The 144,179-nt window shown below is 39.2% G+C and overlaps 2 protein-coding genes across 3 annotated transcripts; one reads left to right on the top strand and one right to left on the bottom strand.

The window, feature by feature from the left end:
* Nucleotides 1-44,600: 44,600 nt before the first annotated feature.
* LOC148011017 (LDL receptor wingless signaling/trafficking chaperone) lies at nt 44,601-105,156 on the top strand. Its single transcript, XM_087671758.1, has 3 exons — nt 44,601-45,286; nt 46,199-46,327; nt 104,658-105,156. Exons 1-3 carry the CDS (start codon nt 44,984-44,986, stop codon nt 104,808-104,810), a joined length of 585 nt encoding a protein of 194 aa, XP_087527884.1. The 5' UTR covers nt 44,601-44,983; the 3' UTR covers nt 104,811-105,156.
* A 21,783-nt stretch (nt 105,157-126,939) lies between these two features.
* LOC148011016 (glycerophosphocholine acyltransferase 1-like) lies at nt 126,940-143,493 on the bottom strand. 2 transcript variants are annotated; one of them, XM_087672122.1, is made up of 8 exons: nt 143,132-143,493; nt 142,319-142,405; nt 142,172-142,229; nt 141,951-142,051; nt 129,547-129,642; nt 129,368-129,461; nt 128,082-128,319; nt 126,940-127,855 (listed from the first exon to the last, which is right to left on the bottom strand). In XM_087672122.1, exons 1-8 carry the CDS (start codon nt 143,219-143,221, stop codon nt 127,354-127,356), a joined length of 1,266 nt encoding a protein of 421 aa, XP_087528248.1. In that variant the 5' UTR covers nt 143,222-143,493; the 3' UTR covers nt 126,940-127,353. The 2 variants fall into 2 exon arrangements, with proteins under 2 accessions (XP_087528248.1, XP_087528249.1); XM_087672123.1 differs by lacking the exon at nt 129,547-129,642.
* Nucleotides 143,494-144,179: the final 686 nt, after the last annotated feature.

Genomic DNA, 144,179 nt, shown 5'->3' with positions numbered 1-144,179 from the left:
GTAGCGTGTCCCCCTATCCACTTGTAGGACACGTCTTAGCAGCCCATCGAGAAGAGAGTCTAGAAAGCGCCGCCTGGCACGCACAAGGAATGTCACGGGGTTTGCGATCTAGGTCTCCCCAAGTTTGCCACGAAGCGGAAGCACCTGGCCCTTCCCACTTAAGACCCGACCTAAATCAGGGTTTTCCTAATAGTCAAGTTCCTAGGAGGTAGCTAGAGTTGAGCCCCAAACGAATACTTGTGCAGAAACATTAGGGTCGAAGCAGATTTATACTGCACTTGGTTCAAGGAGAATGGGAAACGAGAGGGATGCGAAGCTCCCCGTAGGCATAGTCCCATTCTGTTCCCCTAAAACAACATAAATCGGGACTCTAGCTCTATAGATTCTAGGTCATTGTTACCTTGCTGTCAATTTCCTTTGAGAAAAGTTCCCGGCCAACCGGGACCACCTTTCCGTAAGACGGACCCAGGTTCACATCCACTGCACTTTCCTCGGGTTGCTTTAAGTACAACTAACAACCCCCTTGGATAGGGTCCAGGCAGACAGTCGGAGGTAACTAGTACTGCCTCTCCCTCCATGCTTTTAACTTAAAGCATTAGTTGTTTTTCCTGAATTAGTTCCTTGAGCAAAGAAGTACAAATAGTGCACCTAAGTGTACAATCACGAGCATTCCAGTGGTCGTTTCTATGGCCAATTGCTAAGGTGTGAATTGTTCTCCCCGAATGCTTCCAGCATTCGATCCTGGATCAATCGCGACTTGGCAAGATCCCAAGGGTTTCGTAAGCTAAGTTGCTTGATTACCCCTTTTTCCTTGGGTTAGGGTTTATATCCAATTGACCCAAATTGTCACTACCTTAGGTTTCCTTATATTATAGTCAATAAATCCTGGGCAACCTTGTCTCCCTAACTTGGTTGGTCAATTGCTTTCTTGGCAATTCATTACTACCTTGGCTTCACAAATCAGTCTTCAAGGAAGAGTGTTGAAGCAGGACGACTACTCAATTTCTAGAAAATTAGACTTGTAATTAGAACTCGTCAAACTTGGTCTAAGGTGTAGCAGTGCTATTTTGTAATTTAGACACAAGAGCATATGACGTTGCAGCTTGTTGCACGAGATAGGTGTCAATACCTAACTTGTGGGAATTATATCTTTTTTTGTACGGTATTTCTTGATCAAGAATACCTTTGATCAAGATATGGGGTTTGGGAGTCCTATTGACCCAATCCAAATCCCTAACCCTACTAGGCTTGATAACGTTTTGGCCCTAGGGTCCCTAAATTCCTTGCGGGAGTCTAGCATTTGGTCAACTGATCCTTAGGGTGAGAACCCTAGATCGTTCTTGTGGGGGTGATTAGATAATCTTAACATTTCGAGAATGGGGTAGGACCTTTGAGATCGGAAATATTAGATCGGCATCCTAAGTGCGATACTAGGCAGAATTTTAACATAACTTAACCTAACCCAGCACATTGAGGTGTTCGTCATATGTTAACTATTCACACCTTTATGAATCTCATGTGAGTTACATGATTACATGCAATCTACCTAATTGATCTAATTATCTTACGATTAAAGGTGATCTTTCCCTCAGAGATGCAAATACTTTCCCTAAAAGATGTAAGTAACTGCAAGATGTATGAGATATATCATTCCATGCGAATATGCAATTTTAAGACCATAGACCTTTTGCCTTTATGCAACTATAGGATCTATAGTGATCTTTCTTTTCCTTGCCTTATGCAACACTGATTAACATTCAGAGCTATTCTTATAAACCCTACGTTTTATGCATTGAATTCAAGCTTTAATATGAAGATGCATCCTTTCCCAAATTCAAACTTTGATAAAAGAACTCAATGCATGGGTGTATCATTCTTTCATGATCAAATGCCATGAATCCATCATTGATTTAATCCTTCCTTTAGCACTTAACCCAACCTAGAATGTAACTATCATCGCATGCGATTTGCAAGGTAAATAAATCCTTTCCATGCATTGCAGCTATTCGAACATCATTTAATGGCCGTCTATGATTATCTTATACACGAGTCACAACCAGGAATTTACTACGTAAGTGCATTATGTGTTTATGCCCTATCATTTGCGTGATGCAACAAGGATGCCTTTGCACAATTTCAACTTATAACTTATGCATCATACGTTCCAAAGTGCGACTACCCTTGACCATGGAAGTGCAAGCAAATGCAAGTACTCGTCATGCAACTAAACTTTGTAAATCAAATGAGTACATAAATTTTACAATGCATTTAAGTTTCCCTACATGAATTAAAACATGCTTTGTGCATCTTTTCCATGTGGGAATATTATTCGGAACCTGGGCATTTAATACCGGGGCATTGTACACTCTCGTACTTTGGGTGGAAGCTTCCCCGTGTGCTCCTCTCAGCTTTTGATTAGGAGCCATTGATGTAGTAGATTTCGACTCAGCGAACTCCTCCTTGGCACTCTTACGCGTTTCGAAGTCACTCTGCCCAAGATCTTCTCTTCCCTTCGTAGGAATCGGGCCTTGCAAAACACGGTTTTAAAAAAATCGGGAGGCACGAGTGAACTTGGCCTAGGGAAGCTTCAATAGAAGCTTCCTAAGCTTCTGGAAATAGGGAGATGACATGGAGAAGATGATGATGACGGTGAAGGTGACGATGAGGGAGATGACGACAACAACAATGACGACGACGACGACGATGATGATGATGGGGGGTGGCAACAGCCAGGCGGCATGGCCAGAATGGTGTCGGTAGTAGTCGGGACGGCGATGGGCACCTCGTCACGACGGGCAGCAATAGCACGATCCCCTCCCAAGCTTGGGAGGGGGGGTTTATATGGGGTGAAGGTGGGGAGGAGGGGGGGCGCGGGGGGGGGGGGGGGGGGGGGGGGTGGCCACACAAGTGGCAATTGCATGCTTCCCTCCCCGCCATGCCCCTCCATAACACCTCAAGCTCCACACATACTTCCTCTCCCGGCCATGCAACGGGTGAAGGGGAGGGAGTTTTAAAATTTTTTTGCAAATAATTCATTAACCTTTTTTCCGTGAAGGGGGGTTCCTACTGTGGCTTGCGATTTCGAGCCACGGTTTCATATGCACCACGCGGGAATGGTATTGATAATGCGCGAGAATGGAGCACTTAGGCCAAGGTTCTTTTTTTGTTGTGGGAGAATTCTCTTAAATGCTTTTGCGTGGGATCTAGAGTCGCTAATATTTCGTTGTGGAAATATTACATCATTCAACACCACTTGCACGTGACATTCTTTGCTTGGGGGCCATTCTCGATCTTCTTCTCAAGAGCAACCCCTGGAGGAACTTTAGCAGCCTCTTGCTCAAATAGAGGGGAAAATGGGGGGGAAAAGCTCGCGGGGTGGAAGAAAAAGGAGAGATGCGTGTGGTCACCCTCTAAGGAGGGGAAAAATTAGGAACCTTCTAGAGCCTTCTCTCTCTCTCTCTCTCTCTCTCTCTCTCTCTCTCTCTCTCTCTCTCTCTCTCTCTCTCTCTCTCTCTCTCTCTCTCTCTCTCTCTCTCTCTCTCTCTCTCTCTCTCTCTCTCTCTCTCTCTCTCTCTCTCTCTCTCTCTCTCTCTCTCTCTCTCTCTTTCTCTCTCTCAACAGTGTGCATCTCCTTCATTGTCATTTTGGGGGGGGGGGGGGGGGGGGGGGGGGGGGGGGCTGGGGAGGCAGGGTTTTTAACGGGGGAGGTGGGGAGGAAGTGGTATGGAGTGGTGGTGGTGGTGTCTCACCCCACCCACCACCTGTTCATTTGCATGGCGGTAGGGGTTCTCAACCCCACAGGTGACCGTGAGCTGATCGAGAGGGCAAGGGGGTGGTAGGTCATGTGGCCTCCCCCCTCATCATTATTATCATCATTATCATCGTCAACGTTCTCCTCTTCAACTTCCCCTCCCTCCCGCCAGCTAGCGATGTTGACAAGAGGGGGAAGCTAAAAAATTTCAAATAATTTTAATTATTTTTAGGGGTGGTCCTATGGGACGTGAATGGGGGGGGGGGGGGGGGGGGAGGGGGGGGATTATTACATTTGAGGATTTGGTAAGGGCTATAAAACCGATGAGAAAGCTTATTGTTGCCTCCCTTCAAAGAGACATACTTAGACTTGGGTGGTGGGTTGAGAAAAACCTAATCACCCTCATCAAATTTTAATGGCCTTTATCTCTTATCACAACATAAACCTTCATAATATCTTTAGCTTTACGAATATTTGATTTGCATTGACTCTATAAAGCTCTCATCTTCTCAAGTTTGTCCTTAGCTTATGGTCTTACATAATCATGGAAAAGAGTGGAAGGTATTTGCACTTTGTACCCATAGAGTGCTTGAAAAGGTGACATGCCAATACTCATATGATGAGTTTATTGTAACAAGACTCAACTAAATGTAATCATTGGTCCCAAGAAGATTGAGTATGATGGAAAAAATGTTGGAGATAAACTTTCGACCATTTATTAAAGTGGTTCATTTGTTCATCTATTTAGGGGTGATATTTTGTACTAGGAGTCAACTTAGTGTCCACAGAAAAAAAAAGACTACCAAAAATTGCCCATAAATTTAGTATCATGATGGAATACTATCTTTAGTGACATTCTATGAAGCTTAAACACACCCTCCATAAACTAATCAATCACTTGTTTAGCTATAAATTAGAAATTAGTAAGAATGAAATGGACAAATTTTGTGAACCGATTAACAACCATATAAATGCTATTCCAACTATGCTTTGTTGTTAGTAACCCTGTGATGAAATTCATGCTAATATCAATCCATTTATATTGAGGAATAAGTAATGGCTAAACCAATCCATCGAATAGAAGCGTGGAATCTTTATTTTGTTGACACGGTAGATACTGCATGGCATAATCTTTGACATCCCTCCAAATTCCATTCCAATAAAAACTCTTATGGATAGTGTCAAATGTCTTAAATAGCCCATGGTGACCTCCCAAAGGTGAGGAATGCATTTCTCATATAATGTGATGTTTGAGGCATCAAATAAACCTAAACTTTATAGCACAATAATCCATTATGCCATATAAAATTAGGATTTCCTTCACATTTTCCTTGTTGAAATGGTCTCATCATAGTGGATACGTTTTCATCAAGCAAGTACTCTTCTTGTATGTCATGAATCCACTCTTTGTATAGAGTAGATATAAGAAAAAGTGAACATGCCCATGGAGATCAAGTGGGATGAGATAGAAAATATTTCAACACTTTATGATTTCTCTTGACCTTAAAATGTTTACCATAAATGTAATGATGCCACTTGTTGATTGCATATGGAAAAACTAACATTCGTTGCTTATAAACATGGAGTTGATGTTCCTTCTCGTCCAATTTTTGCTCTTAAAAGAAATTACTCCATGATCCTCATATAGAATAGCAAAATTTGGACACACTAGAATAGGTTCTAAAACTAGCATAAACTTTAGCTCATTGAAGCTTTTGTCCACTATGGAATCCCAAAAGAAAGATACTTTCTTCCATCTATCAATTAATGAAGCTATAATATGAACATAATCTATAATGAACCGTCGATAGAAAGAAAATAATCCAAGAAAACCTCTCAAAGATATAGAAGTCATAGGGGTGGGCCAGTTCTTGACATATTGCACCTTCTTTGGGCCCAGTCTAATCCCACCCTCACTAACAACGTGACCCAAATATTCCACCTCATGCTACATTAAAAAACACTTGTATTTGTTTTGTAAAAAGTTTGTGCTTTCTCAATGTATCAAATACCCCTCACATGCTATAAATTCTCATCCCTAGATTTACTATACATGACAATAGTATCGAAAAAGACAAGAACTGTCTTGAATAATAATGACTCCAAAATCTTATTCATGAGAGCATGAAAAGTGACTATATCACTTGATAGAACAAGAGGCATTACAAGAAACTGATACAATTCCCTCTCACTTGCAAATGCAGTCTTGTGCTCATCGCCCTCTTTCATGTAAATATGATAATATCCTAAACATAGATCAATCTTTGTAAAGACCTTGGCATCATTGAGTTCCTCTTGAAGATTGTGAATACATGGATTGTGATGTCTTTTTTTAATGGTAGAATTATTTAGCTCTCTGTAATCAATACACATGTGAAATGTCCCATCTTCCTTCTTCATTAAAAGCACTAGAGATGCAAAAGGAGACTAACTAGCATGTATCAAATCCATTTGCAGCAATTGCTCCACCTCTTCATGCTCTTCTAAGGAGGTTTTTTAATAGGCTTGGTATTAGGGACCAAGTCAATTGGGTGATCAAGCTTTCTCTTAGATGGCAATAAAGATGGAAGCTGAAATATGTCTTTATATTCCTCCAACAATTTACTCAATATATAATTCTTCTTCTTTTGAATAGATGTGGACTGATCTTTATTCTCCTTAGAAAGAAGAATGACAAATACACAAGACTTGGCATTGATTTTTCTCTTTAATTTCTTCATGAAAATGAGTTCCATCTCTCCATGCAAGGTAGTTGGATATTCATTCTAAGAAAATTCCAATTGCATGGTATTCAAATCCATGGTAAATCTACCAACTATTTTTAGCTAATCACACCTAAGTACTATGTCAATGGGCCCCATTTCCGAGGCTAATAAATCAACTTGTATAGTACATGATAGTGAAAGCTCAATAGGAGTGCATGGGCACACTTCATGGCTTCCTTTAAAAAGCCCATCGGCAACCTATACTCTCAATAGTGCCTCCATATCCTTAGGTAGTTGCTTCAACCCTCCTAGAGATTTAGTATTCATAAAACTATGTGTGCTACCAATATCCACAAGAAAAGACAACATTACCATTAATAAACCCTTTGAGCCTAAGAATATTTTCACCTCAACTACTCATCCTAAGAGTATTTTCACCTCAACTACTCATCTATGCATCATGAGATATTGAACAAATCATAAAGAACTGCCCTGATCAAAATAAAATCCATCCATCGGATCATAAAACTCTTTATTTCTAGCTTCTTCCTCTTTATGTGACTCCTCAACTATAGGTAAAGCATATGGCCCACCCCGATCGGAGTCTCCTACAGAAAGTTATGATAGATTTACTATAGCAGGGCTCTGTAGTAAACAGCTTGCTGTCCACTGTCTGCAACTCACATTTACTCAAGATACTTGGGTCAAAATTCATTTTTATAATTCCCCAATAAGACCCATGTAACATATATACCCCAATGACCCATCATACGCAATAATACCTCTTCATTCATTTGTATACCCCTGTAATAATGCATCAGAGTAGGACTCTGATCTGCTCCTTCCCAGTTATCATAAGTGCCCAAATTGTTTTTGAGGGTAGTCTTATATCCCTTTCCATTCCCCCATGGTCCTTTCTTCTTGAACTTCTCACATTACTCACAATACTTCACCAATCAAAATGTAGAGTCTTACATCCATGTATGATTATATTAATTTATTTGAATATTGCAAAAGCTCAATGAATATACAAGAAATAAATAGTAATGCTAAGCAATAATATGCAATAACATTAGTTGTAACTTGAAACAAGGTACAAAATCCCTTCACTTGAACACTTTAGCTCAAGCCTCAATACCTTATCACTTGACCTTGCTCATTATTTTTCATGTTTATTTAGCATCCTTATGATGATATAGTAATAGTCATTATAATAAAAGAAAAGAAGTTTTATGGCAATGCCAGTTCAATAAGAGTTCCACCATGAAAATGCAAGTGCTAAAATAAGTAAAACTTTGAAATGAAAGCTCCTCTTCAAGCTTCTCCTTAATACTTGTCAAGTTGTCAATTTTGATGAGACAAATAAAATCATAGTACACTATAACAAACCAATAATATGTTGGTGATTGCTTCAATGTGTCAATAATTGATGCTATAGGGTTGACAATCCTATCCTTTCCAAACTGCTCCTCCATTAGGTCAAATATGTCCTTGTCAAAAATACTATGATATCCTCCTCCATTCACTCTTGCACAATCATGATCCAACAATTATCCTTACTAAAAGGTATGTTTTGCTCTCTCTCTCTCTCTCTCTCTCTCTCTCTCTCTCTCTCTCTCTCTCTCTCTCTCTCTCTCTCTCTCTCTCTCTCTCTCTCTCTCTCTCTCTCTCTCTCTCTCTCTCTCTCTCTCTCTCTCTCTCTCTCTCTCTCTCTCTCTCTCTCTCTCTCTCTCTCTCTCTCTCTCTCTCACATAAGGACAAGCATTTGAATTTTTTATATGCTTGCTTTCCATCGACCACAATAATATTTTTTAGCACATATTATTGCAACTTCAACCCATTGCTCATCAATTGTCTTAATCATTTGACACAAGTCCCCATATCTCCATTCCTCACCACATCGCTTCCTACAATGCAACAATCACTATGTAGCATATGTCCCAATGGAAGCATCCCCTACCTCATTTCTTATCTTGACTTTTGTTGGTGTTGCCTATTTTCTTCTGCATTCTCTAACCACGACCTTGTACAAGAGGCTCAGGTTGCAATTGTGTTCCTTTCTATGCATTCTGAGAAGGGGGTGATGTGGGATGAGGGGAGCCATCATTAGATGGGATGGATTGGGATGAATCACATGTACAATGAGGAGTGCCATCATTGGATGGGATTGAGTAGGATGGGACTAGGGAGCGGTTAACTTCCCATGAGGCACAAGTGTGCAAATAAGGCCATGCTTGCACGTTGAAGGCATTCATGCTCCGATCCTATGATCAAAATTGATGTGTTCATCAAACCAAAAAGGTGTGATTGAAGTTCTATTGTAGAATACAAAGAATGAACCTTGCTCTCATAGACCACCTCATCCTTCTAAAAATCTATGTGTAGGTCCACCTTCATGCTAGGAAGAGGCATGTTAGGGGGTCTCGTAGATGCATTGGCCTTGAAAGGAGGAGGACTAGAACATGCGAATGAAATCCTAGGGAACATATTTTCTCTTGCCAAGGCACATGTGGTGCAGAATGTTCATATTTTACAAAGGTGCGAATGAAATCCTAGGGAACATATTTTCTCCTGCTGCCAAGGCACATGTGGTGCAAGATGTTCATATTTTACAAAGGTGTTGCCAAACTTGTGAGCGCAAGAAATGGCTTATTATATCAATTTGAAAATCAAAGCCTAGTGGAGTGGTTAGATAAGAGGCTTTGGATTTTGTTAACAAAAAGAACTCGGTGTACGTGCTGGTGCATTATAATCAAGGACCAATCATCTTCCATTTGCAACATTTGGGGCTCGTGGCCCTCACAAACGACAGTAACATCCATAGTTGCACTTTCACGCATGTCTTGATCAAGGCACAACCATTTACCCTTGAGCATCCTCCATCTATGATACTTGAACACTAGGCATAAAGTCTGTCGTGCGACAAAGTACCTATAATTGGAAATGAAAGTTAGCCGATTCATCCCAAGTAAGATAATAGTCAACTAAGAGAGAAAATTTTTACTTGAAAGCCATGTCCCTTGTTGTGACTTGACACTCCACTGTGTCAGGACTGTGAGTTATTTTTTATGTCCAAGTTTTGCCTAGAATCCTTGTTACATAATCCTGTGATGCATTTTTTATGACGTATGTGCTTTTGGTATGTCTCAAACCCTTACATTCCTTGAACATGTGTGTAAAAATTGCAATCGATATGAACCAGCTTAGATGTACATTCTTTGAGTCAGTGCTTGGCTTTATAGAATTCAATATGTTTACTGAAATTTTTGTGCTACACATGTGCAAAATGTCGCTACTACACAATGGTCATTCTACGCTATTGAGATTCTATATGTGCATAGACTCAAGGGTTTCATATTCTCGACTCCCCTTGGGCAATATATACTTGGAGTCATAGAAAAAAAAAGGTCCTCTGTGAGCTGCTTAGTTGTATGCCCCTCAAAGAGCAATCTACCAATTTCAAGGTGGTAACACTTAAAAGAGCCATTGAAACTCTCAACATTTTTCCACTCACAACAATCTAAAGGGTATACTTTTGTAAATACGAGACAAGTTATTACATAGGTATCATGAAATTTCTCATTCTCAATGAGTTGCAAATACTTACTGTTTGCAATGTTTTGTTGAAAGGGCACAATATGTATTTGTTTTTGCATGAATACATGTTGTACAAATGCCTCTGTTACAAGGTCAGAATCAACATTCCTTTGTCTGAGAGCTAAAACTTTACCCTTCCAATGCTTTGATACATCTGCAATTCCATATGCTTTCACCCTGAAAGCTCCCCTCATACTTGGACGCATATGTACCCAAGACGAGCAATGATACGTATTAGTGATCCACTTTCCTTCGTCATATTTTCTATTACGTACTTCTATCGAGAGAATGCTTGTTCTTCTCTCGAGCATTATAACCTATGCATTAGATGTAAAGGAGTATATATTAACCCCTTAATAATAAGCATTTTAAGTCTGTCCAGTAATCACCAATATGCCATACAAATCAACACGGCATTAAGAGATGTTTACACTTTTGTAAATAGATATAAACATTGATATCGAAACGCATGTGGATATATATATCAATACAAAGTATAGACTCAATTTCAAGGCATCACTTTAATCATACCATTTACATGAAATATAATGAAAAGAATAGCACAAGAATACTTAGAGAATTTTTTTCAAAATAAATTTTATTATAATGAAGAAAAGTCTGATTTGACTCAATACATTGTATGAAATGTGGTATTATAAAGTAGTTGTTACAAGGATAGCAGCCACATGGCATGCAAATCTTAATAGACACATTGGATTGACACCTGAGATATTCTAAAACTCAACACATTGTGTATTATATGGATGATATGATACAAGAGTTTCATGGATCATTGCCAATTGGCATGGAGATCCAAATGGACACATAGGACCAATAAAGCAGAGGTTTTTTGAATCATCAACTTCCAGCAGATCCATATCATCCAACACAAAGGAATCACTCTCCACATCAAAATAGTCGATCAAGAATTATATGCTTCACCTAAACCTTGTATAATACCTGCATGTACAAAAAAGCACTTGCATGAATCCCTTTTAACAAAAATACTTGCATGAATCCCTTTTAGCAAAAATTATATAGATAATTGCATGAATAGATTAAGACAAAACAAGGCCAATAAGCTGATCTGCTGAAGATAAGATTGAATCATTGCTAATCAAAACCCATTGCAAATGATGGACATAAGAAAACATCAATCCCATCAAACATAAAAGTCACTAATTAAATGAATAAATTTTGGCACCATAAAATATGGCAAATTTTCCTGTAAATTGAGCTACAGAATCTTTGCTCTACCTTGTGTTAAGTGATGCAACAACAATTGATCCTTAAGTTAGAACTAGCATCAAACCCTATTGTAAAGATAGTAGAAAAGGGATAATGTAGAGAGGAAGAAAGAGAGTGTGTGTGAGTATGCAGGAGAGAGAAAGAAATGAGCACCTATCCAATCTTGCCCAAATTGATCTCTGCAAAAGACAATAGCAAGAGTTAGTATTTACATCAAGGTATATTGAAAAAACAGTAGAAAAGACGAAACACATAGAGAGAAAGAGAGAGGGAGAGAGAGATGAGCACTTATACAATGTCACCCAAAATTATCTCTACAATAAAACAACAACAAGGGTTAGAACTAACATTATGTTGTATTGAAAAGATATCAACAAAAAAAAACAAACAGAGAGAGAGATTAACACATTTGCCTTTTGCTTCAAATAAATTCTACAAGAAAACAACAATTAGAACCAACATCAAATTCTATTGAAAACACAAGATAAAAGAGAAACAACACATAGAGAGAGGGGGGAAAGAAAGGGGGGAGAGAGAGAGAGAGAGAGATGAGCACCTCTGTCTCTTGCCCAAACAACCTCTGCAATAAAACAACAATAACAGTAAGAAACGACATCAAACCCTATTGAAAAAATAACAAACAAGAGAAAATGCAAAGAGAGATGGGCAACTGTGTTTTGCCCAAAATATGGAGTTACATGGAGAAGAAAGTGCAGAGGTAAACATAACACTCAAAACCCTAATCACTCTCAGCAGGGAGCTTCAAGGGAGACGAAAATTCACGAGTAAGAGAAGAGAGGGAAAGTGGTCTATTGCTCAACTTTTGGGTCAAACTGATTTCGTGAGAGGGAAAAAAACCAAAATTGAAAATTCTCCCAAAAAAGGGGGGAAATACGAGGTGAGAGAAACTCAAATTTTGTGTACTATTCATTCTCCCTTTTTTTATTCCCCCACTACCCCTTTTTTTAATAGAAAACCCAAGATTTGGAGAGAGAAGATTCACCCTCCATGGATGTCAACATCTAGCCTTCCTATTGGACAATCCAAAAGGCCCACATATTAAACTATATTATTTTTAAGGGCCCATTTGTGAGTTCATTTTTTTCCTAATGGTTTTCTTATCATTCTCAAATACTACACCAAAATACTCTCCCTTTATTCTAGTTTATCTATCTTTTTCTTGAAACTCTTGAGCATTAAATGAAGTGTCTTTCATCACAAAATTTTACATGTGATTCGCTCTTCTTACTTCTACTTTTCATTTAATATTTTTGTTTACTTTGTTTTCTATTTCAATGAAAAGTATATATTTAGATATGATGACCTAAGATAGATTCCATGGGGGGGAACTTGGACCGCACAATGTGAAGAGGGGCCACTAAGATTGTTGGAGGGTCCCCCCTCATGTTCTATTGGCCCAAGGTCCTCTTACATTATGCTAGACTAAAGAATCAACACAATGCAAGGGAAGAGCAAGGGGGGATACATTGTCTTGTTGGAAAATATCTTATCACATTTTGAGCCATTCTAGAACGGCCCAAAATCCTCATCTCGGCTCCAAAAGCGCTCAAATGGATAGGGCGGGCCAAGATATGAAGAAATAGAAGTGTCACCTGAGAGAATCCACACGATGTGAGGGAGCTTGCAATGAAAATTGGTGGAGGGGCCCCTCGCATTGTATCGGTCCTCCTGAATTGACATTTTTGATGTAGAATTTAGCAAAATCAATGGTGCCATGTTGTTTGAAATAGCCCAAAACCCCATTTAAGATCAAAAAACACTCAAAACAAGCATCGAGAGGCCAAGATATAAAGGAAAAAAAAGAGAGAACTAGCGCAATGGAAGGGGGGCCCCTACCAAAAAAGATAGTGGAGTCCCCCCTCACATTGTGTCAATCCTCCAGTGCATATTTTTCATTTTCTCATATCTTAGTGTCCCATTATCAATTTTGAGCATTTTTAAACATCAAATGCATGTATATTATGAATGGTCCAAAAGCCCAATGGGGTGTTAAAAGATGTTCAAAATGAATACTAGCATACTAGTTGGGTTGTAGTAGTGACCCGCACAACGTGATAAGGCCTTTTCAAATACAATGGTGTCGACTCCCCCTTGCATGATTTAAACAATAGAATGGTTCAATGTGAGGATGAGAGTACTTAAAAATCTTTAGGGTGCCTCTTCTATTGTGCGCACTTGTACAACATGAGGAGGGGTGACTTGAAAATCTCAAAACCCCTCCCTCCCCCCTCCCCCCAAACTCCCCTTTCCTTTCCCCTCATATTGTGTGGTCCTAGGGGGCCTTCTTACATTATGTGGTCCATGCTTACAATTGGATCCACAAAACACAAGGAGGGGTGACTTGAAAATGTCAAGCCCCTTCCCCCCGTGTTGGACCCGTACAATGTGAGGAGGGGTGACTTGAAAATCTCAAAGCCCCTCCCTCGCATTGTGCAGTCTTAGCCCACCCACCCACCCACCCCCTTCCCTTCCCTCCCTAATAGGCTCAAGGACCCCTTCTTACATTATGCCAGACACCTTGGTATTGTGTTGTTCCTCTTTGATACCTTCCTTATTTTTTCATATCTTTGTGTGTTTCTTTGTATCATGGATATGTTCCTTATTTCTTTTATCAAGCATTTAAAAATGAGGGAAAATGATTGATATATGATTGTCTAGATGTATTCCTAAATGGATATTATTGAGATAGAGAAAACTATCTCAATAATCTAGGAGGTCACTCTATTTCTTCTATCAAATGGCATAGTACCATGGCCACCGATAGATATCTTGGTATAGAATGATTATATTCAATTTTTATTCTAATACAAGGGCCTTAACATAGACATATCTTAGTGTATCCTATTATGAGGTCAACCTTTTCACTAAGATAGAGTTTGAAATGATATAGTATAAATTGAATATTTCTCATATGGAGAGAGAGTGGGGAGATCATAGGATCCTTTGAATCCTTCATCCATCAAGGTTAAGGAATAAACTATTCCAACATGGAGTGATGTTTTGCTTGTACTTGAGAAGAATAAAAATGTTTTAGTATCAGTGAAGCTTATGAGAACTTTAGAAGAGTTGTAGCTTATGCCATATGATGATAGCTTTATTGGATATAAAATTGACAAATAGAAGGGAGGTTTAAGCATAAATATTTTATTTTTTACAATATATTAAGGATGCTTAATCACCACATTAGATTTGTGCCATGATTTTTTCATTGCTTGTCTCTTTAAGTCTTGGATTATTTTATTTTGGATTGGCTTTTTAGAGCAATCTTTCTATATGTTCATTAATATAATTCCTCTAGGATGTTAGCTTTCTACACTCCATTGTATGTCAATGGTTGAGTAATATGAATGAGCTTCATACCATGGTTTCTCCATCCATTGAGTTGACCAAATTGATATACTATTATATTCATTTGGAGGTCGAGGGATATGATTGTGTCTATTGTGCTATCAAAGAATTTAATACACTTTAAATTAGTAAATCTCATTGAAACCCAAGGTTAAACTAGTTAAGTATATGACACTCTTTGTTTGATATAACTAAACCTTCTTTACCAGAAAAACTTCAACAAATAAGATTTCTATCTCAAAGGAATTGTTACTTTGATAGACTCAATTAAAGTTTTGATGTATGTACCTAAATGTTTTTCGATTGAATGGATACAATGATTCTCAAAAAGGCATATGCAAAAGGTTGGAAAGAGTTTGGCATGTGGGATGAATTCAAACAAGTAATGTTTGATGCATTTGTATCTCCAATGGAGAAGGAAAAGCTACAAAGGAAATTATATGAATTGAAGCAAAGAGAGATGTCAATGTGGAATTACTGTTATATGTTCTTGAATTTGTCCATGTATATAGAAGATATCACAAATATAGCTAAGTTAAATAAGAACATCTATAGGATTGATTTACATCTCTCTTTGGAGGTGGGTTCAATGTAGCCCAAGAATATCCATGAAGCAATTCATCTTGTTGAATATGGTACAACCAAAAGTATCATAGAGACATATAATCATTTCAGCCCAAAACTATGTAAATTTTAATTTCAAATCAATCTTTTAGGTTGGGACAACAATTTAGCTAGCAAAGGGAGCCATGGAGACAAGAGGGAAGGTTCCAAAATTCTTAGAGCAAGGTTTCAACTTTTCCTACAATTTATGGCATAAAACATGGAATAAATCCAAAGCCTAATGCTCGTTTTAAATCAGATTTCAAAAGGACATATTTTGGAGAAAAACCTACATCCAATAATTCACAAGGAAAGTTTGTGCCTAACAACAAATTGAAGGAGTGCAAGTCAAAGGGAGCAAAAATCAACATGATCATATAAGAAGGATTGAATAAGGAAGTGAATGAGAGTGACCTCTTTCAAGTATGGTAAGGTTGAGGAACTGATTTGTGTATTCTCTAACAGCAAGACCACGCTGTTCAAGGCTATACCATCGGCGAGCAAGCTTTTCTTTCTCCACCGGTGAGACAAATACTTGCACCATGAGTACCTTGAATGCTTCCCATGAGTTCACTTACTGATTTTCTCTTTTAATGTACTTCCACCATGTATGTGCAAATCCGTCCAAATGGATTGTTGCAAAATGGATCTTTTAGTCATCATTATGGGGCAATATGTCAAAATAATCCTCAAGCTTGGAGAGCCACTCTTCAAGTTCAGCTCGGGATGACGACTTGACCATTGAATTTTGAGAAGATAATCTTGTCTCTCAGCTCTCTTTCATGATTAGGTGGCTATCCCACATATCCAAACCGAGACTGATCCATATGGCTACCCAAAAATGAACCATTGTTAAAGAATTTTTTGCCAAAAGATGGCTAAACTCGCATAGATGGCATGGGCCCTTGTGATGACTGAAAATTTATCCTCATTGCGTTGTTCATGGGCTTTGCTTGTCTATGTGAAAGCTCTCCCTATTCAAAAGTGCTGTTAGGGATGCCCACTCTCCCCAAAATGCCTTGAGAGTTCATATTTGTTGCATTCACTCGTGCTCGTCACTCGTTTAGCATGCATACCCAATCTATCCTCATGTTCCTTCCCTTTCATTTGGAATTCCATCCACTTAGTGAGCTGGGCAGCAAGGGTGTCCATGGTAGTCTTCATTTGACCAATGCCTTCCATCAATTCTCGATGCCTCTCAGCATGCCTTGTCTCATGCGAACTGAGGGTGTTAGTGAGTGCACTGAGGCTGTCCATGTCATGAGGATAATCTTCAACTTCCACCTTAGGGTTAGTTTCAGCCCTCGAGATGCGTGCATCCCTTTTTTTTTTTGCTGAAGATCATCATTTGCCTTAGTTTTTCCCTTATTTCCTGCCATGGTTAGGTGCAGTTCCATTAGACCACCTATCACCGTTTTGCCCGTAACTTGAGCTAGGAAGCTTCGATTGACCTAATTTTTTGTTCAAATCGGAGCCAAGGATGCCCTCTTCGAACTGAGCATGCATGTGCTCCTAGATTTTATACACAAAATTCTGTAACAAGGAAAGTACTGCTATATTGTGTAGTCCAACACCTTGTCTACACCTATAGGAGACATGTTTTGACCTGTAAGTATCTTGTGGAGTCCAAATAGAGTCCCAAAACTGATCAAATCCCTTAGTAGGACCTCTTGGCACTCTGCAAGACCTGCACCTCAGTTCCTGGGAGTAGGTATACCTCTGTAAATGCAAGCAAATTGCTTACAGCACCCTGTGAGGGTTAAGAAAGGGGTTGCAATGGATCAACTTGTCAATGCATGACTGAAGGGTCATCCCACATGGCATAATACATTGCCCAGTCATCCAAATTCACTATTTGTAGTCTTATTCCAGAACCGAGCATGTCATAAGCATCTCTTAGCACAATTCCCCATGCATAGGCATCTCTCATACATCCCAAGCATTATATTCACTGCCATTGACTGCATATGTATTCTCATATCTGCAAATACACTTAGATCTCATACAATAAAATCTCATATTCCATGTTATGCAACCTAGATCTCAAACATAGACAAAGAATGTTTTTTAGACTAATAAATTAATCTCAAACATATGATGACCATGTTCCATACAAGATTTGACCAAATCCAAGGTCCTAGTCCACATTGAGGACTATACATCTATCAATGCTCTTAAATTAGGCCTTTCAATTGACATCCATGCTTATGTATACTAAGTATTACAAATCGTATCATGTGAAAAAGTAGCTATAGTGGCAAGAAGGCCTATATTTGGAATTGGATGTTGGGGATACCCCCAAGAGCTTGCTAAGTATGTTACTTGTCACGTCCATAAGAACAGGGCTACTCAATTAAGAAAGGTTCACATGTATAATCATGACTATGTTGCTGAAAAGGTGGATGATCATAAGCATAAGCATGTTGCCCATAATAGACATTATGCTAGTACATCATATCTATAAGCATTAACATGCTGTCTAGATGTACTTGCATATTTCTCATGTTCGTTTGCACGTTGATGTTGTCCATATTCATAAGATGCATGCATGTCTTAGTATGTACCATCAGCATATACATGTTGGCCATAAGCATAAGCATCGGGTGCATAATGCCCATGAGAATTTGCATTAACTGATGGGAAGGTGGTTCTTTCAACATGTACATGTGACTAATCTTCTTGCTCTTTTCCCTTCATTTGGAATTCCATCCACTTAGTGAGTTGGGAAGCAAGGGTGTCCATAGTGGTCTTCATTTGACCAATTCCTTCTATCAATTCTCTATGCCTCTCAGCATGCCTTGTCTCATGCGAACTAACGGTGTTAGTGAGCGCACTGAGGCTCCCCATGTCATGAGAGAAATCTTCATCTTCCACCTCACGGTTAGTTTCAGCCCTCAAGGCGTGTGCATCCCTTATTTGTTGCTGGAGGTCATCATTTGTCTTAGTTTTTCCCCTATTCCCTGCCATGGTTAGGTGCAGTCCTATTAGACCAGTTGTCACTATTTTGCCCGTAACTTGAGCTAGGAAGCTCCAATTGACCTACTTTTTTGTTCAAGTCAAAGCCATCCCCTCTTCGAACTGAGCATAAGCATGTGCTCCCAAGTTTTATACAGAAAATTCTATAATAGGAAAAGTATTGGTGTACTGTGCAGTCCAACACCCTATCTACACTTGTTGGAGGTCTGTTTTGACCTATAGGTATCTTGTAGAGTCCAAATAGAGCTCCAAAACTGATCAAAGCCCTTGGTAGGACCTGTGGCACTCTGCAAGACCTGCACCTCAATTCTTGGGTTTGTATTATTTATTTTTTTGGATATTTCAGATGGCTAGAACTAAGGCCATTGCAAGGAAGCAGAGATCCTAGAGGTCTTGCTTCAAAGATCCACTAGTCCTCCAAGCCTTCCAAACTTACAAGGAAATCAAATCCAAGAGGAAGGTTCTCACAGCATGTGAGGTGCCTTAAGGAGATTAGAAGTGCAATGAAGGCTCTGAATAATGCAATCCCAAAGTTGTCTTTTTAGAGGCTTGTCAGAGAAATCTGTGACAAGCATAGTCTACATAGTTTTAGATGGACTAGGGCAAGTCTCAACTATATTCAGGAGGCTACAAATGATTTTTTGATTGAGTTTTTCCAAGATTCTTATATTTGTGATGCTCATGCACATAGGCTTACGCTTATGGATAAAGACATGACAATTCTCAAGAGACTAAGATACAGGTTTTCAAAGGTCCTTGAGCCAGTACCTCTTTCTGATGTGAAGGCTTTCAATATTTTAAATGTGTAGGAATTTAGTTTTACTACCAGATATGTCAGCCAATAATCCCTTCCTGTGAGGGTTGTCTTCACATATGGGAGAATGCCCAAAGGCTTAATTTTGATTTGGTCTGCCAATCTAATAAGCCATTACATAGGTTGCATTCTTTGCAAGCCTAATCTTTCATTGTAGAGAATGCATTGGATGGATTATATGTTTGTGGGCCATGGTTCCAATTCTTCATTTTTGAAGGCTCTTACTTCAATCCCATCACTTTTGTAGACAATTTTAATTCATGAACAATAGAATTGCTTCCTTACAAGTAGTTTCAAAGTTGACAAAAGCTCTTTGGAATGATCTTATTGACTAATTTTGATAGAATTCCAATTGTCTACATGGATTGAGGTCCATTGCATTGCTATACTCTCTTCCTTTGGTTACTTCAGCTTTTATGCTTAGATTAGTTTTGGGGTTCGAAATCAACTTTATCATGTCACTGGTATAATGTTGAGATGTTAATGTTTTGATATCCAAGTTTTATTTTAACTAACCAAAGCAAAAGAGTTGTTATATTGTTGAGGTTCTTAGACCATCAAGTCATGGCTCAAGCTCCAATTTCCTTTCTCAATCTTGGCTTCAAACACATGTTAAAATTGATATAAATTACAGCCTTAGTTGATCAATTCATTGCTCATAAGAGGATCGAGTTATGAATAGAGCAAGACTTTCATTAGGCATGGATTGTTATAACCATGAGTATTATCAACAACATGATGGGTACTATCAGTAGGATGAGCATTCTCATGGGCATTATGAACAAGATGACCATTGGTATCGATGTTATGAGAAAACGCAAGAGCATATATCTGATGGTTATGCTTATGGTCAGCATGTATCTGATGATTATGCCTATGGTCAACATGCATATGCTGACACTACATACCATGAGCTACATGCATCTAATGAATATTCAAATTTTTATGGGCAGCATTATGTACATGGATAGAAGTATGACTATGAGAAGCAATCATTTTATTCTCAACCACATGATCATCCTGAGCACCATGGATAGTAGTATGATAGATCTCCTACTAAGCTCAAGAGAAATGATATGGGCATGGGTAACATCTTGTCTAAAGCTATTAGAGCTAGACAATTAAATAGTGATAAGATTAGAGAATTGCATGCTCAAGGGTTATGTTTCAAATGTGATGAACCAATGCCCTCCAATCACAAAGCTAAATGTAGGGCAAAGAATGCAAACATATTCTTGGTGATTGAATATTCAGATAAAGAGGATGAAGATTGTTATGTCAAGGAAAATCTTGATGTAGGTCAAGAGGAAGATAAAGGGGCTAACATAGCAACCTATGACGCTCCTGAAGATTACGTTGGGCAGCTACTTGAAGACCAATATGAGGCAAAGTATGTAGATCATGTTATTAGCATAAGGAAGATCATGCCCGTGAGTTTTTATTTGACTTAGTTGCTTATGATTTTGTGGGTCGAAATGTACATGCATATGATTCCATGGATGATGATACCTATGGCTTGATGGCTAACAATTCAATGCATGGATGGGATGACACTTTTCCTTTTGATCCTAGAGGTTAGATGATCACTTTTGAAAAGGAAAATCTTTGTTTAGACAAGCTCTCTCAAGCAAGTTATGTTAGTTGGGTTCCATTTTCTTGGCACTATTCTAGCTCAAGTACATTGCAAATAGCTCTTTGTTTTTAAGGTAGATTTTACTATGCACTATGGACATCAAAAGACAATATACATAGCCTAAAATCATTTGAAAAGAGTTCTATTTCAATGTATAGCACACCTCGATCAGAGTTTCCTATTGAAAGTTATCTCAGATTTACTATAGTAAGGTCCTATAGTAGTAGATAATATGTTCCATGTCTACAACTCTTATTTAGCCAAAGATTCTTGATCAAGTATTGGATTTTCTCATTTTCGTACATACAATATACTTGAGCATAGTTCTTTATTTCATTCAAGATTCTTGGATTCCCCATTGATTTATACTTTATAATGTCTAAATAGAGTATTACTTTGCTGTGCTCCTATCTCATACATTATAATAAGTCCTGATCTTGTTTTAGTGGGGACAAAAACAATAGAGTAAGGATAGAATGTAAGAGAGTGGATAGGGGCATATAAAAGGTGTGAAGGACACATGTATAGCTATAATCATTTTTTAAATAATATGACTTTGTCCATTCACCTTCCCAAGATTCCCTCCTATCCTTTCATGGCTATTAGCCATCTCTCTCATTCTTTCTTCTCTTTCGTTCTCCACTTCTAGTATTCCTCTCTCCTCATTTAGTCTTTTTCTCTCCTCTATACTCTCTTCTTCTCTCTCTTGCAATCCTCTATCTCCTCTTTCTCTTGTAGTCCTTTCTCTCCTCTCAAGCCCCTTCATGATAATATTTTATATTGTATCAATGTACTATAGATTTCTTTGTACTAGGAAGTTGTTTTAATATCATAGTTTTTTCCATAAGTAAACATGGAAAGTTAAATCTACATTTATTTATTTATTTGAAATTACAAGTATAACTATGTTTATGAGTTTATATTAATTTGATGTTGGAAGGTAATAAATTTGAGTTGTAGCTAATGTTTAGATCAATAACATTACAAATATCTTCACCATTGTTTTCATTGTATATTGATGTATTTTCAATCCATAACAATCCATGATTATGTTGACTACCTCTATTTTGAAACTCTATTACAAAAAAGAAATCTTGTACATGTCCAATTATTATTATTTTGTTTATTATATTTATAAGACATTGAAATATATGATTAAAATATCTTGCACTTAGTGAAGGATTTGATGCATAAAATTATTAATATGTTCTTGTGTGTCATTATTTGAGAATTGTGTATTTTATTCAACCAAACAATGGATTAAAGGTTCCCACAAGCATTCAACACTTGAAAAAATAAGAAAGAAATTTGGTTGTCCCAATTGCCTAATCATGGAAAAAACTATTTTCTTTTATGAAATTTTATAGTCTAATGATGCTCGGAGTTTTTCAAAATATCTACATGGGATATTGGATTTTAGTACTCTTTTTATATTTGTATTATATTTAACATCTTTAGTCGTGAGTTGTTACTATTAAAAGTATATTTTTGTATTCTTATCCATATTGACTTGATTATTTTTTTAAAAAATATTTTAACTCTTTTAAAAAAGATTTGGTATACGTTGTCCAAATTATCGTTTATAATGCCAAATTTTCCATTTAGCTTGTTCATGATAGTTAGGAATTGTATTTCTTCACAATCTATATATTTTAATATACCTAATGGACTATTATCTTAACATGGTCCTACAAATCCGCATTTAGTTTCATAATCTATAACTTCTTCAAATGTTAAAACATCATGTAATAAACCATATTCTTCATTGTCAGTGATATCTCTATTCTATCTAATGTTATGATTAATATTTTTCAAGTTAAATTATTTTCTATTATTTTATTAGTCTCTTTAAATTTTTAAAAATATTCTAACAAATCATTGTTAATACATATTTTATTTTCTTTATATAAAGTTGCAAATGAAATACATATTAAAGCACACATTTCTTGTTTAAGTCAAACTTTACCTAATACATAAGTACTTTTATATTCCATTTTTCATTTTATTTGAATTTACAAGCTTGATTTATTTTTTAAAAATCAAATATTGGTAAAATATGTTGCATTTTATTTATATTTGTTAATACATTGATTATTGATCTATGGATACCCTATTGTTGATTAAAACCAAATTTAGTGTTTTGCATAAACCTTATTCATGGTGCAATCAATATCTCTTCAATTTCATTTAAAAAATTTATTGCTTCAATTTCTTTCTTTAATCTTATGTTATATGGACAAGAAACTATGGTATCTCTATTTTTAAATTACTTAACTACTTTATTTACACATATATTAATGTATATTCCTATCGAATTGTTAAACATAATGTATTTACAAAATTTAATATATTTTATAGTTTTAATCATATTTATTCTAAATTTTATGGTGTCATGACTTATACATTGTAAATTTGGAATATTGTTTATTTTATTAAAGCATCATTTAATTGTATTATTTAAATATAAAAAACATTATTGGTATCTTTAGGAAATTAATTTAATGATGCACTTTTTAAAAATATATTTTTAAATTTTTTTCTATAATAATTATCATTTTTTTACTTGATTTAATGCAAAGATGCATATATTTAATGTAATCATAATAGAAGTGTATATATCTTTAAGTGTATATGTTTGATGTTCTTATAATATTTTATAGATAATCCTTTCAATATTTCTTTTAGAAATTTATTTTATTGTTAAATCATTAATTAAAAAATTGATATATTTTCTTTATTTATAAAATATATTAATTATATTTTAGTATTTTTTATAAGATTTATATTACTAAATATATCATTTCTTACTAATATTATTATAGTTGTATATAAATGATAACTTTTTTTAAATAATATATTATAAAATTATCTAGTAATTATTTTATATAAATATATTTTTATTTTTCAATGTAGATTTGAAAATATTTTTTCTTTAATATTTATTACATAATTAAAATTTTAAAGCATGATTAATTAAAATTTTATTATTTTAATTTAAAAATATGTAAAAAATGTGACTTAAGAGTTTTTCATAAACTTGAGGTTGTTATATGGTTTTCTATTGCATATGATATACAATCAAATACACAACTAAATGATATATTGGGAAAACAAAGTAAAATTTAAACTAGTCTAATAAAGAAACCCAAAATGTATACTATTCTCTTCAAAAATGTAATTCAAACTTCAAACTTTTTTATTTTTGTATATGTATATACAAATTGCTCTCAATTTCATGTGTATTCGAGAACTAAGGAATTATATATACAAACCTATGTTTTATTCATATGCAATAGGTTTGGTACTATTCTATATAGATGTTCATATATGTATGTATGTATGTATGTTAATCCAAGAATTTTACATGCACAAACATGTGTCTTATTTATTTACCACAGGTTGGATGGTACTATGTTTTAGTAAGCCTTTTTTCTTTGGGAAGATTATTCTTCTTTCAAAAACACTGTCAATTGTACCAAACATGTAAAACTTATATAGTTTCTCCCTTATTTCCAGTTTGGAAGCTTATTGAATAGTTTTTGATAGTTTGGAATGGTTTTAGTATGAGTTATGAGGTTCTGATGACCTTCTGTAGCCCTCTGTAAACCTTTTGTAGAGCCTCTATCTTCGCTCTGTCTCTGCTCTGTAACTGTTCTGTATCTGCTTTGATATTGTACTGTACTGTTCTGTAGATCTTCTATAAGTGTTCTGTAGAAAGTATGCGTGACTTTTGAAAAATTTTCTAACTTTTGGAAAGGATGAATCTAAGTTCAAAAGAGCTAAAACAAATGGAAGAAGCAACTGCTGAAGACTAAAGAAAAGATTGAGTGACAATGACAGTAGTGAGCTATGAAGAGACACTGTAGTGGCTCTGGTGCCTCTTTACATCAGACATACCTCTTGGGAGGTGCATCCATGAACTAAGAAGGGTTATTAAGAGTCATTATGAGAGCATTGTAGTGAGGAGATGATGTACTATTGAGAGAGTGAGAGAGAGTGAGCCAAAGATAGTCAATTCTATCAAAACAGTGTAATTGTATATGAGAGATCAAGAGAGAAAACTATGAAGACATTGAAGATGAATACTATGTGATTGATTTCCATTCAAAAATTGTGTATTCCCTTATGTTCATTGTTCTATTGATGGACTCTATGAAGATGTTGAAGACTATGGTTGATTCTATCAAATCCGTGGGAGATGTCTACTATGATGTTGCGTGAAGAATTGTTGTTTTCTTTGATTTGGTCATCAAAAGAATGAAATAAAAGCTTGTTGATGTTACAAGATAGATTTTATTGCAGTAGAATCCCCTTTTCCTTGGTGTTGCAATAGCTCATCTACTATAAGTGTTCCACTAATTGTGATATTTATGTCGTTGTTTTCCTTTTTTATAATCCCTTTCAACTTCATTTGCAAGCATAATGTCTTTTTTTTTTTGCATTACTAAGCAAGTTGTGAAATGTTGTTCTTCCAATACTAATTGTTTTCATAGTTGGAACAAACTTTCTCAAAAATTGTACCATCAACTTTAATAAACCTTAAGATTCTAATCACATGTAAAAAGTCAAATGTATTCAAGTTAATATCATCATATTAATAATATTATATCAAAAATTAAATTACAAATATATTGATAAGATATAAAATAGAATTAAACTAGCATTTGTTATGAAGGGAGAAACCCAAGTGGAAGCACGAGCAAGCAGAAGCAAGAGAGGTATGAGCTATGGTGGATGGAGCAAGAAAGAGAGACTCAAGATGTGGGAACTTCAATAGTCACAATGTATGATCAGCCTTCCCTTTATTCAAATGTCACTTAAAGAATAAAGAATGAAGTGACAATGATGGGCATTCGCTACCTATAGTGTACATGTGTAGGTACTGTCAGTGTAGAAATACACGGGTGGCTAGACACGTGTGCCTTTACCACCAATAACCTCCCACTTAAATGTGAACGTGCCTTGAGTAAAGAGGGAACGAGAAAAAAGTGACAAAGTATAATGTGTACATATAGAGAACAAAAAGACGAGGAATAGAGGTCATCTCATCCAACGCCCATCAACTTCCTAAGAAGGCAAAATGCTCTGTTGAGAGACTTTTCCTGAGCAGGTTTGTAGGATTTTGATTAGTTGAGATCTTGATGAGGTCAACAAACTTGTCCTCAATGATCTCTTTGATAAAGTGGTACCACAACTCAATGTGCTTCGTCTTCACATGGAAGACCATATTCTTGGCTCACTTGATAGCACTTATAGAATCTCAATGTAGTGTAAGGACCAGTTAGTCATATCAAGGTCTACCACCAAACAACCCAACCAAAGAGCCTCCTTGCAAGCCTCAATGTGGCTACAACATACTTGGCCTTTGTAGTAGTAGAGAGGGTGCATTTCTACACCTTGGACATCTAAGAAATAGCACCACCAACAAAGGTAAACACATAACTAGAGGTGGATTTTCTATTGTCTGCATGTCCTACATAATCAAAGTCAATGTATCCCATAACTCTTGTATCTTGGCCACCATAACATATGCACATATCTGTTGTGCCCTTCAAGTACCTCATGATACCCTTGACGGCATCCCAATGCCATTTGCCAAGTGTAACCATATAGTGTGCCATAAATCCCACTACAAAAGCTATGTTAGGATGCATGGCTATCATGGCATACATCAAACTGCCCACTGTGGATGTATAAGGGATCTTATCCATCTTAGCCTTCTACTCATCAGACTGTGGAAAATTGGCCTAGCTCACCTTCACATGAGAAGACAAAGGACATCTAATAGGCTTAATATCCTACATATGAAACAGCTCAAGGACCTTTTGGATATACTCCTTCTGTGACAAGTAAAGGATCCGTTGAGAGCGATCACGCATAATGTGCATCCCAAGAATATGTGAGGTCTATGTTCCATGCCTTTCATCTCAAAACTCTTCTTAAGCTAACTTCCAAAGCATCTAGCTCATTAAGAGCTCTTCTAGTAATCAATATGTCATCCACATAGAGTACCAAAATCAAAAGATTGCCATCATGAGCCTTCTTCTGTATAAACACGGATCCATATCATTGCATGTATAGCCCTGTGAATGCATGAAAGCATCAAACTTGTGGTACCATTCCCTAGGTACCTACTTAAGGTCATAAATGCTCTTTTTCAATCTATACACTAGGTATTCCCTACCTTTTTCCTCAAAGCCCTTAGGCTATTGCATATAAATCTCCTCATGCAAGTCCCCATGTAAGAAAGCCATTTTAATATCCATCTTATAAAGGTCTAGATCTAACTGAGCAACAAATGCTAGTACTAGGTGTAGTGTAGTCATCTTGATTACATGAGAAAAGACTTCCTTGAAGTCAGCACCATGCTCCTATTTAAAACCCTTAGCAACCAATCTGGTCTTTTAGGTAGGCTTGGGATGTCTAGGGGTGCTCTTCAACTTGTACACCCACTTGCATGGCAATCCACGCTTTTCACCAGGCAGCAAAGAAACCGACTCCCATATATGATTTTTCTGTAAAGAGTCAAACTTTGATTGCATGGCTCTCTCCCAAGAGTGACTATCACCACATCACATGGCCTCATCATAAGTGAGAGGCTCACCTACATCTATCACCATCATATAATCAACAGATGGCTCAAATTGCTCAAGAGGACGTTTGACTTTAGCAAAGCATCTCAAGGCAGGGCTAAGGTCTAACATCATGGTCATGGGCCACTCGAGCATCAACCATTGCTACAAGTTATCTAGTTGGCTATAGGGAGTAGGAGGCTCCTCCTGAAATATAATCCTACTTATCTCGACTATCCGTTCAAGTTTCTTATGCATCTTTTCCTCATGGAAAACTACATTATGGTTGCGGATGACTTTCTGAGCATGTGGATCCCATAGGCGATATCTCACCTACATCCCCATAACCAAGAAATATGTGTAATAGGAGCTCCCGCTCAACTGCCAAGACCCACGGACCGCTTATTCCTTCAAGCATTTCAAGCGAGCACCTATGGCTATCTCTCACCTAGCCAATATGCCTTTGATTCTACTAGGGTGTAATGAGCTTACCTTGATGCCCAAACGAGTTGCCTCTTCCCTCAAGCACTCTTGTAGCTCGACTATTCGTGATGCAAGCTCAAGCCTCCTCCTCCAAGCTCCATTCTCCATAGCCATACGTGAGACGAGAGAAGAGAAGAAGAAGAGAGGAGATGATGGCGAGCTTTACCTTCAAGATCCCTCACCCTCACACACTCACTCCCTCACTCACTCACACTCCCTCCCTCAAGCACTCACAAACAAGCAAAGAGAAGAGAAGGAGAGAAGAAGATGAGTCCACTTTTGCCACACACCAAAGAAGGAGCTCTCCATTCACTTTTTTGGCTTTTATACATAACCCTAAATCCCTTTTGGGTGGTCATCCCTTTTTTACATGACCAGCCATTGTGACAATGTCCTTTTTCCATTTCCTTCTATGTGCCTTCTCTCTTACATATGCCCATCTACCTTTTACAATTTACATAGGAGGAATCTAGTAGTTGGATGACTGATAACATGAGTAAATGCAAAATGCAATCTAAATAATTAATGTGTGAGTCAAGCATGGAAAAAGTACTCAAGAACTATGGCGCTATTTTACAATAGTTTTAGGGGCGCCTTACATTTAAAAATGCACTTTTACCTTTGACTTGATTTTTGAGACCGCCCTTATGCTTTTAGCATTTCTCCATCTTGCCTCTTCTATTGTGTCTGATTTCCTCCCAGGCCATCTCTCTTAGGTCCCAACTTGCGCTTTTTCACTTTTTCCGCTTTCTTCTTGTGCTGAGGTTAACAAGATGCATTTCATGGACAGGATCTAGCTTTGTGCACTTGTACACATAGCAAAAAGCCTCACAACCAAAGACACACAAATGAGCATACAAGGAGGTTTTCCAGACCACACCTCCTCTACAACCTGAAAGTAAATAGTATTGCAAGGAGATCGATTGATCAAGTATATGATAATAGTCACTACCTCAACCGAAAACTACTGTGGTAAGCTTGCCTAGCTAAGCATACTATGGACCCTTTCCTGTATTGTCATGTTTATGCACTTAGTCATACCATTTTGGGGTGGGGTGTACTGGGCAGTCAACTAACACTCAATATCCCTCTCATCGCAAAACTACTCAAAGGCTTTTGAGACATACTCACCCCCCTTATCTAACTATAGGCATTTCAGTGTATACCAAGACTGGTTCTCAACCAATGCAAGCCAACATTGAAAGGTAGCCAAAACATCATATTTCATCTTTATGGGATATGCCCAAACCTTATGTTAGTAATCATCAATGAATGTGACAAATTACTTCACGCCTTCTAACGACTAACAAGATATAGGCCTACAGACAATATCAGAATGAACAAGAGCCAAAGGCTCACCCGTATGTAGAGTGCCAGACTTCTTATTTGTACTATGTGTCTGCTAGCCATACAAACAATGATCACATGACTCAAAACACTTATAGTCAAGGGGCAGAAGATACTGCAAATGAGTAAGCAATTTCATTTCCTTTAAGGACATGTGCCCAAGGCGACGATGCCAAAGAGATACATGTGGAACTATAGCCACAAACAAAACATGATTTATGGATCCAGATACAACCAAGGGATATAAAGTGCCAAACTTAGCACTAGGTGCTAGAACAAGGTTTCCACGTGAGTGATCTTCCAAGAAGAATCCCTAAAGGAAACAAAGTAACCCTCATCATCTAGTGTGCAAGTAGAGATAAGACTCTTCGTGAGAGCTGGTACATGTCAAACATTATGCAAAGTAAACATATTGGCTAAACCAAACTGTAGCCGAATATCACCAATACCAACTATTTGCAATGCCAAGTCATTCCCCAAATAGACAGATCTAGTCATATTGCGATAGGAGTGAGGAAGCTCTCTCTATGAGGGGTCACATGAAGGAAGCCCCTAAATCCATCAACCAACACTATGAGTAAAACTAGGCAAGGTATCATTTAGTTGACTCATCCAAAGAAGAAGCTCCAAGTATGTAATCATCATCAAAGTCAGGTTTCTGCACTAGATTGATCTCTTCGATCTTAACATTAGACTTGGTAGGGACAATGCTATGATTATCAGACTTGTCCTGCACTTTTCCTTTGCTCTTTTCCTTGTGTTGTCATCATGCATCTTATAAAATACCAATTTATATATTTACCATTATGGAATCCTTTGCCTCACTTCCATCAATAACATTGATCAAGCTATAAGTACTTGTTCTTTTCAGTAAAGATAATACAATGACAAGTGTAGTGATTAGGCATCTATTGTTTTCATTATTGAAAAAACATTGTGCAACACTATTTCTATTGTTTCTAATACTACTAGAAGGATAAAACAGTAAAAATTTATTAAATCTAGTAACATGTTCTCTTTTTGTGGAAGGATTAAAGGATATATTATATTCACTTATTCCACCATCTTGCTGATTTTTTAAAGGGTAAACTCCAAAAGCATAGGTTTTTATATAGTCGTCCAAATTTATCACATATATAAAGTCTTTAAAGTGAGGCTCCATAATTGAAAATTAATCGACCCTCTCCACGCACATTAGTGAGATCAAATTTTAGTTATTTTGGATAATCTATTGGAATTGAAATTACATATGTAGTACCATACCTTGCCAAAACTCTCCCTCAAAAGTATCTAATTTGAATTTTAGGTCTCACATTAGATATATTAAAAATACTATCATTTAAAACACCAGAAGTCACAACATTGTTGTTATCTAATATAATACAATCATTAGCATTACTACATTCTTTGATTTCTTGTGTTTCCATGGAATTAATTGGATATATATCATTTATATTTTCTTTAGTAAAATATTTAGGTGCAAGATTCATTTTTTATACGTCATCATCAATACAATCAAGCACATGTACTTTTTTGTATTGATTTGTATATGATATATAGAATCAAATAATAAAAATAAAAAATTATAAATATTTTACTTTTATTTGGTACATGAAAAAAAAATTAAAAATAAATTGTTATTTCTAATATTACTCATGTATTTTGTGTGATATATACAATCAAGTACAAAAAATATATAAATTTTACAAACAAGGTTCCATCTCTAGTGGAGGTCACATAACAATACATAACTTAGTTTCCCATATTTTAAGCCTTTCTTTGAAATCTGTAAGTAAACTATGATTGTTGATATCTAAAACACACATTTCATTTTTTGCCATTAGGAGAAATATGGACTCTCTTTTTTGCCCCTTAAGGGGTTTCTCTCGCCTCTCTCTCTCTAAAAAGAGGAGATCTTCTACAATCAAGCAAATCTTGTATTTGTATTTTCAATAGATTTCACCTATTATTTTATTCTCAAATTGTAGGATAAGGTCACTTTTTCTCAAAATCCTCATAACTAAAAAAATACAATTATATGTTTTGTAAAAACGGAGCCAATCATTAATATACGACTCTTTAATGCCCTCATGACTTTTCAACACGAAAATATATTAGAATCATTCTCATTCTTGCTTCTTAAAAGGGCAAAAGTTAAAAAACGATATAAAATGGCGTACACCTCATATTTTAAGATTATTTTATACCTAGAGACACCTTTTTGATTCGAGAGTTTCCTTGTAAATTTTTATCATTTTTGGACAAGTATATGCCTGTTTCTGGGCATTTCTTCATTCCCTCTCAAAGCTCTTGTTTTGTCCGAATTTTTGCGTACTCTTCTCCTTCCCTCCAGAATATGATTTCATGCATACGAATTCTTCTGAAGCAACACTCGTTACTATCTACAATACTCTCTACCTTGCCACAAGTAATCTCATGAGTGGTTTTGATAGCATTTGCTGAAAGCAAATAATCTCTATCTACAACACTCTCTACCCTGCTACAAGCAATCTCCCTCTTCAGTACTATGCTATAAGATATCTTCCTCTTCAACACTCTATACTGCAAGCAATCATGTGATAATGGAGATATCTTTATTTTTTAATTCTCTGTGATGTTATTTTTCTTCATAGTTGTTGTTTAATCCTTAATTAGTGTCAATTCATAAAGAGAGAGAGAGAGAGAGAGAGAGAGAGAGAGAGAGAGAGAGAGAGAGAGAGAGAGAGAGAAGGGAGGGGGAAAGAGAGAGGACTGTGTGAGATGAACTAAGAAAATAAGTGATAGAGTGACAAAGAGTAAATTAGGATAGAAGATAAGATGATGTTATTGTTCTCCACTAGCCAAGATTTTGTATAAATGTGTTTAAATATCTTTGATCAATTGAGAGAGAGAGAGAGAGAGAAGGGAGGGGGAAAGAGAGAGGACTGTGTGAGATAAACTAAGAAAATAAGTGATAGAGTGACAAAGAGTAAATTAGGATAGAAGATAAGATGATGTTATTGTTCTCCACTAGCCAAGATTTTGTATAAATGTGTTTAAATATCTTTGATCAATTGAGAGAGAGAGAGAGAGAGAGAGAGAGAGAGAGAGAGAGAGAGAGAGAGAGAGAGAGAGAATGTTTGGATAGAACAGAAGATAATACTGGATGCTATCTAGAGGTAGATTAAAAGCTAAGATTACAAGTAGATTAGGGGTTGATTATGGTCTATCATGGCTGAAATCAAGAGAAAGAGACAAGATCCAATTGGGTAAAAAAGAACACAAATATAGTGAATCAAAGGGGTGTAATTATGTGATTTGAGCCAGTCCAATGCATGTTGCTGGATTGATGCTGACATGTAACTCTCATATATTTAGACGTTCTTGCTATTGATAAAAAAATTGGCATCGACTTCTTAGTTACTATTAATCAAAGGGGTGTAATTGTGTAATGTTTAAATTGACATATATTTTTCTTTACAAGATGCAGGTGCAGGATGTACCAAAGAAAGAGAGATATTCACTTTCAATTGGAGGATGAATATGCACCAATGTTCAAAAGAACTATAGAAAGGGATGATGCAATAAGATACAAGATGAAACAAGATAGAAATGCAGGGAAAAAATACACGGACCTTTGGGTTGATGGGTACATTTATCCACCTGATCTAGTCACTCAAAAGCCACCACAATTTGAAGGGCTTACATCATTTGTAAAGTTCGTTTGTGAAGGCAATGAATGATTGTATGGATACACATGCAGACTTGTCACACAAGGATTAGTAGGGGGTCATCAAGCCTTGACAAATATGCAGATAAGATTACAAGGGAATATGCAGTCTTTGATGGAAAATGATAGATTATTAGCTGAGAAGGATAGGGAGAACCAGAGCCTACAATAAGCAATCTCTGTCATTGAAGATGCTATGCAGGCTACATATGTGAAAAATATGGAGTTACAGTCTAAAGTTATGGACTTGGAGAAGGAGAATCGAAACATAAAGAGGAAGCTCACAAAAACTTTGGAGGTTGGGCCCACTTTAAAAACCAAAGAAGCATGTCGGTGCATCCGATTAGATAAACCAATTCACCAATTAACCAAAGAAAGTGGACAATATCATAGACGGATATATGCTCAATCTACTACAATGAGAAATATGTTCCTTCATGTAGAGAATGATACTATTGCCAAAGTCGTAAGCAAGGATATGGTCAAATATGCATTGGAAAATCGTAAATTCATGGACATTGTAGATGGTATTGCAAGTGAACATCTTAGGGATGTGAGCAACTTGTTTACTGCTACAAATGCTCAGGGATTATGTGATAAGGTGGAAATGAGTTCTGAGTCATACAGTATGCTCAATCAACAATTGGATACATGATTTAAGCAAGTCTTCAAAACTAAGCGAGTAATGCCTCTACCAAAACCATTTCACATGAAGAAGGCTCGAAAACAACTAAATGACAAAGTTTTAGAACTAATTGGTGAGCCAACACATCCGAAAAATACACATATATTGAAGTATAGTTCTAAAGAAGTTACATTTACATTGAATGCATCCAACAACTTTGTATTGGATATATGTAGAGTTCAAATTGCTGTGGTCAAGTTCTACAATATGTCTATGGAAGAATGTAGAGGCAAGCTTAAGTTTGTCCTCAAACTTGATGAGAGTGAGATTATTAAGGGGCAAAAACTTGAACATGTGAGTATAACACTTATGAATCGAGCATTGGATCCCAACATTGATGAAAACCATCATTTATACTTCAGTGTATAGTCAGAGAATGAAATATGGTGGCTTGCAGCATTTGAAGTACCAAAGGAGGACCATGAAGTACTTAATGTTTTTTTAAACCTCACTAATATACCCAGTGTTATTCAACAACAAAATAATGGAGTAATTTTACACGTCGAGGGGTTTAGGGACTATCAAATTGAATGGCATCTTGCAGGTGACTAAAACATTGAAGTGTATGTTTAGTTTATCAAATGCAGTGAATGCAAAATTTTCGTGCATATACTACATGCAAACTAGGAAGAAAGGGAAAGATGGAAAGAAAGAATGGCTTGCCAAGGCAGGACAACAAGGTGCTCCAACATGTGATAAAAAAAGTCATGAGAAATGGAATGCTAGTTTTAGTGGATTCAAACTGGTGCCAAATTTTGGAAATACCACTAATAAGGGTTCACTTTTGCACATTGCATTGTTTAGTTTGAATAATTAAGAAGCTAGTATATGAATATATATGTGTTGCATACAAGATGCAGCCTATGTCAGAAGCTGATGCTACATGCAAGAAGGTAGAACGAGTCCTCTCTGAAGTTGGATTGCACAGGCGCCAAGTAGAAATAAAAAAGGACCGATAAAAAATCGAGAAAGAGTGGAAATATCCCTTGTAAACCATGCTTTGGTGGACCCAAGGCTATGAAGTTTATATCTCCACCTCTAGATGAGGAAGGCAATATACTTGTAAAACTACTAGAGAAGTATGAAGCATGGAAAAAGTTGCACCTTGCTGTTCCACATCGGAGCAATGGGGGACGAACGAGGATTGCAAAGATAGAGTAGCTCTCTTATAAAAGTTGAGGTTTAGGGATGGTGATGCCATTATATTTTAAGAGATAATTACTAAATTTCATAAGTCCATGGTGGAGGCATGGACTACAAATAATATAACACACTACATGGTCAGTTTTGTCACCATTACAAAAAAAATCATCATTTCGAATTAGTTTGTGTTTCTAATCTCTCTTTTTATGTAGTATATACTTGAAGTACATGCTCCATTCTTTGCAGATGAAGAAAGTTTGGCAGTATGGTCAACTCAAGGCATGGAACGATCTCATTGGCAAGCTCGCTGTGCTTTTCAAAAGGCAAATGATCATGGAGGTGGCATCAACGATTCCAATTCTATGAGGCAATTATTACAATGGTGGTATAAGAGATTAGAGATACGATACGAGGAAAAAGAAAAGAAGTCCAAAACCTCTCAAGCAGAATTTATAAGTAGGGCAATATATAAAGTGAGAAAAGCAAGATATGAAAACAACGCAGCTAGACAATGCCACACAGAATGGTTGGCAACCCAAGAGAGAGATGGCAAGAAATGGAGACCTAGATAAAGATAATACTTTTGATGCATTTAACATGAGACGTCTTGCAAATTTTGTTTAAAATTTCTAAGGTTTGTCACTATGTTTTTCACAGTCAATTTTGAACTATGTTTTTTAATTTTAAAGTTCATTTACACCCTAGTAAGTTTAAAAGTTTCCTACTTAAGTCAAGTATCTCCTTTCATTTTTCCCATTACTCTTCACTCTACCCTCCACCTTTCTATCCTTCATCATCACAACCATGGCACATTCCAAGCTTCTTATCAAGAAGGCGCATGCAAGAGTAAGAGCTCAACACTCTTCCGAATCTAGTGAGCGTACTATGAGTGACAAAGGTCCCTTGGTGGCCGACAACAGTGGCCCTACTACAACTAAGAATGGTGGTGCTACTGTGTCCAACAATGGTGGCCCTAGTGTGGTCAATAATGATTGTTCGCCATTGTCTAGAAATGGTGGTCCACATGCTCTAGTTGCTCCACCTCCCCGCTACTACTGTAGTTGGTAATACACATCCTCCAACACATAAGAAGCGAAGATGGAGACTAGGCACAACTGCGCTACGTGAGATAAGGAAATTCTAGAAGAGTGCCAACTTGATTATTCCTAAGGCACCATTATCTAGGTTAGTGCGAGAAATACTACAAGATTTGCAGTTAGGGCATCATCACAAGTTCTTTTCGAGGAACCAGGTAAGGATTGTGGGGCGATGGTCAAGCCAAGCCTTGCTTGCTCGCCAAGAAGTAGTTCAAAGTTACTTGATTGATCTAATAGGCGATTCTCAAGTTTTAGCCATTCATGCCCGACATATCACTATTAAGCCCATATATGTCGTTCTTGTTCATAGGATCCACAACAACAAGGATGCATTTAATCTTAATGTCAACAATATGCTTTGAGAAGCTACCTTGTAATTGAATCTATGTTTTTAGCTCAGGTTTGGTTGTAGATTGTAAGGAGCTTAGTTTTGGTTTATCTTTCGAGTAGACCTTTAAGTATTTGATAGAAGTGGTCTACAAAAAATGGAGCTAAATTTCGCCTAGCTCTAGTTGTACTTGGTGCAATGCACTATGTACCGTGTATTTCATAGTTTCGTAATGCCAAATCTCATATTTGATATTCTATTTTGCCATGATTTGCATTTTGTGTATTTCCAAGTTTCTAATTTTGAAAGTAGTTTTGTTAAGGATAAATTCAATGTGCAATCACGCACACATCAGTGATTAGTTGTACATGGGCCGATGCACTATATCTTTATTGTATTTAGCGATTTGGCAATACTATATCCGATATGCGATATTCCATTAGACCCATGACTTATTTTTTGTGAATTTTTAAGTTTCCAAAATTTCACGTAGTTTGGTTGATAACACATTTAATATGCAATTGCGCACAGTCGGTGCAGTGGTGAGTTTTTTGGTTATCAGTGAAGTATAATCCAGTTAATACATTTTCAAAAAATGATTGAATTGTCAATTTTATAAATCAAAATCTGGTTAAACTTCACCCACATGCTAGGCATCATAAAAACTCATGGATATTTAAAAATTACCCCCATCAGAAGTCTTTGGGATACCTGTCCGGAGGCTTGCCTCTAGGGCCTTGCATCTGGGGCATTCAGGGCTCTATACACGAGCCTCCGGACAAGTATCCCAGAGACTTTTGATGAGGCTAATTTTTTATTGGGTAGTTGATGTACCCTAGAGGAGTCCACATGTAAAATTTCATGTCAATTGGATCATTGGTCATATTTTTCCAAAGCCTAGATATATTAATTAAGGTTTAAGGGTTTTTTGAAAGTTTTACTATAAGTTTAAAGTTTCACCTCATTTTACATATTTTACTTTTGAGTTTTGAGTTTTCTCTCCTAGAAGACGTGGCACGCACTAAGCAAGCACAAGCCGAGACACCTCCCTAGAAATCCTACGTAGAGGCCACCTCCCCCGACTCCACCACCACCACCACCTCCCCCGATCAACAATGATAGGGGTGTACTACCAAAATATATACGGAATGTAGCTTCTAAAGAGATTTTGTAGAACCCTAGTTGTAATGGATCCCATGTAAAATGTTATGAATATGAATACAAATTTTTTTGTATGCCTTATTTTTGTTTATTCACTTGTTATTTATTTTATTTATATCTTTGAGTTATCGTTACATGCGTTCGAACGAATACATGTTGCGCATGAACTCGATAAAGCACTACATATTAAATTTAGGGTTTTAATCGTGTTGCGTATAAATTCGATAAATAAATGTAATATTCAAGTAAAAAATAATAATAAACGATGAGTATGACAAACGACATTGCACGCAAATCCAACAAATATCGATTTTCATTACTTCAATAGAAGATTATAAATTACATTACATTAGTGATGAGATATCATTTGGCACTAAGTACATCAACTCTCTCCTAGGTTTCTTTGATCTAGACTCCCCATGGTTAGAGCTATTCTCGATCATAGGCAGCAACACATTTTTCCCTAGTAGTTCCTACCTAATGACATCGGGGTCTTCAACACCAGCAACCATGCCATGAGCCACCATGGAAAAAAGTGCCCTAAGTACATCTACTCTCTCCTAGGATTCTTTGAGCTAGACTTCCTATGGTCAGAGCTATTCTTGATTATAGGCAGCAACACATTTTGCCCTAGTAGTTCCTACCTAATGACATTGGGGTCTTCACCACCAGTAATCATGCCACGGGCCACCATGGAAAAAAGTGGCCCAGACCTAGTACTACAGAATAAGTAGAGGAGCTTCGAATGTCAAAGCAACACTACTTTCTCCAAGCTAGAGTTCGTTGGGATGGTCTTGAAGGGCCAAGCCTTCGTTAATGTCCTCAATTTCAAGAAGTTCTCAAAAAAAGTCGAAGAGCATGTCTTATGGAATACAAAAATGTCTCTCACAAGCTTGTCGATATACTCCAATGCCGAGTCCTGCACCCTTCCTTGGCTACCGGATCGATCACCTTGTCTAGATGAAAATTCATCTATATAGAAAATGTTATGCATCACACAAGTTCAGTGTCAAACTCACTACACATGGAGTGTGGTAAAGATATATATATCGGATTCGCATCAAAATTTACCAGTAGGGCCTCTAGGGCATCGACCCCCCAGACGTAAGCCTTTGGTCAGGGCAACTCTGGGGGCCTGATCTTGGCAAAATTTGATGTGCACACTCTCGAGGCCCCTAGACACAAGCCTCCGGCCAAGGCAGCTCTGGGAGCCCAATCCCGACAAAATTTGATGTGCACACTCCGAATGCCCTAGAGGCCCTACTGGTAAATTTTGATGCGAATATAATAACATTACCTTCTCTGCATCATCTATTTGCTGATGTAATGGAGCATCTAGGTCTGCTCCTGCAACTGGGCCACCCTCATCTCTCTCTTGGGAAGGTATTGTGTAGTCGGGTCGAGGTCCAAAAATGCTTTCTTACAACCGCTCGAACTCCTCATGTGAGATCTCATACTGTGACGCCGCATTCTCAATCTACTTTTAGATGCTCACAATGGCAGAGATGTCATTGACACTCATGCCATTATATCGAGCCACCTCATCAACATGTGCTAGCGTATATTGTATATCAAAATCTATAAAATCATCAGGTGCATCACACACCATGATACAATATAGCTCTTCTTCCCTTAGGTCAAAAATTTCTAGTACATCCTGCATAAGTAAATATTCCACCCCTCGATGATGATATCATGGAGAGAAGTAAGGGGTGGCTTATCGCTTGTCGGCATCTCAACAGGGCAAGGAGGTGGGTGCACAAGGTTTTGTCCAAACGAGATAAAACTTTACCATAAAATATCCATGGAAGAGAATAATATACATGCAAAGTTTTGTGACGAAAATCTTAGGGCTTTGGTAGAACAAGCTCTGCTCTCATAAAACATGTGAAACTCACTTTGTGTTTGTGTAGAGGAAATGAAATTTCAGAGGGTTATAGATAGAGTAAGCAACAATGAGGTTGTAAGATTTTGTCAGGAAAGAAGAAGCGGGGAAAGAGATATGATAAATTTGAGTTCCACCTAAGAAGTAGGGGAAAACTAAAAAGGGGAGAAATGAAAAGTCAAACATAAAAAGAAAAGAAAATGAAAATTCGAGTCACAAACTTCCCAAGTGTTAGCATTGTATTCCCCACATTTCCCCTTATTTTATTACCGAGAGAAGATTTGGGCCAAGATATGGGTAGAAGATTCATGTTACATGAATCTGGAATCCCAGCTCTCTCATTGGTTAGGCCTATATTTCTTTATTCACTCCTTAAGGGGCAAAAATGAGAGTCCATATTTCTCCTAATGTAACATTTTGAGCATTTTTATCATTGCAACATCTTTATGATTATTTGGACTTGTATAAAAGCAAGCATACATGCATTCTTTCCAAAATTTGTATATCTATAATATTATCCATCTTAAGGCATACACGCCCAATGTTTTTGAGAATGCATTCATCATATGTCCTTATGTACCGATTTATTTTTGTTTCACTTGTTCGTCTTTCCAAACAAGCATAAGACGTTGTTTTTTATTTGAGTTGTATAGACTATTCATATATGAATATTTTGTGATTGTGCAAAATCTAAAACCAAGTTGTTGCAATGCAAATCTCCATGATGTACCTAATGAAATCCATGAGCTAGAGACATTGCATCTAATATATTTGGTATAGATTTTACAAATGCAAGTAATCTTTCTTTTTTGCATCATTCAATACAAGATCAAGACTTAGATTTCGAACTCAGCTTTGATGTTTTTCCCAAAATAATAATGTAATAATATGCCTTTTGTATCAACATTCCATATAAAGTAAAGACATTAGTATGTTATGAAGTATATCTCCATTATAAAAATGAAAAACTATCACAAATGGTCAATGTCTAGTAAATCCTATACATCTTACCAAACATCCATGGATCACTTGTATATTTTGCTACAAAAGAAAGAGTAGATATTCTTAGATATACTTTCTTTGTATCATTTTACATAATATGTTTCATTAGTTATAAAATTGGGAATATCTTCAATGTTGACTGTGTAACATTCTCAAAAACTCCCAATTGTAAATTTCTCTTTAAACTTAGTCGCATTATATGATAAGCTCATCAATAACGTTGTTTCTGACATTCTTACAATATTTTTTAAATGACTACTCCTAATATTATTATTTGCAAAATCAAACTCATTTTTATAAAAAGCATAACTTACTTCCTTAAGTTTCTTGTTAGTGATATTAACTCGAAGTTCTAACACTCTCACCGTGTTTTATTTATAACTATAATTATTATGTATATCATCCCATTGTTTTAGCTTTGTTATGTCAACATTTTTGGGAATATCACTGCCAATATCTTTGTATGCTTTTTATGTATGCCCAACGATGTTTTCAAATATTTGTTTAACCATGTGAATATGTGAGGAGAATATGGATGATATTTCTTCATGCTTTTTTGACTCAAATCTTTTTAAGGTTTTTTTCAATATAGATTCTTTGAAATTATGTCTCTGCACATTATCACTGATTACTTTCTCCATCTCATCCTAGTATGCTTCTTCAAATTAGATATTATTACATATCCAATAGTAATACTAATTTTTTGCATCAAAATATATTTTGGCTCCATTTATCATATATAGATTTCTTGAAAAAAAAGAAAAGTTAATTAAAATACATTGCTATTAAATTTTATGCATTTTACATTTTGATTCATTGAATATATAATTAAAATTACTACACACACACACACACACACACACACATGCACATATTTTCCTTATAAAGTTGTATGCGTAACTATTATAATTTTGTCATGTTATTTTACATATTCAATTCGATGAGTTTTCTTATATTTAAATCAAAGTTCATATATCCACACATACATACACATGCACATATATATACATATACACATACAGACGTACATGTGTGTGTATGTGTGCATGCACACATACATACATATTTTCACACGCACACGCATATACATACACATACACCCCTTTTTTTCTTATTAACTTATATATGTAACTATTGCAAATTTATCAAGTTATTTTACATATTCAATTCAATGAATTTTCCAATATTTAAATCAAAGTTTGTAATATTTACATAATGTGATTATACATCTCATAAACAATAAAATAGAGAATGTATTAGTATAATATAATACAATACCTAAATTTACCAAACTAATCTAATAATTATTTATCTTGATTTTTATTTTTAAAAAATATAATTTTAGTATAATATTTGTGTATATGTATACACGCATACATGCATATATGTGTATGTGAATGAAAACAAAACCTTGTTTTATACTAAAATTCTCATTCTAAAATATGTGAATAAATATATATGTTATAATAATAGTACAATTCATCTTATAAGATTATGCATTTATTTTTCTTCTAATATTACTTAATAACTTTCAATTAGTAGTTAATAATATAAATAATAGATTATTCATGGACGAAGTGTCTCACACATATTATTTTACAACGTTCGTAATCTCAAATTATGCAACTCTTTTAACAATTAAGGCATTCAAGGTATAAGATATTTTGCTTTTGAGGAGATAAGACACTCGCATAAATTATATTCGCATCACTCAACCAGTTAACTTATGACATTTGTATAATACCTTTTATATACTTTTTACATAAAGAAAAAATTGTACAAATAATTTTGTTTTCTATGTAATAATAAACATATTTATATTTCTAACTACTTGTATATCATAATTTTATATAATGTATCAAGCAAAGTAACAAGGATTAGTACAATACATGTTTTAGATATATCGAATCTTTAGTTATTGCATCCTTTTTGTGTCACCTATCTTTATTTACAGAGTTTATTCAACAATTGATTTGCTTTGTCAACCCATTTAATTTGTTTTTCAATATTATGTTCTTTTGATCAACATCTAGCACTGCTGTTAAAAGTAATAATACAAGTCTTTCTTAAGGTTCATTCCATAATTAAAAGAAGTGTTGAAAGCCTTAAATATACATTTATTTAGGTACACAGTATTTTCATCATATTAAGGTAGGAAAAAATATTGCGTTGCATATGAAACAACTCTTAGACTTCACTAAGTTGCAAGAAAAACACATTTATGAATTCTAGCAAAATTTATACATTGTCAACTTGTAAGATTTCTCTATTTGTAGTAACTCGAGTTAAAGAGCCAAAATTCAATAAAAAATTTTAGGGACTTTATTAATGGGAAAAAAAAGTAATTCTTTTTTTTTTGGGATAGTGAGAATTCATAATAATCTTAAGTATCCCTAAGCAATTAAGATATCAAAAGTAATATTACACTTTTAATCCTTACTTATGCAACCCTTTTAATTATTAAGGCATGCAAGGTATAGCAAAATTTCCTCTCGAAGAGAGGGAAACCTTACAATTTTTGTATTTGTATTAACTTAACTTGAAAAATAGAATGCAATGCGATAGTTTATAAACTTTAAAAAACTATAATTCTTTTTTTTGATTGTGTAGATTTATCCTAATAATCATTTTTAATATCCCTCTACAATTAAGATATTAAAAGTGAGATATTCTACTTTTGATCCCAACTTTTGCAACCTTTTTAATTATTAAAACATCCAAGGCACACTAAATTATCTTCTTAAAGATATGGGAACCTTGTATAAATAATATTTTTATTCTATGCTAACTATATCATAATTTGTATGTAACGTGCTATACTACAACAATAACAATTTTATAACAATATGCACATTTTTATACTTATAGACATATACGCATGTACAAAAATATATGTATATCTATAATTTTTTTAGAAATTAAAACTTATCCTTTTTTTCTTTCTTTCTCTCTCTCTTTATGTTTTATTCTTCTTTATTTTAGATGTAACTATTGCAATTTAAATACATTTATATGATTAAAAACCTCTTTTATTGTCAGTAAAGTGTGATTGATTTTCCAGCCTACACATCAATTAGATTATAGCATATATAATGTATATATATTGAAATTAAAATTTGATAAACTGTATAAATCAATAACCATTCAAATAAAAATCATTCTACAATGTACTAATATCTTTAGTATTATTAACTATATTTTATTATAATAAAACACATAGATCAATAATCAACCAAAATAATAAATAAAATAAAAACATTTAAAAACTAACATATTCATTATTTCAATTTTCAAATAAGAAATAACAAATTTACAAGGCAAACCTAATAATTTATTATTTGTTCATCATTCTCTCTCTCACATTTATTTCTCTCTATCACCTAACATAAATACACACACATACACAACCATACAAATATCTTATATATTTATTTTATTATTAAATCAACAACAAAAAGTTTATCTAAAAAACTATTAGTACACACACACACACATCTAACATAAACAAAAAATATATTATATATCGATATAACAGTATCAACAAACAAGCATATAATAACATATTAAGAAATCTATATGCACATACATTTAAGAAAAGCACATGTATATTGAACTAAACACAAATGCATATAAACATATATATACATACAAAAACAAAAATCTATAAACTTTTAAATTTTGATAATATATTTCATATTTATTAATTGTCAAATATTAAAGCATTTCATATCAACTCTAATTTTTTAAAATATTCACAATCTAAAATATTAATTGTGATAAATCAACATAAAATTAATACAAGTTTTAATTTATTAAAAACAAATATTTTGTTACAATTACTCCTATCATAACATAAGTTCAAATAGAGAATCTAAATTTTTTAAAATTTAAAAACCTAATAACTAATCAATATAATAATAACTAAAAAGGTTAAAGTTTAAATTTAAGAAAGTATGCATTGAAAAAAAAATCAAATTTGTAAAACACAATTAGAAAATCTTACATTTTGTTGAAAATGATATTAATATTCTATATGAAAAATAAAAAAGGTAGTAAATTAAAAAAAATAATCAAAACTAATATAATATTTTTAAAACCAAAATCTCACTCACTCACTCGCTGTGTACATAGCTTCTCCTCTCCATAGTCTCTCTACATACCTTTCTTCCCCCCTTTCTCTCTCTCTCTCTCTCTCTCTCTGCGCCACATGGATAGTCGCCGGGGGGTGCATAAAAAGACCCAAAAGTTTGCGGGGCCGCCCAAGACAAGGAGGCGCCAAAAGCCACGAGAGAGGGCGACTCCCGCGCATCGGAGGCGGGGGGCGGCTCTCCTAGCGGGTAGTATAGAGCATGGCAGAGAGGCAGTAGGGGCCACCAAGAGAGTGCTCTCTCTTTCTCTCTCTCGATTGACCACCACACACACACAGTCCTGCTCGACCTCTCTCCTTCCTCTCCCTCTGCCATAACTTGCAAAGCGTTTCTTCTCGTCTGTACCACACTCTCTCTCTCCTCCCCCTCTTGGGCTCGAGACACATACATACCTTTGTTTCTACTCTCAATCACACATTTAAAATAAAAAATCAAACTTTTTATACCTATAATCAAACCAAAAGTAGCATGTTGAGCATCTTGATTCCTTATGAAGCTTAGAGGAGACTTTCACACTAAGTTTGGAGACGACGAACCCAAACACTGGTCTTGACGCTTGCTTGCTCTTTACGAAGAAGCACGACCAAAAAGAACGCGCCGGACTCTCGAGTCGAGAAGTCAAAAAGCAGTTTGCCTTGCGTAGTCATAATCAGAATCTCTTCTATCTCTATGTGATGCTGTGACGATGATGATATTGTGAGAGAGCATTTTAGTTGCGTTTGGGGTAATGGCAGAAGACAGATTGACCCTCCTGCTGTTCTTGTTCGCCATTTCCATCATCATCTTGTCCGCTGCTGAGGCGAAGAAGAAGGTACACATCCCGGACGATCTCGACGATGTGGTGGACGACGAAGAGGACGAGGAATGGAAGGCATGGGGGAAGCCCAAGCCCAAGGATCCCCCCCTTTTCGACCCCCCGCCCGACTTCTCTAACCTCAAGCCTCACCAGATCCAAGCAGAAATGCTCAAGCGAACCTACGGCACCTCCATGGGCTTCGTCAAATTGCGACTCGATGTTCGCCGCAGCCCGGTAATTTGCGGCGAAACTCCCCATTGTCTATCCTTCCAGGCATCCTCTATATGTATAATGTTCCATATATTAAACCAGATCATGTCCTTCATCCACGTGCAATGTGCTACCTGAGAAGATCGTATCGTGCCATATAATAAGCAGATCACGACCTCCTTCGCTGTGCAATGTGCTATCTAAGAAGATCGTATCGTGCCATATAATAAGCAGATCATGACCTCCTTCGCTGTGCAATGTGCTATCTAAGAAGATCGTATCCTTCAACTCTTCTCCATCTGTAAAGTAGCACTATGTATCCTTCGCTGTGCAATGTGCTATCTAAGAAGGTCGTATCCTTCAACTCTTCTCCATCTGTAAAGTAGCACTATGTATCGACTTTCCTAATCGACATCTGGTAATAATCACGCAACTGATGCGTAGCACACTTTCTTCTTTATATCATGCCTTGCAACTTCAACGAATCTCGTGCAACTGATGCATAGGCCATTTCTTCACATATCATGTCTTGTAACCTTAAGCAGTCATTGAGAATGTCACCATCACTGATAACGGTCATTTTGGAACTGTAAGTGTTCTCATTATGTCTTTCGAAACTGATGCAAGGCACATTTCCTTTCGTCATGTCTTGCACCTTCAAGAAATCCCTTCAAAATCTTGGGTGCAAGCCTAGATTCATTTGGAAATTTGGGGAAGCAAATATGGCTTTTAAAAGCTATACAAGTAACCATGTGCTGTCAGGTATTGTGCTGCCACTGCCAGGGAATGACTTCGAAAGATGGCTTCACTCCATATATATTTCACGGACAGAAAGAAGGGGTGATCCTGAGTTGGTTAATTGACATAGAAAACATTGGTGCTTTTGGTGCCTCGTACAATCTAATATTTCTAATATTGCATTCAATTTCGCTGCAGGATGACATAACCGGGATTGCTAAGAAGTGGACAGACCTTCTCAGGACAGGTTCAATCAATGCAAAAATAATGGCAGTGGATGTAAATACCATTATGTTTATCATCGAGGATGGACAAGAGACAGTAGAGGTGGGATTGTCTTTCAAAATATAACTTTATTAATATGTGGAGTTCCTTCAATATGATATGCACTTTTTTCAAGCAGCCATAATGAACTAATGTAGGCAAATTTTTATGAACAGCTTAAGTATCTTAAAATGGATGCCACATTTGAATGCGTGTGCCCTCTTTGAAAACTCAATGCATGTTTAAAGTTCTTATCTGGGGTATTATTGTCACAGTAGTGATATCACACAGTTATTCATGGGCAATGCACTTCTTGCAGTAGTATTATTCTGCACACCTGTATTGTCATTGCCAGAAGGATTGCTGAGCAGCAGGAAAGGGGTGCGTTAAACTTGGCCTCCTTTCAGTTTCAGATTAAAGTGCCAGTTCAAATGTGCCTTACAAACAGAGGCCTAGATGGCCATTCTACTTGATACAAAGCCCTGCATCACAAGTAATTACTGATGTTTATGGAGAAGAAATATTGGCCCAATGCAGAAATCTGTCTATCTGCAAGAGAATTTCTGCTGAGCAGCACACACAGGCGCATCCTCTATACTTTGGTTCCATGCACCTCTCCAGTGCATGTGTTGAAACGAAGGCCACTCTTGTGCCAACCATTGGACTGTGTTTGGCACACCAAATATTCTAGGGTGAGTTACTTGCTTGCAGTGTTATTTCATCCTTTTTTTGAAAAAAAAAGAAATGCTGAACATATGAAGAAAACAGTAGAACCACCCGAGCTAGGCTGTTGAGCACCTGGATAAGCTGGAAAGACCCTTGATATCAACTATTGAGGTGAATCCTGTGGGTTGAATTTCAATTACCCTCTCAAGTTTGTGCAGTATACTGCCATCATTTGTCTACTCTCAGGCCGTTGTGCAGCCTCTAAAGAAATTGATCCTTTCTTGATTTTGCTGATATTATGATGGTGTTTAAAAAATGTGTGGAAATCCTTTTTATATTCTCTAGGCTTGTCTTTACCACTCATTTGCTCCTCTGCTTTTCTTATATTTATGATTTGATCTTTTAGAAATCTAGACCATCGGTTGTAAGGTGCCAACACCCTAATGCAATGAGAGAGAAAAAATGGTGGAAAGTCCCTCAAACTTTGATTGAATGGAGCAATAAAATCCTTTAAGAGAGCAAGTGCTTGAGAAGGATGCAGAGACAAGGGAAGACCAGAGAACCCGCCAAGTGCTTCATGCAGCGTCCATTGTGCTCTCACTGTTGCCCAAGCGCCCCCCCTCCCCCCCACCCCAAATCAATAGCACAAGAGATCCACAAGCAATTGTGAGCAAAGAATGAATAGAGTAATCTCAATCAAGAGTTGGCACACACTCAAATGACTTGGTCCATTCTCTTATCTTCGTTTTATACATGCTTTTGAGGCTTTCCATCCATGCACACACATGCATATGTTCTTTGGTAGTATACGTTCAACCACATATCCACCCACCATATCACATGCATACATTTTAAAATGCTATTTATTTATGTTGTCCTCTCCCTTGTCCACATTCCCTGCTTTTGGCCATCCCCTATCCTTGATCCCGTTTCCATCCCCGTTCTCATCCCCTGTCCCATGTCACTATGCCTGTATGATTGCTGTTAGCACATCTTTGAATCCTGCTAATGTGGCTTTGGTTATAGTTTTTTCCCTCTTTGCTTCTCTGCTCATTGTCCATATGGGTCATGATATTTCAAAGTCTTGTGCACTAGATCCGAGTGCCTTTGCTGCATCATGAATGGTCTTTGTAAAAAAAGCATTAAGTTGGTGTATGCATGATGGAGGCTTGTCGTCCCGTCCACACACTTTTGAGATTCTCACAGCTTGGGAATGCCACCTAGCCATTACCAAGTATGGATATGTTGTGCCTACAGTTTGCTACCATGGCATTACCTAGTGGGCCTTATGGTAATTTTGCTATGCCCTAGCCAACTTTTGGATAGGGCTCACGTGTCCTTGTGCCTCCACCTCCACCTCCACCGGCACCCCATGGAAATATTCATGTTCGAGTGCCTTCGCATCAATGGCACCCATTGGACACTTCCAGTCTATTTTTGCTTACCCACCTACTCTTTGTCTTGCTCCTACTTATCCCCCTTCACCACCTCCTACTTATCCACATTATCCATCTTATTTCACCTATCAAACATCTCATGGTTCTTCCTCATTAGCCAAACATGCCTTTACTAACAAGACTTCTTTTAACGGATTGAACTTCACTATTTGGTTAAATTTGATGAGACATGTTTTTGACTCCCAGAACCGATGAGATATTGTGCAAGGGTTGGAACCCCAACTTGATTTCACACTTCTTCCATATGAGGTCGTTCGCTCATGGAAGGCTAGGAATGCCTCTGTTATTGTCAAGCTGATGCAAGGCTTATTGCTTGAGTTACATTCTCAACTTTAGTATTTTGATTTAGCGTCAGAGTGTTGGGTACACTCGATTGACCGCTATCAGCTTGGCATAGGAACAGTTGAATAAATCTTGACCATCAGCTCTAAAACTTTCATTGACAGAGATGACATGAAAGTCAAGTTGGTTGAGTATCGACGATTTTTTATAGAGTTCTCTACCAAGGGGGCTTCTAAGTCCTCGGAAGATGAAGTCACTTTGTTCCTTAACAAGTTGCTGCGAAAATACTTCCATTTTGTGTAGCAGGTGATCTCACAGTCCACCATGCCCACATTCTATGAATATGAGTGATAGCTATTGTGTTACGCTCGATTGTTCAATCAGTTTCATAGTATGATCCCTATAGAGGGGGACTCTTGTTGCTTCTTCTTAGAGGGAGGAGCAAGGGAAACAAAATCAAACCTCAATCAAAATTAGAAGCAAAATCAAACTTAGAATCAAGCTAGTGAGATCCAAGGGAACACCCAATCTTTCCTAAACTCGGGTGACATAATGTACCTAAAAAGAATAGGTATTGTCAGCATCGTCAAAAGGATGGTGAATTTGACGATGAGTGTCGATCAAAGGCAAGAGGTGTAACACCAATCCAAAACTCAAACCAACCTCCCTTTTCTTCCTCGCCTCCCCTCACCCCCTACAATCGGGCAACCCCCAGCAGGGGCAATGGCAATGCCAGACCTACTCTGCCACTCGTCATCTATCGTAGTCTACGTTATTCTCAACGCTAGAGGGCATGTCAGATTGGTCTATAAAGGCCCACATCGTCTCCATAGAGACGTTTGAGGATGTGAGTCTCGTTCACATATGTAAGTTGCCTCGTGACAAGGTGATTGCAAAGGCCCACTCATCATAGCTGAGTACTTTAGCTACTCCTCGGATTGTGGATATTGGAGCTACTCATCATATGACCCCGTCTTGGACATTTTCATCTCTCGAGCCCTTGCAGTCAGGCTAGTCTATGTTGCGAATAACTCCTCAGTCAAGATTAAGCTCATAGTCGTATCAGTTTTGCCACTGACTAGGGCTTTGATGCAATGTGAAGATATGCTAGGGTTTGTACAAAGAAAACACAACATTTACGACCAAGATTGAAACACAAAGATAGTGACAAGCAAAATTCGAACCCTAGACACAAAACACAAAACGCAAATGCAAAACTCAAAACCCAAACATAGAGAAAAATACAAAGAGAAGAAACTTTGAAGTGAATGAATGTTGTAAATGAATGTAAGAGTGTATAGAATGCCCAAAGATAGAGCAATGGAGTGTCATAGAGTGATGTCCATTGGAGACGGATCCCAAGTGCTATGACTACTAGTTGGAGTGTGAAAGACGAGGAAAACGCCAAACGTTGATCATCAGGCAATTAGAAGATAAAGGCGACAACAGGGATGATGCCTAGAGCAAAGGTCGGAAATTGGAACTATAAATGCAGCAATAGAGCTGTCGCCTAGAGGAGGGAGACCACAACCAGTTGTCGCCTGCAAAGAGGAGAGCAAACACAAGCTCTAGAAGGTCGCCTAGAGGAGTGGAGGGCCGCCACGTGACGCCTGGGATTGTAGAGTCCAAATGCAAGCAGCAGGAGGGGCAGGCGATGATGGGGATGCCGAACACAGCCAAGTGTAGGGCACCAAATAATGGGCGGCAGCAATGGATGAAGATGCTAAGCATTTAAGGAGTTGTGGAAGGAGTGGCAACAGTTGCGAAGGGTAGACCCCCACGTGGGTGAAGGTTGATGGTTGAAATCCACACAAAAAAAACGAGGGTGAATACCGCCTATCTATTATAGTTGTTGAAGGGTGCCCCAAAAAATTAGGGTTTTGGGGGACTATTGAAACTCTCTTGAATTATGCACCACTTTTGTGTTTTTCATTAATTAAGTGTGATTTGGGGCTGTTTAATAGTGCTAATTAGTTGTAAAGCGTGTTTTAGCTCAACATTTCATGTTAGTCCCAAAACTGAGCCTAAAAGGAAAGACCTACAATGTTTACTTCAAGGCGTCCCAGCGCAAAGCAGTCAGGGCATCAAGCAATGGGTGCATGCATGTTGTGAAGAAATGCTCTAAACGTAGAAAACACAAAACCAATTGTACAACAAAGCATAGATTGATAAACATAGAACATAATTAGGGCTAGGGTAACTCAGAGACAGTGAACACAATAAATAATGAAGTAAATGAATACTCAATATACAATATTCATGTAGCAAATACACTATACAATGAATATTGAACCTCGAACTCTCGTATCTCTGGGATTAAGGCAGAGGTTATGAGTTGGAGAGTGTTGTACTCGGAATGGATCTTGAAACGTAGCAAGGCAGCTTCCATGTGCCGAACACTAACAAACATAGCTAGGAAAGGTTGGATATGATGCAGATGGTAGTGCAGGAGAGATAAAGACTAAAAACGTAGGTACCTGAGGAGTGAGAAAAACTGGGCGACAACTATTGGATGCAAATGCAGCAAATAGAGGAGAGAAAAGTTAGGGTGGCAGCCACAAACAGTAAACACAGCATGGTGAGGAGAGAGAATGTCAAGGCGGTGGCTCTAGACTATAAATGCAACCTCCAGAAGGGTATGTGCAGCTGGGCAGCAAGTCAAATCAGTAGATCATCAGTGAAGAGCAATCGCTAGCAGTAGAAGAACCTCTAGATGTAGGCTGAAACTAGGTGCCAGATGGTAGTAGATGGCAGCGGGAAGTTTTGACCTCGATGTTCTTTGCGAACGGGGTGTGGGCAGCAAAGATACGGCTCTTGAAACCTGCAAAAACGAGAGTGAGGGAGAGTGGCGGATTGCATGTCTATTTATAGAAAGTTTGGGACATCCAAATTAGGGTTTTGCATGTGGTAAACAATAACTCTCTAGGATCATGCTTCTTTTTAAAATAAGATGGTTTCTTTATTAATTAAGCATGTTTTGGGGCTTTTTAAGTCAGGCTAATGCATTTTTAGCTCGACACCCACTCTCAACCCCAAAATTGAGCTGTGAGAAATAAGTCCTTTATATTGATTTTTTTTTTCCGTTTACCCTAAGGTGTCCCATTCCAAAGCAGCTAGGGCATTGGGCAAAGGGTGTATGTCGGCTGCTCAGTGACGTACCAAGACTACAAAGGCGATGGTTATCTTACCAAGGGAGCCCAAGTGATCACCCCAGAGTGGCTAGGGCATTGGACCAAGCATGCTTGGCCACTGTTGCCCAAGGGCCTACCAAGTCCTATAAATATGAATGGAATCAACAATGGACTTTTTTCTCTGTTTTGGGGCTTTGGGCTAATTGGTTCATAAGATTTAGCATTAAATGAGGGTTTCATAACAATGATCGTCCCATTGAGTTAATGTGTTCCGAAGTATGGGAAAATAAATATTCCCATGGCCTTCCAAAAACAAGCAAAACAATCCTACACATGGCTAGGATAAGTGCCTAGGGATTCCTTAGGGAGTGTGTATGTGCCAATCATATGGAGAATATGTGGAGAGAAAAATACTATGATGGGTAAGCTAGCAAGACAAGCAAAGTCAACATGCAAGTATAAGAAAAAAAAAGCACCTTTGGAGATTACCACGTGCAATGCCACGAGTATGGTGGATACGGGGTCGACTACTCTAAGAGTGACCGAAAGGGGATAAATGTGCGTAAATGCATGTTTACATGAGCAGAATGCCAATGCATGGTGTAATGTAAAGGAAGATGCAAGTTTTCATGCTCCTGCAGAGTGCGATGCAACGGTGCCACTTGGATAGTGCCCTTGTCGGAGAATTATTCACTTGCTCGAGTGCCCTTTTATAATCATGTCATCTTGACAGTGTGGATGACGTTACAAATATCCATAATGTACAATACAAAATAAGTAAATGTTTGAAGGTGAAAAGACTGTAAGTATCATCGTTGTCACTGTCAAGAGAAGGAAATCGCCCCCTCTCAAATTGTCAAACTGGAAGGAGAAGTAAGAGGGAAGTGCCCTCTCCCTTGTCAATTGGAAGTAGAGGAGGGTGTACCCAAGCTGATCCATGGTAGAAGGTATTGTAGAACTAGCCTGTTGACTGCCTTGGCCAAAATATCTACAAAATTGTCACTGGATGGCATAAACTCTAGTCGAATGATGCCTAGCCTAACTTGCTTTCTGGTGAAGTAGAAGTGAACCGCCACGTGTCGTGTTTGAGGGGTGATGATAGGATTGCCCACAAGAGCAATGACACTTTGGTTGTCACAGTAGATAATTGCAGGCGACTCGGAAGAAAACTAGAGTGTACCCAACAAGTTCCTTAGATAGATGATCTATGTAGTACCATCAAAGAGAGCTCGATACTTTGCCTTGGTCATGGAAGCCGCCACCTTCTCCTGCTTATAGCTAGCCCAAGAGATGGATGCTGTGTCCAAGGCATAGAGGTAGCCTCCACAAAAATGCTAGGTGCTAGGATCTCTCACCCGGTTAAAATTAGTGTACCCTTGTAAGTATAAACCATGACCATAAGTTAGTCCATAATTATAGGTACACTGTAAATATCTTAACACATGAAGACAAGCAATGCAATGAGACATTCTAGGTATATTAAAATACTGACTAAGCAAACTAACTAAGTATGCAAGATCTGGCCTAGTATGAATCCACCAAAGTAATTTTTCTACAACACAATGATAGGTATGAGCATTAAAAGATTGACCCGAGGTATCCTTATGCAAATGGACAATGAGATCTAGAGGCGTGGCCACAAGTCGTGTTTGATCAATGCAAATCTGTTCCACTAGTAGCTGAAGGGCGTACTTCTGTTGGGACAGAAATATACTTCTCTCGGATCTAATAATCTCCATCCCCAAGAAATAAGACAACAAACCTAAGTCTGTCATCTCGAATGTAGAGCAACGTTTTACCTTGATATCTACTATACCCGTAGAATCTAATCCAGTGAGTAATATATCATCAACATATAACAAGATATAGTTGACCCTTGCGCTAGTAGTGGATACATAGATTTGGATCATAGGGGATAGAATGGTATCTATGAGTCCGTAAGAACTCGTCGATCTTGTGGTACCAAGACCTTGGCGATTGCTTTAGTTCATAAAGAGCTTTCCGCAAGTAAAATACCTTATCGGATTGGTCAACAGAAGAAAAGCTGGGAGGTGGCTCCACATAGACTTCCTCCTCCAAATAACTGTTCAAAAAGGCAATTTTGATGTCCATCTGATAGATCGGTCAACCATGGTGAGTGGTGAGCACAACCAATAGACGAAAGAATGTCAACCAAGCGGTAGGTGTGAAGGACTTAGAAAACTCTTGAGAGGTAAACTCACCACCAGAATCACTTCTCATAGTACCCCATGTGACGACAAGTTTGCAATACCCAAGCATTGAAATACGTGAAGGCATGTGACTTGTGCTTAAGGAAGTACACCCACATGTATGTAGAGAAATCATCCACCATTAAAAAAAAGTACAATGCACCATTCAAGGAAGCAATGGCTATGGGACCATAAAGATCTACATGAATGAGCCCAAGGGGTTCAGTAGCATGAGTGATAGATTGCCGAGGAAAGGATGTATGATGTTGCTTACCTAGTTGACATGTTTTATAGACTTCTCGAGATAGTTTTAGGCGTGGAAGGCCCTCAACCATCCCTTGGCACGACAGAGCATAAAGAGAGTCGTAGCCAAGATGTCCTAAGTGAAAATGCCAAAGACGCTCAGAGTTCGTGGGCTCTCGTGTGGTGACCAAGGTATGGAAGCAATGGAACTCCAAATCATCGGCAGTCAGCTTGGTAAGAAAATGTGTCATGTGGTAAAGGCCATTAGGCTTTGCCTTGCTAGACTTTGACTATGGTTATGGTGAAGAAAATTTCTTGCCCCAATTGACAAAGTTGCTGAACGGACGACAAGTTCACCCCAAGCTGGGGGATATCGTAGACATCATCCAGTGAAGTAGATCTAGACTGTAGTCAACGGGAAAACTGATGCGACCTTGGGCATGAATCTTGACAGAGGAGTTGTTTCCTATGCGAACACTCTTAGCTGTAGGGCCTTGGGAAATGAAAATGTTTGCTATAGGAGTCATATGATGGGTAGCTCCATTGTCCACAAGCCAAATAGGTGTTGAGGTGATCGGCTGTGACGAGTGGGCCTCTGCAGATACCTCATTAGAAGGCAACTTGTAGATGTGAACGAGACTTGTATCCAATGTCTCTAAAGAGACAATGTGGGCCTTTGCAGACCAATCAGACAAACCCTTTGGAGTTGAGTAGTTTGTCGACTGTGATGATTGATTGATGGCAGTGTGGGTCTAGTCTCTGTGAAGAAAACTGCTAGGGTTTGCATTGAGGACACACAGAGTGTACGACCACGATAGAAACACAAAGAGACAGACACAGATAGAGGGCAAAACTCAAACCCTAAACACAAAACTCAAAACTCAAACACAAACAGAAGAAGGGAGAGAGAGAACACAACTCTGAAGTGAATGAATGCTGTAAATGAATATGTACAGTGTGCTCAAGGGTAGAGCAATGTCGGAGTGTGACGTCCACTGGAGACGGATCCCAAGTCTGTGACCACCAGTAGGAGTGCTGAATAGTGAATTGCAGCAGGCTGGTCACCAAAACTCAGCAGTTTGGAGGCTGGAAACTGGTAAACGCAGCAATGTACTGCTGATCGAAGGCTGGAAACTGCGCACAGCCTTTTGTAAACAGCTACCGCCGATCGGAGGCTGGAAACTGCGCACAGTTTGCTGTTAACAGCAGGCTGAAACAGTGTTTGATGTGGCTGGCGATGACTGGATGATTAGATTGCAGTAGATGATGATGACGCCAGCAGTTGACGTCAGCATGGATGAAGGCGCCAGCAGCAGGAGCAAACACGGATGGAGTGGCAGCAGTCTTGAGGGCTGGACAGCCATGTGGGAGGAGGCTGATGGCTGAAATCTGCACGTGGAGTGAGAAACTTGCATAGACGGAATGAGGCTGAATGGGGGCAGCCTGTCTATTTATAGATGTGGAAGGATGTTCCAAAAATTAGGGTTTCCACTGAACTCTCTCGAACCGCTCCCCATTTTAGGGTTTCCACTAAACTCTCTCGAACCACTCCCCATTTTAGGGTTTTACTCTAAAATCACATTTTTTAGTGTGTTTTGGGGCTGTTTAAGAGGCTAATCAGCAAGTAATGCATATTTTATCTCAACAGTCTCACCATTGGCCTTGTTGGGGGGTTGCCACCACCTTGCTTTCCTTGTTGGGGGTTATCTGACCTGGGTGCGAAGGTCGTCTAATCCTTGGATTTTGGTCGTGTGTCTCTTGCCTTAGATTGACACTCATCGTCATAATGGTTAGTCTTTTAACAATGTTGACAATACCTATTCTTCTTAAGTACATTCTGCTATCAAGTTTAAGAGGAGATTGAGTGGTTTCTTGGGATTCACTGGCCTTGTTTTGATTCGGATTTTGAGTTGAGTTTTGTTTGCCCTTGCTTGGTTGCCCCCTTTGAGAAGATGCAACTAGAGCTCCCTCTATCAAGGACGTGTTATGAAATTGATTAAACAATCGTGTGTAATGCAACAACTTGACACTCCTCATAAAATGTGACTATTTGAGACTGTGAAATCTCCTATTGTACAAAATGGAAATATTTTCTTGGCAGGTTGTCAAGGAACAGGGTAACCTAATCGTTAGAGGACTTAGGAGGCCTAGTGGTTGAAAACTCAGCGAGGAGACGCTGATACTTGGCCAATTTGACTTTCAAGTCATCCTTGTTTGTGATTTTAAAGTTTTGGAGCTCATGATTCAAATTGATGTGACGGGTCTTATCCTGTGCCCCATAGCGGTCAATCAAGTGTACCCAACGCTTAGATGCTAAGTTGAAATGCTGAAGCTAAGAGTGAAACTCAGGCAATAAGCCCTACATAAGCTCGATAATAGTGGAGGCGTTACGAGCCTTCCATGTGTAGACAATCTCATATGAAACAAGTGCGGGATTAAGTTGGGATTCTAACCCTTGCACTAAATCCCATAGATTCTGAGAGTCTAAGACATGCCTTATCAAATTTGACCAAGTGGTGTAGTTTGACTTGTTGAAACGAGTCTTGTCATTAAAAGCATGCTTAGCGGACGAGGAGCTAGAACCATGAGGTGTCTGTGAAGATGGATAAGTGGGGTAAGGTGGAGGATAAGTTGGTGGTGGTGGTGGAAAAGGAGGAGGGGGTAAAGGTGGATAGGCAGAAATAGGTTGCTAATGTCCAATGAGTGCCGATTGTTACGAAGGTACTGAAACGGATATAGGTCCATACGATCCCGTAGGGGGAGTGGAGGCACTAGGACATGATAGTCTTGTCCAAATGTCGGCTGGGACACAACATAATGACCGGATGGTCCACTAGGTAATACCATAGAGGTAAACTGCGATACCAAACAATCCACACTGGAGATAGACTCTTTAATTCTAGACTCTTTATTAGAATATTTGATAAAAATCAAGTACGATGAAATAGACTTTTCATTGCTTTACAAATTTGTACATGAGATCAGATTGGAATAGAGTTTTCTTTCACTTCTACATCAAAAGATACATTTTTACCCTTGAAAGGGAATCTAAACTTATTTTGATTCCAATCAATGGTTGGATCTATTCTTCTATGCCAAGGTATTCCTAATACAACATCATGATGACCAAGATCTCTCATGATAGAACTCTTATGATCTACATAATGTCCTATCTCAATTTATAGTTTCCCAAAAATGGGAGTAACTTCAGACTCCATTCCTTGAAAAGCAGCACCTGATATTTCTGGTGTTCCAAACCTTTGCTTTGGTAGATGCAGAGCTTCGACAATCCGAGGATGGATATAATGATATGTAGAAAAATGAATGAGAATAGGTTGACTAGCAATCTTACCCCAAGCCATTAAAATCTTCATTTTCTCTGATGGAGTTTCATCCTATTGCAAGGATTGCTTAGGTACAACATTTGCTTAAGGTATCTTTTGGGGCTGGTTTTCCTTCTTTGCCTCATGAGGACATTGACTAGCCATGTATCCTTTTTCTCCACAAGAGAAACCTAGTCTTTCTCTCGTATATTTTGCTAACTGCTGATATGTTAACTTCTTTTTGGATGGCAAAGGTGATGTATCTCCATTCTTTTGCTTTGGTTTTCTCTTGTATATTCTGCTAACTGCTGATATATTAGCTTCTTTTTGGATGGCAAAGGTGATATACCTCCATTCTTATGCTTTGGTTCTTGTTTATTTGATTTCTTTTGGTCAAACATCTTGGTCTTCTTCCTTTGTGGTTCTTCTTTTAAGGCTCTACCAAACATCCATGGCATATGTAGTCCTTCAGCTTCTAAGGCTGCAGCTTGGGCTGCTTCCAAAGTATTAGGCTTTGTCATCTTGATAGCTTGATGTACCATTGGATGTAATCCATGGATAAACTTTCTCATCTCCATATTGGAAGGAACTTCATGAAGAGATGTAAATTTAAGAGAAATAGATGTAAACCTGTTGATATGTTTCAATATTGTCTCCATGGCTTTTGTAACTAGCCTTCCTTCCGTGGATGGGTGGTGAATCCCTGATTACAACTTAATTACAGCAGCTAACAACGAATGAAAATCTGAAAATACAAATTTACCTATTGAGCTTGGACAATGCACACCCGATTGGCCCTAAAATTGACGCCCCTTTTGGTATTTCTTTAGCTTTATTGAAGAAAAAATTGATTTACAATGGGATTCTCCCGATCCCCTTCTCAATCCAAACTCCCCTTGCTATCGAAAGTGACCAACAAGTCTTCAATCAGATTTGCCCCTTGATTCGGGCAATCAATTGGCCTTCATCCACTTCAAAGATGATGGAAATGCCCCAAATTCAACGGTTGGCTAGTCCTCCACGTGAATTTAGCTAAAATTCACCTCCAGTCTTGAAAAATCCAAGTCTTGGAGCTTCCAATTTTTGGCACGCCTCTAGAGGCAGTTGCTAAACCCTAATTTTTGCTGCAAATTAGGGATTCTAGCAGAGAAATCTGAAAGTTCTCAGCCTCTGGTGATCTCAATGCTGTAATCTTCAGAGCAAGGTTGGAAGATGAGAGAGAATGCTAAGGAGAGAAAATTCAGACTTTCTTCGCAAAGAACTGAAGAAAATTTGTCATTTACTGTTGCTGCCCTGTCTTAACAGCTTGTAGATGCAAAGAACTAAAGAAAATCAGTCATTTATTGATGCTACCCTGTCTCAACAGCCTATAGATGTTGTCACCTGCTATTGATTGGTCTTCTTCTATCCTTGACTGCCTCTCAGAAAGGTCCTTCAATGGCTGCAAATCAGACCAACAGCATCTCCTTCCTCTCTCTTGTAGGTTGAATATACTAAAAATGCCTCTCTCCAGTCTCTAAAGACGTTTTTCAGTCTTGCATGGGCATTTTTGACAAGTGGCAGCCTTCCCAAATGGTTTTTCTAGCATTATCCATAATTAAATATGAATTTTCAATCTTTAAAAATTGAAAATTAATTTAATAATTATTTTGGTGCCTTGAAAAATAATCTAATTGGCCAATAATTAAATTGGCTAGGCAACTTCCATTCTCGAGTGTCTCTACACCATCTTTGATCATCAGATTGGTATTATGTACCATTAAATACTACTTCTCTAGTGTCACCAAATTGACACTTATGGCTAAATGAATGACCTAGGCCAACAATTGATACTAGATACCACCAAGAACATGTGCAACATAACTTATAACAACTTTTGCCTTTGATATCTCGTGATTTTCTCGAGTCTATGGCTCGTAAATTTACTCTAACCTCAATTACATCTCACATGTGTAACAATTACTTAACCATGTGATAAAAAATTAATCCATATGTTAAGTGAGGTTTCAAAAATACATGTCCTCATGATAGCTTTGCTTCAGCTTATCCCATTCTTGTTGCACATTGGTTTCAAAGGATGAAGGTAGAAACTTCTTGTTGAACATTTGTTTAAACTCTTTCCAAGATTTGGGTTCCTTTTTCTCTTGAAGAACTTTGAGCCACTAATTCAAAGTGGGATCCTTTAGATGCATTTTAACCATTCTAATTTTTGGTTTTTCTGTATAATTGTCACCACTAAAAGAAGCATCAAATTTCTAGTAAAATACACAACTTTGTGAGAATCTCTCTTACCATAGAAAACATCAAACTTGATGCTCTTCTCTCTGGGCTTGATATCTCTTTTAGCATGTTTTTCCTTTGCTAAAAGTATCTTTGGAGATTCAGCTGCCATGGAAATGGTCGGTTCTTTAACTTTTTCCTTACCCTTCTCCATGGAGGAATTCTTGGGACAAGAGGAAGCAGCTTGTGTACGATGAGACTTTAAAGTTACCGCTTGGGTGGATCCTTGAATGATAGGTGATGTGTTATCTTTCATAGACTTAGTTGCATGAATAACATTTATATCTTTTATGTTGACACGATCTCCTTGGCTGATTTTAAAGCCCCTTGCTGTTCCAATAATCAGCAAAGCATTCAGGCAAATTGCCCCTTGATTTTCACCCAAGACTTGCTCTAATGGAACCCCAACTGGTCAAATGCTGTTCCAAATTCACAAAAGATGGGTTGGCATCTGAAATCCTCACAATTCCACGAATTTCCGGTGCTGATTTCAGTGTAGAATGCCTTTGATTGATGGCAGGGGTCCCAAGGTGGCTGCTAAACCATAATTACTGCTGTAATTTAGGGTTTAGAGTAGTAGACTCTCTGCTGTCCACCAAATTTGGCTGTACTCTGCTACCAATGGCTAAGAATTGCTGAGAATGCTTGAGCATAGACTGGAGGAGATGAGAGAATGCTGTAGAAAGAGAGAAAATCAGCTGAAATGTATCTTTTGATTCGTAGCTCTGATGACAAATCTGATGGCACCAACAGCTTCAAAAGGGGGGGTAAAACACTAACTTGACTGGCGAGCCCTTCTCTCCTACTGTCACCTCTCTTGAGGTGGAAGAGAAATCCTGCTGCCCCCTGTCCTGTCGCGGCGCGCGATCAGTCGTCATCGTCTCTCAAAGCCGAATCTGATCACCCCCTCTCCCTCTACTAAGCTCCGAATGGCTGCCATTTAGCTTCTACCACCCTCCAACAGCCTTCTCCCTAGTTGAAGGTGAAAGTTTTGCTAAGTGGCAGCCTTCCTAATGCATTTTCAGCCATTAAATTAATTTTTCCAAATTAATTAATTTTGAAAATTAATTTCAGCCCTTTTGACCCTGCCCAAAATTAAATATGCCCATCTGTAATGAAATTTGCTAGGCCATTTGCAACTTGGAGTGGTTTCCAACCTTTGTTCACCCTTAGACTAGCATTAATCAATTAATTAATGCTAGTTCCTAGTGTCACCACTGACACTTAATGGCCAAATAATTGTTCTAGGGTCCAACCTGGCACTAACTGACCACCAAAACCCAGTTGGTATAACTTAACACAACTTTTGCCTTTAACACCCACTGCATCCTTGGGGTCCTTGGCCCGTTCCCATGAAATAACTGCCATGTGCATCACATGTGCTATCAACCTTGCACATTTTATTAATAACTTAATCAAATGTTACTAGCAAGATTAAAGCATCTCAAAATTTCACGTCCCTGTGACAGACCTCCCCCTTGAAAACCTTGCAATCGTCTTTGATTGGACTACATTGGGCCAAAGCAAAAGTATATAGCACTGGAATTTCAATTTGGCACGACAATCACCACAACATTGGCCACTATTGTCGAACCGTTGCATATACGCAAAACTTATTGAAAATTTCCAGCCAGCAAAACATAATAGAAAATTGAAAAACAGTCCAAAACTATTGCTAGAAACCATTGGATGCATCCATAACTCATGTTTCTCAACCGTTTTGACTTCAAAACCACAATAAAGCATATTCTCAACATAAACCATGGCTGAAACTGTCAATGAAATTCGTTTACACGCGGCTGTCCATGGAATCAGCTGTAAATCATTAAAAATGAGCGTGACCTGATCATAAACTGATCATGGACTGATATGAGAATTGATCACAAATGGCTGCAAATGTGACTTCAAACTGATCACAAGCTGATGGTAAAAAAAACTGATCAGAAACTGATACAAAATTGATCCCAAAGTGATCATAAACGGGTCTCAAACTAATAAAAAACTGAGCTGAAACTAATAAAAAATTGATCTCAAAACTGAGGCAAAAACTCATGCCAAACTGGTCCAAAAACTCATGCATAAGTATAGTCTCAGAGCCGCAGTGACAACCATACTCATATACATGTATCTCACAGTGACTAGTACACCGAGTAGTGACCTCATGGCAGATATATTGTTAGCACAATACCTTGGATGCATGTTGAATACATCCGAGATCTACTACATATGAGAGCTGTCCAAAACTGGTGGAGTGGAGTGCTACCTCCCCCCTAAGCATCAGGCAATGCTCCGGACCCCCGCTCTGCTGAATGTGAGTAAGCCTGATCCAAAGTCGGCTCTAACTGAAAGGCATCGAGATAAAGTTGCAACAACTAAGGATGGTCTGCCAAGTCATCCTCTTCCATCCATTTTGCATCCATTGGTGAATAGTTTTGAAACTTCACCAAATATCTTCTGGAAACTTTACCTCTGACCTTCCTTTCCTTATGTGCCAAAATTTGCTCGGGTACCAAGATCTCATCTAGTTCCTCAACCTCTGGCTGAATTTCAGCAGATACATCTTTTGGCACATCACCACAAAAAGGTCTCAACAATTTGACATGAAAGGCATTGTGTATCCGCCAATGTGGAGGCAATTTCAGCCAATATGCAACATCGCTGATCTTTTCCAACACTTGAAAGAGCCCATAGTATCTCATGCTTAACTTCGGATACAACCTCTCTCTTCCCTTCATCTTTTTCAGCCTTGTCTTTTCGAAACGCAACAATACATAATTGCCCTCTGCAAACTGCAAAGCACATCTATGGCGATCAGCTGTCCGCTTTTTCTTGTCTTGTGATCTCTAAAGTGCATACTTTATCTTTGCATAGGCTGCATCCAAGCTTTCCACAAAGCGATTAGCCTCAAAGATCTTATCCTTAGTGCGCAAAATAGGTGGAACATTCTTGCCACCCTCAACCACCTCAAATGGAGCCTTGCCAGTGGAACTATGCACTGTATTGTTGTATACAAACTCAACCAATGGCAAATACTGCTCCCACTGTGTCTTGTGGCCTCAAACATAGCACCTCAAAAGATCCAACATTGTGGAATTTGCTTCCTCAGACTGACCATCTGTCTGCGGATGAAAGGATGATGAGAATTTCAGCGTGGTACCCATATTCTCAAACAATTCCTTCCAGAATAGACTGGTCATCCGAGGGTCTTAATCATTGATGATCGACTCAGGCATACCATGATACTTGAAAATGTGCTGCATAAATAATCGTGCCATATGATTAGCCTTTATCTTCTTCCTCACCGGAATGAAATGGGCTTGTTTGCTACACCTGCAAATAATAGTCCGTATCCTATCATTTCATGTAGGTGTCCTAGGAAGCTCAAAGATAAAGTCCATAGCAATGCTCTACCAGGGCCTATCTGGAACAGGCAAGGGTTGCAACAAGCCCGGCATCTTTTGCCTATCATGCTTTACCTTCTGATATATGATGCATGCCCTAACATACTGCTCTACATCATGTCTCAAAGCTGGCCAATAAAAGAAATGCTCCACTGCCTTGGCTGTGGCATCAATACTTCTGTGTCCTGCATATGGAGGAGCATGACTTTCAATGATCACCCTAGGCCTCAACTGCTTTGTGACACACAGTCGTCCATGCATCATCAGAAATCTCTCTTAGCATAAAATGCTCATGCCTTTGGCTATTGCAAAGCTGATCATAAACATTAGCAAAGTCTGAATTAGCAACATATTGCTCTTTCATGGCATCCAACTCAGTGTGATAAACCATAGTGACGGCTGAAATTTGTGGCTTACGTGACAGTGCATCAACCACAACATTCTTTTTACCATCAATGTGTACAATCTGAAAATGAAATATAGAGAGAAAATTTGCCCATCTCATATGCTTCTGTGTCAACTTTGTTTGCGTCAAAAAGTACCTCAAAGTTTGATGGTCAGTCTGCACTGTAAAATCAGCCCCCAACAAATAATGTTTCCACGTAGACAGTGCATGAATTACAACCAAGAGCTCTTTCTCATGAACCTTTAAATTCCTCTCTGCACCGTGGAGAATTCGGCTCTCATAAGCCACAACTCGGCCATCTTGCATAAGGAGAGCCCCAATGTTGTTACCACATGCATCACACTAAACCAAAATGACTTCATTAGATCAGGCAACACAAGCACAGGATTTGAAGTCATCTTTTCCTTCAACTTTTCAAATGCTGAAATTTCCATTGCTGTCCATCTAAATGGCACATCTTTCTTTTGCAAAGCATGCAATGGAGATGCAATTTCAGCAAACCCGCGTACATACTTCCTATAGTAAGAACATAAACCCAAGAAGCTGCGGATCTCATGAACATTCTTCAAAGCTGGCCATAGATGTATTGCTTCAACCTTAGTAGGGTCCAGACGAATACCATCAGCCGATACAATATGTCCCAAGAAGTGGATTTCATGCAAAAAGAATTCACTCTTCTTGTCATTGATAACCAGCCTATGCTTACGTAGCTCATTGAAAACAATGTCTAAGTGCTTTCTATGCTCCGTCTCATTCTTTGAATAGACAATCATGTCATCAAAGAAAGTACCCTCAAATGCTCTATGTGGCCGAAAGATGCGATCCATCATCCGATTAAGTGGTAGGAGCATTCGTAAGTCCAAAAGGCATGACAAGAAATTCATATAACCCAAAAGATGTTCTGAAAGCTGTCTTAGGCACATCCTCCAGTCTAATGCGTATTTGATGATACCCACTTTTCAAATCTATATGGTTGAATATTGCCGTCCCCTGCAATCTATCCATAACATCATGGATCGGAGGGATCAGAAAGCGGTTCTTTATCGTGATCTTGTTCAGAGCACAATAGTCAATGCACATACGCCATGAACCATCCTTTTTCTGCACCAAAAGCACTAGAGAATAGAAAGGAGATGAGCTGGGCTGAATCAACCCTTTTTCTAACAGCTCATTTACCTGACTCATAATCTCCTCTTGTTGGGCTGCACTGACTCTATAGGGTGGTTTATTAGGAGGCTACTTCTAGGGATAAGGTCTATGCCATGATCTTCGGGTCTTTCAGGTGGTAGCTGCCTTGGAAGTGACTGAGAGAAGCAATCAGCATACATTTTCAGAAATGACATGCGATCCTTCTCTAATTTAGACATATTTTCAACATTCTCACTATCATCCTTATCCTTAGAAAAAACTAAATACGCTGAAAGATGATTTTTCATTACTTTAGAAATAGCAGTTGTAGATACAACTGGGACAGATTTCCCTTTCAACTTTACATCAAGTGTGAGTGTCTTTCCCTTATGTTGAATAGTGATCTCTTTTGCATATGAATCAATCACTGTATGCATATGGTGGCACCATGGCATACCAAGCAACACATCGCAACCCTCAAGTGGAGCAATGTAAAACTCTTCGTGTTTCACATATCCTTGTATATCATAGAGACAGAGAACGCCCGTTCCGGCGCATAGGAATGGATTAACGTGTTCCGGGAGGTACGAGCCCAGAAAATGCTGGCGAAACGTTTCCTCCCGTTCCCTACCCCGTTCCCTACCTCGTTCCCGATCGTTCCCTGGCCGTTCCCGCTCGTTCCCTGGCCGTTCCCTGTTTGGAACGGCCGTTCCAGCCAATGTAATTTTTTAATTAAAAAAAAAAAGTCGGCAGCACGCTACTCCCGCCTGTTGTCGCCCTCTACTCTTCCACCTGTGCGTGTCGCCTGCCTGCGTCTCGACATTCTGTCTGTCGCCCTCTCCCGCCGCCTGTCGCCTGCGTGGAGAGTTGCCCTTGTCGCCTGCGTGGAGAGTCACTTGCCGCTCCATGCGCCCGCCTGTCGCCTGCTTCTCCACGCTCCCGCCCGCTCCCGCTCCCGCTCCCGCTCCCGCTCCCGCTCCCGCTCCCGCCCCGCCTGCTCCGCCTCCTCCGCCTGCTCTCGCTTCACTCACCTGCAGGCTGCTCCGCTTGCCACACCTACCTCGCCAAGGCCGTAGGCGTGCCTACTTCTGCCCACCTGACTCTCTCACCTGCCTCTGAGTCTTCCGCCTACGTCGCGTGCTGCACACGGTACACTTTGGTTGAAATTTTTGCAATTTCATTGAACTTTGACGCATGGATGTTGAAATGTTGGCTGCAAATTTCTGTAATTTCATTGAAGTTTACTGATTATTTGTCACTTCTATATAGATGGAAGTATTGATATCTATAGGATCTTCATCATCCTGAGCAGGTACTTCGTCAACAATTGGACGAAGTTGAAGCACTACTTGGTCATGGTGGGATGAGGTAGATGCAGGGGTGCCAATGAGAGGTGGAGGGGCTCGCCCTTGGAAATGCAAACTTTGCCCTTATGCTCGTATTAGTGGGGCTGATAAAGTGAGAGCCCATCTTCTACATGAGGAGGGGAAAGAGGTGCGTTTTTGCACCAATGTATCAATTGAGAAAAGGTAGGAGTTACTTGACCGTATAGCCACTTCTATGGGGAATTCACATGCCAGGAGGATGCCAAATATAGGAGTGGATCCAACAACATGGACTCCTAGGCCAGCAGGGCATGGTGCTTCATGCAGAAGACCACTAGGATTAGTGGCTACGCAGCCTTCTCGTGGGCCATCAATAGCAACAGGTCGTGGTGTTAAACAGAGTTCATTGCACACTTCATGGGAATCAAAGAAAAAAGAGGAAACAGATGCCGCAGTGGCATGCTTTTTTTACCATGACCATATTTCATTCAAATCAGCCAGGTCACCTTATTTTTTAAATATGGTGACAAAGATTGCAGAGTATGGATCCACATATAAGCCCCCTCCATCAGAAACTATCAGGACTACATTGCTTCAAAAGGAGAAAGTAGCGATAGAGATTGCAACAGCAAATATTCGCAATCAATGGGCAAGAAATGGAGTGACATTGATAGCAGATGGATGGAGTGACACACGCCATAGTTCCATACATGGTGTTGTTGCATATTCTCATGGAGATGTATACTTCATTGGTAGTCATGATGCTTCAGAGACTGGAAAGAGTGCAGATGCATTGGCATCCAAGTGGTGCGAGGCAGTGCAGTCTGTTGGGGCAGAAAATGTAATGCAGTTTGTGGCAGATGGTGAACCTATAAATAGGGCAGCAGGAAACATTTTAATGGCAATGTATCCACATATCACCTTTAGTCCATGCATGGCGCATTGCTTGAATAACTTGTTGAAGGATATTGGGGACTTGCCATGGATTGCATCTCTTGTTGCGAAAGGCAACAAGATTATCACATTTATATGTAATCATTAGTACTTACATACTGAGTTTCGCAAGAGAAGTGACAAAGAACTTCTTAAATACTCGGATACACGATTTGCATATAACTTTCTTATGCTTGGTCGATTGCACTATGGCAAAGGTGCAATTAGGGAGCTATTTGCTAGTGATGAGTATGAAAATTGCACTGGGGCTGCCACTGCTACTGCTGTGTTATGTAATGCATATGTTTCTGATAGAGATTTTTGGGATGAGGTTAATCGCACCAACCAAATGGTTGATCCTATTATGCACATGTTGAGGCTTGCAAATGGCATGGATCCATGCATTGGGAAGATCTATGAAGGTATGGATCGCATGATTGAGAGGTTGGAGAGTTTGGAATCAAATGCAGATAGGTATGAGCAGATCAAGGAGTTATGCATCAGCAGATGGAATGAGTATGACTCTCCTATGCATGCTGCAACATATGTGCTTGATCCTGAGTTTCAAGGAAAGATGCAAGAAAGAGACCTTGAGGTGGTCAAGGCTTGGAACACATTGCTTGCAAGGCTTTATCCAGCCGTGAAATGCAACGCAAAATTAAAAATCAGCTCTCTGTATATCGGCAAACATTAGGGATGTTTGGTATAGAGGATGCACTAGAGGACATGACAAATATTGGGGTTGCTTTATGGTGGGAGGACTACATGGCAGAAGCTCCAGAGTTGCAGAGTTTGGCTATTCGTATTCTTAGCCAAACAATTAGCTCTTCTTGTTTAGAGCAACTATGGAGCTCATTCAATCACATTCACTCAAAGAAGAGAAATCGTCTTGGTACAATGAAGATGAATGACCTAGTTTATGTGAGCTCCAATCTTCGCTTGCTAGCTCGTACATCAGTTGCAAAGGTTGATTCTTTTATATGTTGGAAAAAAGATGACGATGATGATGATAGTGATGATGATGGGCAGGATGTTGTTCAGCAGGATGAGCATTCAAGCACAGTGGAGCCATCTTCCATGAATCAGAGCACTTAGTAGCTAGCCTTTTGGAACTTTAGAGTATTGACTTGGAAATTGAAGCTCTTGTAACTTGGATCTTTACTATTTAGGCTTTAAAGTTTAGTGCATATTTTGTGTTTTTGCAATGCACACTTGTTGCTAGTTGGACTTATGCAACATTGTTGATTACAATGTTGAATTATGAATGCGACAATCTATTGGTGGTTACAATGTTTTGAATCTTTATTATTGTTGAAACTTGATTATTATGTCTCTAGACTCTAATTTCATGAATTATGGTTGATATGATTTCTCTCTCTAGATTATATATATATATATATATATATACACCGTTCCCTCTGTTCCCGTTCCCTCACTTTGGGCGTTTCCCCCGTTCCAGGGGGTCCCGTTCCCGTTCCCCGTTCCTGGTAACTATGTTGTATATGCAACCGAAGCTTTCCAATGAGTGGTGTGATAGGTTTTGCATGACCCTTACATGCCATTCCAACTTCCCCCATGGCTCCAATCTCATCCTCTTTGATGCCTAGACGGGCTGCCATGTCAGTAGAGATGAAGTTGGCTCGTTCGTCATTATCAAAGAAGATCAACGCATGCTGATCCCTAATTTTTCCCCATGCTCTGCATAACTCAGTAGCATCACCATTGGGTTGATCACTAACAACTTCGGCACCAATCCCACTGATGTTTTGGGCCTTTTATCCTTAGGATCTCCCTGATTTTCTGATTTTGTAGCTTGCTGCCTATTGGGATAGTTCTTGGCGATATGACCCTCCTGTTCACAAATATAAAGCATTTATTTGCAGCTATCAATTCCCTACGTTGTGCTAATGTTTTTGAGCCCTTTCTTTGTTGTTTTGGCCTTTTTTCAGGCTGGTTTTCAGATACGCCCCTTTTCTCAGCCTTAAACAACTTTTTATTGGGCTTCTCCTTGCTCTCATGGAAGCTCGAATCCTTTCCATGCAGCAAAGCATCGGTTGTAGCAGCAGTCTCTATGAGCTGAGACATGCTAGACACGGTGGATTTTATGCAAAAATCCCTGATTCCTTTGGGCAGCCCACATACATATTTTTCCACTTGCTCATGAAGGGGTACGACACGATAAGAAGTGATAGGCATCAATGCATCCCAAAACTTCTTATTGTATTGCTCTAAATTCTTGCATTCCTTAGCATTAAGCTTGTTCCAAGCTATCATGATGTCCACCTCAAAGGTACTAGTCAACCAATTCGATGCAAACATTTGCTTGAATTGTACCCATGTTGACGGTGCTCTACTTTGCATCAAGAGCGTGGACCACCACTGCAATGCATTCCCCTTCAAGAAAGTGGCTGCCTTTCGAATCTTAGAGGATTCGATGAAGTTTCCCCCTGAATAGGCTGTATCAAGCTGCTGAATGAAGGTCAAAGCTTTCAGCCTATCATGTGCACCACTGAAGGACTCAAACTTCACTGCTTTTCCACCCTCATCATAGTCTTTTGTTGCCCCTTTGGGAGTCAAGTTGTCATACACTGGCTGCTGCAAAAAAGGTGCATTTGCTGTATTTACATCATGACCAAGCCCAAATGAAGCATTTGGATGACCAGCAATCATTCCTTGAGCCCCATAAGCATTCGGGGGTGCAGATGCATTGCCAAACATTCCACTTTGTGCCCCAGGCATCAAGCCAATGCTACCATACATAGGGTTTTGCACATTTCTAGCCATACCCGAAATCAATGGGCCTTGCACACCATGCAATGGCTGCTGCATACCATAGGGATTTGTGCCATGCATTCCCGTATGCGGCCCTTGGCCAACCATTGCATGAAAAATTGTGCTACTATCGAAGTATCTTGGCTGCCCCATTTGGCATGCATGCCCGGTTGTCCAAAATCCATTGGATTGGCACTTCCATAATGGCCTTACATTTGCATTCCTTGCCCCATAGGTACCAACTGTTTAGCTTCATTGGCCTCTTTAGGAGCTTCAAGTGAAGGATTTGGCACTACCTTCGGTGCATCTTGTTGTTTCGAAGGTGTAGAAGTTGACTTCTTCTTGTTGCCCTTGTTGTCCTTCGGAGCATTCAAAAATCGGGTGAACTAAGGATCCTTTGCCAATTCAGCAAAGAGATTTGTTGCTATCCTCATCCAATTCTTGAATTGGTCATCAAATTCCTCTTCACTTTGTTGGTCATCTACTCATGACGGCTGGAAGGTTTTGCATCTTGCCCAACAGCAACATTTTCAGCTTGTTGTCCATCATGAGAGCCTTGCCCAAGATTAGTCATTGCATTTCCTTCATTCCCATGAGAATGTCCATACTGAGAGGCATCATCACTGCTTGATTCCATCTCACTGTATGAAGACATGTTGCTGTAATTTCTCAGCTGAGCACAAAAATCAGCACTAGCACAAAGCTTTGGCTTGCAATTAGGTGCCTCGGGCTCACCAAATCAAGAGATTGAGTGATTATCCAGGCAATGGAACCATGAAACCAGCCTTCCTTCTTGGATAGGGTGGTTTAATCTGATTAAGCACTTAATTACAACAATTAGCAAATGAACATAAATTGAAATGCTCACTATACCTTCATAAACTTGGATAGTGGACACCCTGTTAGCCTCAAAACTGGCGCCCCTTTCGGTACTTTAATTTCAATTGCTGATGGATAAATTACAAGCCGAGATTTCATGATCTCCTTGGCTGATTCAAAAGCCCCTTGCTGTTCCAATAATCAACAAAGCATTTGGGCAAATTGCCCCTTGATTTTCACCCAGGACTTGCTCTAATGGAACCCCAATTGGTCAAATGCTGCCCCAAATTCACAATAGATGGGTTGGCATCTGAAATCCTCACAATTCCACGAATTTCCGGTGCTGATTTCAGTGTATAATGCCTTTGACTGATGGCACAGGTCCCAAGGTGGTTGCTAAACCCTAATTACTGCTGTAATTTAGAGTTTACAGTAGTAAACTCTTTGCTGTCCACCAAATTTGGCTGTACTTTCCTACCAATGGCTTAGAATTGCTGAGAATGCTTGAGCATAGACTGAAGGAGATGAGAGAGTGCTGTAGAAAGAGAGAAAATCAGCTGAAATGTATCTTTTGATTCGTAGCTCTAATGACAAATCTGATGGCACCAACAGCTTCAAAAGGGGGGGTAAAACGCAGCTTGGCCGCTTGGTTGGCGATCCCTCCTCTCCTATCGCCGCCTCTCTTGAGGTGGAAGAGAAATCCTGCTGCTCCTTGTCCTGTCGCGGCGTGCGATCAATTGTCGTCGCCTCTCAGAGCCAAATCTGATCACCCCCTCTCCCTCTACCAAGCTCCGAATGGTTGCCATTCAGCTTCCACCACCCTCCAACAGCCTTCTTCCTAGTTACATGGGAAAGTTTTGCCAAGTGGCAGCCTTCCTAATGCATTTTCAGCCATTAAATTAAATTTTCAGAATTAATTAATTTTGAAAATTAATTTCAGCCCTTTTGACCCTACCCAAAATTAAACATTTCCATCTGTAATGAAATTGGCTAGGCCATTTGCAACTTGGAGTGGTTCCCAACCTTTGTTGACCCTTAGACTAGCATTAATTAATTAATTAATGCTAGTTCCTAGTGCCACCACTGACACTTAATGGCCAAACAATTGTTCTAGGGTCTAACCTGGCACCAACTGACCACCAAAACCGAGTTGGTATAACTTAACATAACTTTTGCCTTTAACACCCACTGTATCCTCGGGGTCTTTGGTCTGTTCCCATGAAATAACTGCCATGTGCATCACGTACTAAACAACCTTGCACATTTGATTAATAACTTAATCAAATGTTACTAGCAAGATTAAAGCATCTCAAAATTTCACGTCCCCATGAGCGAAGCATAGAGACATAGAGTGTTAGGTGCCTTTCGGTTGTTCACCAAAATTCTTCTCTTTGCCTCTTGACATGGTAAGAAAGTTGAGTCCAAAGATCGTCACCTAAAAAAGTTATGGCAAAGAAGTCGTCCTTGCTCCGGTATCAATGTAAGCGCGGGGAAGAGCATGAGAATGATGATACTTTGAACTTAATCAACTTGATCAATTATCACCATGAAAATTGAGAGAGAGAGAGAGAGGAGTCGACACCACTTTGAGAGAGCAACTAGTTGCTCTTCCTTTACAAGAATTTATTGAAACAAACCATGGGTACCGAGTGCCTGAACCATATACAAAAGGGCTGATTTGTTGCAGTTTTGAAAATTAGGGTTTTTGAAACCCTAGTTTCTGCAAATTCCAAGCGGCAAGCTCATTTTCTTCTTTAGTGCTTGAATTACATTAAGCTAAATAGAAAGTCCTTCTCGGATGAGAGAGAGATAGGAGAGTACAATGCATGTGGCTGAAATTTCAGTATGAGAGCTTATTCCAAGTGAAGAGAGAGATCTCCAATATATAGATGTGGGGCTTGGGTGCTCAAAAGTAAAAATTAGAGGTTACAAATGACAAGTGCTTGTTGAAAATGATAAGTGTAGGGACACTTGCTGAGAGAGTATCTAGCTTTGATACCATGTGAAAAAATGCTCAAAATGCAAAAAGCATAAAACCAATTGTACGACAAACTGACAAATATAGAATATTGTTAGGGTTAGGGTAACTCAAAGACAACAAATATAATAAATAATGAAGTGAATGAATATTAAATATGCAATGGTCATGCAACAAACACACTATGCAGTGAATATTGAACCTTGAACTTGTGTATCTTTGGGATCAAGGCAAATATTATGAGTTGGAAAGTGTGTCGTACTTGAAACGGATCCCAAATGGCAACAAGGTAGTCTCTCTGTATTGAACACCACCAGTTAGGGAAGGTTGGATTTGATGCAAATGGTAGTGCAGGAGAGAGAAAGACTGAAAACGTAGGTAGTTGAGGAGAGAGAAAAATTGGGCGACAATTGTTAGATGCAAACGCAGCAGATAGAGGACCGAGAAAGTCAGTGCATCAGCCACAAATAGTAAACATAGCTTGGAGAGGAGAGAGAGTGTTTGGGCAGTAGCTTTAGGCTGTAGACGCAGCCTCTAGAAGGGTGCACAGCTAGGCGACAGGTATTAGTGAATAGCAGTCGCTAGCAGTAGAAAAGCCTCTAGATGCAGTCATTAATAATGGATGAAGGAGATGGAGGCTGAAATGAGGCGTGAGATTATAGCAGATGACTGTGGGAAGCTTTGACCCCATGATGTCCTCCGTGAATGGGGTGTGGGCAGCAGAGGGACAGCTCGTGAAACTTGTAAAAATGAGATTAAGGGAGAGTGGTGGGCTGCATGTCTATTTATAGAAAATTTTGTGCACCCAAATTAGGGTTTTGGATGTGGGACATAGTAACTCTCTAGGATCATGTTTCTTTTTAAAATAAGATGGTTTTTTCATTAATTAAGCATTTTTTTGGTTGTTTAGGTCCAAGCTAATGCATTTTTAGTTCAATACACATTTGCTGTTTAGTGGCCTACCAAGACTATAGAGGCGATGGTTATCTTACGAACGGAGTCCAAGTAGTCATCCCAAAGAAGACAGGCATTGGACAAAGGGTGCTTGTCAGCAGCCCAGTGGCCTAGCCGGCCTTACAAAGACAAACGGAATCACATTGAACTTTTGTTTTTGTTTTTATTAAAAATAAAAAAAGTTAAAAAGTGAATTTTATGGATGGCATTTGATTAAGTAACAGTGCCCTAGAAGATGAGAGGAGGGATGATACACCCAATACATCACAAAACAATACAAGGTTACCCATCCACTCAAGGATGTCGATGAGGAGGGAAAGGTGATGAAGTATCATGTGAAGAAGAACGGTGGTATAATTCGCTAGTGGAAGTAGCTTAGGATCTGTCCAGTGGTGCTGTGCACAATGGGATGCATAGTATGCTACATGCTGAAGAATGCTCATGCAGTAAGCAGGTATCACTTGGACAGTGTCTCTTGTGGGAAAATTGGTCACTTACCTGAGCGCCCTAATACAAAGATGATGAAATTGTGCTATGCATCGGGGAAGGTACAACTAGGGCGAGGGAAGGCCAATGTTGAAGACAAGTGTCGAAACTTATAGAATACCAAGAAGGGTAGGAATCCCCTCTCAACTTGGATGTTGATGTCGAAGAAGGAATATGAGCTTGATGATGTTGGTTTTCATGAGGTGTCGAGAACCATGTGGATGAAGATGATGAAGTATCCATACTAGAAGAGTAAGGATAGAAGACACTGCCATGATAGCATCAAGAGAGATTGTTCATGATTTGCTGTGGGAGGGAAAGTCTCCATGTTGGTAGAAGAGCAAAACTCCAAGTAGATGGAATTATGAAAGGAACGACACATAGCTCTTGTCTCTAGCTTAGGAAATGACCGGTGTAAACTTGCATGTTAGCCCTACATTGAAATACAAAACTTTGCAAAAGAGATCAAATCTACAAGCACAGAGGTGAGCAGTGAGATGCTCCAAAAAACAAAACTGAAAATAAAGGAAAGCAAAGCTAAGTACAATGCAATGGGTATGCAAGTATGCAGTGGAAGTGTAAAAAGGGAAAGGCTAAGTGTGTGGCAACCATCATGTACGGCAAGGTGGGGAAGGGGTCCTAGAAGGTACAGTGGATGCCCTAGGAATGGATGCATAAAGTGCAATAGGTGAGTCACTAGTAGATGAGTTAGCCAATTCTTCAGAAGTAGTGAAAGATATAGGTTGTTGAGGCTGTCTGTGTGCCACATGTCAGGTGTCGTAACGGGAGGCGTAGCTCCATTGGAATGGCTAGTCGGAGTGGAGGCAATTGTAGCAATCTGTTGTGGTTTTCTAGGTGGAAGACCCTAGGCCTTGGTATGGCACTTCTCGACCACATAGCCCAACCTTTGGTAGTGTGTGCAAAACCTATTTTTCTTAGGAATTTGTTGTCAAAGGGGTCATGTTTCTTTGGTTCCGTTGGAGGAAGGGGTGTCATCCTTGTTTTGGCGGGCCTTCATATCTTGTGAGTTTTTGCCGTTGTTGGGTTTTCCTTTTGAAGAAGAGGCAACCAACCCTTGCCCTTTTGAGTAAGGCTGTAGGGAGAACTTCTTGTGGACTTGATCGTAGAGCCTCACATAACACAAGAACTAACACTCAAACTCGTAGAAGGTCGGCAATCTAGGTAGTAAAATAATATGTTGGATAAAATGAAAGTATTTGTTGGGTAACTTGTTCAAGAAAAACGTGACCGACTTCGAGGAGCTACTAGTTGCAAACTCAGTGAGTAACCGCTGATATTTGACCAACTTCACTTTTAGATTATCCCCTTCCTTAATGAAAAACTCCTAAGGCTCAAAATCGAGATTGATATGTTAAGTGCAATCTCGGGTTGCATATTGGTCAATGAGATGACTCCAATGCTTAGATGTAAGGGAAAAATGTTGTAATTGAGTGTGGCATTGAGGAAGCAACCATTGCATTAACTTCACATTAGTCGGGGCATTGTGGGCTCTCCATTGACAGATGTGATTGAGGTGAGTTAATTGAGGGTTCGGCATATCGGTACCAACAACAAGGTTCCAAAGTCCTTGAGATTCAAGGATTTGTTGCATGAAGTTCGACCAAGTGGTGAAATTTAATCCATTAAAACAAGACTTATCTGTGAAGGCATTCTTGGCCATTGCAAGAGGAGTGGTAGTACTAGTAGATAGAGAAAGTGTGTAATAGGGGTAGTGAAACTGGTCTTCCTCCTCGGACAGGGTGGTAAATAACCTGACTAAGCACTATTTACAGCCATTAACAAATTCACAAAAGTGAAATGCACACTTTACTATATAATCTTGGACATTGGACACCTTGTTGGCCCCAAAACTGGTGCGCACCCCTTTCGGTATTTATTTAACTTAATTGAAGAAGTTGATGTACAATGGGATTCTCCCAATCTCTTTCGGTATTCCAACTCCCCTTGTTGTCTAAAATGACTTACAAGTTTTCAATCTGATTTGCCCCTTGATTTGAGCAATCAATTGGCCTTCACCTGCTCTGATGGAGATAAAAAATACCCCAAATTCAATGATTTACTGGTCCCTCCACTTAAATAGGCTAAAAAGAGCTTCATCGTTGTTGAATCCAAGTCTTGGAGCTTCCAATTTTTGGCATGCTTTTCTAGGCTGTTGCTAAACTCTAATTTTTGCCTGTAGATTAGAATTTCTGGTAGAGAAATCTGAAATTTCTCAACCTGTGGTGATCTCAATGCTGTAATCTTTAGAGCAAGGTCATAGAAAAGCTGGGAGATGAGAGAGAATGTTGAGGAGAGAGAAAATTCAGACTTTCTTCGCGAAGAACTGAAGAAAATCTGTCATTTACTGCTGCTGCCTTGTCTCAATAGCTTGTAGATGGAAAGAGCAGAAGAAAATCGGTCATTTACTACTGCTGCCCTGTCTCAACAACGTGTAGATGCTGTAACCTGTTGTTGATTGGTCTTCTCCTGCCCCTGGTTGCCTCAGAAGGTTCTCCAATGGTTGCAAATCAGACCAACAACATCTCCTCTCTCTCTCTTGCAGGTTGAATATACTAAAATGCCTTTCTCTAGCCTCTCAAGACGTTTTTCAGTCTTGCATGGGCATTTTTGACAAGTGGCAACCTTTCCAAATGGTTTTTCTAGCATTATCCATAATTAAATATGAATTTTCACTCTTTAAAAATTTAAAATTAATCTAATAATTATTTCGGTGCCTTGAAAAATAATCAGACTGTCCAATAATTAAATTGGGTAGGCAACTTCCATTCTTGAGTGTCTCTGCGTCATCTTTGACCATCAGATTGGCATTAAATATCATTAAACGCTACTTCTCTAGTGTCACTAAACTGACACTTATGGCCAAATGAATGACCTAGGCCAACAGTTGGCACTAGATACCACCAAGTACATGTGCAGTATAACTTATAGCGACTTTTGCCTTTGACATCTCGTGATTTTCTCAGATCACGGCTCGTAAATTTACTCTAACCCTAGTTACACCTCATATATGCAACATTTACTTAACTATGTGGTTAAAAATTAATCCACATGTTAAGTGAGATTTCAAAAATACATGTCCTCATGACAGCCCTCCCCCTTAAAATCCTTGCAATTGTCCTTGATTGCACTGCCAGATGCATCAAAAGCAAAATAGTGGATTGAAATTTCCACAAGGCATCATAGTTGACACAACATTGCGCATTATTGCTCAACCATTCCATATGCCCAACACATGCTGAAAATTACCAGCCAATCATAACATAACATAAGACTCATAAAGAATCTTAGAACCATTGCTAGATTATCATGTGACATGTCTAGTTTTCATGAGCTCAACCCATCTGGCAAAACCAAACCATAGCATAGCATAACCAAGCATAAACTATGGCTAAAACATCAATGGTAACATAATATATACTGTTGTCCATGGAGCTAGATGTAAACCATTGAAAACTGAGCATAATCCGATCACCTGATGTGAGAACTGATCACAAACTCATTGCAAAAACTGACCAGCAATCAATGCAAAAATTGATGCAAAACTGATCCCAAAAGTGACCACAAACAATTCTCAAGTTGATAAAAAATTGAGCAGAAAGTGATTATAATTTATCTCAAAATTGAGGCAAAATTCATGCCAAATTCATGCCAAATTGATCATAAGCTGATGCAAAAGTATAGTTCCAGTGCCAAGGTGAAACTCATGCTCATTTGTATACATCTCATGGCGACTAGTACACTAAGTAGTGACCTCATGGCAAACATACTATCAGGGCAGTACCTTGGATGCATGCTGAATACATTAGAGATCCACTACACATGAGAGTTGTCCATAATTGGAGGAGTGGAAGTGCTATCTCCCCCTTGAGCATCAGGCAATACTAAAGTCGGCGGCTCTAACTGAAAGGCATCTAGGTAAAGGTGCAACAATTGAGGATGGTTTGCCAAGTCATCCTCTTCTATCCTCTTCCATCCATTCGGCATCCATTGGTGAATAATTTTGAAATTTCACCAAGTATCTCTTGGGAACTTTACCTTTGACTTTTTTTTTTCTTGTGTGCCAAAATTTGCTCGGGTATCAAAATCTCATTCAGCTCCTCAACCTCAGGCTGAAATTCAGCAGACATATCCTTTGGCACATCACCATGAAAAGGCCTCAACAAACTGAGATGAAAGGCATTGTGTATCCACCAATGTGGAGGTAATTTCAGCCGATATGCCACATCGTTAATTTTCTTCAACACCTGGAAGGGCCCATAGTATCTCATACTCAACTTCAGATATAATCTTTCTCTTCCTTTCATCTTTTTCAGCCTTGTCTTTTCAAAACGTATCAATATATAATCACCCTATGCAAACTGCAAAGCACGTTTGTGGCGATCAGTTGCCCTCTTTTGCTTTTCTTGTGATCTCTTTATCTTTGCATAGGCTACATCCAAGTTTTCCACATAACAATCAACCTCAAAGATCTTATCCTTAGTTTGTAGAATAAATGGTACCTTCTTTCTACCCTCAACCACCTCAAATGGAGCTTTGCCGTAGAACTATGCACTGCGTTGTTGTAAGAAATCCAACCAAGGGGTGACATCTTTTGCCTATCATGCTTTACCTTCTGGCATAGGATGCATATCTTAACAAACTGCTCTACATCATGCCTCAAACTGGCCAATAAAAGAAATGCTCCACTGTCTTGACCATAGCATCTATACCTTTGTGTCCTGCATACGGAGGAGCATGACTTTCAACGATAACTCTAGGCCTCAATTGCTTTGTGACACAGTCGTCCATGCATAATCTAAAATCCATCTCTTAGCACAAAGTGTTTATATCTTTGGCCATTGCAAAGTTGATCATAAACATTAGCAAAGTCTGAATCAACAACATATTGCTCTTTCATGGTATCCAACTTAGTGTGATAAACTATGTTGACGGTTGAAATTTGTGGCTTACGTGACAGTGCATTAATTACAACATTCTTTTTATCATCAATATATACAATTTGAAAATGAAACATAGAGAGAAAATTTGCCCATCTCATATGCTTCTCAGGCAACTTTGTTTGCGTTAGAAAGTACCTTAAAGTTTGATGGTTTGTCTGCTCTGTAAAATCAGTCCCCAACAAATAATGTTTCCACGTAAACAGTGCATGAATTACAGCCAAGAGCTCTTTCTCATAGACTTGCAAATTATTTTCTGTATCGTGGAAAATTCAGCTCTCATAAGCCACAACTCAGCTGTCCTGCATAAGAACAGCCCCAATGTTGTTACCACGTGCATCACATTGAACTATGAATGACTTCCTTAGATTGGACAATACAAGCACAGGATCTGAAGTCATCTTTTCCTTGAACTTTTGAAATGCTGAAATTTCCACTGCTGTCCATCTAAAGGGCACATCCTTCTTCTGTAAGGCATGCAATGGAGATGCAATTTCAGCAAATCCACGCACATACTTCTTGTAGTAAGAACATTAACCCAAGAAGCTGCGGATCTCATGCATATTCCTTAGCATTCGACTTATTCCAAGTTGTCATGATGTCCACCTCAAAGGTACTTGTCAACCAATTCAATGCTAGCATTTGCTTGAATTGCACCCACGTTGACAATGCTCTACCTTGCATCAAAAGAGTGGACCACCACTATAATGCATTCCCTTTCAAGAAAGTGGCTGCCTTTTGAATCTTTGAGTACTCCGTGAAGTTCCTCCTTGAATAGGCTGCATCAAACTACTGAATGAAAGTCAAAGCTTTTAGCCTATCTTGTACACCACCAAAGGACTTAAACTTCACTGCTTTTCCACCCTCATCATAGTCTTTTGCTGCCCCTTTGGGTGTCTTGCTGCAAAAAGGATACATGTATTGAATTCATATCAAAACCAACATCAAATGTAGAATTTGCATGACCAGCATTCATTCCTTGAGCCCCATAACATTTGGGGGGTGCAGATGTAGTACCAAATATGCTAGTTTGTGCCCCAGGCATCAAGCCAATACTGCCATACATAGGGTTTTGCATATTTCCAGCTATACCCGAATACATTGGGCCTTGCACACCATGCATTGGTTGCTGCATACAGTATGGATTTGTGCCATACATTCCCGTATGCGGTCCTTGTCCAACCATAGCATGAAAAATCATGCTTCCACAAAAATATCTTGGCTGCCCCATCATAGCATGCATGCCCAATTGTCCAAAATCCATTGGATTGACACTTCCGTGATGGCCTTGTATTTGCATTCCTTGCTCTATAGGTACCAACTGTTTTATTTTATTAGCATCTTTGGGAGCTTCAAATTAAGGGTTTGGCATTATCTTTGGTACATCTTGCTGTCCTGAAGGTGTAAAAGATGTCTTTTTCTTATTGTCTTTGTTGTCCTTCTTTGGAGCATTCAAAAATCGGGTAAATTGAGGATCCTTTGCAAATTTAGCAAAGAGATTTGTTGCTATCCTCATCCGATTTTTGAATTGGTCATCAAATTCCTCTTCACTTTGTTGGTCATTAGCCTTCTTATTCCTTGAAGGCTGTGTATCTTGCCCAACAACACAATTTTCAGCTTATTGTCCATGGTCTTAGCCTTGTCCAAGGTCAGGCATTGCATTTTCTTCACTCCCATGTGAATGTTCATATTGAGAGGCATCATCACTGCTTGAGTCCATCTCACTGTATGAAGACATATTTCTGTAATTTCTTAGCTGAGATTAAAAATCAGCACTAGCACAAAGTTGTGGCATGCAATCAGGTGCCTCAAGCCCATGAAATCAAGGGATTAAGTGGTATCCCGGCAATGGAACCATAAAACCAGCCTTCCTCCTTGGATAGGGTGGTAAGTAACCTGATTAAGCACTATTTACAGAAATTAACAAATTCACAAAATTGAAATGCACACTTTACCATATAATCTTGGACATTGGATACCTTGTTGGCCCCAAAACTGGCGCGCGCCCCTTTCAGTATTTATTTAACTTAATTAAAGAAGTTGATGTACAATGGGATTCTCCCAATCCCTTTTGGTATTCCAACTCCCCTTGCTGTCCAAAATGACTAGCAAGTCTTCAATCCGATTTGCCCCTTGATTCGGGCAATCAATTGGTTTTCATCCGCTTTGATGGAGATGGAAAATGCCCCAAATTCAATAATTTGCTAGTCCCTCCACTTGAATAGGCTAAAAAGAGCTTCATCCCTTTTGAATCTAAGTTTTGGAGCTTCCAATTTTTGACACGCTTCTCGAGGCTACTACTTAACCCCAATTTCTGCTGCAAATTAGGTCTTATAGTTGTAATCTTTGGTGATCTCAATGCTGTAATCTTGGGAGCAAGGCTAGGAGATGAGAGAGAATGTTGAGGAGAGAGAAAAGTTAAACTTTTTTCGTGAAAAACTGAAGAAAATCTGTCATTTATTGCTGTTGCCGTGTCTCAACAGCTTGTAGATGCAAAGAACTGAGGAAAATCAATCATTTACCATTGCAAGCCCACTATGCATATGAGAAGTGTACATGGTGGTTCCAAATGTGGGCATGGGCAGACTGGGTATGGGCATGGTAACCGCATGAGAGGGGCCCAAGGTGAAGGGTTAGGAACTCGTAGAGCAAAAGATGAAAATCCCTGCATAGGAGTAATCTAAGGGATGTGTCATGACAATCCATAAGAAAATCCTTGTGTTTGAAAGGTTGTGGGGGGTTGTGTAAGTATTTAGGGGTAGTGAGGGGGATGCCCATCACAACCATCCAAGAGTGTAAAGATGTGAAAAAGTGGGGATATGTGGAAGGTACAGTGTTAAAGGGTGGCATTTATCTTAATGATGGATGGAGTGAACGGAGGGTAGGTAGATGGGGGGATGGGAAGTGAGAAAGTGCTAGGAGCAAAGATGGAAGATCCAACCCCTAGTGTGCTTTAAGTGGAAGTGGAGTATAATCCAAGCTTTTGGAATAAATATGTGAGGAGATCAGAATGTGGAGAAGATAGTGGTGGATGGGACAAAGTTCAGAAGTGGTGCTTACTTGCTCAAATGAAATAGATGGTAGAGATATACATGATGAAGGGTATCTGCTTCAAGAGCCTTCTCTATTAAAGTTAACATAGTAAAAATCATCTGGATTCTACACAACAAATGAAGAAATAGAAGAGGGTTTTGGCTCAAATGACTCTAAAGGGTTATACGAACCTGATATAAGATCTAGTTGAGATGAAGGAGATGGATCGCTAGACGTGCCAAATGTCGTGGTCCCTCTAAGATCGGAGAGATGGCCAGTCCCACCAATTGGTCGAGACGGAGTGGTAGCACTTGTTGGAGGGGTGTAAACTTGACTATATGTGATGGGCAAGTACTCCTCAAACTCCTCATTTGTAAGATGACCAAAACGTGAAGAACACGATCGTAAATATGAAGATGTGCCTACCTCCTCCTCAAGACCATAATGACTTTTTTCTCTTTTTGAGTTGTAGAGATTCTGTGCTCGTGCATATTAGACATATCTGCACTGTTGTAGAGGCTTGGAGAAGATTCACATCTCTTCCGGATCCAAACATTTGGGTATCGAGTATCTCTTGAGTTGAAGCTACAATAGCTTTTTATCGTAGCATAGATTCACCTACAATTAGAGATGACATCCATAAGATGGAGGAACTTCAAGATGAGCTTGCATCTCTTGGTATGGACATTTCTTCGGAGGACCTAGCAGTGACACTTCTATCACATATTGTGCCATCGACATATGATGTGTTCTATACTAGTCTTCTCACTTTTTTAGTTGGGAGACTCTCACTTGGGAGGAGCCAGTCCCATTGCTGCTTGAGCAGGATGCGTATCACAGTGAGTTTGATTTTTTGTGGAGCTTGTGCACATGGCCATGCTTATGTAGCTTTATCTACAAGTATAGGATAAGCGAAGTAGAAGAAAGACAAGAGAAAGAAGTTGGAGTCACCTTTCGACTGTGATATAGATTTTGTGGGCCATTGTAGAGGATATCCCATGTCCTCATTGTGGAAAGACCTCACACCTCAAGGAGAAAGTTTTTTTACACGAGCCACTTTTGTGATTGGTTGGTAGGAGCGGGGGCTATCTATGCTCCGTACCCCTTTCATTATGTAGGGGCCTCCAAGATAGCTTTCTATTGCCACACACATTTCTGATTGTGCATCATTTATCGCACAGATTCCATCCCATCCCCTACCATCTCCTCAACTGGTTTCCTCGTACCTTCCATTCCTTTCAGAGGGAGACGATATCACATAGTGACATGGGACGGGTTTTGGGAATGGAGACGAGGATGGAGACAGGGACTAGGATTGCCATTCACTGTCACCATCAAAGGGGGCTTTAATAAGGGAACAGATTGGGACGGTTTAAGGATAGGTTGGAACTGGGACGAGAAGCTAGAAAATGGCCATTCCATATCACTATGCGATATTGGTGATACAGTTCTGGTTTCCTTGGCCCTTTGTGTTTGAGAGAGGGATTCCTAGCATCGTGAAGGGTTTCTTCAGGGTTTCTAGTCTACTTTGGGCCTTTTCTTTATATGCAATCTCGTTTCTTCGTTTTCAAGTCACCATCCCTTACCGCTTGTCCCTTGGTCCCTATTGTTTCTATGCTACTTATGGTGCCCTCGATAGTTCCTCACTATTGTCTGCTTGTTGGGGTAGAGGCTTGGCTCACCCATCCTCAATTGGAGTTTTCAAGAGCGATTTGTTCAAGGCCTCTCTGTTTCCTTTGCCCTTTGGTGGCCTTTCATTTGATCAGATTTTTCTATGGAGAAGGTTTTTGCTCCTTGGTAGGCTTTCTATACCGATGGACTTCATCAGCATCGGCACTCTTCTTGCCACCCTTAGATTTGCATTTCTTTGGGCTCTTATCACATCTAGGATCTGAGAGGGGGTGTTAGTAGTCTTGTGTCTTGTGTGGTCATTTCTTGCCTATGAGCCTCAGTTTGAGTCAGATGAGGACTTTAGGAGCTCTGACATTGTCTTTGTTTGTCATCTTATGTGGTTTAGATACTTTAGATAGGGGGCACATTAGTGCATTTCTTTTTAGGCACTTTTGGCCATTTTTAGGTTTTTGATTCTATTTAGGGTTTTGCCACTTTTTGCCTATATATAGGCAGCTTGCCCTCTCACTTTTATTATCCATCATTGATTCTTCAAGATCAGCCAGCCCTCCTCATTCTCTCATCCCCCTACTACTGTCTGGCGCCCACACTAACGCGTAGAGCTGTGTGTTGGGGCTGATTGTTGCATCCTTGTACCTTTAGCCATTGCAGTCACATTGTTCCTTCTCTCTCTTGCATTCTCTCTTTGTCTCCTTTTTGTGTTCACTTTCCTCTTTTTGTTGCGCATTCTCAAGCTTGAGAGGGGGTGTTGAGCTAAATTACCATTAGCTTTCATTAAACAACCCCAAAACTCAGCTTAATTAATGAATTTTAACCATTATTTTAAATCGGGAGCGGTTCAAGAGAGTTTCAATGTCCCTCCCATTCAATCTAATCTCATTTAAGAAGGTTTTTGGTGCTAGAACTCACTGCCCACACCTGTTCGCAGAGGATATCTCAGTAGAAGCTGCCCTACATTGTTTGCATCCATGCTAGTTCTGAGCCTTCGCCTTGCTGTCTGCATCCTATACTGCCTTTGCCAGCTGATCCAACCCCTCACCTTGCTGCATTTTGCTGTTCAGTGGCTCTGTGGGCACTTGGCAACCTTTCCTTGGCTGCGTTTGGGCTCTCCAGCTGCTGCCTTATTCTCCACAACACTCACACTACTGCATTTTGTCAATTCAGTTCGTGCCGAGGTTGTTGCCATTAGGACCTTGCATTTACTGGTTTTCTCTCTCTTTGCTCGACTAACATTGATCCGGCATTGACATTGCTGCATTTGTTGTTGCCAAACGTCTTTGGAGGTTGTGTGCTGCGTTTTGGGATCCGTTGAAGTATGACACTCTCTAGCTCATAACCTTTATGTGGTCTACTGTTGCTTAGCCTCCCACTATTGTTGGTGTGATCAGCTGCCATCATCTTCAGGCGGTTACATTGCTCTGTTTACTAGTTCAATTAAGAGATTGCTATGTTCTGGTTTCTAGTCTGCAGCCTTTCCATTTTCAGCATCATATATGCCTTCACATTCTTGATTGGCATGGGAGCCATCTTTGGAGGCTGAGTTTTAGGGATGCCTATGATACTTGGTCAACATTGGAGCCATCTCTTGAGATTGAGTACGGGCACATCCGGGCTGCCTTGGTGGCTATCTTTTCTTTGCTCTTCGAGTTGGGGAGGGTCAGATCCTCCTTCATTCAGTCAATTGTTTTGCATGGTGGACTGCTATTGTGAGGTTTTTTCGACTAGCATGGAGCAATCTCTTAAGGTTGAGATTCGGGCTTGCCCATGCTACTCGATCAGCATTGAAGCCCTCTCTCGAGATTGAGCACAGAGTGTTGAGAAACCACTTCTTCTATGTATCCATCTTAGTTAGGGTATTGTATTGATAGTCCCAAAAAGGGATGGCACCCTCATTCTAGGCACTTTATGAGTGGGCGGCCACTCATGGTGTGCCACCCTAGATAGCTGAGGCCTATAAATAGGCCGCCTTTTCATTCATTCCACACCGCCACCTACACTCTTCGTGACTCTTCTTTTGTCATCAGACACCCTTTCCTTCTCTCTCGAGTCTCTCCCCTACGGTTACACCTCTTTTGGAGGACATTGTAGTTCGAGGTTTGTGGTTGCCTACTCTATCTTCAGCCTCTGCTTTAGACGTCCTGTTCCACATCATCATGCCTTTGCGTTTAGAGCTTCCCTTGCGTGGCATCATCATCTCCACCAAAGGCGTCATCTCTCTTTCTCTTCAGGCGCCATCAATATTTGTATTTGGTAGCCTGGAGACCTCTACATTTGGTGTCACGTCCACATGTGGTGTCAGTTTTTGCAGCCCCAGGTATCTACGTTTTTGGGTTGATAGGCCTTCACAAGCTGTGTTTACCCTCCAGATGGTTGCCCCTTCATCTGGCGACCTCGATCTCATTAGGCGTCAGCTCACATAGGCCTTTGGCTTCAATGTTTGTAGCCTTGGCCCACTTCCTAGCATTTGAGGACTGTGCTTCACTCCCTCAACAGTTGGTGATCTTCTTTTTTCTCCTTGATGGCATTAGAGGACTGCGCTTTGCTCCCTTGATAATTGTCCTTCATCTTTAGATTACTTCGATAGCCCATTGCCTGGAGGACTGCGTTTCACTCCCTTCATTGTGCAAATTCCAATAGGTGTTGTTGCCTGTTTCAAACAGGACAATGTAGTCATCTTTTGAGCTTCGGCTCTACTATATTAACTTTTCTTCACATAGCATGATTCAATGCTTCATCTTGTTTATCTTGTTCTTCTTGTGTTTCTGAGTTTGTCTTTTCTTTGAGTGTTTGATGTACACACTTAGTGTTTCTCCCCGTAAACCCTATTGTCTCTTTGCATCATCGCATATTCTGATAGGTGAATAGATTAATGATGAGAGGTAGAGGAGCCTTGAGATCTAAGATTTACACTTGAAAGGTAATATATAGTAAGGAACAGTAGAGGGGATGAACTGTAGAGTCCAAAACTCAACCTTGGGAGAGAAGCCACTAGCTCTGTAACTCCACGTTAGAAGGAATGAGAAGGCCTCGTCACCAAGTTGTGGCTGAACCTCCAAGGCCCCGATCTAAGTGGTACTTGAAGATCTTGGGAGTCAAGAGGAGACATGGCTGCTCGAAGACAACCATCCCCTAAGAGAAAATGGTGGGTGAGGAACTTTCATGATGAGTAGGTAGGTACCCCCTCAAAGGCTAGAGAGATAGGGGTCTCCTCTAAAGCCGCAGAAGAAGTAGGATCCCTCTTTGAGAGTGTGGAAAGAACATTCCCCTCTAAATCGCCCTCGATGAGAGAGAGAATCTAAAAACTCATGGATTATGAACTTTGAATCATTTGATGATGAAGGGTGCCGTTGGTCTTGCTGAAAAAGGTGTTTGGGGTGTCAAAGATGTGGAAGAACACCCAGAGGCGGCTTGTCAAAGCTGAGTAGTCGAGGGTGAGGAAAAGAGAGGCTCATGTTGAGTCAAGGGTGAGCAATAGTTGGCGTTCTCTGAACGGAGTGGATTGCGGAGCTGAAGTAATGGAAGAAGGCGAATAGCCACTGTTTCTCAAAGGCGCAAGCTAGCGAGGGGACGGTAGCCAACAATCATTGTATGGATGGCAAAATGTATTGAAGATTGATGGAGATTAGGTTGGATCTTAGTGTATTTCAACCTTTAGCATGTTGGGAATAAAGGGCCCTCGCGCCGTTTATATGTGCTCGGGTGTGAACACACCCTTAGCACACTTGTACTTTCATATATATATATATATCTGTCTAAAAACCTAAAGAGGTACACTCGTCATTGTACCTACAAGTTGTGTTCACTCCCCTTGCTACTCTGCACTCTCTCTCTTTGCTACTAGCAAGCACTGCGTGTCTCAATCTTGGCGCCTCTGAGCTCTACAAATTGGTATCAGAGCGTAGGTGTTGAATGCTCCATCAGTCGTGCATGAGTCAATCGGCAAAGTCGGAGTTGTAGGTTGGGCAATAGGACTTACGAAGTCTAAGTCAATGGGCTGTAAGTGTGGGCGACACGACTGACGGGGGCGTGCAGTCGCGACGGATTCTTGGACGGCGTGCGACAGGTCGTGGATAGGTGACAGTTGCTGCAGGCATCGCGGGCGTTGACGGCAGGACTAGCGGGCAACTTCACGGGCGACTACACGGCAACCAGCGGGGTGCTGACGGCGGGACCATGGCGTGCGATGGACGGGGCGTGGGTCGTCACGTCACAAACCTGATGGGTCAACGGACCCACGTTAGGTCACGCATAAATTTTTTTTCTTTCAAAAAATTGGCTTCTGCTGTCACAAGACTGTGATAACTATTACCTTTTTTGCTGATTTCTTTATTACATACTTTATTTGGTTTTTCTTTTTGGAAGGATCCCTCTTGAAATCTAAATGCCTGAGTTGCATGGCCAGTATGTGAAATGGACAGGAATGTCTAGTGAGTCAAGATTGGACAGTTAAGGTCTAGTACAAGTCTGGAAGAGACTGATGGTATTGTAGATTGACAAGCCTAGAAGAGACTTGTGAAAGTGTATATGGACAAGTGTGTTGAAGAACTAGCTTGGAAGAGACTAGTTCAAAGTGAAGATGGTTAAATCTCCAAGAGATTAGTCCATGTGGGGTCATCAGTGGAAATTCACTTTCAGTTGAGCTACATTGCAAATTTGGATGCAGCCAAAGTTTGCAAGGTGGTTAGAAGACTAGTGGGGATGCAATGGAAGCAACTCCTAAAATTTAGGGAGTTACTATTTTTGGACCCCAGAATCTGTTCGCATCATTATCTTCGTTTTTGCACGAGGATTAATCCTCTAGTTTGTGCCGAGGTCAAATTTCGCACCGAGGATGGAGAATTTTAGACCGGAAGGCTAGAATGGGAAACACCTTCCAGTGCTCTGCCATTTGGCACAAATTTGTGCACTTACCTCTTTAAAGAGGGGCTGGCGTGCAGTTTTTTAGCTGGGGCTTATTTGAGAAGGAGGAACAGTTGCTGATGGAGAAGATTTGAGAGCTTGCCTACCTTGTCCATGATGCACAGAGGGCTGAGATTGCTCCCTACTCTCTCTCTCTCCCTGACAGTATGGTTATGCTTCAGAATCAAGGGCCTTTCTGCTGATTTATGTACAGTTGTGTGGGAATATGCTGTTTTTGCATGAGGCAAGAGCCTCCTTTCTCCAGGAACAGGATCAGTTGTTTGCTGTCCTCAAGCAGGAATAGGTGGGGGGGTAACCTTACCAAGCAAGTGTCTGAAACAGCACTAAATCAGTACAGATTTTGGACTGTTCAGAGGGTTATTTTAGAGCCCAATTGATGTCAGAATCAAGGGGCACTTGGCACAGATGTTGGAGAACAGTACAGGGAACAATCTGAGCTGAAAACAGGTTTTAAAACAGGTTTGAACCAGTAATTACAGTGGGCTGAAATGGTCAATTCTGCACTCCAACCAGAAGTTTCAGACTGGGGCAGAGTTTCCCCTCCTGGTCAGCTTGTTTTGGCTCAGTAATTGTATTGTTATGTTGCCAAATTTCACCCAGAATAGGTGAAAGACAGCTCATTGTACTTTCCCTCTTTTTAAAAATAAAGAAATACCGCAAGGGGCGCCTAACTTAGGGGCCAATAGGGTGTATGTGTTGCAACAGGAGCATTCTAGCTTCCTGTATGTCTTCTTGATTCTGTGTCTTTAAGTTCAGGTAAAGTGGGCGACTGTTGAATTGGGTGAAAGCATTTATATATTTTGGTTGTACACTACCGCCCTTCCCAGTGAAAGGCCGGTTACATGGTTCCATTGCCAGGATCGAATCACTTTTTCCCTAAAGAGTGAGCCAGGGTTTGTTTGGGTGTAAGACACAGAATTGTGCATTATGGCTGATAGAAAGGAAGACACCAAAGAGGAAGCGTCTGCATCACAGGAGATCCCTGTTGTTCATGAGGCGGGAGAGTCTTCTAGACCTCCACGGTTTGTTACTCCTCCTGTTACGGTTGAGCCACAAGTTCTTACGGCTTCTTCTATGGATGAAGACATTTTCAAGGCTCAGTTAGTTGCTGCTGTGAGTATGTTTACTCAAGTAATGGAGAATCCAAGGTTTTTGGCATTTTTGCAGCCTTCCCTTCCTTTACAGCAAGTTGGGCAATCTGCAAAGATTTCAGATCCAGTAGAGGTCCAGGATAAGGGTAAGCATGCTGCAGATTCAGTGGAAACACCAAGGCAGCTTGCGGAGTCAATGGAGACTCCAAGATTGGTTCCGACTGTCCAGGAACAGGTGGCGGAAACGCTAGTTACACAGGCATTGCCAGTTCAGCCTGCCACTTTACAGCAGCCAAATGTTGGCCTAAATGGACAGGGAAACAGTTTTCAGGCTTTACCACAGGTTTTCCCACCGACCTCTGTACATCCTGGGTACTTTGGAGGTGGATCTGTATTTCAGAGTATGGCTGGTTATGCACCTGGAAATCAGATTTATGTACCAGGAACAGTGTTTGGGGGTACATAGGGTTTTATGCCAAACCCCATGTATGGCAATATAGGCATGCAGCCTGGATTTCAGGGTGTTCAGGGCAGTTTTGGCATGCCACAGGGCACTTTTGGTATGGCTGGTTATCAAAACCAGTAAGCAAATATTGTGTCTACAAGCCTTGTAGTCAGTGGTAACTCCTATGCCACCTGTTACTGTTCCTATGTTGCAGGCATATCCTATGGACCCTTTGATGGCTCATGAGAAGCCAAAGCCATACAAGGAAGGTGGTGCAGCCGTACAGTTTGACATCTTTCGAGGATTTGAAGATAGGACTAAGGCTCTCTCTTTCTTACAGCAGTTTGATGCCGCATTTGCAGGAGGGAACTTTACAGAGCCTTCTAAGGTCCAGAAAGCTGCCACTTTTCTTAAGGACAATGCTAGTCAGTGGTGGAGTACACTGTTGATGCAAGGACAGGCTCCTGCCACTTGGACTTATTTTAAGCAAGTATTTGCTTCTGCTTGGTTGACCAATGAATTTGAGATCGATGTTATGTCAGCTTGGCACAATTTGGATGCATCTAAATGCAAGGATCTGGAAGACTATAACAAGAAGTTTTGGGAGGCTTTACTTCCAGTCACTTCTTACAAGGTTGTGCCATTGACTGAGCAGATAGAGAAATATTGCTGTGGGCTGCCCATGGAACTTCGGAATTATTGTACAAAGACAAAGGTCACCACTTTGACTCAGTTAATTGAGAATGCCACCATAGGAAATGCATTATTGTTGGGATAGTCAAGTGGTTTAGGGGGCAGCATTAAACATGACAAACCTGAGAAATTTTCAGCAAAGAAGCCATTTGGTAAACAGGTTTCTCAGATTTCTCAAAGCACAGGTAAATCTTGGCAGTTCAAGAAGAAGCCAAGCAAGTTCTTTGGACAGCAGCCAAAGGACCAGAAGAAACCTTTTGTGCGCAAGTCTCTTGAAGAGAGAAAGGCTTTAATGGCTGAGAGGAAATGCTTTATGTGTTGAGCAGACTGGTCATATTGCGTCTAACTGTCCGGACAAGAATAAGAGACCAGGTGATGATGATAAAGAGGACAGGAAAAGAAAGAAGCCCAAACCTTCAGCAGGTTTAGTGCTAGATATGGTGGGAGATAAGCCACACTCGGATGCTAATGAGCTTTGCAGAGCTTGGGGTAAAGTTAGGGATCAACATGTACTCATTTTCTTTGATCATGGAGCTAAGGCAAACTTTATCTCACCAGAGTTGGCTTCTACTTTGGGCATCAGAGCAGATGAGATGGGCTACACAGCGTAGGCATGGTTGGCATGTCCTGGCCACTCAGAGTCTGTGACACCCATTCTTGGGAAGCTGCGTCTTCATATACAGTCTTATGTTGATGCAGAAGAATTTTATATCATGCCACTTGAAGGCTGTGATGTCTTGTTGGAAATGCCATGGATGTTCAGAAAGCATGGTGTGTTGGATGCCTTTAACAAGACACTGACTTTGGAACATAGGGGAAAGACTCATGTGCTTGATGTGAAGCTTAAAGGAGAGTCTGTACCTGTTGTATCGGCTTCTGCCATTACATCTATAATAAAGAATCATCTTTCTGCGTACTTGATTTTTGCACGTGATGTCAAGGATAATGATGAGTCAAATTTCTCTATGTTAAATAGGTCTGCTTTTTTGTCTCAGTTCAGTGATTGTTTTTTTGACTCATTACCATCACAGTTGCCACCAGAGAGGTCTGAGAATCATGCAATAGATTTGGTGCCAGGCAGTAGCCCACCAAATAGACCTCCATATAGGGTGAGTGCAGCCCAACAGAAAGAGATATTGAGCCAGGTGAATGAGCTGTTGGAGAAAGGGCTAATTCAGCCAAGTTCGTCTCCCTTTTGTTCACCAGTGCTCTTAGTGCAGAAGAAGGATGGCTCTTGGCGCATTTGCATAGATTATCATGCGTTGAACAAGAGTACCATCAAGAACATGTTCCCCATTCCAAGAGTTGACAACATCCTTGACCGTTTGGAAAGAGCGCCAATTTTTAGCAGGATAGATTTGAAGAGTGGATACCATCAGATCAGGATTAAGAGAGAGGATGTGCATAAGACTGCATTTAGGACCACGTTTGGTCTCTATGAGTTCTTGGTAATGCCATTTGGACTTACTAATGCTCCTGCTATGTTTAATCGAATGATGGACAAGATTTTTCGTCCATACAGGCAGTTTGTTGGTACATTCTTTGATGACATGATTGTCTTTTCAAAGAATGTAAAGGAGCATAGAGAACACTTGAAAGTAGTCTTTGATGAGCTTTGCAGTAATAGGTTGCTTATCAATGGCAAGAAGAGTGAGTTCTTCTTGGAAGAAATCCAGTTTCTGGGGCACATAGTGTCAAAGGATGGTGTCCGAACAGTTTCTGGGGCACATAGTGTCAAAGGATGGTGTCCGAATGGATCCTGCTAAGGTTGAAGCAATTAGAACATGGCCAGATTTGAAGACTATCCATGATGTTAGAAGCTTCTTGGGTTTGTGTTCTTATTACAGAAGGTTCATTCGCAATTTTGCAAAGATTGCTTCACCTTTACATGCTTTACAGAAGAAAGGAGTCTCTTTCCAGTGGACACAGAAAGAGATTTCAGCTTTTAATCTTCTTAAAGAAAAGATGACTTCTAGTCCAGTGATCATTCTGCGAGATCTTAAGAAGTCATTTGTTGTCCAATGTGATGCCTATGGCAATAGCATTGGTGCAGTGCTAATGCAAGATGGCCGGGTAGTGGCTTATGAAAGCAGAATCTTGCGAGGGCTAGAAAAGACTATGCAAGTTTATGAGAAAGAATTGCTGGCTGTGATTCATGCGCTTTCTAGTTGGAAACACTACCTACTTGGGGTAGATTTTGTTGTCCAGACAGATCATCGGACATTGCGTTATTTCTTAACTCAGACTAAGCTGTCAGAAAAGCATATGCGTTGGGCAAACTTTTTGTCAATGTTCCATTTTTAGATTATGCATGTGGAAGGCAAAAAGAATGTTGTGGCTGATGCTTTGTCAAAGAAGCTAGAAATTTCAGCTGTGTCAATTCCTTATCATCATGAGCTTGATGATATGAAGGAACAATATGCTGATGATGCAGATTTTGCAAGGATCTTTGATCAGCTTGTCAATGGACAACATCATGAGCATTATCTTCTCAAGGATGGTTTCATGTTGATTCATGGTAGACTATGTGTGACTATGCCATTGAGACGGAAAGTTATGACAAAGAGTCATTCTCCACCGTATGCAGGGCATCGTGGTATTGATGCAACAGTCAAAGCAATAGAGACATTCTTTTATTGGCCTACTTTGAGAAGAGACGTGGATGCTTTTGTGCGGCAGTGTTTGATTTGCCAGAAGGTTAAGTTTGACAGGCAAAAAGCACCAGGGCTTTTACAGCCATTGCCTATTCCGGATAAACCATGGGAAAGCATAGCTATGGATTTTAACTTTGATCTTCTAAGGGCATAGACAAGAAATTATGGGATATGGACTATTATTTGCAGGTTTAGCAAACAGGCTCATTTTATTCTTGTCAGGAAGAAGATAAAACCAGATCAGATGGCACGTTTGTTTATGTGCAATGTCTTCAAGTATCATGGTATGCCACAGTCTATTGTCAGTGACCGTGATCCACGGATGACAAGTCTATTCTGGAGACGTATATTTGAGAACATGGGCACAACGCTTAAGTTCTCATCGTCATTTTATCCACAGATTGATGGACAGTCAGAAGAGGCAAATTCTACTGTCTTGGATTTGCTTAAGTGCTTTGTGTCAGAGCACAAGTCAAAGTGGGAGCAGTATTTGCCTTTGGTCGAGTATGCATACAATAATACTGTGCATTCGTCAACAGGCAAAGCCCCTTTTGAAATTATTGAAGGTGGTAAAAAGGTTCCTCCCATTTTGTATACAAAGGATAAGATCTTTCAGGCAGATCAGTATGTATAGAGTATGGGTGAAATGTATCAAAAAGTTAAGCATGCCCTTGAAAGGACTCAGGCAAAGCAAAAGAAAGCTGTTGATCATCACCGTCGTGAATTGTTGTTTTCACTTGGTGATTGGGTACTGTTGTGGTTAAAGGGCACACTTAAAGAAGCGGAAAGGCAAGGAAAGTCTTTTCACTAAGCTTAGTATGCGATACTATGGGCCTTTTCAAGTAACATAGAAGATAAGTGATGTCAGCTATAGGCTGAAATTGCTTGACAATTGGAAGATTCATAATGCTTTCCATGTAAGTCTTCTTAGACCCTATGTGGGTGATGTGCCAGAAGATATGCCAGCTGAGGAACAGCCCGAAGTTGAGGAACTTGATGAAATTCTTGTTCTAAAACAGGTACTGGCACACAAGGAAAGGAAAGTGAAAGGCAAGGTTGTTAGAAGGTATTTGGTTAAGTTCAAGAACTATCCAGCTATAGATGCTAAGTGGATGGACGAAGGTGAACTTGCAGAGTCACCTAATGTGTTGGAACTTTACCTTGAAGCATTTCGCTTGCAACCTACCTTGACCCCTTGTATCTCTAAGTTGAAATAGATTGTCAAAGTGACAATTGCTCAAGAAAGAAATTATGTACAGAAACAGATTTTATACAGGTTAACACTTATTGTGTCCATATGGTTTTCTCAGTGCTAAAGAAGTAAGTATTGCTTGCAAGAATACAATTTTTACTTCTATTGGATTCAATACATATTGTAACAATGGTTACTCGATCGGGCATGTATTTTGTGAATTGACTCAATGGGGATATCATTTTGATGTACCGGCCACTAGATCTCTAGTCAGGGTGATGTGGAGTCATCAAATGAGAATTTGCCACTATGGGGATATCATTGTGGTGTACCGGCCACTATATCTGGAAACAGTGATGTGGAGTCACATGATGATAGTGTGCCATGTTTCATAGTTAGAACATACATGTGTTAACAGTGTGTTTAGTACACAATGTTGACTGATAGCATGTATGTGTTGTACATGTGCTGCCAAGTGTAAGTTTACTGGGTTAGCTGGAAGTATGTATGACATTTATGCAAACAAGGACGTTTGCGATTTCGAGAGGGAGGTATGTCACAAGACTGTGACAACTATTACCTTTTTTGCTGATTTCTTTATTACATACTTTATTTGGTTTTTCTTTTTGGAAGAATCCCTCTTGAAATCTAAACGCCTGAGTTGCATGGCCAGTATGTGAAACGGACAGGAATATCTAGTGAGTCAAGACTAGACAGTTAAGGTCCAGTACAAGTCTGGAAGAGACTGATGGTACTGTAGATTGACAAGCCTGGCAGAGACTTGTGAAAGTGTATATGGACAAGTGTGTTGAAGAACTAGCCTGGAAGAGACTAGTTTAAAGTGAAGATGGTCAAATCTCCACGAGATAAGTCCATGTGGGGTCATCAGTGGAAATTCACTTTCAGTTGAGCTACATTGCAAATTTGGATGTAGCCAAAGTCTGCAAAGATGGTTAGAAGACTAGTGGGGATGCAATGGAAGCAACTCCTAAAATTTAGGGAGTTACTATTTTTGGACCCCAGAATCTGTTTGTGTCATTATCTTCGTTTTTGCATGAGGATTAATCATTTAGTTTGTGCCGAGGTCAAATTTCGCACCGAGGATGGAGAATTTTAGACCGGAAGGCTAGAACGGGAAACACCTTCCAGTGCTGCCATTTGGCACAAATTTGTGCACTTACCTCTTTAAAGAGGGGCTGGCGTGCAGTTTTTTGGCCTTTGGGGGACTCATTTGAGGAGGAACAGTTGCTGATGGAGAAGATTTGAGAGCTTGTCTACCTTGTCCATGATGGACAGAGGGCTGAGCTTGCTCCCTATCTCTCTCTCTCTCTCTCTCCCCCCCCCCCTGACAGTATGGTTATGCTTCAGAATCAAGGGCCTTTCTGCTGATTTATGTACAGTTATGTGCGAATATGCTGTTTTTGCATGAGGCAAGAGCCTCCTTTCTCCAGGAACAGGATCAGTTGTTTGCTGTCCCCAAGCAGGAACAGGTGAGGGGGGGGGGGGGGGGGTAACCTCACCAAGAAAGTGTCTGAAACAGCACTAAATCAGTACAGATTTTGGACTGTTCAGAGGGTTATTTCAGAGCCCAATTGATGTCAGAATCAAGGGGCACTTGGCACAGATGTTGGAGAACAGTACAAGGAACAATCTGAGCTGAAAACAGGTTTTAAAACAGGTCTGAACCAGTAATTACAGTGGGCTGAAATGGTCAATTCTGCACTCCAACCAGAAGTTTCAGACTTGGGCAGAGTTTCCCCTCCTGGTCAGCTTGTTTTGGGTCAGTAATTGTACTGTTATGTTGCCAAATTTCACCCAGAACAGGTGAAATACAGCTCATTGTACTTTCTCTCTTTTTAAAAATAAAGAAATACCGCAAGGGGCGCCTAACTTAGGGGCCAATAGGGTGTATGTGTTGCAACAGGAGCATTCTAGCTTCATGTATGTCTTCTTGATTCTGTGTCTTTAAGTTCAAGTAAAGTGGGCAACTGTTAAATTGGGTGAAAGCATTTATATATTTTGGTTGTACACTACCGCCCTTCCCAGTGAACAGGCCGGTTACATCTGCCCCTCTTTCTTGACGGGGGTTTGCGTGCATAATCACACAGAGTGTAGATTTGTACAATCTTGGCCCGAAAATTTGGGGCTTTTCTCAGAATTGGGGATTGTGATGCAGAGCAAGACCATTTGTCTCAGAAATTGTAGGAATTTGTGACATTTTGCCTCCGACATTTGGGGCTTTTCATGTACATACAAGAATTGGGCTGAAATTTATCCAATTTCTCGACATTGATGCGCATTGGACCCCGTGCAATTTGGGGCTTTTGCTGTTTGGGCAAAATTTGTGTGCCATTTGGTCATTTTATGTACATGTGGGTTTAATTCCATGCAATTTGGACACGTAGCACTTGGAAAAATTTGGGGGTTTTGCTGAAATTGCTCTATTTTGGCAAAATTGGCCTATTCTATGCATGTCAAAGACAATGCAGATGTATGGTTGATGCTTTTGATCGTGCGTGTCAAATTTTGTGCCTGTGGATGCATGTACAACAGAAATTGCAGCTAAAATTTGGGACTTCTCATGCAATGTGATGTATTTTGCCTGTCTTCATTTCGCTTTCATCTAAGTCGCCCGGAAATAGCTGTAATCAGTTGTGGAGTGCTGTAGCACAAGGTTTAGTGCTTCTGAAAATTTATCTGCAGATCTGAAATTTTTACTTCTATGTGGTTATTTATTACTGGTTGGTACTTGTTTGTACCTTGGTCACTTGTGTGATAGTTTGGGTCTGCATTTGCTGAATTTTTTTGGTCACATTTGGGCTGAAAATCATGGCTGGCAATAGTGACAACAGTAATCTCATGCACATTAAGAAGCTTGAAGGAGCACATAACTTTGCAATATGGCAAAAACAATGCTACAATATCCTATTGCAAAAAAAGCAAGCAAAGCCGATTAAGACCAAAGGGGCAAAGCCTATAGATATGGAACAGGAAGATTGGGATGAGTTAAATGAGCTTGCATGCTCAACTATCGAGCTATCGATTTCTGATGCCTTGTTGTTTAACATTGAAGGTTTGGATTTTGCATATGCTATTTGGACTCCATTGAAAGAATTGTATGCACAGAAGAGTACCGCAAGCAAAGTATATTGGCTGAAAAAGCTTATGGATTTGCGCATGAAAGAGGATACATCAATGTCTACTCACTTGAGTGAGTTTAACTCCATTTTAAGTCAGCTGGTTGCCTTGAAGTTCTTGATTGATGAAGTATTTAAGGCTACGTTCTTGCTTTGCACTCTGCTACAGAGTTGGGATACATTCAGGACTGCTATAAGTAATTCTAATGCGATCCTTTTGTATGCTGATGTAGAGAGTGCTCTACTCATGGAAGAAATGAATTGGCAGAACAATGCATCCAGCAAGTCTTCCAGTGCTTTGCATACTAGGGGTAAATCACAGCAGAAGGGCAAATTTGATAGCAAGGGACGTAGTAAATCACGTAGTAAGGGTGTTGAATGCCATCATTGTGGCAAGAAGGGTCACTTTAAACGTGTTTGCTACAAATGGAAGAAAGAGAAAGGAAAGGGCAAGAAGAGAGATGATAGCAAGGAAGAGAAGAAAGAGAGTTAGTCTAAGAAAATCAGTGTCAAAATTGAAGAGGTGAATGTAGTCACTCATGACATTGATAGTGAGAATGACGTACTCTTGGTCTCTTTACACTATAGTACACATGTTTTAATTGCAGATACGGATGATGACATGTATACTTGGATTCTAGATTCAGGTGTTTCTTTTCATGTCACCCCATCATTAGTGGTTTTCTGACTATACAGAGGGTCGACATGGTGTTGTTCATCTTGGGGACAACTATGCATATAACATTGCAAGTATTGGCAGTGTGCAGTTGCAATTTCAGCATGATTCTGTCTTCACACTTCAGTATGTATGGCATGTACCTCAGCTCAAGATGAGCTTGATTAGTAGAGGGCAGCTTGATGACGATGGATTACATATCACCTTTGGTGATGGGAAATGGAAGATCTGTAAGGGATCTAGAGTGATTGCCGGAGGTTGTAAAAGTGATACCTTGTATTCTCTCCATGTATCTAGTGTGAATGATCATGTTGTTGCCGTGATCGAGCAGCCAAGTGTTTCTTTGTGGCATGGCCGGTTAGGACACATGTCAAACTTGAATGAAAGTGCTTTCTTGTTTGGGTTACTTGCCTTGTCTTTGTTATGTTGATTTTGAGCATTGTGATCATTGTATTTATGGTAAACATGCACAGATGTCTCATAAGAAGTCTCTTTCGCTAAAATCTTCTTCTCTAGAGTTAGTATATTCCGATGTATGTCAGATGCTAGGGTTATCTTTAGGGGGAAAGAAATATTTTGTCACCGTTGTCGATGATGTTACAGGGAAGGTATGGGTTACCCTATTTGTAGCAAGGATGAAGTGCTTAAGAAGTTTAAAAATTTATTGGCATTGGTTGAAAATTAGACTGATAAGACACTTGAGTGTCTTTGCTTTGAAAATGATGGGGAATATGTGTCCAAGGCCTTTCAGGCATTTTGTGATAGCAAAGGGATAAAGAGGGAGCTCATTGTCCCTCATATCCACCCCAAAATGGAGTTGCAGAGCGTATGAATCAGATCATACAGGATAAGGTCCGTACGATGCTGTCTCATGCTGCATTACCCCATGGTTTTTGGGCAGAGGCTGCTATGACAGCCGTACACTTGATTAATCGGTCACCAAACAGGTCTTTGGGGGGGGTGAGGGGGGGGGAGAGTTCCGAGTTTCCCAAGAAGCATGGTAGGGCAAGCCACCTTCGTATGCACACTTGAAAGTGTTTGGCTGCGAAGTATTTGTGCACATTCATAAAGAAAAACGCAGCAAACTTGAGCCAAAGTCCTGTAAATGCATTTTCCTTAGATATGGTGACGAGGGTGAAATGGGGTATAGATTATGGGATCCCGAGAAAAGGAAAGCAGTACGCAGCAATGATGTTATCTTCCGGGAAGATTGCATGTATAAACAGCCGGAAAAGATTGAGGAGGTCTGTAGGGTTGTATTCCGGGAAGAAATACCTTTTGGACAACAAAATGTGCCCGCTGTACAGCAGCAAATACTTGCTGTAAACGAACCTGCAAATGTAGAAAATAATGCTGGAAATGATCAGCCAGCTATTGCCCATGGTAATGAGCCACTACATGTGCAGGAACAGCTAGGACAACAAGCTGTTAATGCTGATTTGCAGGCTGAAATGCCAGGATAACAAGCTGAAAATGCTCAACAGCCAGCAAACAATGATCATTGGGTTAGAAGATCATCTAAGGCTACTAGACAACCTGATAGATTTGTTCCTGGTGCAAACAATGTGGCTCATTATGTTATGTTGACAGACTGTGGTGAACCATCTTGCTTCAAGGAAGCAATGGACAGACAGGACAACAAGAAATTGTAAAAAGCCATGTTGTCAGAGATTGAATCTCTTGAGAAAAATAGCACTTGGGACTTGGTGCAGTTGCCTAAAGGGCAGAAAATTCTTCCGTGTAAATGGGTTTATAAGATGAAGGTCACTTCTGGTTCCTCGCCAAAGTACAAAGTAAGATTGGTTGCAAAGGGGTACAAGCAGGAATATGGAGTTGACTTTGATGAGATATTCTCTCTTGTAGTCAAGATGACTACATTGAGAACCATTTTGGGCTTGGTTGTAGTTGAAGATATGGAGCTCATATAGATGGATGTAAAAACTGCATTCTTACATGGTGATCTGCATGAAGACATATATATGCAGTAGCCTGAAGGGTTTGTGGCAAAAGGGAAAGAGAAGATGATGTGTAAACTCAAAAGGAGTTTGTATGGGCTGAAACAAGTACAAAGAGAATGGTTTCATAAGTTTGATACATTTATGCAGTCTCAAGGTTTTCATAGAAGTCAAGTGAATCACTGCTTGTACATCAAGAAGGCCGTAGATGGCAGCTTGATTATCTTGGTTCTGTACGTTGATGACATGCTGATTGCTGGCAGGGATACTCATGCCTTGGACTCAGTGAAGCAAAGTCTTCATGGCAGCTTTGACATGAAGGATCTTGGTGATGTAAATCACATTCTTAGCATGCGAATACTGAGAGATAGTTCAAAAGGATTACTCTATCTATCTCAACAAGAGTATATCTCCAAGGTTTTGCAGCGTTTCAATATGGAGGGAGGAGAAAACAATTGGGGTTCCATTGCCTCCATATGTGAAACTTAGTGTAGAGGACAACCCTACATTTGATGATGAGAAGGCTGAAATGGCCAAGATACCATATGCTTCAACTGTTGGCAGTTTGATGTATGCTATGGTTGCTACACGTCCTGACATTGCCTTTGGAATGGGAGTGGTTAGCAGATACATGGCAAACCCTGGTAAAAAGCATTGGGAAGTAGTGAAAGGTATTATGAGATACCTCAAAGGCAGAAAGAATTTGTGCATCTGCTTTGGAAAGCAGAAGGCATCTATCGTTGGCTTTATGGATGCAGACTATGCTGGTCATGCGGACTGCGGAAAGTCCACTTCTGGGTATATGTTTACCTTCATAGGGGCAGTCTCTTGGATCTCTAGGCTACAAAAGTGTGTTGCATTGTCTACTACAGAGGCAGAGTATGTGGCTACCATTGAGGCATGCAAAGAGGCTTTATTGCTTTCATGTTTGGTGGGAGAGCTTGGTGTTACAGAGTAACTTGTTCTCCATTGTGATATTCAAAGTGCTATCATGCTAGCACGGAATCTCGTCTTTCATGCAAAGATGAAGCACATACAGGTGAAGTACCACTTCATTAGAGATGTACTTGATAGCAAGAGCATTGAGCTTGTCAAAGTGCATACATATGATAATCTTGCAGACCTTCTCATGAAGGGTCTTTCAGCAGAGCGATTTGCTCATTGCCGCGATAGATGATGGGAGTTGGATAGATATATGTATTTTAGCTTTGTACATACCTAGACTTAGCCGATTCGGTTCTCCTCTTAAGACACATTGCCTTTAGTTGGGAGGTTGTTGGGAGTAAAGGGCCCTCATGCTTTTTATATGTGCTCGAGTGTGAACACATCCTTAGCACACTTGTACTTTCATATATATATCTATCTAAAAACCTAAAGAGGTACTCTCGTCATTGTACCCACAAGTCGTGTTCACTCTCCTCGCTACTCTGCACTCTCACTCTATCTCTTTGCTGCTAGCAAGCAGTGTGTGTCTCGATCCTCACGTCTCTGAGCTCTACATAGACAATACAAGTTTAAGAAATACCACAAGGGGCACTAGCTTTGGGGCCAACAAATTAAAGAAATACCACAAGGGGCGCTAGCTTTGGGGCTAACAAGCTGTCTATTGTTCAAGATTAAATAGTGACATTTGCATTTTCAGTTTATGTGAATTTTAATCTTGTTGTAATTGGTGCTTGATTAGGTTATTCACCACCCTATTTAAGAAGGAAGGCTGGTTTCACATTCTGTGCTTTCCAAGAGTGAACAATCTCTAGAGGAGCCCAATGAGGGTTTGGTTGGGTTTCAACTCTTGAACTAGGTCCCATAAGTTTTATGAATCTAAAACATGCTTCATGAAATTTGACCAAGTGGTGTGATTAGACTCGTTAAAATGAATCTTGTCTATGAAAGCATTATTTGCAGATGCAGATGAAGAATAAGAACTTTGAGGTGGATGATAAAAGGTAAGCTAGGAAGACAAGAATAGAGCTTGGGATACCAAAAGGTTCTGAACAAGAAGGCATTAGAAATTGAGACCCTTGCCCAACTACAGGGCGAGACATTGGAACATAGCCAAAAGGTCTAGTAGGTAAGGACATATGCGCAAACTGTGTCACCAATTGGGCAACACTAGGGAGCGGCATGATTGGGTAGGTAACCTCGAATAGAACCCCGAAGGTGCTTGGTTTGGGGGACTAGCTGCCACCACCAGTGCATCTCTTCCACTCAATTGCGAAAAAGGAGAGGGTCTAAAGAAGTAAGATAAGATGTGCCCAAGTTTGATGGTCCCCTTGGGGTGGTGTGTGGTGGTGCAAATGAACAAATGAATGAAGGTGTAGTGGAAGGAAAGGGTGGGTTTTGGAATTGAGGTGTGGTTGCAAGTGGTGTATGCAGTGGAAAGATTTTGTGTGCTAGATGAAAATTTGGGAAAGTGACTGTAGATGGTGGATTTTGTGAAGATGAAGATGAAGTGCCAAAAACAAAAAGACTTTTACATGGAGAACTTGAAGAGGCTTCGATGGTCCTGCAAACCTCTGTGTCTCAGAGTGGACTAGGGTAGAGATGAATTGGAGAGGGAGTTGTACTTTGAATGGATCTCGAATCGCAGCAGCCAGAATCTAAATGTAATGAGCTGCTGTAGACACAGGTTGGAGTGAGGAATCTGTCCAGGACAGGCTGAAGAATGGCAGTGGCAGCAAGGCGGCCTGCATAGATGGAGAGACAAGCTGCCCAAAAACGCAAGGCATGCTGAAAATGCAACCCCTGGCTGCAAGGTGAATGTTTCAGATGGCAATCAAAGTGCTGGGTGGCAGCTGGCAGTCAGCTCCAGCTGAGGAAGAGGTGACAGCTGATCAGCAAAACGCTGGTGTAGAACAGGTCATACAGCTCTGTGATGGCTCCAAGATGATGGGCGACTGCTGCCAACAGGGTGCCACAGCAGCAACAAGCTGGATATGCGGCCCACAAACTGAGATGTCCTCTGTGCGGGGTGTAGACAGCAATGGATGTTAGGGTGCCAGCTGAAGTGTGGAAATCTGCAAAACAGGATACACTGAATGGCTAGGAAGCCTCTCTATTTATAGATGTGGATCAAACCAAAAGTTTGGGTATTTGCTTATGGGACACAAACTTTGTAACATTTTGAGTTTTGGGGCTGTTTAAAATGAGCTAATTAAGGTTTAAACTCAAAACCTCTTTTAGCTTAACACAACAAACATCAACTCCCTTGAGGTATTTGATCACCACCCAAAAAATCCACCTGAGGGCTGCACTCTGCTGGGAAATAACCATCTTACAACCTCTCCAGTTCTTGTCATTGGCACTACTATGTTTCCTGACCCTAGACGATACTGTATTCTTGCCATTCCATGCCCAGCTACCAGATTGTGGATTTGTCACACCCTCTATTTCAGCAGCCTCCTCACTGATGTGCAAACTGCACGTGCTTAGGGCTTCCATCTTGTATAATCATTATGACATTTATGGAGTTCCATGTCTTCATCCATCCATGTCTTTATTTCTTCATCCTTTTTTCTGCTCATGCGCAAACCAGCAAATTCAGTGCCATGGATGCTTTTTGTGATGCCATCTTTTTGCTCTGGATCCTAGGTCTTGTTTGCTTTTCACTGGAGTCCATGTCTGAGATGCAATTTAGTAGACTGTACACATGATCATAAATGATCATCCCTTGAGCAGCACAATCCTATGGGTTGCATGGACAAGAAAAGAGGGGAGAGAGATGTTGATCAGGCTGGAAAAGGTGAGAGAGAGATGGGCTATCAAGTTGGATATTACACAGGGCATAGCATTTAAGTGGATGGTGATCTGTCAAGTTCTTGTGGCTGCTTTTAACCCTATATCACATGCCTTCCCTGATGTGGCATACTCCACTTTATGAGGATTTTTTATCACTGCTGTTTAGATCGGCTGGCACTTTGGTAATGCCAGAGTTCAGCAATATGCTCACACTACAGCCTGTATTACTTTCGTCACAATGGAAAATTTCAAGTAGCATTCAGATATTCGGAATAATGGCTAGCACTCCCAACTTATCAATATGCAATGCAATGTTAAAAATTAAGGTGGTTATTCTAGGTCTGTTTTCAAAACCAGCTGTGTTGAAAATAGTTTGAATGTTCTGTCAGATTACTGACTTTTCTATCACGCATCCTGTAATGTTTCACAATACCTTCTTCTCTTTGAATGGTTTTCTTGTTGGTGGCTTTGACAGGTCAAAGATTTCATATTAAGTCAACCAGAGGCATATGAATTCAAGATTGGTCAACAAGCTTACAGGCGACCTGGAGATCCACCATTGGAGGTAGTGATGGAAAAAATGCGCAAAGAAGCCGAACTCTCCGAAGGTCTTAAGGATGAACTCTAGGCACTGGTAGGAAATTTGGACTGGCTCTGAACCGACATAAATGGAGGCGATCTGATCTCTCTTTAGCTGCAAGGCAACAAATAAGTACCTTCTGTACTCTCTATTTAGCAAAGTGAATTGGGGTCCAATGCAATTGCAGAAAGGTGCTATGTCATCTGCCATGAATATGCTTTTCCTTCTAAGAATTTGTAATACAAATTTTGTAATGTGTTAAGAATTTGTGACACGTTACTTGATTGCTTAAATTTGAATGTTAAGCAACCGATTATTTGTAGAGTAAGACCACCCTGTGCTCAAGAGTTTAACCGTCTGATAATTGATACTAGCTAGCATTTCCACTTTTTCACTCTCCTTTGTATTAGCATTGCTATTTTATGATCTGGACGCTCTAAATGGGTGAAAGCCCAACTAGGCGAATTTCCAGATGAAAACCTGTGCATTGTGTAGCCATCGCCAGTCGTCGTGGATCGACGACATCGTGTGGATCATCTCAATGGCACAGGCCATGACGTAGAGGACGGAAGGAGGTAGACAGGAGTGGTTCCTGAGAGAGAGAGAGAGAGAGAGAGAGAGGGAGGGAGACGGAAGGAGGGAGTGGTCGTCAGAGATATCGCTAGTACATGAGTGTCGTCGGCAGTCTCCGAAAGTGGAGGGGAGGGAAAGATGCTGCGCTTGCCTCGAGTGCTTGCATTGCCTGGAATGGAAAGCATCTGCGAGGATCTGGAGTACATGGACGGCCCGGGCAGATCACTGAAACAGAATTAATACCTCTTGAAATTTAGAGACCTATACTCATTAATCTGCTTGAACCTTTACTAACCTATAATTACCAACCTCTTGCACTTTACTAACCTATTGAATTTTACTAAGCTATTAAGCCCTACCAAATTATCAACTAGCCCATTAAACCTTACTAACCTATCCTTGCAAACGTGTTAAACCTGCACAATATAACATCGCAAACTTAATTAGATTCAAACTAATTAACTTACACACCCTATAGGTTCTTACTAAAATTTGATCGCACACTCATCGATCTATATTATGATAATAGACTTTGTAAATCAATTAAACTCAAAATAAATGATCTTATATTGATTGAATTTACAAGTTTTTTAAATAATAGAAAATTTCTTACACATTAATAGTTTGATAATTAACTTTATTAATCAATATTTTAATAATTAGCTTAACAAATTGATGTAGTTATAAACTAACATACACATAATCTAACTTGCTCTCTTATTGAACTTCAATCTAATTAACTCACACACTAACTTACAATGTATAAATTGTAAACACGAACTTGCAAAGTATACATTAGCTTACACACTTATTAACCTTACACACTAGAAATTGACTCACCAAGTGATTAACCTTATAAACTAACAAATGTAAAGTTCTCTTACAATTTGGAAGGTATTAAACCTTGCATATAAGCTATGGATTGTATATTGTTGGCATGAAGTTGTCCTCGATCCTTCTCTCCTCAATTGATTTTCACAAGAATCATAGACGCACATCTATTCTACAACAAAGATGCCATCACTTCCCTTTGCCCTCTCCCAAAAACAAGAATAACACTTTTAATGTAGTTCAACCTCCCTATTACACATTTAACATGTAAAATATTGCAAACAACGACATATACACAATGCATCTTGAATAAGAATGACACCCAAAAATTAGTACATATGGTCACATGAGTATCCACACCATCAATTATCTTATTGACAAACAAAGAAACCTATTTTAGGCCTTGTTCGATTTTTACATTGTGTCAATAGTGTGTGCAAAGAAATCGTCCATACCATAAGTACAATTTTCTCACAGACTTTTTGGATAAGGTCTTGATATAATTTCAATCTTACTTTTAGTACCATGGTCTTTTGTCTGCTTTAGACTTTTGTATCCTTGAAATTTGTGGAGTCGTGTGTCCACTACGAGTGGCACAAATCATATTCCAAAACAACTTCCTTGAATCTATGCATCTTGTAATAACAAGTTATGGAACCAATGTTACAAGCACACTATGCAAGAGAGTGCTTTTCCTCAAGTTTTTTTGAAGTTGTATGTGTATATTATCAATGGTGTTAATCATTTATCTCACTTGTCTAGTAGTGATAAAAGGCAAGTCTACATGCATAATCAACTCCATGATAAAATCATTAGGGGAGATTTAGACTCAAGTTTGGGCCTTGTAAGAAATTTCACCTCAATATAGAGAGGTAATTCAAAAATCATTAAAAATGATAATTTAAATTTTTTATTTTTTTTCAAAATATAAAAATTAGCATGTAGCCTTTAATTTCTCAATTAGCCTTAATTAGAAGTCTAGAGGTTAGAACTTGAAATTAGGTGCATGATGCTCAGAATTTGATGGCTCGTATCTAGATTGATTGGTATTATCCATGTATACTCTCTCATTTTTCAAAAGCAACTTCACAAGCAACATAAACATGGATGGCTAGGATTGAAACAACTTTACAAGTTGCGATGACTGGTGTGGCGTCAATAGGGATGGTTGTGGCTGAATCAACATAAAAAATGGAGATGGTTGGGATGGAATCTATAGGGATGGTTGCGACTGAATCAACATCACAAATGGAGATAGGTGGGATAGAATCGGCATCACAAATGGACAAGGTGATGTCCCGCTCATCATCAAAGGGATATAGGAGAGAGGTATATCACCTCACGTTGAGCTTGAGTGTGACGATGAGCTGCTATATAAGAAAAACAAACCCTATCTAATGACTTACGCATCCAAAGAACTATGTAGATCACAAGAAAATAGGAATATAGATCTATGGATTGATGGAAAATTGTATCTAAAGATCCTTTGATTAGTTGTATGCCTTCATTCAATGATATTACATCTTTAGTGAGCTTTGTTGGGGATGGCTATAATGACTCTTAGGATACACACAACATTTGGATGCCATTAGCAATGTACATAAGTGGAAAGAGATTTATTAGAGTAGGAAAATGCTTCCTTGAGGCTAACATGAGAGCAATGTAAGTACAAACTACATCAAAATAAAGAGACTACTTTAGAGCTAGAGAAACAAAGAGATCAGTTGAGGCTTAAAGAAACAATATTGGGAGTTCACAAATGGTACATGAAACTTTGAAATATCCAAGATATAAAGTTACATTAAAGTATTTTATAATAATTGAATACTTTAATTCTAAATGCAAAGATATCTTACAATCTAATGAAAAAATAATATGAACATAAAGGCATTACTTGCACACGCTAAAATATTTCTCACTAAGGAAGCTATCAAAGCAATTCTAAAGGTCCCAAAGTATCAAACGATAACAAAAAAAGAGGTTGAGGCCTTCTTCAAAGGAAACCAAGTTGAGTGATATTTAGGCCTTGTTGGATGAGGCATGTATATCCAACAATGGATACATAGCTATTTACACAATCCTTCAATTGAAGATAAAGGGATCTATGGTGTATGAATCAATATTGCAAAATCCAACATCACTCAAAAGAATGTGAAAAAAAGTGAATGATAAAGTTCTACAAGTCCTATGAGTTCCATTCCACATTCGAGGTAAGCAATATACTCATATGGGGAGCTTATTTATGCTAATGGTGTGGTTGTGTCACATGCTTGTAACAAGATGTGTGTATTCTACTTTATGTCTGAGAATTTTGAAACCTTGTATTGGATTTTTCAGAAGACAAGTATTTCCCAAATCATTAGTGAGCAAAGGATCGGGAAAACCTTGGACATGGAAGGGTTTAGAAGATTCAATGTAAAGTGGCATCTAGCAGGTCATTTGAAGACCTTGAAGTGCATGTATAATGTCTTGAAAGGAGCTGATTTGAAGAGCCCATGCATATATTGCATGTACTACAAAGGAACTTGATAAAAAGAATTGAAAAAAGGCACCCAATAGGCACCTCGAAGATCCAGATTTCAGAGCAATTTTGGATATTTCCTTGTCTTCTAGAGTCCATATTTTTACAATGCATGGCATGTGTAGAATTATTGAGAAAGTAGTTTTCTTGTATATGTGTTTTACATGAACAATGTGACCTAGGTCTGTGTATGTCAAGATAATTGCAGAGCTTGAGAAGGCATTGTTAAATGTTGGTTTGCATGGTGAAAATGTGAAGATTGAAAAGGATGAGAAAACATCTAAAGATGGTCAAGACATGCCAAATAAACTTTCCATTGGAGTGTGAAAGCAAACTTATTTTTATTTGCACCATTCTCCAATAATCCTCATCAAGCAACACAATTCACTCAAAGAATTCAATGTAATAAGTGGACGTGCATCCATAATACGGTTGTTGACCATGTTGATAGTTGTGGAGCATGATCACTCAACGTGAATGTTTGGAAGTCTTTAGATATGATCTTTAAGTTTTGTGATATGTAGGTATGAAACTCACGACTATCAAGCATTTGAAACAACATTAGAGGAGTTTAAAAAGTCAATGGCTAGTGCACGGATAGGTCAATGCATTAGTATGTTGACTTCATAATACTTGATAAAGTATAAACCCTTAATTGAGAGTGCAATGCTAATATGGTGTCCATTTTTATTCTTTGAAAGCACATTCTATATAATTACACCCCTTGGTTTTGCCAAGAAATATGGTAGTCTATCAATGTATGGAGAAAATCCATTATCAAGCTCATATTGGTTATTTAAACCATATAAGATATGGTGGAGTGGAGAAAGCCAATAGTTTGGAAGAATTACACCAATAGACATATAGAAAGCTTACCCATCAAGAAAACAAAAAAGAAGCACCGAGAACATATGAAATCAACAAAGCAATGTAATGTTTAGAGAGACAAAGAAGAAAGGAACCATGGGAGAATTCTAATGCAACAATGAAACATACTCTGTGGTGATAAACTAGAAAAAGACAAGAAAAGACTTGGATACCCATAAACAAGAGTTTCTCACAAGCCCATACACAATGAAATGAATACTTGAGGTGTTGTGGAGAAATATTACCACAAAGGAGCATTGATCAATCTTTGTAATGATGCTTTATGTAACAGATTTTATCTGATTGTTTTGAAAAAACATTGTTTCTTGATAAAGTAACAATATAATGCTCAATTTCGCTCCTCTACTCGTGGCCTCTTTGAAGATCACCCAACTTCATCATGTAATTATTGCTCTAGTTCTTTTAAGGCTTGCTCATCAATTTTGGGAATTAATCTACTTCTAAGTAGTTGCATTTTTCCATATTCTACAAGCATATTTGGATCCTTGATACCATTTGTTAGCCCAAATGCTGCATATGCTAAGTGGTATTTGCCAAGTCGTACATGGCAACCAAGGCCTTGGCAAGAAATTCGTAGAGCTTCATGTTTCTCCAAAAACATTATCTTCTTTGCATTCCACTTAATAGGATACCCTCCGAGATATCTTGAGGGAGTCTTCAATGTAACAAGAGAGAATTTTGCATCATTCCTTGAAAAGTTATTATGGAAATCAATGAAATGTGGAAAGGCTTTAATGTAGTGGCCCAAGGTAGAGTCCTTGGCTAAACCTCCCTTATATTTGCCAACTGCATGACCAATGAACCCATCCTCATATACAAAAAGCTAAAAAATAGCAAACACAACTAGTGAATTATAGTAAAATTCTTATGGAAATCAATATGGCATCCAAATGAACATAGCTTGTGAATAAAACTTTTGATTTTCATTTGAACCAACAACTTCTCACTCCATAGTTGGATGCTTGATTGGCCAATGTGCAAGGACTTTAGAGTCAAGTCCTTGTTTGATCTACCTCAGTGAGATATATTCAAATTTTCCTATGTTGCTTCAAACTCTTTCTCTAAGGAAAGGGTTGAATCTTATTAGAGTGAATCCTTGGGTCAAAGTCTCTCCTGTACAGTAGTATTCTATAGCCTTGACATTTGAATCCACAAGTAGATACTTATTCAAGTTTGGAACAATAAAGTTAGAATCTATTTTAAGATTTTGTGGAACGATAGCTAGGTAGTAGTCCTCCCTAATATTAAAAAGGGCTTGGATATTAGAAATGAGGACATACTGCCTTTGGCCACCAATAGGGAAGGTGGGCAGTAGAGCTGTAGGAATGTCACCATTGTCCTCCTTAACATTTTCTTGCTTATTATAACTGAATCCACCTCCATGTTCTCCCTTCTCAAAGCTTCAACATCTAGTTGATCGCTTTGCTCCCTCTCACTTGCCACATCTATTGGCTGTGAAATCTCTTGTGTCTCATCAATATCTACTTCAACAATCTACAATGTATCTTCTCGTACTCTTTCCCTTCATCCCCTAGTAACACATGCAGAAAACAAACAAATTTGTGAAAGTATTCCATGACACGGTACTTTTGATTGTGTAAAGGACACTATAAATCTGCCTTCTTCATGCCCTCAAGAACCCTCAAAACAACCATGTTGAACCTTCTCCTTAGGGGCTTTTTGAGAAAGGCATCGTTCATATGAACGTACCAAAGGCTCTCAATATGAAACTCTCCAATAGATGTCTACTCCAGAATAGTGGCCGCTTGCTTTTCCAAGGATAGTTGTGAGGCCATGATCCATTCCTCCATAGAGAAAGCAATGGAAAACACTTGGGACGCTTGTGGTAGTAGATGTTCTTGTTCCACTCAAGAAAGGAAATCTAAAAGCATGTCCCTAGGAGTGCCTTCCCTTCTCCTAGGCTCTTATGGAGGAGCAATAGGAGTGCCTTCACTCCTCATAGGCTCTTGAGCCTTCTCTACATGTTACAACTCGGTAGTATCCATTTGCAAACACATAACTACATAAGAAACTCCAACGGGCATTAGGTTCGAAGGTGGACTCGGAGAAATTGGGAGGCTAGCACAACACGAGGGGAGGGGGGTGTAAAATGTCCGAGCGGTGTATAGCACAACACGAGGGGAGGGCGGCTGCTTGTGTTGTTCAATCCCTCTTGTGAGGGTGTATCAAAGGTGGGGGTAGAAATCTCGAGGATTTCTCCTCGCGTTGCTCGGGTTTGGGGGGTGTACAACACAACGTGAGGGGAGGGGGGTTCCAAAATCTTGATGATCCCCTCCCCCTCGTAGTGCGGCTTTGGTCCTCTTTTATCCAAAATTTCCAATTTTTTGCCATTTTCACCTTACAGAGTTTTAAAAATGTATTTTTACTTTCTCGTATAGATGGCTAAGAAAAAGTAGATTGCCAGAAGGACCCTCACATTGCATGCCAAGGATCCATCTTTTGGGAGAGTGTGTGTAGCACGAAGTGGCTAGAAGCGCTGGGAAGAGCATGCCAGCCATCTAGGCTAGAGCTTGATTTTTTTTAAAAATCAACAACATGGGTTCATCCTCAAGGAACTCGAGAAGACAACCATGAGCTTTCCATCCCCAAGCTCCCCTTCAAAAGGATTGTCAAAGTTATTTGCTTAAGAAGCGATCTGGACTATAGATTGTATTCCTCGATGCTAGATTGCTTGCATGAGGTTGTGGAAGACTTTATGGTGAAGTCCTTCCAAGATTCCTAAATTCTTATAGCTCATGCACATAGAGTTACGATAATGCCAAGGGACTTTACATCCCTTCATTATTGAGGCTTAGATACAATAAATTACTGAGCCCGGATGACATTTTTGATAGAATAATGAAGGGAATTTTGGAAATCCCTTTCCTTAGATGGAGTAGTAAGGTGAAGGTGACCTAGTTCATAGGAGAACCCTCACTCCCACCAGATTAGGCTAAATTCTCAAAGAGTGACCATCTTAGAAGGAAGGGAGACGTGTGAGACAAAGGCCAGGGAGAATAATGCTAGCAATGTGATCAATGAGATTTATGAGAGACACACTAGTTTGCATGACCAGAATTGTGAGACGCTTGATATGCTTGGTCCCTCTTTTGATGTCCTACTACCTCTATAAAGGCTGCATAAGTAGGACTTAAATGCCATCCATTTTGAAGAGAATGATACTTTGGTGCTTACAAACCTCCATAAGGAGGTCAACGATCATGTCATGAATGCCGTTCTAAGTTATATTTATTAAATCATAATACTTGGAAAATTTTCATGCTTTTCTCAGTATCAAATGGCTTGAAACTTATTGTTTGTTTAATTATGTAGCTTAAATTTTATGAATCTATCATTCAACCAACAAGACAAGGTATTCGTTCCCTCTTGGAGGTAATGCCTAGTCATTGCTTCCAAAAATGAAATTTTGGGTATAAACCAATTGTATATCATCTTTAGGCTCTGTGCTATCTATAGTCTTGATTCAAGAGAGGACGTCACTTGTGGATGTACGTTTGTGGTATCGAGGATCTCATGTAGTATCTTGTGATGGCATACAATGAAAGGTGAAACTATTTGGTATATTTTTTTAAAGTATCTCCAATCCATTTTTTTGTACTTTTGTCCTCCTTACCTTGTAGATCTCATTACAGCTTAACAGTATTTGATATTGTGACAAAGAGATGCTTTTTGGCCAACTCGACTTATGGATATCATGATAACATGAAGAACTAAGTTTCTTAAGCCCATGAGAGGGGGAAGGTTGGAGGGAGGGGAGGGAGAAAGAGAGAGAGGTATTAACATTCTCTTCCATTATCAAAACAAATCCATTGAGAAACTCACCAAAGGCTTCAAGACCGTCACCAAAGACAATGATATGCTGGAGAATATATGTATAGTTAGTTGTTGTAGAGTGCTAAAGTAGGGTGATAGCCATACCTACATATAGAGAGTTTAATACTACTCCTAGAGCATCTACTTGGGATCCAAAAAGCAATGTAAGTTTAATTTTTCTTAAATTATCCTTTGCATAAATTTATGAAAAACAATCATTTGTCAAATTATATTGATGATTACCTTCTTATGTTAAGAGCAAAGATGGTCGAGAATCTAATTAATAGTGCAACACATAGGAATGTCTTGATACCACCTGTGCATGCACCTCCACCATCTTACCCACCTCCTAGAGAAGTACGAAGGACCAAATCCCATCCGAAATCCGTACATTTGGATGATGTGGAACCGATGACGAGGTAGGGGATAGCAATGATAGTTTTGAGAGTTCAGATGTAGAAAAAATACAAAGACTATAAATATGCTACGAATTTGTATACACATTAAAAGCTGCCTTGTTGTATATAAAACTTAGACTTGTAATCAGATGGCATCATTGATAATAGAATTCAAAATTTTTTTAATTGTATTTTATCCTTGTTATAACAATTGTGTATTCCAATCAGATAGGTTGTGGCAAGATGAAAATTTGTTTTATGATAATGTCCCCACACAAAGTTTTGTTTTTTTTTTTTGGTGCTTGCATATAAGGTTCACTACTATGATTAGTATTATTAGTAAAAAAAGACGAGTACCTTATTTGATGCCACACATTTTTGGATTACATATTCTACTTACCTCATTACCATTACACTTGAATGAATAAGCAATAGGGATACTTATGCCCTCATTTGCTAGGTTCATTCGCACTTGATGCAAGGGGACTTTTTCCTTTACACTTAGCATTGTTAAGAGCTCATCATGTAACCAGGCCTCTAACACGCTCATAGGATTATCAATGTCATTTTGTAAGTCTTGATCAATTGCTACAAGCTTTCCATCCAATGTAATGCCATCTCATGTAATATAAAGTCAAAATAAAATTTTGTGATGCAATCATATATTTACAGACAATCAATTTTTGTTGCACTTTAGACATAAAACTACATATTTCTTTTGTGTCCCAACTTTGACCTAAGAAGTCCATACATTTCTTTGATTTACATATGAATATTGATGCTTGCACCATCACTTTGAATGTGTACAAGCTTATTCTTGTGAAGGAGTTGTGAATCATGTATTCAACATACACCTATGTGGGAGGGTACTATAGGTTATGGGTGTTGAAAGGTCTATAAGGGTGAGCGAGGAGGCCATGGAACAGAGTGCTAAGACTAGAATGCTAGCTGAGTCCAAGAAGCGATGCAAGAAGTCCCATGAAAAAATCAAGTGCTTAAAGATAAAAATGAATCTTATATTATTGTCAAGATATCATATGAACCTTGGAACAACACTCTTGTAATATGCTTATGAATATTAATACATTTTCTATGAAATCTCTTTATGTTGTGAAAAGCTTTTGAGGAATTGAAGCTACATGTCAGGTGTGGTAATGATATCATTGTCTATCGATGATGAGAAAAATAGTAAAGTGTTTGATGAATTGAAGCTACATGTCAAACATGGTAATGATGTCAATGTCCATCAATGATGAGAAAAATAAATTACAAAATTATAGTAAAGAATTGTTTAGAGTGCTCAAACACCTTAGGAATGCAAAAAAAAACCAAAAGACACACAAAAAAGGGGTTGAGAGTCCTCGATCTTACTAGTCCATCATATTGCATGAGCAGATCTTGCCTACTCATGTGTAATGCTAGGTTGGCATGCTTGGAGGGCTCTTGGGCCCTCTTTTTTGGTTAATTTTTTGGTTTTTTGACCATTCCTAAGCTAACTAAACACTTTGAACACATTTTTGAAATTGTAATATTTCTTTTGCACATGTACGTTATCACTTCAATGCATGTACACTCAATTGTCAACCAACCAAGGGGAAGAGCAAGAAAATTATTTTAAAAATCCAATAACATTAATTGAGATTGGATGGGAGCACATTGAGCCACTTTGATAATCAAGTGCCCATCTTACTTAATCGTAGCATCGTGTAGTTTTCTTAGTGCAAGTCATGAGGTGGATTAGAGGTGTTAAAAAAAGAACGAAATAAAGAAGAAGCTCTATTTATATGAAATTTACTAAAATTATTTGAAAAAATACACACATGGTTTCACACATGTGCCCATTTTGACCCTTCAATTTGCCTTATCATGCACCATCCTGCATTGTGTGCCTGTTGTAGATGTGTTTTAGTGCCTTTCTTTGTTACGTGCTTGAATTTTGACTAAGAGACTTTGCATATGTGGTAGCCTTTGCATTGTCCAATGTTATGGAGTGACCAAAGGTACATTTATAAAACCGATTGCATATTTCTAGAAGGTAGCTACTCTTGATTTGACCACCTCCATGGCAATCATTCTTCAACTATGTACCATATACTTAGTAGTGAGACTTTTCTATATCTTGGGTGATCTAGATTTCCACTATAGATTAGGCCTTCAAATAGCAAGTAGAGGCAACTTATAACAAGCTTTGAAGTGATTGATGAATAGATGAATGGCCAATCTTCCAAGTCAGCCATGTTGATGTGGATTGATGTTTGGTGGGATGTTAGTGACTAGGTTTTGAGGTATTCAATTAAGGTGGTGTCTTTAGATGTTGATAAGGCTAGTGTATAGTATGGATGGTATTCCAAATAGCCATCCAACAGGTAAAAAAGATCAACTTGTGATGGAGTCATCCAAATGTCAAGTCTTGATGGTCTTTTTTGTACAAATGTAAGGCATGCATGGTGGTTGGAAGCAATGAGTGTGCAAGATAAGCTTCTATGATGTCCACAAAATGGATGCAAGGTCTAGAGTCTAAAGAGCACGCATGAGATTTTTTTAATAAATCAATGTAAAATATTTTGGGTCAACTAGGATGCATGTAAGATACACAACTTTGAGTCATGGTCAGTGCTTGAACCAATCATGGCAATCATCTAACAAGTTCTTAGATGTTTTAGGGCATAAGGTATGCACACAATCATGATACCAAGGTCTAAGATACCGCAAAATCAACCACTTCGGGAAAAAAAAACATAGCATGCAACACTCGTGGTAGTCCATATGTGTGTATGTAATTAGTCATGGTGGCAAATATCACTCATGATGGTGCCAACTTGTGTTTAGCACAGGCTCAATCCCATGTTACGCCCATAATATATCCCCATATGTGATCTATTCCTTGGCCATAAATCTCCCATGTACAAGTTAGGATGAGGTTGCAATACAATTGGAGGATAAAAGATCATCTCCATTATCTCAAATATAGCCTCGCGGTATGAGAAATTATTTGACCCTAAGGCTACTTGATAAATGATGGGAAAAATATCCCGCAAACGTGTAGCTTTCTCATCACTAAGTTTCTGATGAGCACAATGTGTATGCTAGTGTTAGTGCAAGATAATTAACAATAGTTTTCTTCAAAAAAATGTGATTATTTTATTAATTCCTTTTATACATTGACTACTTAACCTTACTTTAAAAGCTCTTTTGAAACCTGGGCTTTGATACCACGTGTGAGGTGCCTCCTCCAACAGACCCGCATGAGTCTTCTTAGTAGTCGACTGAAATTTATATCCAGTTCACCTATGACTTTTTGAAAATTATGGAGTACATGTGAACTTGATTGCACTAGAAATGGGCCCTATTGACATTGTTCTAGGATGTGATTGGCCGAAGTAATTGAGCAAGATCACATTGGACTTTTCTCAACTGTACATGGAATTTGTGAGTGATGGGGACAGCTAGTACATTTAGAGGAGGTTCAACATACATCAGATTTTTAGCTTATCACCACTAAGCAACTCAAGAAAGAGTTCAAGAAGTGGTCTTAGATATTTGTATTGAATCTCAATAAGAAAACCACATATCAACCTAAGAATTCAATAAGGGATGCAACCCTAAAATCTTTATTGGAGGAATACGATGTTTTTTTCCAAGTGCCTATCACTCTCCCTCCAAAAAGAGAAGTCAATCACCCAATTGATATAGAACCCAACTCAAAGGTTGTCAACAAACCCCCTTATAGGCTTTCAAAGTGTGAAAGAGAAGAAATGGCCAAAAAAATCAAGGACTTGTTAGATCTGAGATTCATAGAATCTAGTTCTTCTCCATATGCTTCTCCAATGTTATTGGTTAAGAAGAAGGATGGTACTTTTTGTATGTGTATAGATTATAGGGATTTGAATAAGATTACAATCAAGAATATATACCCTATCCCATGGGTTGATGATCTCTTTGATGAGCTTAAGGGAGCTAAGTTATTCATAAAGATAGACTTGAAGTCGAGTTATCATCACATCAAGAGAAGAGAGGGTGATGAGCTAAAGAGAGCTTTTAGAACTAATAGAGAGCTTTGTCACTTCCTTGTGATACCACTCGGATTAATGAATGCCCCAATTAAATTTCAAAGTCTTATGAGTTAGACACTTCATCCCTTTGTTTTTCAATTTGTATTAGTCTTCTTTGATGATATTCTCATCTAGGTAAATCATTGGAAAGCCATTTGTCCCACATGAAAAAGGTGTTTGATGTATTGAGCCAGCATAGACTCTTTGCTAAGGAGACAAGCTTCATTTAGATTCAAGTAGAGTACTTGAGACACATTGTGAGAGACAAGGGGATTCAAGCTAACCCAAAGAAAATAAAGTGTGTTCATGACTAGCCAACACCCACAAATACCACTTTCCTTCATAGATCTTAGGTCTATCATATTTCTATCCAAGATTTATCAGGTACCATGTTACTGTAGCAACACCACTAACAGATAGGCTAAAAAGGGAAGCATTTGTTTGGGACTCCATTGTTGATCACGGTTTTAATTAATTGAAGGAGTTTCTCACTTCAGCCCCTATTCTAGTCTGCCCTGATTTCTCAAAGGGATTTACCATTCTGTGTGATGCCAATGGGCAAGGTATTGGTACTATCCTACTTCAAGACCATGGGGTCATAGCTTTTAAGAGTTGTAAGTTAAGTGACAGAGAGATGGAAATGAATTTATGCAACTAGGAAATGTTGGCTATCTTACATGCTATTAAGAAATGGCACACTATCTTTATGGCATCTGATTCCATGTAAAGAGTGGTCATAGAGTACCCCACTATTTTCTTGCATAGTCCAATATTACTCCAAAGCAAAGAAGATGGGTGGCTATCAATAGATTAGCACAACAACAAGGTTAGGTAATCCATGGTTAGAGACATGAAATGATAGTGAGTACATTGCTCTCTGAATTACTCAATGGAAATTTGGCCTTCTTTAATGCAAGATTACAATTAGAAATCAGGGCTCATCTAATATTTCCCATTTCAATAAAAAGAAGAACTCAATCTAGTGGGTTTATGAGACTCGGATGAAGATTTAGTGAATCGCCTCTTTAGTAGTATCCCACTTCAACCATAGCTTCATGCATGGTTGACTGAAGGCTCCTTGAAGCTTGATCGCGTGCAATGATGAGCCATGAATAGTTGGAACCCAACAAAGCTTCAATGGGGCAAGTCCTTCAACTTTCGTAAGTGCCCGGTCCAAAAGATTAGCTCTCTTGATAGGAGCTCTCCAAAAATTAGCCCCATAGCCTTGTGATGACCGAGAGGCTCTAGTCCTTCCTAATCTTGAGTAATCTTGACCAAAAGGTACTATAGATGGGGCTCGAGGATGAGAAATGAAGCTTGGTTGAGGTATTTGTGAGCTTGAAGTCAAGCTCTAATGGTTGCCCCTACTATCCACAATTAGAGTTTTTCCAAGTGGGCAAGAGATGTCAAAAGATGAGAAAGAAGGCTTTAATTTGCTCCAATCTTGATGCCAATGCATGAGAAGGACCCTAGGAAGGAGTGTGTCATAGTAAAGCTATTGGAAGTGATTAAGAAAATCAGTGAAATTTACATTGCAAATTTCAAGGGGCTATGTCGAGCTCAAATATCATGGAAACCCATCAACCAACTATTCAATCCCTTGCCCAAGGTGCCTAGAATGCCCTTTGTGCCCTAGGAGGGAAGGGAGAGAGATCCGAGATAATTCTTGGCTAGAGGATTCATGGTGGTAGCTTGAGGAAGCTTGAGAGAGAGAGAGAGAGAGAGGTTTCTTCCTAAAAATGTATATGAGGTTTAAGCCTTCCCTAACTCTTGAGACTCCATTTTGACCAAAGACATCTAAACTATGTATAAAAATTTGTGAAAACCTACTAAATTTGCCTTGTTACCTCCAAATATGTGTCTAGCCCTTGCGATGGCTCTGCACCTCCTTCAAGAAAACTGTCATTTGCCTATAGTACTCCCTATGTACCTGAGTAAAATAGGGGTTGCTACTTGAAAAGAAAATTACCTTTGAAGGAAAAGTAGGAAGAAATATCCAAAGCACTAGGATTTGGTACCAACTATAACAAAGAGGACTGAGAAGGGAGAAGAGAGGAGAGAGAAGACTGCAAAAAGGAGAGAGAGAGAGAGAGAGAGAAGAGGAGAGAGAAATACTAGCGAATGAGAGACAAAGAAAGAGAAAAAGTCATAAAGCTGGAAGGAAGGTGAAGAGACTTGATTATTTGATCAAATAATGCCCTAATTGTGTCTCTTTGCATCTTATATACTATCAGTGTGACCGAGTGTTTTCCTTGTGCTAAATCCTTATTTATCCCACTCTTTAAAAATAGTAAGTGTATACTAGAAATCTTTAGGTGAAGCTCTAGCCTTATAAATTGAATTTATGTAAACAATGTTCTTGATAATACATAATTTAAGGCTACTACAAATTTAGGATTTAGAGAGGATTTATGAGGCAATTCTAAATTCTAAATGGTTATAGATATAGAGTGTGCATAAATATAAAGGAAGAAAGTGTTAAATGAAATATAAACTTTAGTAACTTTCTTTCATGGTAGACTATTTATAGTGTTCTACAAAGAAGTAAGAAAGTTTTGTATATTACTTATATTTTTAAGGCAATGAAATGGTTAACTTTCCAAAATGAAATTGGAAAGAAAAATGTATATATTATTGAACACATATATAAATCAAGTTAGTGCATGAGCTTAAAAACACAATTCTACAATAAATAAAGACCTTTCAAAATAGTAAATGTATATTGAAAATATCTAGGTAAAACTCTAATCTTAATAATTGAGTTTATGTAAATGATGTTATTCACAATACATTATTTGAAGCTACTATAAATGTAGGATTTAGAGAGTAGTTATAAGGAAATTCTAAATGGTTGCAAATGTTGACTGTTTATTTATATTTGATTTTGATAATAAATGTTATATCAAAAGTAATTGTAAATGTTATATGTACAGGTAAGTCCAACATTATATTTGAAATATATCTACAATAAAGTTACTTATTGACAATAAATAAACAAGTTAATGCATAAATGTATTCATCTATACTAAGTAATATATTCATATTTGAATTTATTAAACACAATTGCAAACCTTTTTGTATAAGTTGCATGTTTCTCCTAAGAAGATTAGGAAATTAATTGAAATAATGACTACAAGGCATATGGAAAATACAATGTTATTTGAAATAATGACTGCAAGCCATACGAAAAATACAAAAACTAGAACATTGCCATTACTCGACCTAAAACTTTTAATCTTAATGTTGCACTAATTCAATATTTGGCTTTGCGAATCCAACTTTTAGTGTTGCTAATCCAATGTTTGGAATTGCAAACCATACGTAAAAATAAACCATGAACACTAGAAAGAGGGAATAGCTTGAAATAACGACTTAAGGAAAAAACACTAAATCTAAGATCAAAAAACAATGACCCTAAACTTGCATTGGAAAAGTACTCATTTTTTAAATTTAGATTAAAATCAAAATGTGATTTTTAAACAATATTATATTTATTATATTTTTAATTATACTACTTTTGTGATAAAGGTAGTTGGAAAAATATATATTTTTAAGCTGTTTATATTCACACTAGCATATGGCTAAGCACCAAGAATTTTATGTATCATAAGACTATGTAGTTAGTTTATATAGAAGAGTAGCAATCCATCATCAAGGCTCTCATCACCTTGTTTTTTAAACAGATTTTGATCTTAAAGTTGTCAATCAACTTGTCCATTAAAAAATTTTATAGATATAAAATCAAATTTCTATACTTCACATTTGAATTAGTATTTCTATATAGTGTAGGAGATACATATCAATAAATTTATAGTTATTTTATATAACAACAAAAAATCTATAGCACAAAGACTAAAGATAGATCATCATAGATTCCCTTTTACAAGCTATGAAGGCAGCCAAGGCAACCTGACTAACCTACCGTATTAAAAAGCTTCGCTACTTCAACTAGTATTAGAGCCATTGCCCTCAAGATTTTCCTCGGCATTCTTCTCAACTCATGACAAATACCTACAGCATGGCATCCATAGCTTCAACTTGAAGAGGTAACCATTGATGCTCCTCATCTTCTTGGCCTTCTTTCACTTGTGTCAAGGCTTCCTTAGGCTTGATTGATCCTTACTTGAGGCTCCATAGTTTCCATTTGGTTTAGAAACACAATAGCATTTTCAACAAACCACATTCTCGAGTATTCAACATACTTGAGTAGTTCATTTGCTACTTACACTACTTGGCAATCATTGGACAAGCATTGGCCACTTTTCTAGCACTGTAAAGAACTATTTGAGCCCTCATTGAGTGCTCCTTTGTGGCAATAATCAACAACCATTACATTAGTAACTAGTGTAGTATCTGCACTTGTTCTTTTAAGGCTTCTTCCCTACTTCACAGTGGCAACTAGCAACTCATATGGCTCTTAGAACTTGGACAACTCACTTGACAAACTCCACAGCATCTTTGGCATATGTTTTGGCATGGAGCTCCATTACCTTAGCTATTAGAAATCTAAATATTCAAATAGACCTGCTATTACAGACTTGTGACAATTTCTTCTCTCAGATTTGGAAATATTGAATGTGCCTATTGATACCCATTTGATACCGCAACACTTGGAGGATGTTATGTCATGCATTGCAATGCTATTGGCCCTACAAGATTTGAGATAAAATACCTCAAGCTACACCGAGTTTATATTGTTGTACTAAACAATGCAACTAGCCATTTATTAGGGACACTTAATGCTCATTGCCATTTGATGCTATAAACAAGTATACTACTTGGATATCTCGATGCCTAGCATCCGTGTTGTGTTTATGGGGACATTTGAGCTTTGCCTTTGAGTGACATTTGATGTCTTGAAGATTTGGTTATATGCTCTAGTTGCTTCAATGATTCAACTTACAAATTTAAAGACTGGCCATATGTATTGCTCTACAATGTCTACCACATGTATTTTAGATGCTTGGATGCTATACCCATGATGTATTGAGCTTTGTTTGCTCATCTAGCATTCACTCTTCCTTCCAATGGGAGCTTTCATCACTTTTAGATATTAGATAGAGCTTTGGATATTCGTAATTGAGCTTGATCTTACTTCAATAAGACTGTGGGACTCCATTGAGTTATGTCTATGCTCTTCGGATACTCTTTGACTGCAATTGTTGCCTAGCAGGCTAATTTGATTCATGCTTTGAGCCAACACCTATCACTATCAGTGTGTTGTCAATGATGTATTCATCCTACTTTGCTATGTATTCAGCTTCTTTACACTTGCTTAATCTATTGTGTATCTAACAATTCTCTTCCCTTATATTTGAGACCTACTATATACATGACAGTTATGCCCATCGAATGTATCCTACTCTGACACATTGAGTTTGATCATTCTCCGTACAAGTTGTATGCTCAATGACTGCTAGTGGTTCATACATACCCCACTTCTTGCAAGGTATACATGGCAGTTGCATATCAGATTCTATCAATTGCTTGCTCACACCTAGCTTTGGTTTTACTACTGTAATAATTTCAGCATGCAATAATTGTAGGTTTATACATCATCTATGAGGGCAGATGCTATTACTTGACCATCATTTACTAACAATTAGTGCACAACCCTACTCTTTGCAACTTCTCCTCTATTAGACACTATATTGGCTATGATTTTGGACTATATTGTTGGCATTTACAACTGTCTATTTGTCTTGGACTGTGCTTTCATTTATTGCATTATGGCTGGTGGATCAAATGACAATGTTAACTCCAACATCGACAAGTTGGATGGCACCAACTATAGCTATTGGAATGCACAAATTTGGGAAGTTTGAGTGTAGAAATTGCATATTAAGCCATTGAGACATCAGGATACAAAGCTCGAATGCTTGCAGAGGATTGGGCTAAACTAGATGAGTTATGTAAATCCACAATCATTTTGTCACTCTCTAAGCAAGTCTTCTATAATATTATCTTTAAAGGATAAACCGCTTAGAAGTTATGGAATAAGATTTGTAATGTCTATGACGAGCAGAGCCTTGCCTCTTAAATATATTAATTGAAGCAACTCATGAACCTTCATATAAAAGAGGGGACTTCCATGTCCACCCACTTAATTGATGAAATTCTATTTTCAATCACTTGTCTTCACAAGGGATTGACTTTAAGGATAATCTTCCACCATTGTCCTTACAAGTTATATTGCCTAAATCATGGGACACATTCCATATTACTATGTACGCAAATATGCCTGCTGATGGGCTAAATTTCAAAGATGTAGATGGTGCACTATTGAATGAAGAGATTAATAGAAAGAATATCGATCCTTCCCGCACCTCTCCTACTTTGACAATTAAAGGTAATAATGGTAGGAGCAGTAATAACCATCATGGGGAAGACCATCAAAACTCTCAGTCTCAATCACATGGACTAAGTCTCATGGCCGCAAGTTCACATTGGCTTATTATTGTGGACAAGGTCATATTCAATCACATTGATATAAAATGTGTGATGACAAGCATAAGAGAAAGGGAAAAGGCAAAGTGTAAGAAAAAAATGATGATCCCACCATTGTCACTAGCAAGTCCAAGGTCAAGATTGAAGAGATTAATATCATGTAAATTGATTTTGATGATGATTATATACTTGCAACTTTTTCTCTTGATGTTTCACAATTGATCGATGCCTTATCTGTCTATGCTTAATGTTGATTGATTGATTCAAGGGCTTTATTTCATGTTACCCCTCATTAAGAGTGGTTCCACTCTTATCACAATATGACACAATTTGTCAGATCGGATAATGCCTTGGCATTGAATGTTGTTGGTATTGGAGATATTTAATTGTAATTTATTTCATGCCTATACGCCGTATTCTAGCTTTAACTAAAAGCTTATGTTCTACAGCACAGTTGAATGATGCAAATTATGTTGCATCCTTTGGGGATTCCTCATAGAAGATCATCTATGGAAATCTTGTTCTAGCACAAGGTGCCAAGTTTGACACCCTTTATCCCTTGCTTGTATCTGGGTCTATAAACCATGTTTTTGACAGTGGCTCCAATACCACATGTATCATTAGGGCATCATCATCTTGGATACATCATGAAAGAAAATGACAATGCTTACCTATTTACAATATCTTCCATCCCTTGACTATAAATGTTTTGATTCTCGTAATCAATCTTTATGACAATCAAATCCATAGTTCACATAAAAAGTTCGGTATTACGCGCATGGGTGAGCCTCTAAATCTTATTTATTCTAACGTTTGTGGTCATATATCCTACAATTCATTAAGTAATGTGAAGTAATTAGTTCCTCTCATTAATGCTTACTCACATAAGGTTTGCGTACATCTCACAAGGCAAAAATCAAAAGTATCGGCTACGTTTCAACATTGGCTTCCTTTTATTGAGAACCAATCTGAATATAAGCTAAAATGCCTACGATTTGACAGTGGGGGAGAGTGTATCTAAAGCCTTTGAGCAATTTTGTGATAAGAGGACTATTACGTGTCAGGGATATTAAGTGTCAATTGACCACCCTAAACACACCATCCCAAAATAATATAGCTAAGCACACGAATATGATAATAGAAGAGCGAGTCTATAACGTGCTTAGCCATGCAAGCTTACTACAACACTTTTGGACTATGGCAATTACTAATGCCATACATTTGATTGATTCATCCCCATGCACTGCTCTTAACAATCAAGTTGGAAAAGAGAGAGTCTAAAAAACCTTCAAATGCTCATTTATGTATATTTGGTTGTGAGACTTTCTACTATGTTCCCAAGGATAAGCACAATAAGTTAAATCCTGAGTTCGTGAAACATGTATTTCTTGGTTATGGAAATGAAAATGAGATATGCTATCGCTTATAGGATCTGCAAGCTCGAAAGATCATTCACAACCATGATGTTTTCTATGAGAAGAAAATATATCAACCTAGATGTTTTCTATGAGGAGAAAATATATCAACTTAATTATGTCATTGAAATACATAAGGTGATATTTCTAGAAGAGCCTCCTGAACTAGCCTACACCAACTAATGCTCCAATGGCCTAAAACCATGATACTAAAACAAGAAATCCAAGCTCCACAACCTGTTTTGAGATTGTCTACTAGATAATGTGGTTAATAATGCTTACTAAATATTTCATTAGTTTTCAAGATGCCTTATTGAGGCAAAAACCATACTACATGTATTCCATTGCAAAGCTACGATTGTGCTAAATCTTGTGGAGGAGGACCTTCCCCCATCGTTTGGAATTGACTGAGTCCGCTATTGTGGTAATAATTTCAGAATCAACTTTGTTTTGCAAACTCAAAAAGACCAGGATAAGCTGGCAAAGAAGCATACGAATAGACCAATATGAAATCGGCAAAACTTAGGGGGTAAAGAAGAAGATCAATGCTGGCTACCCCACATCTTAAGATTGTTGTCTTCAATCTCTAAAGCTACAATCAGCCCCGTATTTCGCCATCTCCAGCCGTTGAAGTTTCACCAGAATAGCGCCTTGGATTATGCTTCCTGGCAAAAACCTTGCTTGTTACCACCGTCCCCCCGACCCCCTTTAAAAAAAGCCTTTTTGACCTTTTAAATACAATTTAGGGATTCTTCAAGCATTCAAATAATGATGATGATTTGATTGGTCGTTTGACAAGTTGAAACGTTTTGACGCCCTAACTACTTTTCAAACGTCTTGACCAGACTACTGTGTAACGGCCTAACTGCCGCAATCCCTAAATCAGTGATCTGTTCGAAGTTCAACTTAATGTTAGTTTCCGCAGCTCCAGAACAACATCCAAGTATACGAATCAAGCAAAACCCAAAATCAATAAGCTGCTTCTCGAAAGAATCCATGAAATGTCTGAGTGCACCTGGCATCTTGATTGCTGACGAAATCTCAACAGAGCGCACGTACAAGAAAAACCCATTATGAGGTTGCACGCGCACGCACGCTTGGCGCTTGCTTCTCATTCTCCAGGTGCTTCTAACGTGTACAAATTGTTTATGCATGGCAATTCTTGATATACCTTGTGCTTCTGATTACTCTCCTTCCAAATGTTCAGGGGTGCAAACCTTTTAACAGTCATCAAAAGTATAGCTATAAAGTCATCTGTACAAAGCTACAGCTACAAGTAGAGTGGATTAAAGTACAAAGCTGTTTTGCTAGAAAAGCTTGGTTTACTTCTTTCGAGATGAAAAGAGCTGGGCAATGTAGGATCGGTGAATTCATTCCCATGTACATCAGAAGTGTAGTATTTACAAGCCGACTCCACAAAATTGAAGCCAGCCTACCATAGAGCTGTTCATCAAATGAATACAAGTAAGAGATTCCTTTCAAAAAGCACTTCAGCTTTGCCAAGGCCCCCCGTTGTTCTGACTCTAGCTTGTGACCTGTTCGGTTCCTACTTTAGCAGAGTTCCATCTGCCAGTACCTGGCAACAAGTAGGTCTCTGTTAAAATCACCTAACCTGCACTGTGCGCCATCAGTTCAACTATTATCCGTGCTGGACTTTACACCATCAAGCAACACTGAGGATTCAGCCATGTCCTCAACACTTGGTCTTCTACAAGAGTTACAAACACCTGATCCATCTGATTCTGTCAAACCAACCTCTGCCAGAGCTACAACTGCATCAACCTTGCCTATCTCATGGATTCCGTTGCTTTGAGATCTCATAAGATTTCCATTCTCCGACAACCCATTTGTTTCTGAGGATTTGGCTTCTTTTTTCTTGATTTTGGCAACAGCCTGCCGTGGCATGACTTCAAAGATATAATTGCCACCATTCCAAACTGTGGCTGACAACTTAAACACCTCAAATACTGTGTGCAATCGGTATGATTTGAAAAGGAGGACAGTCAAAGCCAGTGTTGCAACTGTAAAGAGGGCTTGAATGACAGCATACATGATAACACGCCTCTCAGGACCCAAAAGCCCGCTCAATCTCCACCATATGTTGTTGGCTCGTTCCGCTTTCCGTTTCAGTTCCCTGTCATTGATGAAACATATGCAAGTTAAAGCAATACTGAGACTAGGACAGCATTATTATAATCTATTTGAAGACAATCAAGTGTTATGAAATATTGCAGCTTTCAGAAGAGACCTCTCATTGGTTCAATATATAGCAACTTTAGAACTCTCAACACAGGACAGGAAATTACAATACAAGACCAGGAAAATTTCATGTTTACAAAATGCAGAGTTTATCCACGAACCTGTAAGACGTCATGACTTCTGGATCATTTAACAATCGCTGACGGCGGAGCCCTTCTACAATTAGAAAATACAGTGCTTGCCAAATGCAGTAAGCCAGCAGTGGAACAAAGAACAACCAGGTCCATTCAGCAGATAAACTGTTTACTGCTGGCCATGCAGGCCAAGGCCCAGTCGCATCAGCTGAGTGACGAGGGAAAGTGGCAGGATCCCACCAACGTATTATGAAAAATACGGTCCCTAATGCAAATGAAGTAACCCAGAATATAGTGTTCAAATCAAAAGCATAATCAAGAGAGATGCTAATCATTGATCACATCACCACATTTACCAGTTAGCCTACTGGAATAAGGGTATTCTTTCCCTTTCAACAATAACAGCATGCATCTGCTTTCTGAATTTAGTTTTGCAACCCCTTTTGTATGCAGTACAAGACAGTGCATGTGTGCTTACAAATGTCCACCTGTGTATGCTGGAGTTAAAGAGACACTGAATACCTGCGCGCACATATTACACTTAAAGCAAGAAATAAAAGAAATCAGAGCTAGGGGCAGTTCACAATCCCAACAAAAATCACCCTCAATTCCACTTGTTATTCTCACAGTACATGTGGCTTCCTCTAGTTTTCTAGGCAGAAAAAGACAGGTACTCTTAAGGAATTGAATCATCATCAAGAAGCTTGATATTGAGGGTATCATTAAGGCAGTCTATATATTTCCATACCTAGCTTTTCTCATCTTCGAGCTCAGGTGACGTTACCTGCTTTACAGACTGCAGAAAGTGGCATGCATAGCCTCACCATCTAGACATGGAAGCTCACACTTGGTATGATTGGCAATGTCTAACATTTAGAAACCAAGTTTAACTGGCCAATGTTCTACAAGCAGGCATGGCAAATGAATTGTCTGGCACATATTCATGTAGTTGCAAGGATACCAGCTTATTCTACCGCTCCCCGTGGTGGAACCAAATAATGAGTACAATGTTTGCAAATCAGTTGGACAGTGCATGATAGGAAAGAGCAACAAGCTTAAGCCTCACAACACCACTCTCGTCATCCCATTGTGACATGATCTGTAGGTTAGGTAACATTTGAGTCAGGCCATGCTACCTTGGATATAGAAAAAACTGCCACTTAACTTCAGTCATCTTTACACTCCCTTGAGCATGTGTTTGACCGGCAATACAGCAAAGAAACACAACCAAAAGAATCCATGTGTCCTCAGTGTAATGCATCAAACAAGCAAGCTCCAATGAGAATTGAGACATGTTGAGATCATTATCAAACCTGGAAGTAAATGAATTAATACGCTCACAATTTTGTCAAAGGAGCTGAAGACAAGACTACATCTCCAAACAATCAAAGCCCATGCCAAAGGACCCTACAACATACAATGCATGTTAGAAATGGTGCACCTCCAATGTGATTACCTGGTGTCATTTTAACCATTATGTAAGAGTCAATACCTCAGAAAATGAGAAGCAAATCATAAACAATTTCTCATTGTTTGGGAAAAACAGTAGCATAATCATGAAGATAGCATTCGCAAAATAGCAAAAATCCTGTTGGAAAAACAAAAACAAAAAGTATGAGCAAGCAGCCTCTGAAGTTTTACACCACTAAAGCACAACTTGGATCTTTGACATATGTGAAAAAGGTTCTGACTCTTCAGGCCATATGCCTAGTAGCGAGACATGAGGCTAGTGTTTTCCAAAAGAAAAATAGCTAAAATTTGTGAGAACCAATTTGTGCACAAGTTAGACTGTTCAATCCACTGGAAAAACCGCTGCACCTTATTCCACTTGAATTTGATTAACTTCTGCATGTCAGATCATAGCAGGAGCATTCACCCAATAGCACACAAAATATTTCCCACATAGTATTCTGTACACTCTTTTTAATTGACTATACCTTGTATGTGCCAGTATGTAATACTTTTGTTTTTGACAATCAACATTGTTTGTATAGCATTTACTAGGGTGATTACTAAGATCAATCAATGTATAATTAGCATTACCTGTCTAGTTTAAACTCATATTCCAAATCCATAAGCACTCAATATTAATACTTAAGCAGCACTACTGTTACAAATATAGCAAAATTTATACTTTCAAATTGGAAAACAATTCTAGAGACTACAAATGGATGAGCGAGAATAACCTTATCAATGATGACACAAGTGATGATTTCTCTCTGCTGTACAAGGTTTTTAACACTAAGGAAAGCAATTTACACAGCTAATATCAATATGCAGAGATTGAAACTCCAATACACTCACTGATTGTTGGTCCATCAATCATCATCGAAACAAAAAATGATGATATATTACCTCATCTAACTAGCAAACATCATAGTTGCCCGAAATGGCATTTTGGGCTTGCCTGAAACAGAAACGTTTTGGTCCTGAAACACCGTTTCCACTAAATCTCAACACACAAAGGATGCCTGTCCTACTTCTCCGGAACCCAAACACATGCATGAGCAGCATCTCAAAGCCTCTTCTTATTTCAAATATGAGAAGATTCGTCTCTAGTGGCAAATCTCCAAGCTCAACACATAAGAGGATGGGCATGAACCTGAACACACACACAAGCAACATCTCAAAGCTTCTCCTTATTTCAAATCTAAGGAGATTGGTCTCTAGTGGCGATTCTCCAAGCTCAAGTAAAAGAAATACAACAATAGTTAGCCGAGCACTGCACTTCCCATTTTCCATTCGTACTCACAATCATGAGGGTGTTGTCTCCTCAATTCCAACCTAATCCCTTTAAAGGGAAAAAGAAGAAATGTGATGAGACGAACATTGATTTATGGCAAGCCAAATGGATGGCGTATTTTGATTTGTATCAGCTCCATGACGCCCAACACATCACTCAGATACAAATCATATTATTGTTGGGTTTTTTTTTGGGAGGAGAGGGAGGCTTAGTGGGCAAGCCTACGCCCTAAGCCAATGATGTGGACTGATTTTCAATCTGTTTCTTAGAAGCATTTTGTGATTGAGAATCAGATTGAAAATTTTTGAAGATTATTTATGCTTGATATGGGAAAGAAAAGCTTGAATGCACACTCATAGAAAATTAAAATTTTGTTGCATAAAACCAAGGCCTTGGACGATCCACGAGCACTACTCTATATGTGATACATTTCTGGATTGCCACCGAACTACCAAAATGAGATGCTCCACAATCCCCTTCATTCGCACAAGGACATCTACAAGTATGCAAAAAAAAATTAATAACGTTTCAATTGCAAGTAGGAATACCAATCAAAAAATTAATAACGTTTCAATTGCAAGTAGGAATACCAATCGACTCAAAATTCTCATCAAGCTGCCTTGATCTTTAAGTCAAAGAAGTGAGCTGCCTTGGCAACAACTCGTGAGCAATATTCAAAGTTGCATAAGAAAAAGAACAATAAGCACAAGGTCACTCACAACAAGGCTTGTTGCTTCGCTTACCATGAGACGAGTCACTTTCGCAATAATCATGAATGCCCCAAAACAAAAAGGTGAAGTCTACTTCCAAGACTTCGATAAATACTCTTGAAGTTCTAGGTATATCTTTTGAAATTTTATTCGAAAATTATTTTATTAATGCTAGCAATAGAAATGGTAGTTCCATTAATAAAATTATTTTTGACCCAATGCTACCACAACCACCAGTTGTTTGCTCCTGCTACCTCCGATATCTCCTCCATTTCATGCACCATCAACATTGTTGCCCACTAAGTTCACCCGCTATGCTATCGTCGATGCTATCCTATGGCCGCCCAATGCCACCCACCACTTGCCCTACCTAACGCGACGCTTGCACTGCACCTATCTGAAGCATTGCAACTCCACTCGATAGCGTTGAGTCAACACTTGCAACACCTACGCCCTAGAAAGAGCCGCCTACTACCCCACCTGCAACAATCATCTGATCCGCCATCTCCTCCAACGCCAACAATGCCTTGCCCTATGCTATTTGCATTGCTTGCCTAACGTACCACCACCAGCTCCTGCCAATTGCCTCCCTGCTGCCATCAATTCTGTCACCTAAGATGTTCGCTCAACCATCTAAGCTGTCATCTTTGATGGCACATGCATCAACTATCTCCATTCCGATCTGAGCCAAAGGTCCAATCTCTACACACTTTCAAAGGTGCCCAAAATTTGTGGCTTTTGCTCGATTCATCTTCCAAAATGCAAATCCCACTGTGCATATCGTTCTCTTATTTCATTTATCACACTTTGCAACTTTTGCTAGGCTGGTTTTAATGCTCCTCACCATGTCATTGAAAGTTTCCATCTTTACCATTGTCTTTAACAAGTTTTCCTCTAGCTCGCTTCCTAGAAACATAAAGATGTATCAATCTTCAATGTGCTTTGATGCATATTGTACCATTTTTGTTTATTGTTAAAAAGCTTTTACCAGGTTCTAATTCAAAATTTAAGATCTCGTGCCACTTTTTGATTTTTTTCTCATATAGAAGAGAATTCATACTTGCATAGATAAGCATATCATCTTTCGTATATTACTATATTTAACTATATACATTGTTTGCTTTACGACGCATCCCATTGTGCAAAGCACCACTGGACAGATCCTAAGTTGTTTCCACCGGTGAATTACACCACCATTCTTCACATGATACTTCATCATTTTTCCCTCATCATCAACATCCTCGGGTGGTTGGGTAAGCTTGTAGTGTTTTGCAATGTATTGGGTGTAACATCCCTACTCCCATCTTCTAGGTTACTATTACTTAATCAACCAACACCCCTAAAATTAACTTTACACCAAAAAAAAAAACAAATAAACAAAAAGTTCAATGTGGTTTTATCACCTTTAAAGGACTTTGGTAGGCCACCAGGCAACAAACGAGTAGCCTTTGACCAATACCTTGTCCTCTCTAGGGTGACTACTTGGACTCCCTTGGTAAGATAACCATCGCCTCTGTAGTCCTGGTAGACCATTAGGCAACCAATTTGCACCCTTTGTCTGATGCCATGGCTGCTTTGAGGTAGAATACCTTGGGGTCAATATTATCAATCTACTTAATTAATGAGAAACGCATATTTGGTGTGGGGTTCAAGAGAGTTTCAGTGGTCTCCCAAAACCCTAATTTTTTGGAATACCCTTCAACATCTATGAATAGACAAGTTATCACCATTCAACCTTATCCTTTTGTGCAGTTTTCTCGCTCTACTATGCAGATTTCAACCATCGGTCACCTACCATCTGCTATCCGATCATCACTGACTACAACCCATCACTATCCAACCCTAGGCGGCCGATTTTCAGCCATTGCCATCTTGTTTGGAGGTCTCCATCTGCTGCATCATCATAGCACCTGATCAACCTCTGTTTCAAGCATTTGGTGCCAAGCCACAAGCTAATGGCATCTCTTCCACCAAACAATTGCTATAGTACCGACGTTTTTTGCTATCCAACAAGGCTACAAGCCATCTACATCATCAAACACCTCTCCTGTTGTCGCCTTAGTTCCCTAACACTCTGGTGATCAAGGTTTGGTGTTTCCCACACTCTGACACTCCAACCGGTGGTCACAGCACTTGGGATTCGTCTTCAATGGGCGTCACTCTCCGACACTACATTGCTCTGTCCTTAGGCATACTATATACTCTTACATTCATTTACAGCATTCATTCACTTCAAAGTTTCTTCTCTCGATGTCTATATGTTTGAGTTTTGCTTGTCTCTGTCAAACTCTTTGTGTTTCATTCTTGGACATACATGCTATGTTTCCTCAATGCAAAACCTAGCATATCTTCACACCCTCCTCCCTCACCTTTCCCCAACCCATTCACCCTTGCCTTTTACCTAAACACTCCCGCCCCACCCTCTAACTAAACAATTCCACCCTCACCCTTTCTCCTATCTCCAACCCATCGCCTCCACTTTTTGTTTTTTTAACTCTGCCCTCAATCCTTTCACCTCCACCCTTTGTCCTCTACTCTGCCTATGCCTTCAACTACATTCTTGCCCCGCCCTAGCTTTATCATACCTTTTGCTTCCAACCTCACCCTACACTTGACCCTAACCCTAACCCACCTCTATAACCCCTTGCGCTGACCTTGCAACCTTTTTGGGCAATGTATAACCCCAACGGGAAAAGGGAAACCCCTTGGGGATCTACTCACCTTGACCACTTTCCCGCTAGGTGTCAATAGTAATACAGTATTAAAAATATTCGTTGCGACAATCAATCTCTAGATACCTTTGGTCCCCCCACAAGCAACAAAGCCTTTGCCATGGGAGTCGATGATGCATCGATGAGCATGAGATGCATGAAATTTATTGTTGAAATGCATATAGAAGTAAGGTAATTTCAACAAAGACTCTATTGCTCACAAGATTCAACAATCTTAAATGTGATGGCTCACTCTCTTTCATGATACAACTAAGTTTATGCAACACTAAAATGAATGTCAATGCACGAAGATGCTAGTAAGGAATGACAAAATGGAGCTTACACTTGTAATAGCACGCCAACCTTTTGAGAAGTGAAGAATAGATTTCCTTGGGTCTTAAGTAAAAACTACACATCACATCACAATGAACATAATTTGAGCTAGGAGTAGAGAACACACAACAAATATGAGAAAAACAAAAACTTATTTAATTCCACACAAAGTAATACAAAGATAACTCTATCCGCTCATGCACTTCCACTGTGAAGCTTAAATGACGATCCATACATATGATAGGTAAAGAGCTTAAGACTAGTTGAAAGAACTCTGACTCGATAAAAGATAGATTTATAATGGCTTTAGAGAGATCTTCCTTTTATAGCCTGAAAAGATAGTCTAGTCTACCTATCAAACCACATTATGAACCTTTTCTATAGTCTAGTCAACCTATCAAACCACGTTATTAACCTTTTCTAATCGGCCAAGATATATTCCAAGAAACATTCCCTTCACCATTGGGCCAAGGATACTACTCCCAAACAGCCATTGGGAGGACTATTGGCCCCTCTAAGGACCCCTAACCAAGGGCCACTTCCACACCCCTTAAACCACAAAATAGAATTCCCTAATTCCCTAATAATTGTTAGCAAAGTGTTTGTTAGCTCATGTGTGAATCTATACATGCCAAATAGATTGGGTATTTTAGTCCGTATTTTAGGCATTTTTCTATGGCAGTTTCCGTGCAGATTGGCATTTATTACTGCCAATCAGCCAGCATTAATGCTGGCCCACTAACATTTACTGTGGTCCCATGTTTTTGTCCTATTTAGCTTGTGGCTTCTCCTCCTCATTTGGTCTTCACCACCACACGTGTAGTTCTTGGAGAGAGGGATCAATGCTGGTGCCCACACAACCAGTGACTCACTATTGTACGCATCATTCTCATATTTGGTATATGGATTCCATTTCCTGAGCGCATCTTTGAGTTTTCTTTTTTTGCAATGTTCTTCTATTTCCCTTCTCTTATGTCTTGTGTTCAACAATTTATTTCAGCACTTGTCTATGCTTCCATTGCTGCACCATTTCTCACAATAACTCCCACATCCCATAGCTTGATACATTGAGCCTCAAGTTAAGGCCACCATAACTGATCCATCTAACCCAAAGGCTAGATCCACAAAGGTCACCTTTCTACCATCCAATCACATAAATCTAATCTAACATACAAGTCAGGACCCAATCAATGTCCAGGATCACTCATGGCTTCTTCTTAAAGCACCATGGATTGTTGGTGGCACCATACAAGAGAAAAGCATTGAGCATAATTAACACCCCCTCGCCTCAATGTCCACTCGAAGGTAAACTACATCCTCAACCCAATGCGGAATCTATAAAGATGAAAGTCACCAAGAAGTCCAATACCCCACTTTCCTAGAAATACATGTATCTTCTAATGGAATTTAGCTACCCTCTATCTTTGTAATGGAACTCAATGTTGTAATTAAAGCTCTTGGCACATGGAGATCTGGCAGTTGGGAGTTGGCTGGCCCAAATGCAGCAAGATGGAGGGTGTAAATCCTGCCCACAACAGCACTTGGAAACTCCAAAGCATTGCCTTTGGTCATGCGAGGCAGTACAACTCGTGTAGAGAGGAGCCTGCCACATTCTCCACCGTGTGGCAACGGCACCCAATCTTGGATGTGTCTTGTAGGGGGCTTTCTGCCGACGAGCAATCAACCAGGGCTGTCATTTTTGTATGAGGTCGGGATGCAGGACATGATTTTCATCATTGAGGTTGGATCTTGTGCAGTGGTCGGCTTGGAGGCTTTACCCAACCACCGAAGTATAGGAGCCCGCAACATACCGCTCAGAGGTATATGAGATCGTAGAGAGGATGGCACATCTAGAAGGCGCGTTGTTAGGAGGTTTTTGGCGGGGAGTGCCTTTCACTACATGCGACTTTGGCAGAGCTTTGGACTTCCACCATCCACTCCCTTCACGGCTAGTGGGACCAGGTGCAAGGCAAGTCTCCAACTCGTCAAGAGCTCTGTTTTCACTTTCTGCACACCTGGGACTGCCAAGACCTATTCTTCATGATGCAAGCAAGCAGCCCCAAATGGCAATACACCCCCCCCCCCTCCATGGCTTCTTGCTCCCATCCCCCCAAACCTCCTTGAGAGGCTTGTATACATGATGTATTTGTGATTTGCATCAGCTCCAACTAGTCTGTTAAGTATGAGCACTCCGTTGTAATCAACCTTCTGAGTAACATATTTAGCCACATTTTTACTTGCAAAAAAATTTTAAAGCTCTTACTATTAGTGATTAGTCATCCCCTAGACTAACATTCTCAAGGTACAGTTAGTGCAATCAATTCTCCTTAGTAGAGTTATGCATTTTTCTTATCAATTTTGGACATTTCCTACAATCACCAAATGCAATCACCATTTATCAAGCAAGCCAAACACTAGTCAAGCAAACAACAATGCCACATGGCAAGCAAGAGGCCAATTGCTAAGTATTTTATTATTTATGGCAACAATCAACAATTTAAATGTTGCTCAATCAATGTTGTTGACACTTTGCATTATTTTATAGTTTCTTTTCTTCCTATTCAATGCCTAGTGGCAACCTACCTTCATCACTTGTGTCTTTAGATAGTGAAGGGAGAGATCGGCTTAAGGAGATACTTTGTTAACCCGTTTATATATCTGCCTTCTTCATTTCAACATTCATTGATAATGCAAATTTATGCATTCTTCCGTCTCTTTTCTCTCTCCCTCTTCTTTCGTGTTCATTGTCTTTCGATCTTGTTCATATGCTTCTGCATTTGCTGCACTCTGACATGGTATCAAGGCAATGTAGAAGGGCTAATTGATCGTGGGCAAACTTGATCAGAAGGAATTTTTGTGACAAAAGTTTGCCTTTTCACCCTTCGAAGGCTGAGGTGAACAAGTGAAGCACAAAGGAGTAAAGTTGTTTTTTTTTTTTAAGATTTTTGCTATTGGTGAAGGAGAAAAGGCCATGTTTTTAGTGTTTTGAAGTTGATTATGAGTTTTCATCACCTCCAACAAGTAAAACTCCTTGAGGATAAGAAAAGAAAGCCCTAACACGCAATCCCACCATGCATAAAGTTACAGGGGGTTGTCCTTGTTTTAGTGCAAGTCATTCCATTTACAATGTCAATTTAACTTGATGCAAGCTTTCAAGGTATTATGGACCTAAGTGTTGAGCTAAAACACACTTTCTAGCTGATTAGCATTTTTAAACCACCTCAAAACATGCTTAATTAAAGAAAAACATAAATTTGGTGCGTGGTTCAAGAGAGTTTTAGTGGTCCCCCAAAACCCTAATTTTTTGAGACACCTTCAACATCTATAAATAGACAAGCTACCCACCATTCAGCATTAATCCTTTTTTGCAAGTTTCTCACTCTACCATGCAGATTTCAACCATCAGCCATCAACTTGCATTTTCAACATCAAGTGCAAGGCGGCAAGCTACTACCATCTCTCCCACCAAGCAACTACTACAATACCTGCATTTTTGTTGTCCAACAAGCCATCTACATTAGCAAACACCTCTTCTGTTTTGTCACCTTAATTCCCTGATACCCTAATGATAAGTGTTTCATGTTTCCCGCACTCCGATACTACAATTGGTGTGGTCATAACACTTGGGATCTATCTTTGATAGACGTCACTCTCTGACACTGCATTGCTCTGCCCTTGGGCATTCTATACACTCTTATGTTTATTTACAACATTCATTCACTTCAGAGTTTCTTCTCTCTATGTTTGAGTTTTGAGTTTTTGCAATTTGCGTTTTGTATTTAGGATTTGAGTTTTGCTTGTCTATGTTTGAGTCTTTGTGTTTTAGTCTCAATCGTACATGTGTTTTCTCGGAGCAAACCCTAGCATATCTTCACATTGTATCAAAGGCGATGCTCTTCTAAAGAGTATCTTACAGTGATTGTGCAAGCTAGCGTTTGTACAAGACTTCCACACAACTCGATTCTAACTCATAATGTCTCGTGCACCTTCTTGGAATCCTATGACGCCCTATTAGGCTTCTCCATCGTTGGAGGCTCTCAGAAGGCATTATGGTCTCGAGGAGGAGATGGACACACCTTCACCTTTATCATCTTCTTCTTGTTTTGGTCATCTTATAGATGAAGAGTTTTGAGTACTTGCATATCACATATAGTTCAATTTACACTCCTCCAACAAATGCTACTACTCCATCTACCGATTGGTGCGTCTAGCGATCCATCTCCTTTATCTCAACCAAGCCTTATCTCAAGTTCGTATAATCCTTTTAAGTCGTATAAGCCAAAACCCTATCTTGTTTCCTCTTGTGCAAAATCCAAACAATTTCCAATATGTTAACTTTGATAGAGGAGGCTCTCAAAGCAATTACCCTTCATCAAGTATGTCTCTACTATTTGTTTCATTTGGGCAAGTAAACTACACTTCTCAACTCCCTTCCATCCCACCACAATCTTCTCCACGTTCACACGTACTCACATCCTCATTCCAAAATCTTGAATTACATTCCACTTCCACTCAAATCTTAGCCTTTTGTTGTAACTGGTCAAGCTCCACTTTAGAAGATAGCACAAAAGATACCACAAGAGCTAAAGAAGGAACAAAAAGGGTAGCTACTTTACTGTGGAGTTCTTCAACAAGCTTCTATTGTGACTCCACAGTTTCTTGAGAGTGATGTATCTGACCCTCACATGTACCAAGCTTATTAGCTAATGCTATCATCTCCTGGAGAGCATAATTTTTCTCTTTATTTCCTGACACATACTCCTCCTTTCGAGTACTAATCTTTATTTCCACCTCTTTAATGGTGGTTTTTTGTAAATCCATTAAAGTTGTAGGTGCAATCATCTATTTATGGATGTCGTTCAAGGTAGCTTTCTTAGAGGCCAGATCCTCCAAAGCTTTGCTAAGTTGGCTGGTTAGGGAGTCCACTTTGTCTTGCAAAGAGGTGTGAACACTTGTATATATGGACTGAAGACAAAAAGTGATTGAGGTTTCCAAAGTAAACTAGACACTAAAAACCAACTGTGAAAGCATGGGTCTAGAAAACATTGTTTGCAAGGAGAAAGGGATCTACGAATCTATTTGATCTTCCCTTTGGGTGGCAAATAGATTTATACACAAAAGAAATGACAAAAGAGAGCTGCTAGAAACATTAGGAACAGATTCCTATACAAGAAAATCTAGAACAAGACTGGAGAGACCCCTTGTGCGTAAATGTTTTTCCAAGGGAACTTAGTAGAAGGCACATCTTCAAAATCGAATTTTGGCTACATTGGAGGAGAGAAAACAAGAGATGGAGATGGCCTTGAAAGATACGTAAGATCAAATACTAGCACTCCACCAAGAGGAGGTGCAAGAGTAATAACCTTCTGAAGAAAGACTCCGTATGACACATTGCTAAGCTAACCTTTCTTGACACATTGGAAGTGCTGGTCCATTTTAGCCAAAAGAAACGCTACCGAATTAAACTTGACACCTTCAAGTATCTTGACAAATATAGTGAATAATTCTTTGAACAGGCACTTGGATGCACGCTTGCCTAACAAAAAACAGTCCTGTAGAAATTGACACAATTGCTTCTATACAAGAGAAGAGATATGGGCCACTGACATCCTTGAACTATTAACAACTTTGTTTAAGTACCGAGGGTATTGAAGTTTCCTTCTGTAAAAGGGCAAGAATCTCCTCTAATGTTAGTAATTGGTTACCACTAGGCACAAAGGAAGCAAAAAGGGATAAGAACAATGCCTCGGTGATGTTAACAAAAGATAAGCAAAATTTGCAACCATACACCAAGCCAAAATATTCCTTATAAGATGCCAAGAAGGAATAGTAAAGTTTGGCATCTACAAGCGAAAACTTGAGGACAACAAACTAACGAAGGCCAACCCAACAAAGACAATCAACTTTCAAAAGGAGGAAATAGTAATGGACCGGTAGCGGGACATATTGAACCACTATCAATGGAGTGGAGAAAGATGCCATTCAAACTACATGAGATAAAACCCAAACACACAAAAACAAAGAAAAAAGAGAGTTCCTACAAACCCCATACAATCCACCATGAAGACAAATATCAGGAAGAAAACCAAAAGATAGACATGACTAGACCAAACTTCCCCAAGCAAACCACATCCTACGAAAAAATTTCGACATCAAAGCACACTAGGGGTTGAATCTTCCATCTCCACTCTTAAAAATTTCTTATTCTCCATTCCACCATCTACCTACCCTCCATTCCCTCCTCCTCTTGATGCATCATAAGGGAAAATGCCACCCTTTAAACATTGTATCTTCCGCCTACCCCATACTTGCTTTCTTTTTTTCAGCATTCATTGACTACGGATTTCTGTATTCTTCTGACTCTTTTCTCTCTCCCTCTTCTCTCATGTTTATTGTCTTTCAATCATGTTCATTAGCTACTGCATTTGCTGCACTCTGACACTTATGAGTTATAGGAAGTAATAAAACAGACTAGATCCTTGCAAGGAACCAACACATGGATGGTAGATGAGCTCATACCCATCCAACTCAAGAACAAGAAACAAGAATTGACTAAAGCACATGAAACCCAAAGACAGGGAAAATGAACAATCTAGAAAAGACAAATCCTCCTACAATGTTCCAAACCTCCACAGCAAAAAGAAAGCGACCATCTAAAAATATTTGGGTGGAACTTTTAAAATATTGTACCCCCTATCTGACAATGATCAGCTTACTATTCACTTTTTCTCCCACTTTTAGTTTCCAATTGATTATGCCTAATTGGCTTACAATGTGGAATGTACAAACAATGATTGATGTACTTGATTTTGTCCTTCAAATCAATTTTGGCCTCCACATGAAGTTAATATATTTTCTTCCTTTCTAACATAATTAGCCACAACTTCTCTTCCAACTCTAGATTTAGTCTAATATAGCTCGAAGAATGAGAGTTCATCCTTGGACCCATACTTCATTATGCCTTCAATTTTCATTCTATCAAAGTTTCATTTTCACTCCATCTATCCAAACTCGAAGGGTGGGTCGGTGAAAGCTAGCTAAGGGCATATGAAAATACTTTGATCAGCCTTTGGATAACATTTAGCCACTAGCTCCTATCAAACCCAACTTGATCAACCTTCGCATAATATTTATCCACTAACTTCTATTAGACCCAACTTGGTTGCTAACTTGCTTGTGAGTAAGGCCATGTGCCAAGAACCTCCTCTCTCCTAAAGGATAAATAGCATTTGTGCAATCCCCGTGTCACAATGGAGATGACATTGAAGCTCACTCAACTGGAAATATGAAGAAATAAGTAAACTCAAAACTCCATCATTTCCGACACTCTTAAGAAAACAGAAATAGAAAACTTTGAAATCAATCATGATGATGTCTCAAAATGGAGCTGTAGCAATACCAGTAAATAGTAGTGCCATTTCTTGAAGCGATAGTAGATCCATCGTAGTGGGGCCACAACAATAAAGAAAAGGCAATACAAGGAGGGGATGTCTTGAGGTCCTGTACAGGTATATAAGCCTTCATCACACGCTTGAGGACAGTGCCAAGAAACCAAATTGACTTAGCAATAAAAACTTAAGTTCCTGACATTACAGACACAATAAAGAGGCTTCGACGTACTTGAACCAAGAAGGAAACAGAATGTGCCAAATCCAAGCACACCAAGTGAATACATGATCTGCAAAGTCAAAAAATCAGAACAGTTACTATCAACAGTAATCATCTTCCAGACTCCCATTTAGTGCCAGCTCAAGACTACCTGTGTACCTTGTTAATAAACTGCTCGTGCTCATCTGCTCTTTTCGCCATTCTCACTGCATGCTTCTTCAGCACTGTCTTTGTCTTTAAAACAACCTGGTCCAAGGAGCAGTTCAGCTACTCAAAAGGAGAGAGAGGGCAGGGCCACTCGCCACAACTTAACTTTCATCACCATTACTCCTGTGCGACAGTGAGCTAGGTGAAAAAACTCTACTGCAACTATGAGCAGTGGTCACCTGTATCCGAGCTTTGCAGTAAGATAAATTACAATTTCCAAATAAAACCCTTCGCAATTTGAAGGAGGTTGAAAACCTTTTCAAAAGTTTTAAAAAGCTATAGATCAGACATTCAGAAGTCCCTCCAATCCGTGTAAAACTTTAAAACTGCAGGCGATCTTAAGAGCGTCCATAACAATGACAAGATTTCTGCGTTCCCCAAACTTAGACGTGAGAGAAGTTTATCCAGGGAGGCAAAAAAGCCAAACTCGCTTTGATAATCATCAGTGTCGCTCAGGTGCAACTGCAACAGTGTTGTCGGCAAAAGAGCATTGCCGCAAATGCCACCCATCGAGCCTCGAGGTCTGCTATGGAGACCAGCTGTATCAAACTTTAAGACTCGGAAGTATCATCCATACAATGACATCTTTTTGTATTTCCTTAACTCAGACAACGTCGGGCTGCACAATGAGATGCATGTAGACGCAGGACCACGCACAGAATGTATTTCAAAAGTCTCCCCTTTCTAGATCATTGCAGATCAAGGAAGCATATGTGCGCGATTTACCAGATCACTGCAGAGAAGAGAGAAATCGGTAGTGCTTACTTTGGGAGGAGAGAGGGAACGCCGTCGAGTGAGGCCATTTGGCGGGCCTGGCTGTTGCTGAGAGTGGTCGATTCGTTCTCGAGGCGCCATGCGAGCAGCAGATCCGGAATGCGGAAAGAAGCAGAGATATTAGGGTTTCGGTGGGAAGGGAAAAGATCGAATCAGGAAATAATGTATTGTCTTAGGTAAGAGGCGAAGGTGCAAGAAGAAATGGAGAAGACTATGGCTGGGGCTCGGGAGGACAAGCCAGCAGAGAATCGAGGAAGAATTGTGCGAAAAGCACATTCGACGAGAGAATGTGCGCGCGCGCGCGCGCGCGAGAGAGAGAGAGAGGGAGAGAGAAGCCTGGGACGCAGCTCACAGTCCGCCGACGTGGCAGTGTGCGCCTTTTAAAAGGTTTTCTTCATCCTATGTGGCTGAGTCCTGACTTTGCCTCCCGTCCTACGTATCGCGTTACACGTATGCGTTACGCGAGCAAATCCCCCTCGCGGCTCAATCCTTCAGGTTTCTCCGTTTTTTTCTTTTGCGTGTCTGATTCCACGAAATGGGAGATTAGTAATTGATCGATGATGTTATCATTAGAGAATCCGTAAGTATCTTACATGCCTTTATTATCACATGCAACTATCCTAGGCTATTAAAAAATCTTACTTAAGCAGGATCCCACCTTGGCAGAGTGTGGTCTCCCCCCACTCATTTTTTATCCTAACGCCTAGATATTGAGAAATGTGTTGACTTAAAAGAACTTGAACAAAACCTCAGAGCCTTGCCACACACAAATATAATAGGGTTAAGGGGGTGTTTCTTTAATAACACGTGCACTATAGTTGCACCCACTCACTCTAGGAGGAGTTTTCTAATGGGTACGCAAAAAAATCATAAGTGAGGCATCCATGTTCAAATTTGACTCATTGGCAAGGGTAACATATTACAACTCCCCTTTTCCCAAAGGCTAGCAGGGGAATTAGAGGGTTAAGGAAAATCCACTCCCCCTATTCACACAAAGTGTGACCATGTGAGGAGTGGGGGAAGTGGGGCCTCCTTACCC

The sequence above is a fragment of the Lygodium microphyllum genome, chromosome 29 (genome assembly GCF_053477565.2).
Source record: "Lygodium microphyllum isolate KBCC chromosome 29, Lygodium_microphyllum_v1.1.10, whole genome shotgun sequence".
Lineage (NCBI taxonomy): Eukaryota > Viridiplantae > Streptophyta > Polypodiopsida > Schizaeales > Lygodiaceae > Lygodium > Lygodium microphyllum.
This window is presented reverse-complemented; position numbering and strand designations above follow the sequence as displayed.

What these genes read in the sequence shown, in the direction of transcription:
- LOC148011017 (XM_087671758.1), top strand. Translation starts at nt 44,984, where the DNA reads ATGGCAGAAGACAGATTGACCCTCCTGCTGTTCTTGTTCGCCATTTCC. An exon ending in TCGATGTTCGCCGCAGCCCG is followed by an intron (nt 45,287 to 46,198) that starts GTAATTTGCGGC and finishes ATTTCGCTGCAG; the next exon opens with GATGACATAACCGGGATTGC. An exon ending in ATGGACAAGAGACAGTAGAG is followed by an intron (nt 46,328 to 104,657) that starts GTGGGATTGTCT and finishes TGGCTTTGACAG; the next exon opens with GTCAAAGATTTCATATTAAG.
- LOC148011016 (XM_087672122.1), bottom strand. Translation starts at nt 143,221, where the DNA reads ATGGCGCCTCGAGAACGAATCGACCACTCTCAGCAACAGCCAGGCCCG. An exon ending in AATGGCACTACTATTTACTG is followed by an intron (nt 129,643 to 141,950) that starts GTATTGCTACAG and finishes TTTTTCCAACAG; the next exon opens with GATTTTTGCTATTTTGCGAA. An exon ending in ATTAATTCATTTACTTCCAG is followed by an intron (nt 128,320 to 129,367) that starts GTTTGATAATGA and finishes CATTTGCATTAG; the next exon opens with GGACCGTATTTTTCATAATA.